General features: G+C 30.6%; 1 protein-coding gene across 1 annotated transcript; it reads right to left on the bottom strand.

The window, feature by feature from the left end:
• Window positions 1–14557: 14557 nt before the first annotated feature.
• On the bottom strand, window positions 14558–101300 carry LOC145113223 (replication protein A 70 kDa DNA-binding subunit B-like). The gene is made up of 11 exons (XM_079049337.1): window positions 101285–101300; window positions 100408–100504; window positions 100193–100317; window positions 100034–100094; window positions 99841–99973; window positions 99597–99754; window positions 99407–99527; window positions 15421–15489; window positions 15248–15297; window positions 14792–14876; window positions 14558–14563 (listed from the first exon to the last, which is right to left on the bottom strand). Exons 1-11 carry the CDS (start codon window positions 101298–101300, stop codon window positions 14558–14560), a joined length of 921 nt encoding a protein of 306 aa, XP_078905463.1.
• Window positions 101301–117538: the final 16238 nt, after the last annotated feature.

The raw sequence follows: 117538 nt of genomic DNA on the forward strand, positions 1-117538 counted from the left end.
ATAGGATAATATACTTTTTGAATTGTACATATTTAGTCATTATTTTTTTTTTTTGTAAAATAAACCCTTATACTTTATTAATATATACACATTAGGTCATTTTCACCGGATTCTACAGGTTTTGCTGATGTGGAAGCACAAGTGGCACTAAATAGCAATTAATTAGCTTAGTCACCGGAGGTGGGTGATCCTCCAGCAACAAGAAAAGGGCGGCGACCCTTCTCTTTCTCGTCTCTCTTCCTTCCGGTCGAACAGCAACAGCCAAACACCCTTTACCTGTTGTGTTTCTCCGATCTGTCTCTCTTTGCCTCCATCTTTGAGATATGTTGCCAGAAAAAGAAGAAAGAATCGACGAGGGGGCTACCAGAGCAGCTCCTCACCGCCAACTACCGTCTCTACTTCCTCCTGCCTCCTCCTTCGACCTTGTTGTTTTTGTCATCATTCCTCCTTGCTACCAGTGATGTGTAGGAACACACAAAGGAGTCGCCGGAGATCGGGGTTCTCCCTCTTTTTCATGATGAATAAAAGTTGGAAAAATCTCGTTGTGGATATGTGGATGCCACATGGGTATTTCATTTCAACAAAATAAAAGAAAGGGAAAATGACTTGATTGGGTAAGATACTTTTTGAAATGTACACATTTAGTCCTTATTCTTTTTTTATTTGTAAATTAAACCCTTCCACGTCAGCAAAACCTGTAGAATCCGGTGAAAAGGACCTAATGTGTACATATTAATAAAGTATAAGGGTTTATTTTACAAAAAAAAAAGAATAAGGACTAAATGTGTACATTTCAAAAAGTATCTTACCCTATCAAGTCATTATCCCTCCTAATAACCCGCGAGAATTGAGAATGACTTTTCTAATGTCCGATTTCAAGTATGAGTTTAAATTATTATTTTTGAAAAAACTTGATTGGCTACAACGTGGTGAAGAGATCACCACAACGTGATATTTCTGTATGGGACACGTGTTTCATTTAAGATGCCACGACGTGGTCATGCAAGCGCCACGACATGACAATGCTGGATGTGCAAAATCCTAATTTTCGGGCTTAATGCCCTATTTAAAGGAAGTGATGGTTAGGGTTTTCCCCATCACCACCTCCCAAAATGTTATTGAGCAAACTCTAGCATCCTTGCAAGTTTTAAGATCATTTTGGTGTCTTTTGTGCACTTTGAAGGAAGAAGAAGAAGGTTTTGGTGCAAGGATCCAACAAGAAACTCTTCCCCATTCTTAAAATCACTCTCTGGACCATTTGTAAGTCCTTAAGATTTCATCTTGGTGATCACTTTCTTGTAGATATAGCCTTTTGAGCATGTTTCGGTCCATAAAAGAAGTTTGAATGATGCGATGAGACAAAGTCTGCAACTTTATGACTCATCAAGCTCCATTGAGCTTAAAGCATTTTGGATCTAGAAGTTGGTTGGGTTTTTAGATCCGTGCATGTGGTTTTGGGTCGTTTTCTCATATTTTGAACTAGTTGAGTGAATGACATGCATGAATCATGCATGTCCATAAGGTTTTCATTTTTCTGGACCATTAAGGTCCCAAGAAGCATCCTGAAAAGTTAGAGCCGAGGACTTAGCAGATTGAAAGGTTTTTTTTTTTTTTTTTGGAACGACAAATCTACCTACTCGTACTATAAACTATTCCTAATACCACTTATGTACCGTACGGGACTTGAACCCTTGACCTTAAGGAGGAAGGGCAACACCTGGTACCGCTAGGCTAGAAACTCTTTAGTTCAACAGATTGAGAGTTAAATCGATTAAGTTGTCTTTATACGGTTTCCACGACGTGGAGTCTGGTTTGGGTCGCAACCGTTTTGTCTGGACTATGCCATAGTGTGGTAGTGGATTTGATCGATCTATTGAAATGGCCATGTCGTGGACATTGGTTGGCCACAACTTGGAGGTTAACAAGAGTTGACTTTACTGTTGACCTTGATCGTTGACTTTTGACATGGGTTGAATTTTAGCCAAATTGCTAGTTTTAGAAGGTAGACTAAGGGTTTACCTTGTGTGATTCAGTAAATGGTGTATAGCATCCACTTCTTGATTGTGTGAGCTGGTTAGCTATCGACTACGTTTGTGAGGTGAGGTTTCTCACTATACTATGTAGGTTGCTAGACTGTCTTTGTGACTTTAGCATGAAGGAACATGACATTTGTATGGAAGACCATGGGAGGACCATGACACCTGTATGAACGACCATTGGAGGACCATGACACCTGTATGAAAGACCATGGGATGACCATGACAGCCGTACAGAAGACTATGGGAGGACCATAGCAATGAAGACTGCAGGAGGACTGCAACAGTAAGTGATTGTAAGACTGTGGGAGGACCACGCCATTCAATTGTTATGTGTGTTATGTGTGTTATGTATGGTATGTGGTATTTTGGGGAACTCACTAAGCTTTGTACTTACAATTTTATATTTGAATGTTTAAGGTACTTATGGTTTCAAAGGGAATGGCCCGCCATGATTTCATCGCATCCACTGGAGATTCCACAGTTATGATTTTGTTGATACTCTGATGTTATTTTGAAACACCTTTCGATACTCTGACTATCTTTTGAATTAATGAATGAATGATTTGGTTGATTTAAAAATGAAATTTTTTACCTTGTATGTTGGGACGTTACAAATTGGTATCAGAGCCTTGGTTTGAGGGATTCAGACACACTTTCGGGTGTGTCTGAACTCAAACCGAGGAATTGATAAAATCTTTTAAAGGAAAAAAAGTAATTTTCTAAAAAGGGTTTTATAAGAAAAAGGGGTGTGATGTATGTAATTAGCCGAACTCAAGTAAGTAATTCCTAAAATACTTATACGTGGGTGTTACTTTAGCACGCCGTTATTGCAGTTACATTTATGATAGTGGATACGCTAAGGATCCCTTCAGGAATTGCATGCTAGAATTGTCTGACATTTGTGATGCCTTATAGCCTGGGGAATTGTTTGTTATGTGCTACTTGAAGTCTAGATTGATAATGTTAATTGTTAAGTTTATGTTTTAGAATTGTACACGATTAGGATTATATAGCCTCAAAATGATTGATTTAGCCTTATTTCCTATTCCTTGTTTGGTTGTGGGCTTAGAGTATAATCATATATTTGATAGTCTATTTAATCCTGTATTGTGTATAATTTGCATGCACGAGGCAACCAGTGGTGTTGGTAGAGATTCCTAGTAATGCAGAAGTTAGTAAGAAGAGGATTACTAGGAGAGCCTAGGAAGTTTTGTAGTAAGTTATGTATTTTGTTTAGCATAAGACTTATGAGAGTTGTCGTAGTTAAGTGACTTAAAGGATTCATGATGATTCTTGAGGAAAGTATGGATAAGTGTGGAAAGTAGTATTGGGTCTGTACTACAAGAAGCACAGGATCCGTACTTGAATCAAGGAGAGTCATAGAAATTATGAGGAGCTTATAACATTAGGGATTCTTTGGGTATGTATTAATCTTTTGTATTGTTGCCTTTAAGTATGGTGGTGATTACTCGGGGTTCTAGTTCTGGTTTTGGATCAGGCGCTGATGCCGAACCAATTGATAAGAGGATGCGTGAGTTTATCACGTCAGATATCATGCGCGGTGTCTTGGATGCGACCCATGTGATGTTCGGTACTATCAAGGAGGGGATTATGGAGTTACTGGATGGGCGTCTAGGGGCCATTCATACAGAGATTGCAGCCGGTCAGCTTGGGGCATGAACTCTCGCCTTTCGGGAGTTAAAAGCTTTGGAGCCCCAAAGTTCTTCGGGAAGAACGACCACATTGCTAGTAGACAATGGATTGCCGACATGGAGAGTGTTCAGTGGATGAGCTTCTGCCCTTAGGGGTCGAAGGTGAGATTTGCAACTTGTCTTCTAAGAGATTGAGCTTGCGATTGGTGGGAGGAGGTTGGTGACGGTTTAGGAGCGGAGGCCGTGGAGGCCATGACCTGGAAAGTTTTTGTTACCAGGTTCAGATCTGAGTTTGCACCGGGTATCAAGGTGCAACAGATGGAAATAGAGTTTCAAGACCTGCATCAGACGACAGAGACTGTGGCGGAGATGAAGAAGACGGGATATCATGACATGTTGAGGGATGACATCAGGGAGTTTGTTAGCATTTTAATCTAGAAGAACTTGGAAAGATATGATTGACAAATCCCGAGAGTGGGAGATTGAGTTGGAGCTTCGGTCGAAGCGGAAACCAACTCAGCCCCAACGAAGAAGCCCAAGACGTTTGATTCCCTTTCTATGGTTCTAGGTGCCAGCAGATTCGGAACCGCTGTGGAAAGTACGACAAGACACATGACGGGGTTTGTCGCTCATGTGGTTCTGGTTGCTTCAAATGCGGTCAGACATGACACATTAGCACAGATTGTATAAGCAAGTCGTTGATTTGCTTCAGTTTACGTCATTATTTCAAATTATATGTAATTGATTTAGTAAATGATTAAAACGATATACAATCGTTTGATATTAATAATTTTTCATTGAAATATGTTTTTTAAAAACAATAATCATTAAAATTTGTTAAATTAGTTGTTGTGATCATTTATTTATGATATGTATATCATATATATTTTGTTACATCCGTAGTTCTATAAAAGAATGAGGTTATGTTCTTTTTTTATATATTTAATTTTTGTAGTAATTTATTAAAATTTTAATTTACATGTCGTTCTTTTTTATTTTAAAAAAATAAAATACTATGTATACTTTAATTTGGTTGAAGTATTAGTTTAGCAATATATATTCTTTAACTCCATTTAGTAGTTAATTTCGTTTAAAAGTAAGTATATATATATATATATATATATATATATATATATATATATATATATATATATATATATATATATATATATATATATATGTAGAGAGAGAGAGAGAGAGAGAGAGAGTCAATATCAAATAAGAAGGAAATTTTTGGTAGGAAGGTAATTTGTTTTGGAAGTTAGTTTTAATGTGGTGATTAGTTTCCTTTAGGCGCGAGTTAGTTCATTACGAGCATTTGGCAGACTGTTTTATGTCGGATAGTTCATTTCAATGGATAATTTTGTGACATCCCCAAATTTCTCGTCAGAAAAGACCGATTTATTTTATGCTTTTAAAATAATTTCAGAGTAATCATTTGATTAAAAGTGTTGCGGAATTTGTTCCCAGAAAAACATGATAAATATGTTATCAAATCATTTCCGAAGAAATGTATTTTATTCACTTAAACCATTGGGATGTCATTGTCAATACAAAAACATAAGCATAAACAAAACTTACATTCATTTACACTAGTGATCTAATTCTCTTTTAATCTCTCAGTGTAAAGCAACTTCGTATCGATACCTGTGATACAATTAAACTGAGTGGGTTAGGCTTGGGAGCCTGGTGAGCATATAGGGTTTTCAACCCACAATAAATAATAAACTTATTAAGTTCTCAATCAACAATAAATTTATTAATTTCATCAACCAAAATAACCCTAATTACTCATTCCCATTATCCTCGCTTCACGTCCCTAAAACAACTATCACAATGGACCTAGCCTAAGGATTTTCACTAGGGGTGACAACATTGCTTTCCTCTGCAATTTATGTCAAATAAGACAAACATCGGGGTGACAACATTGCTTTCCCTCAGCAATTTATGTCAAATAGGCACGAAGTCACATCGTCGCCATGTGCTAAGTCCATAGCTCTTATTTATCGACAGTATTTCCCACGGGAATCCCCCCCCCCCCCCCACAATACATGTCAATGGGTTTTCCATGTGCTAAGTCCATAGCTCTTATTTATCGACAGTATTTCCCACGGGAGTACCCCCCGCAATACATGTCAATAGGTTTTCCATGTGCTAAGTCCATAGCTCTTATTTATCGACAGTATTTCCCACGGGAGTTCCCCCCCCCCCCCCCCCGCAATACATGTCAATGGATTTTTAGAGTAGGTAATCGACAGTATTTCCCACGGGAGTCCCCCCCCCCCCCCCCGACAATACATGTCAATGGTTTTTTAGAGTACAGCTGATGAACATATAGTTCACCCACTTACAGGTTGCAAGCCTGCTAGTGTTCCACAGACCATCTAGAATAGTCCATGGTTGTCATCCATACTCTGCTGAATGACGGGGGACAACGTTTGGGTAAGAGCTTTTCTCATATTGCACCACTCACGCCAATGTTTGGGTAAGGCTTTTCTCATATTTCACCACTCACTCTCAACTCATGATCTATATCACTGATCATCTCATCTATCCAACTCACCTTTCATCACACGCCCACTATTTAACTCATGATCTATATCAATGATCATCTCATCTATCCAACTCACCTTTCATCACACACCCACTATTTCATCTACCAATGTTTTACCCGACATTTTTGTAGATAAAATACATATACAGTTTAAAATTATTTAAAAACATGTATAAATCTTTCCTTCAATATCCATCTCAAATAAACAAACAATATATATTCACACAACACGTATTTTATATAAAATACTTCATATCTATGTGTAAGGTGAAAGTAACTACACACTCACTTGATTTAACGATAACCGGACGGCACTTCGTTGCCTAAAACGATCGTTTCTAATAAAACCGGGAGTTTTATTGAGAAAACGGGCTCTGCGAGGGTCGGGCTTCGAAACCGAAAAAATAAATTTTCCGGACTTCTCGGGCACTTCGGGACGTGTTCCGGGCGTTTGGTATAGTACCGGGGCTTTGGGGGAAGTGAAAATAGCTAAAATATTGAAAAAGGGGTGAAAAGTGCCAATTTTCCAACGTTTGGGTAAGAGCTTTTCTCATATTGCACCACTCACGCCAATGTTTGGGTAAGGCTTTTCTCATATTTCACCACTCACTCTCAACTCATGATCTATATCACTGATCATCTCATCTATCCAACTCACCTTTCATCACACGCCCACTATTTAACTCATGATCTATATCAATGATCATCTCATCTATCCAACTCACCTTTCATCACACACCCACTATTTCATCTACCAATGTTTTACCCGACATTTTTGTAGATAAAATACATATACAGTTTAAAATTATTTAAAAACATGTATAAATCATTCCTTCAATATCCATCTCAAATAAACAAACAATATATATTCACACAACACGTATTTTATATAAAATACTTCATATCTATGTGTAAGGTGAAAGTAACTACACACTCACTTGATTTAACGATAACCGGACGGCACTTCGTTGCCTAAAACGATCGTTTCTAATAAAACCGGGAGTTTTATTGAGAAAACGGGCTCTGCGAGGGTCGGGCTTCGAAACCGAAAAGATAAATTTTCCGGGCTTCTCGGGCACTTCGGGACGTGTTCCGGGCGTTTGGTATAGTACCGGGGCTTTGGGGGAAGTGAAAATAGCTAAAATATTGAAAAAGGGGTGAAAAGTGCCAATTTTCCAACTTTAGCCGGGAGGGTTCACACCCTCCTATTTATAGTATGCGGAGCTGCTGATCGAACGACTGAGAGGAAGCCACGCGGAAACAGATGCGAGGAGAGGTCACGTGGGCTGCGCATGCGAGGGCCTCGGTGGCAGCTTCTTAGTGGACCGGAGTCTAGGTCCGAGACTTCGGACGTGGCACTGTATGCGAGGGTCGGACACGCAATAAGGGGGTACGAGGCAGCTCCTGATTGGCCGAGCCTTCGGTCCGAGGAGAATGTGACACGCGTCGACAGGTGGCCTCAGATGACTCAGCAGTTCGGACACGTGGCACGATTTGGGCGAGGGTGACGTGGCCGAAGCCACCTATGCGAAATTTCTCGATTTTTGTGCAAAAACTTCTAAAATCCATAACTTTCGCATACGAGCTCCGTTTTTGACGTTCTTTATATGCACGCGTAGGTAAAATTACGCTCTACAACTTTCGTTTAGACTTCGTCGGCTAACTTTGACTTTAATTTTTATATTATTATTTTTAACAGATCGGGACAGGAAATCCGTTAAAAATTCATAACTTCTTCATCCGACGTCCGTTTTCATCTATCTTTTTACCGTTGTGCTACTATTGACGAGACCTTCGATTCTCGTTTAGATCGTGTCGGCTAAAAATCACTCGATCTAAAATTCGAGTTTTTAGCTGTCTACTGCTAAGCTGAAACTTCGAAAAATCATAACTTTCTCATACGAAGTCAGATTTGGGCGTTATTTTTATACCTACTCTCGGTTTAACGAACACTACGACTTTCGTTTAGATCACTAAGGCTAAAAAGTAGTTTATCAAAAACTCACTTTTTACGACATTCGGCATCGTGCCGGTTTTGTCGCGAAACTTCGACAAGTCATAACTTCTTCGTTATAACTCGGATTTCGGCATTCTTTACATACCCGTAATCCTTGTCACGACCACTACAACTTTCTTAATAGATATCGGCTTTATCTAATATTTATTTTTTACGCTCATTTTTATTCTTAATTAATTAAACCCTAATAATTAAGCATAAAACACATAATATTCACATAATTTCTTTTCATTTCTTCTAAATGAGTTACAAAGGTTAACCTAGACCATTATGTCAGTATTAATGCATAGCCTAGAAACACGGGCGTTACAAATTTCTACCTAGATGCATAGTCGGATAATAGAGCGAAAGTTGAATATAGATTTGAAAGTTCATAGTTGATTTTACAATATATAAATTACAACAATATGCAATCATGAAGTTTGCAATCATGAAGTTTAGTTTATTCAGAACATTTACACATAAAACTCGATGCATCGATATATTGATAGCCCTGCATCAAACATCAAATGATTATATAAAATACATATTTGAACAGATTGTAAAATAATAAGATGTTGATTTACCTTATTAATACATAAAACTTCTTTGTACACCATATTTGATGTGTAGATTACTTCATTATCACAAACTTTTTTTTTCTTGCTTTACTAATACTTTAGTATTACCGAGAACACAAACATCATATTAATATAAAACACCATTTTCCTGAAAAATATCTTAATTATGTTTAATTTCAAAATACCTTAATTACAATTCAATACATCCAATATAATAAAATAAAAGAAGGATTCCTTTAATAAAAAATATAATATGAAACATTCAGTATACAAATATACAATGCACAAAAATGAAAATATAGTATATAATAACCACAATAAAAGAACATACAAAACCAGAATAAAAGAACATACAAAAACCAAAATAAAATAACATATAAAAATCAGAATTAATAGCATAGCAATTAGTTCTTACCTATAGAAGTTGAATTGTAGTACGAATGGAAGATAAGGAAAACCGTGATGTGTCCCTCTTTTCTTTTCTTCTGAACGCAACTTCTTTCTTTTCTTTGGATCACATGCTTTTTCTACACTGTATTATGGAATATATATATATATATATATATATATATATATATATATATATATTTTGTAGTGACATAAGAACATGGTTTGGCATGCGGAATTAAAGTTTGCACAATGAACATGGTGATTTGGGTGTTCAAGAGATGTATTGATTGTATATGGTGTTACACAAAAAGGATCTAGATCTAGACTACATAAATAACACACACTTACACACTCACTTTTACATCTCTCAAGCACACCTCTACAAGTGGAATAAACTCACCTTATATAGAGGTGTTTACATGTCTCTCTCTCACTCTCTATCTCTCATGTGTCAAAAGGCTAATACTCCACATGCAAGTGGGTCTACAAAAGTCAAATCATTACAAAGTCATACATGGATAACTTTGTACCCCAACATTCTCCCCCTCAAAGTTAGGATTGGATGACCCACTTCAAATCTTCCAAAATCGAGCAACTACGCGATCCGAGCCTCAAAGGTGACACATGTCGAAACGAACTTCAATCTTCAATTCTTCCATGATTCTTCAATTTGGGCTCTAGGATGTGAGACCATACAAACCGAGCATCAACGAATGATCACGAGCTTCTCAAACTCCAAATTGATAACCAAAAGTTGAGCATAAAAACACACCCCAAAAATCTTCAATAAAACCAAACCCATTTCCAAACGAAATCACTTCCAAACTTCCAATTGCATCATTTCGTAAGCTTCAAAAATTCAAGGTCACTTCGGTCGTCAAATCCGCGTAATATGAAAAATTCAAGTTCGAATTTCCATATAAATTTCTCCCCCTTTTTATAATCGAAATTTGATTATAAAACCTTCAAGGAAAGAGAACATGCTCTATTCGGAAATTTTTGTGTCAAAACTCCCCCTTAACATGTGGCATAATCTTTGTGCTTTAATCCGGAAAACCCAAAAAATATTCAATTTTTAGCTTCGTTCACGGACCGCATTTGACAAAATTTCTCAAAAATGGGTAGAAATTGTCAATTTCAAAATTCTGCAGTGACCCGGTGCGCCCAAAACAGCCAAATATGCAAAACTCTCCCCCTTTTCCAAAGCTGGGTAGAAAGCGTCAATTTGCATAAACTGCAGGGGCCTGAAATGCATTTCCTTCAAATTCTCAGCAAAAACAGTCATTTTTCGAAAATGGGTATGAACCGCCAAATGTTCGAAACCTCAGAGACTGTTTTCGACAATTCTGCCCTTTTTGATCCAAACATACGAAGAGTTTTAAAAACTGTCAATCTTTCGTAAGTTCAAGGGTAATTTTCGAAAATTCTGCTTTTTCTTTACAAAACTAACGAAGTTTTGTCCTGTTCATACGAAGCCTTGAAAAATATGTTAAACTATCGAAATTTCAGGGGCCATTTTCGTAACTTTTGTCAAATCCTTCCCCAATTTTGTTTTAACGAAATCAGGCAAAGGAAACGTACGAAACTTTTTCCTTTCTCTCTCCCCTTCGTATGAAACTGCATCTACACCATATTAACGAATTCTTCATCACTTCGTTAGAAATCCTCATCTCCAAAATAACGAATCTTTTTTACACTGATTAACGAAATCGAAGCATGTCGAACGCTTAACGGTGAACAGTAACCTCTTGATCATTCAGATGCTTAATCGACATTTCGTTAACAATAGATTTTCTCAAAATCATCGACATCAACAGGCAAGTACAAACTTCGTTCATAACACCAAAACCTTCGTTATCAACACAGTACTCCAAAATCGAAATTCCAAAAATCGTCATCGATTTAACGAAGCATAGCCATTTACGAATGAACCATTGACCATCACAAGGATCCTTCGTCATCACGATTTCTTCCACAATCCGTTCTTTTGCAAACATCGACAAACCTTCGTACATCAAAATCGTTCCTAGTCGACCCCAAATCATCAATAGCAAACAGTCTTCGCTTGTTCATTCACGAATCGTGAATCCTGTGACAAACAATTCCAAAATCTTCGTTAGTCAATCAAACCCAAATTTTCATACAATCGTTTTATCATTGAGCCCAAATCCATCGACCATTCGAATCTTGACTCAAAAATCACCGACTCCAAAAAGTTAACTTCCAAACCAAGTTCCTCAATTCGATCCCAAATACGTTTCATAAACACATCGAAATCGACTTCCAAGAATCGAAAATTGAATGAAAATCAATGTCAAGCAAAATCAATTGCGACTCAAACTAAAATCGAACAAGAAAATATCGATTTTGACTTTTCTTATAGTTTGACCATTCAATTCTAGACAATCGATCACTATTGGAATCAACCATTATCTGACTTTGAAATCAATCAACACAAGTATCAAACACAGAAGATAAAGAAATCGATCAGATGAACAAGAAAAAAAAATCGATTCACTTTAACAAGTGATACTTTCGATTCATAAATTGAATTGTGATACGGAACCAACCACTAAGACGTCAATGATCAAGATTCTAGTTCAAGAAATCGATTATGATGTTCAATCCATCAACTGATGATTCGGAAAATATAATCGATTATGAATCCCAAATATGTGTTGATATTCACGAATCTTACTGATGAAAGATGAATCAGATGCGAACCAAAAAGAATATTGAAACACGGGCTCAAAACTTGGTCATGAACAGTAAGTAGATCAAACAAATTGGGCTTTTGAAACAGATTTTGATTAAATTTGGGCTGGATTTAAACAAATGAAAATTTTGTACTCTAGATCATTGCGAACAATAGATTTTGAGATTTGGATAGAAGATGTGTTTTATTCTAAATCAAGAAAATGATTGAATCATAAAGAATTTTGGATCGATCAAATTTTTTTTTAATTGGATCAAACAAAGAGAATTGAAACAAATTAGATCCAATGAATCAAAACGATCAAAAATCAAGAACGTAACGCACGATTCAACAATATTAAGAGAGATCATAGAGAGAGACTCACCAAAAATGCTCCAATTGTGACAAATGTTGCTAAACCGAGAATCGTTCTTCAAAAATCACATTGATCTTGAAAACCCGCTCTAATACCAATTGTAGTGACATAAGAACATGGTTTGGCATGCGGAATTAAAGTTTGCACAATGAACATGGTGATTTGGGTGTTCAAGAGATGTATTGATTGTATATGGTGTTACACAAAAAGGATCTAGATTTAGACTACATAAATAACACACACTTACACACTCACTTTTACATCTCTCAAGCACACCTCTACAAGTGGAATAAACCCACCTTATATAGAGGTGTTTACATGTCTCTCTCTCACTCTCTATCTCTCATGTGTCAAAAGGCTAATACTCCACATGCAAGTGGGTCTACAAAAGTCAAATCATTACAAAGTCATACATGGATAACTTTGTACCCCAACATATATATATATATATATATATATATATATATATATATAGGGTTAGGTTATTATGTGCATAGTAACTATTGTATGGATGTAGGGATGATTGTGAGCCAATTATTTTTATTAATTAAGAAAGTGATTATCTTATTAAATTAAATTAAGAAAATATATTAAATGCATCTAATTAAAAGGGAACGTTGGTTTCTTTTGGAAACGTTGGTTTACTATATTTAATATTCCATCAAAATATAAAAAGTTTGTTTCTTTTGGTAACCGATTACAACATCCCCAAAATCTTGCACAAATCCAATTCAAAAACAATTTCTATCGAAACACAATTATACTTGTGAGTATACAAAAAAATCGTGTATTGCAAACGTTCAGAATACAATGTTCTGAAAGAATGAGGAACAGATGATCAAGTTTAAGATTTAAGTACGAATTCAAGTTGAAGTTCAAGAATGTATTTTTCTAAGTGTTCTGACAGGAGATAGGTTGTTAATTCAATGATTATAGCTTTTTTTTTATTACAACTTAATTGGTGGAATTGATATTTAGGGTTGGTTTGAATTCTTTAAGAAATATTCTTTTACGAATGTATTTTTCTATGTGTTCTGATAAAATGGATGCTGTTAATTGAATAATTGTACTTTTTGCTGAAAACTTGATTGGTGGAATTGGTTTTTAGGGTTAATGTTTGAAATTTAGTTTATTTGAAATGGTTTTTGGATTTTAATTTGAAAATTTAAGTTTTATTCTAATAGAATCTTTGAAATATATGGCTTATAGAAGTATTCATTGTTAATACCAAACGAATTCTTAAAGAATACATATACTAATTTTATACTAATTTAGTGGGATAATAAATTGGTTTTTAATTATAGTTAGAAACAGTACCTTATGGTTATTTTGTATACTAATATATAAATGTAAATTAATGGTGAAACGTTGCAGGCATATGTTGCTGTGTTGCAGCATAGTTATGGTAAACTATTAATAAGAAAGATTATTATGGAAGTGACAATAAAAAAGGGTTGAAGAAATTTCCAGAAAGTAAAATACTCATAGAATGGCTTGAGGAAAAAAAAGAGTTATTTAATGAAATTTGAGTTTATAACGGAAAAAAAGGAATAAGTGAAATTAATTAGGATAAGAATAAAATTAACTAAATTAAAAATATTAATTAAAATGTAAGTTTACAAAATTTATTTTTTAAAATGGTGATTCTTACATGCAAATAATGTCATAACAAAAAATATGCAACATCATACAAAAAATAAGTCTAATTGAAATAATAATTTCAATTAAATAAATCATACTAAAAATAAGATAAAATGAAAATCAAGGACTATTTGATAAATCATTATCATAATCTTACTATATATTAATTATCAAAATAAAAAATGAAATTTATTATAACTATAGACTTTATTAATTTGAAAAAATAAAAAACTGAACTACATACAAAAAGTCAAGGAAAAATGATTTTTGTTCATATTATACCAAATTATAGCATAGTATTTTCAAAGTACAATGCTATATAATGAAACCTATAAAACTATAAATGGCATCATACTTCCATCACTTAGCTTATTAATTTTTTTTCTAAAAACAAAAACAGCCAAACACCTTGAAATAAGAAGTGAGATTGCAAGAGGTTTCACTTTTTGACTAAATCCGGTAAAAATCACATACCACACAAACAAAAAAGGAAAAATGGTAAAATTTTACAGAAACCAACTCCATGACTATTTTACCACCTCTTGTTTCTCCAATGGATTTGAAGGACTAAAAGTTGCCGAAAGTTTTTTCAAATGCTTATTACTCTCAATCATTTTGTCAATATATTAATACTTAATACTATAATTATGTAATCAATTAATCATATTAAATCTATTAACTGTTTAGAGAATCCAAGAAAATAGACAAAAAAAAAAATGTTTGTCTTTTTCTCTTTTTGGAACAACAAGAGACAAAAAAAAACTATTTTATTTGTTAGCCAAACTAATCCAAGCCAATCCATTAAAACATGTTACAACCAACCCGACTAATCAACCCATTTTGACACCTTGAGGAATGAGAAATTACCTTAAGCTCCTTTGCAAACTTCCCACCCACGGCTAACAGGAGTATTGTCTTCCCATAACTTGGAGGACCCAAAAGTAATGTCATTCTACAAACACATTTACATCAAATTTTGAGTACAAAATATGGATCTTCATACTAATAAATCAATAAAATTGAAGCTATTATAATGGATGATTATGTATTCTTCATTCTTATCCGCTAGGTTTAACAGCACCACTCACATCATCAAGAATATTGGAGAGGAGATGAGAAAAAAAATTCTTCACTTAATCTACAAACAACCACACATTGCGATTAAAGAATTTGCTTTCTTGAATAATTAATGAAACATATTGTTTTTAGTGAAGAGATTGAGAAATGTGGAAAAACTAAAACAAATATGAACTGAATCTCTTTGTGACAATTTGTTAAATACCTGGTAGGTGCTACTGTCTCACCTCACAGCCTCATACCCACCTCAAACCTATCAAGATTGAAGAATTCATAATAAGATTCATGGATACAAGCTATAGAAAATACAAATGTAGGATGTTATAAAAAGCTAAAAATATGTGATGATTATTACAACAATAAAGAAACAAAATACGAACTGTGGGGCGTTTTTAAGGCTTCAAGTTGTTGTTTTGTACGTTGGAGACAACTAAACATTTTTTTGGTCTTGACTTCTTTTGCTCATCAGGGGCATAACTTTTTTCAACCTACAAATCAAGTTATAAAATCAAAACAAATTAATTAAAACATATCTTAAACACTAATAAAAACATCCAAAACTGATAAAAATCTAATAATAAAACAGATATTATTTCTAGTTACATATGTTAAACAGAATATATGAAATACCTTAGGAGTTAGGAAGACTATAAGTAAGGGATATCAATCGTGCTCCAATTAGTGGAAATAAAGGTTAAGAAACCTTGAGTATTAAACCATCCCACCTGCAAATAGGATAAAAGAGTAGTCAATAAGTTACTGACTTAAAGATGAACAGTAACTACTTTGATTATTATAACACACAAACAGGTCCTTAATGTACCAAACATGGTAGTACCATAAGCTATCTTCATGTATCAAATATGGGGCTCCATGCCTAACTAATCACATCCAAGAAAACTGAACCAGAAAACACATACTAAAAAAAATCAAAATATGTCATATTCTTGAATCCAGTTATAAGTTAAAACCAAAACAAGATCAAGATTCATCAAATTAATGAGTTCAATCTAACACTCACATTTCATCCACTTTTGGACGATAAATTTGGTTAGCAAAGCCGATGCAAGGGTTTGTATAGCTGGATGGAACTGCTTCACTCATGATTTGAAGGACACCGGAGTGACAACTTGGCTCTACCATTTGGCTCGTAGGGGCATTTTTGTCTGCAAAAAAAACTCATAAGTTTTTCGAACCAAATTAGAATCCAACCCAAATCTTTAAGATTTTGAATTGGAAAAAGGGGACCATCTGTGTGGTGGTTCATCGACGGAAAAGTAGTGAGAGAGAAAATATTGCTGGTGCAATGGCAGAAAATGGGTGATAGTGTGTTGCTGGTGTAATAGTGGTGTGGGATGAAGGGGGGTGAGAATCAGTTCGTGAGGAGGGGGCGTTTTCTGGTTTATAGTATGTGATGTCTGGCGATGGTAGAGACAAATTAGGATTAGGGTTTCAAGTGAATGGTGTCTAACGGTGGCGTTGATGGTGGCAGCTATATAAGGGTAGTGTTTCTCGTCTTGAATTAAGGTAGAAGCGGGGCGGCAAAGGGGGTTGCGGACACCAGTGGTGGTAACGGCGACGTCAGGAAGGTGGTAGTAACAGAGGCGTCAAGAGGGATGTGGTAATGGATGGACACTGGAGACTGAAGAGAGTAAGGAGAGAGATAGAAGAGATGTTGCAGGTGCAATGGTAGTTTGGGAAGAAGGAGGAGTGAGCATCGATTCAAGAAATGGTCTTTTTTGGTGACGATGATTGATTTAGGGTTTTGGTGAATAATTGTCATTCTAGGAAAAACAGAGAAAAGAAATGCAGTTTAATTATCAAAACGGATGTGTTAGTAGGTGTATCAGATGGTAAGTTGTACATGAGGTAGTAGGTGTTGTACCTCTTAAATTTCAAGAAATGTACAATATGCTTAATAATATAGTATATATATATATATATATATATATATATATATTGTGATATGTCACTGGCTTAACTCCGTCTTTCTGAGGGTGGAAATGAAGAGCTTGTGGATCACAACAAAGAAGATAAGACCGTCAGTCGTCGTCCGAGAGGTTGTCCCGGAACGAGGCTCTGACGATTAAGTCAGTGAGGGTCTGAGAGAGAGTGGGTTTAAAGCGTAAATGTAACGACCCAATTTTTCAAAAGAAAATTTTCATTTTTGATTAGTCAAACACATTCCATGAACCACAAAATTCCAGTACAATTGTTTTCAAAAAAACCCATATCAATTACAATTTTATTTCAAAACGTCAAAGTGTGCCATAAAAATGCCTGAGAGAGTGCACGTCGCGCCATCACGCCTTGCCCTTGCCCTTGGGCTCAGATGTACCTCAAACAAATCCACAAACTGTAAGCTAATGCTTAGTGAGTCCCCCAGAGTATACCCCACACACAATCCACATAACACAAATCATATTAGCTGTAAAATCTATCTCTACCACATAAGCCATGCAAACAAACATATAAGGATGCCATGGGCTCCTCCCAAGGTCTTACTCCATGATGCCATGGGCTCCCCCACATGGTCCTACACCTAAGTGCCATGGGCTCCCCCCATGGTCTTTAGTTGGAAAGCCATGGGCTCCCCCACATGGTCTTACATCCAAGTGCCATGGGACCCCCCCATGGTCTTTACTTGAAATGCCATGGGCTCCCCCACATGGTCTTACATCCAAGCGTCATGGGCTCCCCCATGGTCTTCCCTGCAAGCATCACGCATATAACTAGCATTATACCAAGCATATCTAGCAATCATACCACATATCTCTACACAACAAGTCACATATCTCTACACAACATGTATACCACATATCATAGAATGGGTCGGCCTTGGTGCCTTTGACCCATTGGTATGGTGAGAAGACTCACCAACCGAATGCCGAACTGACAAGCTAAAATCAGAAATGACCCACACGCTGCTCCAACTCAACTGCCTATAATTACCATGTGATTAACTTTTCATAATCCCATACTTGCCCTTAAAGTCAACCCTGGTCAAAGTCAAGGTCACTGGTCAAGGTCAACAGTCCATGTTGACCTCAACTCGTCGAGTGCATCCAACAACTCGCTGAGTTTTCTGAGTAATTCGTCCACTCGCCGAGTTACCTGTGTAACTCGCCGAGTCCTTCCATGTCCAAAACCAAAAACTCATGAAACTGAAAACTCATGACAACCGAAAACACTCGGGAGACCCGAAAACGGGTAAACCCTACTCGACGAGTTCCTTCAGTCTTCTTCAAGTTCAGCCCTTTTTCAGTGGGATCTAAAGTCCCAATCTCTAGATCCAAGCTCTCCTAGTTTAGATATCACATAAAGTTGCAAACTTTACGTGCATGCAAGGTCCCACAAGGCTATTACTTAAAAACTAGGCTTCTTACAAGGTTTTTGTGCATGGAAAGTGACTAAACTGCACAAAGGAAGCAACTTTATGTCATTTGGGACCTAAAGAGGTTCAGATCTGGAACCATATCCTTGTGATAAGTCCAGATCCAAGTTTGGCTCCATTTTGCACCAAGAATGGCCATTTACTTCCAAGGAAAGAGATCTAAGCGATTAGAGATCAAGATCACGACTTTATACCTTTGGATGCTGGTGAATATGATGTATATGTTGGATCCACTGTTCCTCTCCTATCTCCTTCTTCTTCAAGCTCTAAAGTTCTTCACAATCACCCAAAAAATTGCTCACAAATGCTCTTTCTTTCACTCAAGAGGGTGCAAGGTCGATCGAGGGTTTTCTTTGGCTGATAGAGTGCTAAGGGAGGCCACAAGAGGAAGAACATGTTCTTTAAATAGGGTGCAAACCCTAAAACTTAGGGTTTCTCTCTACAGCTCCTACTCGTCGAGTCGGGCCTTCCGACTCGTCGAGTAGGTCTCGATCTCGCGTCCACCAATAATGCCTCTACTCGACGAGTTAAACTCCCAACTCGCCGAGTGTAACATCCGGAAATCCAGGTATTATATTTTATCATTTATTTTTGAGAAAAGAAAGGGACTCGAAAAGTCGAGTCGTAGACTCGTCGAGTAGGACCGCGAATGCTGACTGGATTTAATGAATGGACTCGGCGAGTCAATGCGTGGACTCGGCGAGTCCGCGCTGTAAAATGAAACCCTAAATCTCAGGGCCTGGGCCCTATTTAAAGGCCTTTATGGCCTCCATTTGCGGCTACCTGTCCAGAGAGAGTACCCTTGAGAGCTTGAGCGAGTTGAGAGGGAGATAAAGCCATATTGATCGATTTTGGTGTAACTTAGCAAAGGAGAAGTTGTTTCCAACAAGAGGAGGTCAAGGGAGCTGTGGATCCAGAGTTTTCAAGTTCAGATCTACGCTGTTGAGGTATCTAATCGAACTCCTTTTCTGTTTTGGGTTAAGATCTATGATCTAGGGCTTCCTTTGCACCATTTTGAGTTAGATTGTGAAGCATAGGGGGTCCCTTTGAGTATAGATGATAGATCTGGACCTTAAGAGGTCCAAAAGGTCCCAAGCTTCCAGCTTTGTGAGGTTTCATGTGAGCCTTGAGAGTAAAATCACATTTAAAAGGTTATTCCTCCATTTTTGGTCTTATAAGCATTGCATGAACGTAAAGTTTGAACCTTTACGTGACTTTCGAGTGTTAGAAGGATGGATCTACTGTTTGGTGAAGCAGATCTGACCTCAAGAGATCTTTTGAGAGTTTTCATGGGAGAAACTCGCCGAGCGCATAAGGGACTCGACGAGTCGAGTCGGGTTGCCCCTCGACTCGCGACCTGTGGCGACCCATGGAGTATAGGGTTGACTCAGCGAGTCAAGTGAGGACATGGGCGAGGAGGACAGGCATGTACTCGCCGAGTCACTCTAGTGCACTCGGCGAGTCCGGTCAATGTTGACCGTTGACTTTTGTTGACTTTTAGGGTTAGTCAGTGTTGGGACTTATGAGCCATTAGAGGGGCAGAATGGTATTTTACCCTTCTTAGAGAACTTATAGAGAGGGGGTGGCCTAGCCTTTAGAAGTTGTATTAATTAGAGTAATTATTTATGTGATTAGGCGAAGGCTAGTGCAGTATTTCAGAGTTCGAGGTTTACTGAGTTACCCGAGGTGAGTCTTCTCACTATACATTACCTAGAGTGGTATTTATGTGTAGACCAGAGGGTCTTGTATGCTATGTGTATATATGAGATTATGTGCATTGTGTTATATGTATGCTATGTGTTGAACAGACCGGGCCGGAGGGGCCAACGATATAGACTGGGTCGGAGGACCCAACGATATAGACCGGACCGAAGGGTCCAACGACACAGACTGGACCGAAGGGTCCGATGAGCTATGACCGGACCAGAGGGTCCAACGAGCTACGGGACTGGAGGGTCCCGCTGAGACACATCGACCGGAGGGTCGTATTATAGCCTCGAGTTGCGTATGTGTTGTATGTGGTATTTTGGGAAACTCACTAAGCATTTATGCTTACAGCTGTTGTGTTACGTGTTTCAGGTACTAGCGAGGATCGCGGGAAGGTGCCGGCATGATCCGTACACACTGAGAGGATTTATGTATTCGAGGATCTTGGGATTTGTTTATTGTGAAACATGTGATACTTTGGGTTACTATGATATTTTATGAATGAAAGTATGTTTTTTTAAAATGAAAAATTGTTTTGAAAATTTACGTTGTTACAAGTTGGTATCAGAGCCCAGGTTTGAGAGACTCGGATACACCTCCAGGCGTATCTGAACTCAAACTGAGGATTTGAGAGAATTTTTCATAAAAGAAACAATTTTTCCAAAAGAGTAAAGGACTTTTGAGAAAAGCAGAATGGAGCAGTGTGTACGATCAGTCAGCGCCTGAACGGTGATTTCCCAAAATACCCTTACATTATGTGTTATGAGATATGCTATGCATGCTAGAGTAGGCTAGGTATTCATATTAGGACTAGAGTGGCCTGATTTGTGATGCCTTAGCCTAGGAGTTACTGCTACTATGAGATACTTCGAGAATAAGTAGGTAGCAACAAGGAATTTATGAGTGGTCTACTAGAGAGTAGTCTGAGTTCAGTGAGATATAGAGTACTTGTGATCTGGGATCCTAGGAGGAGGACTTGCGGTGAATACCGATGCACTGTGGAAGGTAGTATAAGGGCCCGTACTATTGGAAACATCGGATCGGTGAGCAGTCCAAGTAAGAATCCTTAGGGTGCTGAAGAACAAGTAAGGTTGAGTATCGAATGCGAGTATACTCGAACGAGTCTCTGATTCTTTTGTATTGTGTTTCAGAGACATCATGGTTGGGACGCGCCACCACCCAGGAGGCAGTGGTACCAACGATGAGGAGATTCGTAGGTTGATTCACGAAGAGGTGGTTGCGGCCATTCGAGCTGAGATACCAGAGATGTTCGGGTCTATCAAGACCACGCTGATCGAGACTTTTGATGAGCGGTACGCTGCTCTTACTGAGGCTGCTGTTGCTGCGGCCACCGCAGCCGTCGCTGCTGCCAGGCCGCAGGGGGGTGACTCGTTGCTGTACCGAGAGTTCAGCAACACGAAGCCACCAGAGTTTGATGGGACGCAGGACCCGATTGCTGCGATGAGGTGGATTTATGATATCGAGGGATGCTTCTACACCTGCTCGTGTCCGGAGCATCTGAGGGTTCGGTTTGCGCTGAACCAGCTTCGCTTGGGAGCGAAGGACTGGTGGAAGTTTGTGACGGCAGACTTCACTACGACAGAGCTTACTGCGGTGACCTGGGAGAGGTTCACCACGATGTTTCGAGATGAGTATGTTCCCCCTGTGGAGAGGGAACGACTGGCCCAGGAGTTCTTATCCCTCAAGCAGGGAACTGAGTCTGTGACGATGATTACGAGGATGTTTCACGAGAGGGCGTTGTTTTGCCCTGAGCACGTGTCGACTGAGCAGGCACGTATGAGCCGGTACTTGAGCATACTAAGGAGGGATATCCGTGAGTTCGTGGCGAACTCGTCATACCGGACATTTGCCGAGCTTCATGAAAATGCCCGGAAGCGAGAGATTGAGCTGGAGACTCAGGTCAGGGAGGAGGCCGAGTCTCAGAGGAGGGACAGGCGACCGGCACAGGCGCAGCTGGCAGCCAAGCGGGCAAAGCCCGCTGATTCGAGATCTGGGGGTCCGAAGGGACGCACTTGTGGGAAGTGCGGCAAGAGTCACGAGGGGATGTGCAGAGCTGGGGTGTGTTACAAGTGTGGAAAGGAGGGGCATTTCGCGAGGGATTGCCCCAAGGGATTATCGGTTTGCTTTCATTGCAACCAGACCGGCCATCGGAAGGCCGAGTGCCCTCAGCTACTACAGGGATCAGCACAGGGGTCTACACCTGCTGCTTGAGCTACCGAGGTCCGGCCAGCGAAGGCCGAGGCACCGAAGGCTCGCGGGAGAGCCTTCCAGTTGACAGCGGAGGAGGTCCGCGCAGCGGCCGATGTCGTGTCCGGTATGTATTCTTTTACTTACCTACTTTGAGTTTGAGATTTTGTGCTTATATTGTGTTATGCTTAGGTACTTTTCTTGTGAGTTTTGTACCTGCGTTGGTGTTATTCGACTCGGGTGCGAGTCGATCTTTCGTGTCATTAGCATTTAGTCAGCACATCAGTGTTCAGCGAGAGGCGTTGAGTCGACCTCTACGAGTTTCTATAGCCGATGAGCGAGCGGTGTATGCTACTGAGGTGATCCGAGGTTGCGTACTCGAGATCTTCGGCGTTGAGTTTCCGATTGATTTGGTCCCGATTGCGATGGGAGATGTCTGTGTCATCGTGGGCATGGACTGGTTGAGCAGGTTTGGAGCGGTTATCGACTGCGAGCGACAGTTGGTGACCATACGAGACCCTAGTGGGGGAGTTCTTACGGTGTACGGCGAGGGTACCCGTTCAGGGTCAGCATTCTGTTCGGCTGCTAGAGCGAGGCAGAGTCTACAGCAGGGTTGTAGTGGGTTTGTGGCCTACGTGATGAACACACGAGTAGCAGCGGAGAGGCCTAGTTCTGTTGATGATGTGCCGATAGTGCGTGAGTTCCCGGACGTTTTCCCCGAGGAGTTGCCGGGTGTGCCTCCCGAGAGGCAGGTGGAGTTTCGCATCGATTTGGTTCCGGGAGCAGCGCCTATCGCCAAGGCGCCCTATCGCCTTGCGCCACCAGAGATGCAGGAGTTATCCTCACAGCTTCAGGAGTTGTTGGGGAAGGGATTTATCAGACCGAGTAGCTCGCCGTGGGGAGCGCCGATCCTTTTTGTCAAGAAAAAGGATGGTTCACACCGGATGTGAATTGATTACCGGGAGTTGAACAAGTTAACGGTCAAGAACCGTTACCCACTGCCGAGGATTGATGATCTGTTTGATTAGTTGCAGGGAGCCTCTTGGTTCTCCAAGATTGATCTAAGGTCTGGATATCATCAGATGAGAGTGCGTGATGAGGATATCCAGAGGACGGCGTTCAGGACTCGTTACGGGCATTACGAGTTCGTGGTGATGCCTTTCGGGCTCACCAATGCACCGACAGCGTTCATAGATCTCATGAACAGGGTGTGTAGGCCGATGTTGGATCGATCGGTGATCGTGTTCATCGATGACATATTGGTGTATTCGAGGTCCAGAGAGCAGCATGAGGAGCATTTGAGGGAGATCCTCGGAGTTCTGAGATTGGAGAGGCTTTACGCCAAATTCTCCAAGTGTGATTTCTGGTTACGAGAGGTCCAATTCCTGGGACATCTCGTTAATCAGAATGGGATATTGGTTGATCCGGCCAAGATTGAGGCGGTGATGAGTTGGGAGGTGCCGAGATCCCCCACCGAGATCAGGAGTTTTTTGGGGTTGGCCGACTATTATAGGAGATTTATTAAAGATTTCTCCAAGATCGTCGTGCCTCTCACCAGGTTGACCCGGAAGGGCGTTACTTTTTTGTGGGGTCCTGAGCAGCAGGCCTCGTTCGAGACTCTTCGCCAGAGGTTGTGCGAAGCCCCGGTGTTATCCCTTCCAGAGGGAATGGAGGATTTTGTGGTGTACTGTGACGCATCGTTATCAGGGTTGGGTGCGGTGCTCATGCAGAGAGGGCATGTGATAGCGTATGTATCGAGGCAGCTGAAGCCTCATGAGACGAGGTATCCCACCCACGATCTGGAGTTGGGGGCAGTGGTGTTCGCCCTCAAGATCTGGCGCCATTACCTGTACGGGGTTCGGTGTACCATATACACGGACCACAAGAGTTTGAAGTATCTGATTGATCAGCCCAACCTAAATATGCGCCAGAGGAGATGGTTGGATGTGGTAAAGGATTACGATTGTGAGATCCTGTACCACCCGGGAAAGGCTAATGTTGTAGCTGATGCGCTGAGTCGTAGGGCGGAGAGTGCCCCGATTCGAGACACTTGTATGCGATTGACAATGATGACTCCGGTGTTGGACACCATTCGGGAGGCCCAGGCAGAGGCCATGAGACCGGAGAACCGCAAGAGAGAGCGGGTGATTGGGCAGGTACCTGAGTTTGTTACCGATAGTCATGGGCTGATGACCTTTCAGGGTCGGATTTGGGTGTCGTATGCAGGCGGGACGCGCGCCACTTTGATGGAGGAGGCGCACCGGTCGAGGTTCTCGATCCATCCCGGGGCCACTAAGATGTATTTGGACCTGAAGAGGGACTATTGGTGGCCCTGTATGAAGAGGGATGTAGCATGGTTTGTTGAGAGGTGCTTGACCTGTCGCAGGGTTAAGGCCGAGCACCAGCGTCAGCATGGCAAGTTGCAGCCACTTGAGGTTCCCCAATGGAAGTGGGAACAGATTTCTATGGATTTTATCACCAAATTGCCGAGGACCGCACGGGGTGTCGATGCAATTTGGGTGATCGTCGACCGGCTGACGAAGAGCGCGCATTTCTTTGCTATCAGTGAGAGCTCTTTTGCCGAGAGGCTGGCAGAGTTGTATGTGAGGGAGGTGGTATCGCGACATGGGGTGCCGATCTCGATTGTGTCGGATCGAGATGTACGTTTCACTTCCAGGTTCTGGAAGAAGTTCCACGAGGAGTTGGGTACGAGGTTGCATTTCAGTACCGCCTACCATCCCCAGACGGACGGACAGAGTGAGCGGATGATTCAGACGCTCGAGGACATGCTTCGAGCATGTGTGTTGGACTCCGGAGGGAGCTAGGACACATACCTACCATTGGCTGAGTTTTCCTATAACAACAGCCACCATTCGAGCATTGGTATGCCCCCTTTCGAGTTGTTGTATGGGAGGAGGTGTCGGACTCCCATTTGCTGGGGAGAGGTAGGGCAGCGTGTGATGGGTAGCACTGAGATAGTGCTTCAGACAATAGAGCAGATACAGTAGGTTAGACAGAGGTTATTGACAGCTCAGAGTCGCCAGAAGAGTTATGCGGATAGGCGACGATCCGAGCTTGAGTTCCAGGTGGGAGATTTCATACTCCTGAAGGTATCTCCTTGGAAAGGAGTGATCCGATTCAGGAAGATGGGCAAGTTGGGGCCCCAGTACATCGGTCCGTTCAGGGTGACTGCGAGGGTAGGCAGGGTAGCATATCGATTGGAGATACCTGCGGAGTTGAGCCAGATTCATGATACCTTCCACGTATCTCAGTTGAGGAAGTGCATAGCCGACGAGTCGGTGGTGGTACCACTGGAGGATATTCAGGTGGATGTGAGCCTGAATTATGTTGAGAGGCCAATCGCGATCCGGGATCGGAAAATCAAGGTTCTGAGGAACAAGGAGGTGTCCCTGGTGCAGGTCCAGTAGTAACATCGGAGGGGGTCCGAGCTGACTTGGGAGCCGGAGTTAGAGATGCGTGAGCAGCATCCAGAGTTGTTTGTGGAGCAAGACTTCGAGGACGAAGTCTGATTCTAGCGGGGGAGAATTGTAACATCCGGAATTCCAGGTATTATATTTTATCATTTATTTTTGAGAAAAGAAAAGGACTCGATGAGTCGAGTCGTGGACTCGTCGAGTAGGACCGCGAATGCTAACCGGATTTAATGAATGGACTCGGCGAGTCGATGCGTGGACTCGGCGAGTCCGCGCTGTAAAATGAAACCCTAAATCTCAGGGCCTGAGCCCTATTTAAAGGCCTTTATGGCCTCCATTTGCGGCTACCTGTCCAGAGAGAGTACCCCTTGAGAGCTTGAGCGAGTTGAGAGGGAGATAAAGTCATATTGATCGATTTTGGTGTAACTTATCAAAGGAGAAGTTGTTTCCAGCAAGAGGAGGTCAAGGGAGCTGTGGATCCAGAGTTTTCAAGTTCAGATATACGTTGTTGAGGTATCTAATCGAACTCCTTTTCTGTTTTGGGTTAAGATCTATGATCTAGGGCTTCCTTTGCACCATTTTGAGTTAGATTGTGAAGCATAGGGGGTCCCTTTGAGTATAGATGATAGATCTGGACCTTGAGAGGTCCAAAAGGTCCCAAGCTTCCAGCTTTGTGAGGTTTCATGTGAGCCTTGAGAGTAAAATCACATTTAAAAGGTTATTCCTCCATTTTTGGTCTTATAAGCATTGCATGAACGTAAAGTTTGAACCTTTACGTGACTTCCGAGTGTTAGAAGGATGGATCTACTGTTTGGTGAAGCAGATCTGACCTCAAGAGATCTTTTGAGAGTTTTCATGGGAGGAACTCGCCGAGCCCATAAGGGACTCGACGAGTTGAGTCGGGTTGCCCCGCGACTCGTGACCTGTGGCGACCCGTGAAGTATAGGGTTGACTCAGCGAGTCAAGTGAGGACAGGGGCGAGGAGGACAGGCATGTACTCGCCGAGTCACTCTAGTGCACTCGGCGAGTCCGGTCAATGTTGACCGTTGACTTTTGTTGACTTTTAGGGTTAGTCAGTGTTGGGACTTATGAGCCATTAGAGGGGCAGAATGGTCTTTTACCCTTCTTAGAGAACTTATAGAGAGGGGGTGGCCTAGCCTTTAGAAGTTGTATTAATTAGAGTAATTATTTATGTGATTAGGCGAAGGCTAGTGCAGTATTTCAGAGTTCGAGGTTTACTGAGTTACCCGAGGTGAGTCTTCTCACTATACATTACCTAGAGTGGTATTTATGTGTAGACCAGAGGATCTTGTATGCTATGTGTATATATGAGATTATGTGCATTGTGTTATATGTATGCTATGTGTTGAACAGACCGGGCCGGAGGGCCCAACGATATAGACCGGGTCGGAGGACCCAACGATATAGACCGGACCGAAGGGTCCAACGACACAGACTGGACTGAAGGGTCCGACGAGCTATGACCGGACCAGAGGGTCCAACGAGCTACGAGACTGGAGGGTCCCGCTGAGACACATCGACCGGAGGGTCGTATTATAGCCTCGAGTGGCGTATGTGTTGTATGTGGTATTTTGGGGAACTCACTAAGCATTTATGCTTACAGCTGTTGTGTTATGTGTTTCAGGTACTAGCGAGGATCGCGGGAAGGCGCCAACATGATCCGTACACACTGAGAGGATTTATGTATTCGAGGATCTTGGTATTTGTTTATTGTGAAACATGTGATACTTTGGGTTACTATGATATTTTATGAATGAAAGTATGTTTTTTTAAAATGAAAAATTGTTTTGAAAATTTACGTTGTTACACCGAGTCCACGCACAAAACCTTAAAACTTAAATAAATTAAGTAATACCTGGAATAGGTGTTACAGTAAAGAGAGTGTTAAAGGGTTTTGGATCTTGGCCCCTTCTCTTAGGAGAGAAGGGTATCTTTTATACATGTGTATAGGGGGAACAGATCCCGACAGTATCTTCTACCTTTTCAGGTTTGGCAGGGGCTGATGACTCTTGATTGCAGGATCGTGTTTCATGGGTGGTTGTTCGCTATTGGTGCAGATCCTGCCAGAAGTGGCGTCCAGAGCACTACACCTGTTGCTCTGGGGAACTATTGGTAATGTTTTGTCTTCAACATTAGCCTTGGCGCTTCGGCGCCAAGGAACGGATACGGGGTCTCGAAGGAAATGGCGAAGGCCCGACGTTAGTCACACGTTGCTCCTTCGCCGATCCGTCTGTCAAACTAGCGGTTCCGTAATCTTTGACGGATTCCCGGTGGGATATATATATATATATATATATATATATATATATATATATATATATATATATATATATATATATATATATAGAGAGAGAGAGAGAGAGAGAGAGAGAGGGTTCAATTCAGAAAGAAAAAAGGTTGAGAACGAGGAAATCTGTGCCAGTTATTTCGAATCTGCCGCTTAAGCGCTCCAGTGTACCGGACTGACAAAACAAATCATATTCATTTGTGAATACGTATAAATAAGTGTATTCATATATGAATACGTATATTCATATATGAATAAGTATATTCATATATGAATAAGTATAGCGGAAGTGATTATTCATATATGAATATGGTGGTGGCGGAGGTGGCGGTTGTTGGTGGTGGTTGGTTGTGGAAGTGGTGGTGGTGGCGATTATGGTTGGTGGCTACGATGGTGGCGTTTGGTGGTGGAGGGGAGGTGGTGTATTCATATATGAATACACTTATATTTATACTCATATATGAATATTACTCATCCATTATCGGTCCGTTACGCCGGATCTTTGTGCGGCAAAAATAAATGATTTGTGAGAACGATTTCTCTATTCTCAACAGTTTTTATTTTTTCTCAATTGAACTTATATATATATATATATATATATATATATATATATATATATATATATATATATATAAGTTCAATAGAGAACAATTATTAATCCAAAACGTCAGAATTTAAAGCGATCAACGGCAAAAGGAAGGGTTGTAAAATTTTATAATTGACGCACATGTACCGGATTATAACAAAACTCACTTCCTTTTTTTCATTTAAAATTTTTTTAGGTCAAGTTTTTTATCAAAAAAAAAAAAAAACCGAATATACCGTTGTTCACGATTTTTCATCCTCTTTCCATAGAGATCTATAATGATATATAAAAAACGAACTTTTGTTTTTCGAAAAAAAACTCACTTAATTTTCTTAGTTTTTTCAATATTTAAGTTTATTTTTATCAAAAAAAAACTAATTATACCAAAAATATTAATTTTTTGTATATATTAATAAACATCAACACCGATTAAAAAAAACCTCGAACAGTGTAGATTCACACTATGAAACTAAACTGCAAATATTTCAATTTTTAACATTTAAAATATGAAAAATCTCGAACAGTTCAGATTCACATTGTGAATCTGAATTACTATTATGCACACTGTGAATCTGAGAAGGTTCACAAAAAAAAAAAAAAAAAAAAAAAAAAACCTCGATCAGTGTAGATTCACACTGTGAATCTAAACTGTAAATATTTCAAATTTTAATATTCACAATGTGAAAAAGCTCCGATCAGTTCAGATTCACACTGTGAATCTGACTTATTATTATTCACACTGTGAATCTGAGGAGGTTCACAATGTAAATCTGAACAGGTTTACAATATGAATCTGAACATGTTCACAATGTGAATCTGAACATGTTCACAATGTGAAACTGAACTGAAACATCGTTTTTTTTAAACATTAATATGAATCTATGTTTAAAAAGTACAAAAATATGAATTTTGATATATTTATTAATTTTTTTCTATAAAAAATAGACCTTAACTTTTTTCATTAAAGAAAATGAAAGTGAGTTTTTTTCGAAAAAAAAAAGTTTGTTTTTTATATATTATCATGGATCTCTATGGAAAGAGGACGAAAAATCGTGAACAACGGTATATTCGGTTTTTTTTTTTGATAAAAAACATGGCCTAAAAAAATTTTAAACGAAAAAAAGTTGTGGGTTTTTTTGTAAATGGTAAATTTTTTGGTATAATCCGATGTGTGCGTCCAATGTAAAAATGTAAATCTATTTCCTTGACCGTTGATCGTTATGATTTCCGACGCTCACGATTGGTTTATTGGTTAATTATGGTTATCTATTAAATCTCAATATATATATATATATATATATATATATATATATATATATATATATATATATATATATATATATATATATATATATATATATATATATATATATATATATACACACGGAAAAGAACCCACAACAATACATTCAAAAGTAAACATATGTGTTACTGTTAATGCGTGTTATTTTTAAATTTAAACTTTGAGATTCATGTAAATTTATTTTTTTATATTTTTATGTTGGACCGTCTATATATAATTTACTTCAAACGGTTAGTATGTTACTCCTTCCGTCATAATATTATTGTACACAGACAAAAAACACACATATTAAGAAAAACATTAATTATCACTAACTTTATTTAATAAAATTACAGTTTTGTTCTTACTTTGCATTTAGTGTTTCATTAAATGCTTAGTTGGTTAAGTAATAATGATGGGGTATTTTGGTAAAAATGTTATTTATTTTTAGAAGTGGACTATTATTTTAGGACAAACCAAAAACGAAAGATGGACTATAATTTTGGGACGGATAGAATATTATATTCTGAGTTTTATATAAAAAAATATTGATATATAATATCTGTTGTGATGATCGACTCGTATTTAATTAAGATCTAAACCACTTTTGAAATTGTCAATATATTTTATCAAATATTTTTACTTTTACGCAACGTACGGGTATACGGTTAGTACATGAAAAAAACATCTCGAAAACCAAATAAAAACAAGGGCATGTTTGTTCCACAATAAGTATTTTTGAGATTTGACTTATTTTTTTCCAAAACAACGTTTAATCCAACCACATAAAGTTATATATATTACAAATGCCTCTCCTTTAAATTTATATATATTAAAGAGAATTTTTTTAGCGATAGTTTATTCTTCTCCGACACCAGAATATCCAATATTGATTCTTCCCCAATACCAATGAATTTCCATTAATGCGTTGTCTGTAATATTCTATTTGCATTTTCAAACACTGACATTAGACGGGACGGAGTGGTGTGGTTCCAGACTGCAGTTTTGCCACTGCCCCTCCGGTGCGGTTAAGGTGTGGCTAAGGCCGCAGTGCGACAATGGAAGGGAGCACTTGGTGATGGTTTGTGATTGGCTGCCGTTTCAAATGCTCGTTTTTTAAACTTATATATATATATATATATATATATATATATATATATATATATATATATATATATATATATAAATGCTCCTTCTGAATTTCAAAACATTATGAATGATATTATCATTCCTATAAACAGTTTTTCAATTGTTTATATTGATGATGTTCTTATTTTTTCAAAATCTATTGATCAACATTTCAAACATTTAAATCAGTTTTATGATTTAATTTATAAAAATGGCTTAGCTGTTTCAGCTAAGAAAATGCATTTATTTCAAAATAAAATTAGATTTTTAGGACATAACATTGTTAATAATACTATTAAACCTATTATAAGAAGTTTAGAATTTTCTAATAAATTTCCTGACGAAATTATAGATAAAAAACAACTTCAACGATTTCTAGGATGTCTAAATTATATTCATGATTTTTTCAAAGATTTAGGAACTCTTTGCAAACCTCTTTATAATAGATTAAAAAATAATCCACAACCTTGGACTCAAGAACATACTAATATTGTTAAACTTATAAAACAAAAAATTCCTTCTTTACCTTGTTTAAATTTACCACATCCTTATGCTAATATCATAGTCGAAACTGATGCTAGTGATATTGGATTTGGAGGTATTTTAAAACAAAAATTATCAAATTCTTCTGAAGAACAATTGGTTCGTTTTTATTCAGGTGCTTGGAATAATACTCAAAAGAATTATTCAACTGTTAAAAAGGAGATTTTAAGTATTGTTTTATGTATTACTAAATTTGAAGATGATTTATTTATGAAAACTTTTTTATTAAGAATTGATTGTCAATCTGCAAAATCAATTTTAGAAAAAGATGTTAAAAATATAATTTCTAAACAAATCTTTGCTAGATGGCAAGCATTGTTGGGCAATTTTGATTTTGATATTGAATTTATAAAAGGAGAAAGCAATTCATTACCAGATTTTCTTTCTCGTGAATTTTTGCAGGGAAAATGAGTTCATCGTCTTCCTCTAAGATTGAAGACAAGAAACCAATTAATCAAAAGCTTGTTCCTTTCTCAAGTCAGAATCGTTTTTCTCCATTAACTCCAATTGCAAAAAATTCTCAACTTTATTCAAATATGCTTCAATCAAAATTAGTCAATCCAAACATTTCTCCAGTTCAATCAATTAGCCCTTTTTCAAAACCTATTCCTTCTGAAACACAACTTTCAACAACTTCTAAACCTACAAATAAAGCCCCTTATGTTCTCAATTCAAATCTCTTGAAAATCCAAATACTTGAAGATTCTCAAATTCTTAAGCTCAATCAAGGTTTTCATGTTCTTACTGAACACCTCTTTGGCCGAGGAAAAACCTTTCATGAAAACTCTTACAAATCTCGAGAATATTATCAAACCATTCTACAAGAATCTGGATCTGTTCAGATTGATCACCGTTCTAATAATAAAGAAGGATCTATTGATTTTAGCAAAGCCCGAATTCTTAAAATCATTTCTCCAGAAAATTGGTCATCCAATCTTTCTTTCGAAAAACCCCTTTATCAATTTCCTGCTTATCCAAGATATTCATATTATGATTACCAAGAAGCTTGGACTAAAGCATTTTTTCTTCGAAACTATTCTCATTCATGGTTCATTTTCTTTGATAAAAATTTTACCTGTGAATATCCCAGATGGTTTGTCAATTGGTATCGCTATATGGGACTTGTTCCTAGTTGTTTACCCACTGAAATTCTCAAAGGCTTTTCTAAATTCAAAGAGCTATTTATTCAACAAATCCCAGAATTTGAATATTTGTTACAATTCACCATGTTATTTAAAGTTCCATGGATTATGTCCTGGACATTCTCTTATCAAGAAGCAACAGACTTCAATCCCCCTTGGCTCAATAGACAATTTCGTCTAAAATGGTGGGATAAAGTCACAATTTCTCAAGCAAACGAGCAAGCTGTTTTCAATCATTATCAATCAATGTATAATCAAAAGCCAGAAATTGAAGCAAATCTTATCAAGAGTCTATCTTCTCCAGATGCTAATCTTATTAGCAAAATTCGTGCCGCTGCAAACTCTTCCCCTGAAGATCTACAACAATTACTTCAAGAAATTCGCAATTCTCCAACTAATTCAGAACATTCTCCCACATCTGTCAAAAATAATTTTCAAGATGCTCAAGATCCTTTTGATGATCCATTTGCAGATTAATTAAGTTTTTAATTTTGGTGTTATACCTTCAATGTAAGGTATTCTTTTATATGTGTTTGTTATTCAAAGGGGGGTAGTACGTGTGTTATCAAATTGTTCAACTATTATCAATTATACACTGTGTGTGTTCAACTATTATCAATTATACACTGTGTGAGTACATCAATTATCAAAAATATTATCATGTCTTCTGCAGTGAGATGATGCTAAATTATTGCATGAAAACAAACAACTTTTATAAAGATGAAAGAAGATGCTCCATTATCGCCAAAGAAGATTTCCATTATCAAAAAATGACAAAATATGATGCCAATTTGTCAAAAGCTTTAAAGTTTTGTCTGCCACATCTACACTCTGACAAATGCAAGTTGATTCAATAATTCTCAAGATGATCCGGTAATCCTTCGGTTTCCCGTCTCAAGATGTTTCAAGACTCCAAGACTCCTATATATTGAAGGGACATGTTTTAATGAAGATCATCTCAAAGTTCTCTAAAAATCTCTCTTATAAAACTTCTGTCAAATGTTTAGTTCATGTCTAAGAAAAGAGTTCTCCTATCTACTTCTAGATGTTCAAAATCTTTAGATTTTCAAATCATACTTGCTCCAGACGGATGCTCTGATTGTAATTTAAAAGAAGGTAATATATAAAGAATTTTATTCAATTATTGTCTTAACTCTGTTATCGCTATGACAGTCTCTTTTCGAGTTATTCTAACTATTAATTCTACAAGATTTGAAATTTTTGTTAAAATAATACTTGCATTTAATAATAATCAAATTCATGCTTGAAATATTATGTCTGATTCAAAGATACAAGCTAATCGTCATTATTATTGTAATCAATTAAAAGCTTTACAAGTTCTAATCCATAATTATGAGTTTAGAAGCAAAGATAGAAAACAGTTTTATAAAATAATGTATGATTTTTATCATCAAAAAATATCTGAAACTATTAGTTAGCAATTGGTATCAGAGCTACGTTTTAGACCAGAGATTAGTATGTATGATAACTCTGTTTGTTATTTGGTTAATTTTTGTTTGAAGAATTTTAAGAAAATTATGAGTTTTGTTAAGAATGATACAGAGACCAGACCAGTGATTGGTTGGATTAGCGTAAGACGTGCAAGTATGGTAAGTCACGGAGCCGGACCACAATCATCGTTGGGCCGATGCCCTCTCTGTTCATCCTAGATAAAACAAGTAAGTTTTCTTATAAAATCTTTAAACTAAAAATTAATCAAATATGAGTAGATTTTCACGCATATTATCTAAAAAATATGATACTGGTAAAAATATTATGAATAAAGAACAAGATTATGATGATAATCATATAAACTCTATTGAAGAAACTATTGATAATATAGAACAAAATTTAAATGATTGGACTATACCTAAAACAAATATAAACACAATTTATAGAATAGGGACTTTTGATTATTTTCAAAGTTACTCAATTAAAATGACTGAACAAACCCTATCCATTGGTCAAAACCAACAAAATATAAATTTGTTATCATCAAGATCTATTTTCGAACATAGACAAAAATATAAATTTCTTCATTTAGGTCTTGTTCAAATTGCTATCAAACCTCTTTTTAGAATTGGTGTTGATGCTCCTGTTCTCTTAATATTAAGAGATAAAAGACATACAGATTTTCAAAATTCTATTTTAGCTATGGCAGAAACAAATATCGCAAATGGACCAATTTATTTTAATTGTTATCCGAATTTTTCCGTAGGATTATTTGACAAAAATATTTTAGACACTTTGGTTTTAACTGTTGAAACAAAGAATTTAGAATTTAAAAATAACTCTAAACCTTTAGCAATTATTTATCGTGTTTGTTATAAAACCATGACAACTACCTTAGAACCAAAGACCCGTTTGTCAAATCCAAGAAATGAAACAATTATTTACGAAGCAAATACTAATCATACAAAAGTTCATATGCCTAAACGACTTAAATGGTCAGAAATTACTCAATCATGTAATTGGAATTTACAAAATGTTATTGAACCAAAATCTTTAGATTCTTCAAAACAAATTTCAAATATAATTGAGCATAATGATGGCTCAGTTGATATAAACTTTTCTTCTACAAATTTTTCTTCATCTAGATTTTCTACTAGTTCTATTCCTGAAATTGGTACTTCTAAATTTTCGCTTTCAAAATCAAAGTCTTTAAATTTAAAAACTGTTGACTATTCTAGTCCTATTCCTAAACCTCTTTATCAAGAAGACCAAACTAGTGATACAAGTTTACCAAGTCCTACTAAATCTGATTTTATTAATGAACTTCAAAATTATAGACAACAATTATGACTAATAAAGTTCAAATAAATTGCAATTCTTTAAATAGAAATAGAGTTACTGCTATTAAGAGATTAAGAAATTCAATAAAAATATTTAAAAAACTCTTGCAAGAAAAGATATTAGAATTAAAAAATATAAATAATGATAAAGAACTATTGGAATTAGAACAAGAAATTAATAACATAAAAGCAGTATTAAAAACCTTTAATATACATCTTGATAATTATTTAAGAAATTTATCTAAATATACGTGTTAATGAGTTCTAAAAGACAGATTAGTTGTAGTAATAATAATAAATTTTGGAATAATTTATTAAAGACCAGATGGAAAATTATTGCAAGCATTTCTAAAGAAATAAATAGAATTAAACAACTTAAAAAAGACGAAGAAATTAAATTAATTAATACTGAAAAGGACACATATAATTATAATATTCAAAAGGAAATAATATATTGCTTATCAAAAATGATTAAAAATAAAACTATTGTTATTAGTGCTCAACTTAGTATTATTAAAAATATATCTTTTAGATTAAATCAATCAACTTGTTAAAATGAATATTAATATAGATATTTCTAAAATACCATCATATGTTAATTTTGATTATTTAAAAGAAGAAGAATATTATAAAGATTATAATAATATAAAAAGAATTTGGCATGAAGAAAACTTTTCATATTATATAAGATTTTTACATTTTGGACTTTGGGAAGATTATGTTTTATCAAATCAAATTCACTCTCCGTTTTTTCAATGGTTCGAATTAATTTATGCTCCTAAACATAATATAGATTATCCTTTTAAAATGCAAACTATTTTTCCTGTTTCTTCAAAAACATACAAGGATGTTATTACTAATCAAGAAATTATTTCTGAGTATCCGCCAAAAAAGGAAATCATTATTGATAATAATTTCATTGCAACTCCTTTAGTTAAAGTTCCGAGTCAGATAACAAATGAAAAATGTTTTCAAAACATTATTTATCAAAATAATTACTCAAATGAAACTCTTTTAACTATTTCAGATCAACTAAATAGGATTGAAGAAAATACTATAAATTTACAATTATCAAAAGAAAATAAAATTAAAACAAAAAATTTTTATAATAATATAGCAAGTTCTAGTAATGTCAGCTTTATTCCTCATCAAATAAATGGAAATTTTAATCTTGGAAATAAGGATTTAATTGATGAATTAGAAAAAAGACTTACTAATTTTCGTATTTCAAAAAATGTATCTATAAATATGTTAAGAACAAATAATGACTCTTTTGACGAATCTGATGAAAGTAATAATGAAAGTGAATTAAATTTAGACAATCTTACTCAACAATTCATAAATGACAATGATGATATAAATCAGCTTACAAATGATTTTTCAAGATTAAATAAGATTAATTATTTTGGTAATAATCCAAAACCAACTATTAAAAATTATTGGAATAGACCTTCTCTTCCTGATATTCAAATTGAAGAAAGAGCTTTTCAATATGATCGTTCAGCTTACGATGGTACTTCTGTTTACGAATGGAATATCGATGGTAACTCTGAACATCAAATTCTTAATATTGTTCAAGAAATGACCATGGCAGCTAATGCTTACAAGTCTCACAATAATACTCAACTTCAAATTGTTAATATTATTATTTCTGGGTTTACTGGTACTCTTAAAGGTTGGTGGGATTTCTATATTACACCAGAAGAAAAGAATTTTATTATGAATGCCAAGAAAACCGTTATAAAACAAGAAAATAATTTACCAATTCAAACTCAAGAGGATGATATGGTTAATACTTTAATTTTTGCTATAATCAAAAACTTTGTAGGAGATCCTACTACTTTTCAAGAAAGAACTTCTGAAATTCTAATGAACTTACATTGTAGAAAATTAACTGATTTCAGATGGTACAAAGATAATTATCTCGTTAAAGTTTTTTCAAGACCAGATTGTAAAGAATCTTATTGGAAAGAACGTTTTATTGCTGGACTTCCAAAACTTTTTGCCGAAAGAATTAGACAAAAATTAAGAGAAAATTTTAATAATACAATTCCTTATCAAAACTTAACTTATGGAGACTTAATTAATTATATTAATAAAGAAGGATTAGCTATTTGTGCTGACCTTAGATTTAAAGAAAAACTTAAAAAAGATAGAATTAATAGTAAGAATGAATTAGGAAATTTTTGTCAACAATATGGTTATCAACCATTAACAGGTCCGTCTACTTCAAAAACCAAAAAATATAATAAAAAATCTTCAAAATATTTCAAGAAAAAGAAATATAATAAATCAGAAAAATATAAGAATTATAAGAAAAATAAATTTTTAACATCAAAAAACCCTTATAAACGATCTAATAAAAATTCTAAAAGAAAATCAAAAGACATTATTATTTGCCATAAATGTGGTCGTAATGGTCATAATGCTAATAATTGTTATGCAAAAACAAAAATTAATGAATTAAATATTTCAGAAGAATTAAAAGAACAAATTAGAAAAATTATGTTAAATTCTGATTCCGATTCTGATTCTAGTTTTACCGATTTTCAAGAAAATGATTTAAACATCTTAGAACAAAATACTTCAAGTTCGGAAGATTCTGATACATGCAAATGTGTTGGAAAATGTAATTGTAATTATTCAATTAATGTCCTTACAAACAATGACAAAGATCTTTTAAAAAATTTGGATTCAATTAAAGATAAAAATATCCAAGAACTGTTGATAAAACAAATGCTTAATAAGAATGAAAATTCTATTTCAAATAATACAAAAATTTTTAATTTAAAAGACATATATGAAAGATTTTCTGAAACAAAACCCATTTCCATACAAGAACTTCAAGAAGAATTAAAATTAGTTAAACAAGACATAAAAGAAATTAAAGGCAAAATTATAACTCTTGAAAAGGGAAAAAATATTATTAATTCACAAAATAATGATAATAAAGATGAAAAGGTTATCGAAAGAATTATAAATGATCAAATTTCTCAAAAATGGAATACTCAAATAACTCTAGTAAAAAATAATTTTAAAATGGATATTACTGCTCTAATTGATAGTGGTGCTGATATGAACTGTATACAAGAAGGTTTATTTCCCACTCAATTTTATGAAAAAACTTCTTCTAGGCTTACTGGAGCTGAAGGAACCAGTTTAAAAATAAATTATAAAATTTCCGATGTTCATATTTGCAACAATCAAGATTATTGTTATAAAACTCATTTAATTTTAGTAAAAAATCTTACTTCTCCTTTAATTTTAGGAACACCTTTTATTACTAAATTATATCCTTTTATGGTTCAAGATGATGGAATTATTACTAAAGTTTTTGGAAAAGAAATTATGTTTAAATTTTGTGAACCTCCGTCTTATTCAACTATTAATATTCTTAATTATAAAACAAAACAAGCAAATTACCTTATCAATGAAATTAATGATTTTCGTATACATAATCAATTACAAGATAAGTATATTCAAGACAAAATTATAGCTTTAAAACAAAAGTTTGAAAATAATGTTTGCTCAAATATTCCAAACGCCTTTTGGAACAGAAAACAACATATTGTCAAATTACCTTATATTAAAACTTTCAATGAAAAGGATATTCCTTCAAAATCAAGAGCTATTCATATGAATAATGAATTAGAAGCCCATTGTAAAAAAGAAATTCAAGATTTATTAGACAAAAAATTAATTAGACCTTCTAAATCTCCTTGGTCTTGTTCAGCTTTCTATGTTATGAATGCTGCTGAATTAGAAAGAGGATCACCAAGATTAGTTATCAATTATAAACCTTTAAATAAAGTTTTAGATTGGATTAGATATCCTATTCCTAATAAAAGAGATTTATTGAAAAAACTTTATGATTCAAAAATATTTTCAAAATTTGATATGAAATCTGGTTTTTGGCAAATTCAAATTCATGAAGAAGATAAATACAAAACAGGTTTTAATGTTCCTTTTGGACATTATGAGTGGAACGTTATGCCCTTTGGTTTAAAAAATGCTCCTTCTGAATTTCAAAACATTATGAATGATATTATCATTCCTATAAACAGTTTTTCAATTGTTTATATTGATGATGTTCTTATTTTTTCAAAATCTATTGATCAACATTTCAAACATTTAAATCAGTTTTATGATTTAATTTATAAAAATGGCTTAGCTGTTTCAGCTAAGAAAATGCATTTATTTCAAAATAAAATTAGATTTTTAGGACATAACATTGTTAATAATACTATTAAACCTATTATAAGAAGTTTAGAATTTTCTAATAAATTTCCTGACGAAATTATAGATAAAAAACAACTTCAACGATTTCTAGGATGTCTAAATTATATTCATGATTTTTTCAAAGATTTAGGAACTCTTTGCAAACCTCTTTATAATAGATTAAAAAATAATCCACAACCTTGGACTCAAGAACATACTAATATTGTTAAACTTATAAAACAAAAAATTCCTTCTTTACCTTGTTTAAATTTACCACATCCTTATGCTAATATCATAGTCGAAACTGATGCTAGTGATATTGGATTTGGAGGTATTTTAAAACAAAAATTATCAAATTCTTCTGAAGAACAATTGGTTCGTTTTTATTCAGGTGCTTGGAATAATACTCAAAAGAATTATTCAACTGTTAAAAAGGAGATTTTAAGTATTGTTTTATGTATTACTAAATTTGAAGATGATTTATTTATGAAAACTTTTTTATTAAGAATTGATTGTCAATCTGCAAAATCAATTTTAGAAAAAGATGTTAAAAATATAATTTCTAAACAAATCTTTGCTAGATGGCAAGCATTGTTGGGCAATTTTGATTTTGATATTGAATTTATAAAAGGAGAAAGCAATTCATTACCAGATTTTCTTTCTCGTGAATTTTTGCAGGGAAAATGAGTTCATCGTCTTCCTCTAAGATTGAAGACAAGAAACCAATTAATCAAAAGCTTGTTCCTTTCTCAAGTCAGAATCGTTTTTCTCCATTAACTCCAATTGCAAAAAATTCTCAACTTTATTCAAATATGCTTCAATCAAAATTAGTCAATCCAAACATTTCTCCAGTTCAATCAATTAGCCCTTTTTCAAAACCTATTCCTTCTGAAACACAACTTTCAACAACTTCTAAACCTACAAATAAAGCCCCTTATGTTCTCAATTCAAATCTCTTGAAAATCCAAATACTTGAAGATTCTCAAATTCTTAAGCTCAATCAAGGTTTTCATGTTCTTACTGAACACCTCTTTGGCCGAGGAAAAACCTTTCATGAAAACTCTTACAAATCTCGAGAATATTATCAACCCATTCTACAAGAATCTGGATCTGTTCAGATTGATCACCGTTCTAATAATAAAGAAGGATCTATTGATTTTAGCAAAGCCCGAATTCTTAAAATCATTTCTCCAGAAAATTGGTCATCCAATCTTTCTTTCGAAAAACCCCTTTATCAATTTCCTGCTTATCCAAGATATTCATATTATGATTACCAAGAAGCTTGGACTAAAGCATTTTTTCTTCGAAACTATTCTCATTCATGGTTCATTTTCTTTGATAAAAATTTTACCTGTGAATATCCCAGATGGTTTGTCAATTGGTATCGCTATATGGGACTTGTTCCTAGTTGTTTACCCACTGAAATTCTCAAAGGCTTTTCTAAATTCAAAGAGCTATTTATTCAACAAATCCCAGAATTTGAATATTTGTTACAATTCACCATGTTATTTAAAGTTCCATGGATTATGTCCTGGACATTCTCTTATCAAGAAGCAACAGACTTCAATCCCCCTTGGCTCAATAGACAATTTCGTCTAAAATGGTGGGATAAAGTCACAATTTCTCAAGCAAACGAGCAAGCTGTTTTCAATCATTATCAATCAATGTATAATCAAAAGCCAGAAATTGAAGCAAATCTTATCAAGAGTCTATCTTCTCCAGATGCTAATCTTATTACCAAAATTCGTGCCGCTGCAAACTCTTCCCCTGAAGATCTACAACAATTACTTCAAGAAATTCGCAATTCTCCAACTAATTCAGAACATTCTCCCACATCTGTCAAAAATAATTTTCAAGATGCTCAAGATCCTTTTGATGATCCATTTGCAGATTAATTAAGTTTTTAATTTTGGTGTTATACCTTCAATGTAAGGTATTCTTTTATATGTGTTTGTTATTCAAAGGGGGGTAGTACGTGTGTTATCAAATTGTTCAACTATTATCAATTATACACTGTGTGTGTTCAACTATTATCAATTATACACTGTGTGAGTACATCAATTATCAAAAATATTATCATGTCTTCTGCAGTGAGATGATGCTAAATTATTGCATGAAAACAAACAACTTTTATAAAGATGAAAGAAGATGCTCCATTATCGCCAAAGAAGATTTCCATTATCAAAAAATGACAAAATATGATGCCAATTTGTCAAAAGCTTTAAAGTTTTGTCTGCCACATCTACACTCTGACAAATGCAAGTTGATTCAATAATTCTCAAGATGATCCGGTAATCCTTCGGTTTCCCGTCTCAAGATGTTTCAAGACTCCAAGACTCCTATATATTGAAGGGACATGTTTTAATGAAGATCATCTCAAAGTTCTCTAAAAATCTCTCTTATAAAACTTCTGTCAAATGTTTAGTTCATGTCTAAGAAAAGAGTTCTCCTATCTACTTCTAGATGTTCAAAATCTTTAGATTTTCAAATCATACTTGCTCCAGACGGATGCTCTGATTGTAATTTAAAAGAAGGTAATATATAAAGAATTTTATTCAATTATTGTCTTAACTCTGTTATCGCTATGACAGTCTCTTTTCGAGTTATTCTAACTATTAATTCTACAAGATTTGAAATTTTTGTTAAAATAATACTTGCATTTAATAATAATCAAATTCATGCTTGAAATATTATGTCTGATTCAAAGATACAAGCTAATCGTCATTATTATTGTAATCAATTAAAAGCTTTACAAGTTCTAATCCATAATTATGAGTTTAGAAGCAAAGATAGAAAACAGTTTTATAAAATAATGTATGATTTTTATCATCAAAAAATATCTGAAACTACTAGTTAGCAATTGGTATCAGAGCTACGTTTTAGACCAGAGATTAGTATGTATGATAACTCTGTTTGTTATTTGGTTAATTTTTGTTTGAAGAATTTTAAGAAAATTATGAGTTTTGTTAAGAATGATACAGAGACCAGACCAGTGATTGGTTGGATTAGCGTAAGACGTGCAAGTATGGTAAGTCACGGAGCCGGACCACAATCATCGTTGGGCCGATGCCCTCTCTGTTCATCCTAGATAAAACAAGTAAGTTTTCTTATAAAATCTTTAAACTAAAAATTAATCAAATATGAGTAGATTTTCACGCATATTATCTAAAAAATATGATACTGGTAAAAATATTATGAATAAAGAACAAGATTATGATGATAATCATATAAACTCTATTGAAGAAACTATTGATAATATAGAACAAAATTTAAATGATTGGACTATACCTAAAACAAATATAAACACAATTTATAGAATAGGGACTTTTGATTATTTTCAAAGTTACTCAATTAAAATGACTGAACAAACCCTATCCATTGGTCAAAACCAACAAAATATAAATTTGTTATCATCAAGATCTATTTTCGAACATAGACAAAAATATAAATTTCTTCATTTAGGTCTTGTTCAAATTGCTATCAAACCTCTTTTTAGAATTGGTGTTGATGCTCCTGTTCTCTTAATATTAAGAGATAAAAGACATACAGATTTTCAAAATTCTATTTTAGCTATGGCAGAAACAAATATCGCAAATGGACCAATTTATTTTAATTGTTATCCGAATTTTTCCGTAGGATTATTTGACAAAAATATTTTAGACACTTTGGTTTTAACTGTTGAAACAAAGAATTTAGAATTTAAAAATAACTCTAAACCTTTAGCAATTATTTATCGTGTTTGTTATAAAACCATGACAACTACCTTAGAACCAAAGACCCGTTTGTCAAATCCAAGAAATGAAACAATTATTTACGAAGCAAATACTAATCATACAAAAGTTCATATGCCTAAACGACTTAAATGGTCAGAAATTACTCAATCATGTAATTGGAATTTACAAAATGTTATTGAACCAAAATCTTTAGATTCTTCAAAACAAATTTCAAATATAATTGAGCATAATGATGGCTCAGTTGATATAAACTTTTCTTCTACAAATTTTTCTTCATCTAGATTTTCTACTAGTTCTATTCCTGAAATTGGTACTTCTAAATTTTCGCTTTCAAAATCAAAGTCTTTAAATTTAAAAACTGTTGACTATTCTAGTCCTATTCCTAAACCTCTTTATCAAGAAGACCAAACTAGTGATACAAGTTTACCAAGTCCTACTAAATCTGATTTTATTAATGAACTTCAAAATTATAGACAACAATTATGACTAATAAAGTTCAAATAAATTGCAATTCTTTAAATAGAAATAGAGTTACTGCTATTAAGAGATTAAGAAATTCAATAAAAATATTTAAAAAACTCTTGCAAGAAAAGATATTAGAATTAAAAAATATAAATAATGATAAAGAACTATTGGAATTAGAACAAGAAATTAATAACATAAAAGCAGTATTAAAAACCTTTAATATACATCTTGATAATTATTTAAGAAATTTATCTAAATATACGTGTTAATGAGTTCTAAAAGACAGATTAGTTGTAGTAATAATAATAAATTTTGGAATAATTTATTAAAGACCAGATGGAAAATTATTGCAAGCATTTCTAAAGAAATAAATAGAATTAAACAACTTAAAAAAGACGAAGAAATTAAATTAATTAATACTGAAAAGGACACATATAATTATAATATTCAAAAGGAAATAATATATTGCTTATCAAAAATGATTAAAAATAAAACTATTGTTATTAGTGCTCAACTTAGTATTATTAAAAATATATCTTTTAGATTAAATCAATCAACTTGTTAAAATGAATATTAATATAGATATTTCTAAAATACCATCATATGTTAATTTTGATTATTTAAAAGAAGAAGAATATTATAAAGATTATAATAATATAAAAAGAATTTGGCATGAAGAAAACTTTTCATATTATATAAGATTTTTACATTTTGGACTTTGGGAAGATTATGTTTTATCAAATCAAATTCACTCTCCGTTTTTTCAATGGTTCGAATTAATTTATGCTCCTAAACATAATATAGATTATCCTTTTAAAATGCAAACTATTTTTCCTGTTTCTTCAAAAACATACAAGGATGTTATTACTAATCAAGAAATTATTTCTGAGTATCCGCCAAAAAAGGAAATCATTATTGATAATAATTTCATTGCAACTCCTTTAGTTAAAGTTCCGAGTCAGATAACAAATGAAAAATGTTTTCAAAACATTATTTATCAAAATAATTACTCAAATGAAACTCTTTTAACTATTTCAGATCAACTAAATAGGATTGAAGAAAATACTATAAATTTACAATTATCAAAAGAAAATAAAATTAAAACAAAAAATTTTTATAATAATATAGCAAGTTCTAGTAATGTCAGCTTTATTCCTCATCAAATAAATGGAAATTTTAATCTTGGAAATAAAGATTTAATTGATGAATTAGAAAAAAGACTTACTAATTTTCGTATTTCAAAAAATGTATCTATAAATATGTTAAGAACAAATAATGACTCTTTTGACGAATCTGATGAAAGTAATAATGAAAGTGAATTAAATTTAGACAATCTTACTCAACAATTCATAAATGACAATGATGATATAAATCAGCTTACAAATGATTTTTCAAGATTAAATAAGATTAATTATTTTGGTAATAATCCAAAACCAACTATTAAAAATTATTGGAATAGACCTTCTCTTCCTGATATTCAAATTGAAGAAAGAGCTTTTCAATATGATCGTTCAGCTTACGATGGTACTTCTGTTTACGAATGGAATATCGATGGTAACTCTGAACATCAAATTCTTAATATTGTTCAAGAAATGACCATGGCAGCTAATGCTTACAAGTCTCACAATAATACTCAACTTCAAATTGTTAATATTATTATTTCTGGGTTTACTGGTACTCTTAAAGGTTGGTGGGATTTCTATATTACACCAGAAGAAAAGAATTTTATTATGAATGCCAAGAAAACCGTTATAAAACAAGAAAATAATTTACCAATTCAAACTCAAGAGGATGATATGGTTAATACTTTAATTTTTGCTATAATCAAAAACTTTGTAGGAGATCCTACTACTTTTCAAGAAAGAACTTCTGAAATTCTAATGAACTTACATTGTAGAAAATTAACTGATTTCAGATGGTACAAAGATAATTATCTCGTTAAAGTTTTTTCAAGACCAGATTGTAAAGAATCTTATTGGAAAGAACGTTTTATTGCTGGACTTCCAAAACTTTTTGCCGAAAGAATTAGACAAAAATTAAGAGAAAATTTTAATAATACAATTCCTTATCAAAACTTAACTTATGGAGACTTAATTAATTATATTAATAAAGAAGGATTAGCTATTTGTGCTGACCTTAGATTTAAAGAAAAACTTAAAAAAGATAGAATTAATAGTAAGAATGAATTAGGAAATTTTTGTCAACAATATGGTTATCAACCATTAACAGGTCCGTCTACTTCAAAAACCAAAAAATATAATAAAAAATCTTCAAAATATTTCAAGAAAAAGAAATATAATAAATCAGAAAAATATAAGAATTATAAGAAAAATAAATTTTTAACATCAAAAAACCCTTATAAACGATCTAATAAAAATTCTAAAAGAAAATCAAAAGACATTATTATTTGCCATAAATGTGGTCGTAATGGTCATAATGCTAATAATTGTTATGCAAAAACAAAAATTAATGAATTAAATATTTCAGAAGAATTAAAAGAACAAATTAGAAAAATTATGTTAAATTCTGATTCCGATTCTGATTCTAGTTTTACCGATTTTCAAGAAAATGATTTAAACATCTTAGAACAAAATACTTCAAGTTCGGAAGATTCTGATACATGCAAATGTGTTGGAAAATGTAATTGTAATTATTCAATTAATGTCCTTACAAACAATGACAAAGATCTTTTAAAAAATTTGGATTCAATTAAAGATAAAAATATCCAAGAACTGTTGATAAAACAAATGCTTAATAAGAATGAAAATTCTATTTCAAATAATACAAAAATTTTTAATTTAAAAGACATATATGAAAGATTTTCTGAAACAAAACCCATTTCCATACAAGAACTTCAAGAAGAATTAAAATTAGTTAAACAAGACATAAAAGAAATTAAAGGCAAAATTATAACTCTTGAAAAGGGAAAAAATATTATTAATTCACAAAATAATGATAATAAAGATGAAAAGGTTATCGAAAGAATTATAAATGATCAAATTTCTCAAAAATGGAATACTCAAATAACTCTAGTAAAAAATAATTTTAAAATGGATATTACTGCTCTAATTGATAGTGGTGCTGATATGAACTGTATACAAGAAGGTTTATTTCCCACTCAATTTTATGAAAAAACTTCTTCTAGGCTTACTGGAGCTGAAGGAACCAGTTTAAAAATAAATTATAAAATTTCCGATGTTCATATTTGCAACAATCAAGATTATTGTTATAAAACTCATTTAATTTTAGTAAAAAATCTTACTTCTCCTTTAATTTTAGGAACACCTTTTATTACTAAATTATATCCTTTTATGGTTCAAGATGATGGAATTATTACTAAAGTTTTTGGAAAAGAAATTATGTTTAAATTTTGTGAACCTCCGTCTTATTCAACTATTAATATTCTTAATTATAAAACAAAACAAGCAAATTACCTTATCAATGAAATTAATGATTTTCGTATACATAATCAATTACAAGATAAGTATATTCAAGACAAAATTATAGCTTTAAAACAAAAGTTTGAAAATAATGTTTGCTCAAATATTCCAAACGCCTTTTGGAACAGAAAACAACATATTGTCAAATTACCTTATATTAAAACTTTCAATGAAAAGGATATTCCTTCAAAATCAAGAGCTATTCATATGAATAATGAATTAGAAGCCCATTGTAAAAAAGAAATTCAAGATTTATTAGACAAAAAATTAATTAGACCTTCTAAATCTCCTTGGTCTTGTTCAGCTTTCTATGTTATGAATGCTGCTGAATTAGAAAGAGGATCACCAAGATTAGTTATCAATTATAAACCTTTAAATAAAGTTTTAGATTGGATTAGATATCCTATTCCTAATAAAAGAGATTTATTGAAAAAACTTTATGATTCAAAAATATTTTCAAAATTTGATATGAAATCTGGTTTTTGGCAAATTCAAATTCATGAAGAAGATAAATACAAAACAGGTTTTAATGTTCCTTTTGGACATTATGAGTGGAACGTTATGCCCTTTGGTTTAAAAAATGCTCCTTCTGAATTTCAAAACATTATGAATGATATTATCATTCCTATAAACAGTTTTTCAATTGTTTATATTGATGATGTTCTTATTTTTTCAAAATCTATTGATCAACATTTCAAACATTTAAATCAGTTTTATGATTTAATTTATAAAAATGGCTTAGCTGTTTCAGCTAAGAAAATGCATTTATTTCAAAATAAAATTAGATTTTTAGGACATAACATTGTTAATAATACTATTAAACCTATTATAAGAAGTTTAGAATTTTCTAATAAATTTCCTGACGAAATTATAGATAAAAAACAACTTCAACGATTTCTAGGATGTCTAAATTATATTCATGATTTTTTCAAAGATTTAGGAACTCTTTGCAAACCTCTTTATAATAGATTAAAAAATAATCCACAACCTTGGACTCAAGAACATACTAATATTGTTAAACTTATAAAACAAAAAATTCCTTCTTTACCTTGTTTAAATTTACCACATCCTTATGCTAATATCATAGTCGAAACTGATGCTAGTGATATTGGATTTGGAGGTATTTTAAAACAAAAATTATCAAATTCTTCTGAAGAACAATTGGTTCGTTTTTATTCAGGTGCTTGGAATAATACTCAAAAGAATTATTCAACTGTTAAAAAGGAGATTTTAAGTATTGTTTTATGTATTACTAAATTTGAAGATGATTTATTTATGAAAACTTTTTTATTAAGAATTGATTGTCAATCTGCAAAATCAATTTTAGAAAAAGATGTTAAAAATATAATTTCTAAACAAATCTTTGCTAGATGGCAAGCATTGTTGGGCAATTTTGATTTTGATATTGAATTTATAAAAGGAGAAAGCAATTCATTACCAGATTTTCTTTCTCGTGAATTTTTGCAGGGAAAATGAGTTCATCGTCTTCCTCTAAGATTGAAGACAAGAAACCAATTAATCAAAAGCTTGTTCCTTTCTCAAGTCAGAATCGTTTTTCTCCATTAACTCCAATTGCAAAAAATTCTCAACTTTATTCAAATATGCTTCAATCAAAATTAGTCAATCCAAACATTTCTCCAGTTCAATCAATTAGCCCTTTTTCAAAACCTATTCCTTCTGAAACACAACTTTCAACAACTTCTAAACCTACAAATAAAGCCCCTTATGTTCTCAATTCAAATCTCTTGAAAATCCAAATACTTGAAGATTCTCAAATTCTTAAGCTCAATCAAGGTTTTCATGTTCTTACTGAACACCTCTTTGGCCGAGGAAAAACCTTTCATGAAAACTCTTACAAATCTCGAGAATATTATCAAACCATTCTACAAGAATCTGGATCTGTTCAGATTGATCACCGTTCTAATAATAAAGAAGGATCTATTGATTTTAGCAAAGCCCGAATTCTTAAAATCATTTCTCCAGAAAATTGGTCATCCAATCTTTCTTTCGAAAAACCCCTTTATCAATTTCCTGCTTATCCAAGATATTCATATTATGATTACCAAGAAGCTTGGACTAAAGCATTTTTTCTTCGAAACTATTCTCATTCATGGTTCATTTTCTTTGATAAAAATTTTACCTGTGAATATCCCAGATGGTTTGTCAATTGGTATCGCTATATGGGACTTGTTCCTAGTTGTTTACCCACTGAAATTCTCAAAGGCTTTTCTAAATTCAAAGAGCTATTTATTCAACAAATCCCAGAATTTGAATATTTGTTACAATTCACCATGTTATTTAAAGTTCCATGGATTATGTCCTGGACATTCTCTTATCAAGAAGCAACAGACTTCAATCCCCCTTGGCTCAATAGACAATTTCGTCTAAAATGGTGGGATAAAGTCACAATTTCTCAAGCAAACGAGCAAGCTGTTTTCAATCATTATCAATCAATGTATAATCAAAAGCCAGAAATTGAAGCAAATCTTATCAAGAGTCTATCTTCTCCAGATGCTAATCTTATTACCAAAATTCGTGCCGCTGCAAACTCTTCCCCTGAAGATCTACAACAATTACTTCAAGAAATTCGCAATTCTCCAACTAATTCAGAACATTCTCCCACATCTGTCAAAAATAATTTTCAAGATGCTCAAGATCCTTTTGATGATCCATTTGCAGATTAATTAAGTTTTTAATTTTGGTGTTATACCTTCAATGTAAGGTATTCTTTTATATGTGTTTGTTATTCAAAGGGGGGTAGTACGTGTGTTATCAAATTGTTCAACTATTATCAATTATACACTGTGTGTGTTCAACTATTATCAATTATACACTGTGTGAGTACATCAATTATCAAAAATATTATCATGTCTTCTGCAGTGAGATGATGCTAAATTATTGCATGAAAACAAACAACTTTTATAAAGATGAAAGAAGATGCTCCATTATCGCCAAAGAAGATTTCCATTATCAAAAAATGACAAAATATGATGCCAATTTGTCAAAAGCTTTAAAGTTTTGTCTGCCACATCTACACTCTGACAAATGCAAGTTGATTCAATAATTCTCAAGATGATCCGGTAATCCTTCGGTTTCCCGTCTCAAGATGTTTCAAGACTCCAAGACTCCTATATATTGAAGGGACATGTTTTAATGAAGATCATCTCAAAGTTCTCTAAAAATCTCTCTTATAAAACTTCTGTCAAATGTTTAGTTCATGTCTAAGAAAAGAGTTCTCCTATCTACTTCTAGATGTTCAAAATCTTTAGATTTTCAAATCATACTTGCTCCAGACGGATGCTCTGATTGTAATTTAAAAGAAGGTAATATATAAAGAATTTTATTCAATTATTGTCTTAACTCTGTTATCGCTATGACAGTCTCTTTTCGAGTTATTCTAACTATTAATTCTACAAGATTTGAAATTTTTGTTAAAATAATACTTGCATTTAATAATAATCAAATTCATGCTTGAAATATTATGTCTGATTCAAAGATACAAGCTAATCGTCATTATTATTGTAATCAATTAAAAGCTTTACAAGTTCTAATCCATAATTATGAGTTTAGAAGCAAAGATAGAAAACAGTTTTATAAAATAATGTATGATTTTTATCATCAAAAAATATCTGAAACTACTAGTTAGCAATTGGATACCAATTGCTAACTAGTAGTTTCAGATATTTTTTGATGATAAAAATCATACATTATTTTATAAAACTGTTTTCTATCTTTGCTTCTAAACTCATAATTATGGATTAGAACTTGTAAAGCTTTTAATTGATTACAATAATAATGACGATTAGCTTGTATCTTTGAATCAGACATAATATTTCAAGCATGAATTTGATTATTATTAAATGCAAGTATTATTTTAACAAAAATTTCAAATCTTGTAGAATTAATAGTTAGAATAACTCGAAAAGAGACTGTCATAGCGATAACAGAGTTAAGACAATAATTGAATAAAATTCTTTATATATTACCTTCTTTTAAATTACAATCAGAGCATCCGTCTGGAGCAAGTATGATTTGAAAATCTAAAGATTTTGAACATCTAGAAGTAGATAGGAGAACTCTTTTCTTAGACATGAACTAAACATTTGACAGAAGTTTTATAAGAGAGATTTTTAGAGAACTTTGAGATGATCTTCATTAAAACATGTCCCTTCAATATATAGGAGTCTTGGAGTCTTGAAACATCTTGAGACGGGAAACCGAAGGATTACCGGATCATCTTGAGAATTATTGAATCAACTTGCATTTGTCAGAGTGTAGATGTGGCAGACAAAACTTTAAAGCTTTTGACAAATTGGCATCATATTTTGTCATTTTTTGATAATGGAAATCTTCTTTGGCGATAATGGAGCATCTTCTTTCATCTTTATAAAAGTTGTTTGTTTTCATGCAATAATTTAGCATCATCTCACTGCAGAAGACATGATAATATTTTTGATAATTGATGTACTCACACAGTGTATAATTGATAATAGTTGAACACACACAGTGTATAATTGATAATAGTTGAACAATTTGATAACACACGTACTACCCCCCTTTGAATAACAAACACATATAAAAGAATACCTTACATTGAAGGTATAACACCAAAATTAAAAACTTAATTAATCTGCAAATGGATCATCAAAAGGATCTTGAGCATCTTGAAAATTATTTTTGACAGATGTGGGAGAATGTTCTGAATTAGTTGGAGAATTGCGAATTTCTTGAAGTAATTGTTGTAGATCTTCAGGGGAAGAGTTTGCAGCAGCACGAATTTTGCTAATAAGATTAGCATCTGGAGAAGATAGACTCTTGATAAGATTTGCTTCAATTTCTGGCTTTTGATTATACATTGATTGATAATGATTGAAAACAGCTTGCTCGTTTGCTTGAGAAATTGTGACTTTATCCCACCATTTTAGACGAAATTGTCTATTGAGCCAAGGGGGATTGAAGTCTGTTGCTTCTTGATAAGAGAATGTCCAGGACATAATCCATGGAACTTTAAATAACATGGTGAATTGTAACAAATATTCAAATTCTGGGATTTGTTGAATAAATAGCTCTTTGAATTTAGAAAAGCCTTTGAGAATTTCAGTGGGTAAACAACTAGGAACAAGTCCCATATAGCGATACCAATTGACAAACCATCTGGGATATTCACAGGTAAAATTTTTATCAAAGAAAATGAACCATGAATGAGAATAGTTTCGAAGAAAAAATGCTTTAGTCCAAGCTTCTTGGTAATCATAATATGAATATCTTGGATAAGCAGGAAATTGATAAAGGGGTTTTTCGAAAGAAAGATTGGATGACCAATTTTCTGGAGAAATGATTTTAAGAATTCGGGCTTTGCTAAAATCAATAGATCCTTCTTTATTATTAGAACGGTGATCAATCTGAACAGATCCAGATTCTTGTAGAATGGTTTGATAATATTCTCGAGATTTGTAAGAGTTTTCATGAAAGGTTTTTCCTCGGCCAAAGAGGTGTTCAGTAAGAACATGAAAACCTTGATTGAGCTTAAGAATTTGAGAATCTTCAAGTATTTGGATTTTCAAGAGATTTGAATTGAGAACATAAGGGGCTTTATTTGTAGGTTTAGAAGTTGTTGAAAGTTGTGTTTCAGAAGGAATAGGTTTTGAAAAAGGGCTAATTGATTGAACTGGAGAAATGTTTGGATTGACTAATTTTGATTGAAGCATATTTGAATAAAGTTGAGAATTTTTTGCAATTGGAGTTAATGGAGAAAAACGATTCTGACTTGAGAAAGGAACAAGCTTTTGATTAATTGGTTTCTTGTCTTCAATCTTAGAGGAAGACGATGAACTCATTTTCCCTGCAAAAATTCACGAGAAAGAAAATCTGGTAATGAATTGCTTTCTCCTTTTATAAATTCAATATCAAAATCAAAATTGCCCAACAATGCTTGCCATCTAGCAAAGATTTGTTTAGAAATTATATTTTTAACATCTTTTTCTAAAATTGATTTTGCAGATTGACAATCAATTCTTAATAAAAAAGTTTTCATAAATAAATCATCTTCAAATTTAGTAATACATAAAACAATACTTAAAATCTCCTTTTTAACAGTTGAATAATTCTTTTGAGTATTATTCCAAGCACCTGAATAAAAACGAACCAATTGTTCTTCAGAAGAATTTGATAATTTTTGTTTTAAAATACCTCCAAATCCAATATCACTAGCATCAGTTTCGACTATGATATTAGCATAAGGATGTGGTAAATTTAAACAAGGTAAAGAAGGAATTTTTTGTTTTATAAGTTTAATAATATTAGTATGTTCTTGAGTCCAAGGTTGTGGATTATTTTTTAATCTATTATAAAGAGGTTTGCAAAGAGTTCCTAAATCTTTGAAAAAATCATGAATATAATTTAGACATCCTAGAAATCGTTGAAGTTGTTTTTTATCTATAATTTCGTCAGGAAATTTATTAGAAAATTCTAAACTTCTTATAATAGGTTTAATAGTATTATTAACAATGTTATGTCCTAAAAATCTAATTTCATTTTGAAATAAATGCATTTTCTTAGCTGAAACAGCTAAGCCATTTTTATAAATTAAATCATAAAACTGATTTAAATGTTTGAAATGTTGATCAATAGATTTTGAAAAAATAAGAACATCATCAATATAAACAATTGAAAAACTGTTTATAGGAATGATAATATCATTCATAATGTTTTGAAATTCAGAAGGAGCATTTTTTAAACCAAAGGGCATAACGTTCCACTCATAATGTCCAAAAGGAACATTAAAACCTGTTTTGTATTTATCTTCTTCATGAATTTGAATTTGCCAAAAACCAGATTTCATATCAAATTTTGAAAATATTTTTGAATCATAAAGTTTTTTCAATAAATCTCTTTTATTAGGAATAGGATATCTAATCCAATCTAAAACTTTATTTAAAGGTTTATAATTGATAACTAATCTTGGTGATCCTCTTTCTAATTCAGCAGCATTCATAACATAGAAAGCGGAACAAGACCAAGGAGATTTAGAAGGTCTAATTAATTTTTTGTCTAATAAATCTTGAATTTCTTTTTTACAATGGGCTTCTAATTCATTATTCATATGAATAGCTCTTGATTTTGAAGGAATATCCTTTTCATTGAAAGTTTTAATATAAGGTAATTTGACAATATGTTGTTTTCTGTTCCAAAAGGCGTTTGGAATATTTGAGCAAACATTATTTTCAAACTTTTGTTTTAAAGCTATAATTTTGTCTTGAATATACTTATCTTGTAATTGATTATGTATACGAAAATCATTAATTTCATTGATAAGGTAATTTGCTTGTTTTGTTTTATAATTAAGAATATTAATAGTTGAATAAGACGGAGGTTCACAAAATTTAAACATAATTTCTTTTCCAAAAACTTTAGTAATAATTCCATCATCTTGAACCATAAAAGGATATAATTTAGTAATAAAAGGTGTTCCTAAAATTAAAGGAGAAGTAAGATTTTTTACTAAAATTAAATGAGTTTTATAACAATAATCTTGATTGTTGCAAATATGAACATCGGAAATTTTATAATTTATTTTTAAACTGGTTCCTTCAGCTCCAGTAAGCCTAGAAGAAGTTTTTTCATAAAATTGAGTGGGAAATAAACCTTCTTGTATACAGTTCATATCAGCACCACTATCAATTAGAGCAGTAATATCCATTTTAAAATTATTTTTTACTAGAGTTATTTGAGTATTCCATTTTTGAGAAATTTGATCATTTATAATTCTTTCGATAACCTTTTCATCTTTATTATCATTATTTTGTGAATTAATAATATTTTTTCCCTTTTCAAGAGTTATAATTTTGCCTTTAATTTCTTTTATGTCTTGTTTAACTAATTTTAATTCTTCTTGAAGTTCTTGTATGGAAATGGGTTTTGTTTTAGAAAATCTTTCATATATGTCTTTTAAATTAAAAATTTTTGTATTATTTGAAATAGAATTTTCATTCTTATTAAGCATTTGTTTTATCAACAGTTCTTGGATATTTTTATCTTTAATTGAATCCAAATTTTTTAAAAGATCTTTGTCATTGTTTGTAAGGACATTAATTGAATAATTACAATTACATTTTCCAACACATTTGCATGTATCAGAATCTTCCGAACTTGAAGTATTTTGTTCTAAGATGTTTAAATCATTTTCTTGAAAATCGGTAAAACTAGAATCAGAATCGGAATCAGAATTTAACATAATTTTTCTAATTTGTTCTTTTAATTCTTCTGAAATATTTAATTCATTAATTTTTGTTTTTGCATAACAATTATTAGCATTATGACCATTACGACCACATTTATGGCAAATAATAATGTCTTTTGATTTTCTTTTAGAATTTTTATTAGATCGTTTATAAGGGTTTTTTGATGTTAAAAATTTATTTTTCTTATAATTCTTATATTTTTCTGATTTATTATATTTCTTTTTCTTGAAATATTTTGAAGATTTTTTATTATATTTTTTGGTTTTTGAAGTAGACGGACCTGTTAATGGTTGATAACCATATTGTTGACAAAAATTTCCTAATTCATTCTTACTATTAATTCTATCTTTTTTAAGTTTTTCTTTAAATCTAAGGTCAGCACAAATAGCTAATCCTTCTTTATTAATATAATTAATTAAGTCTCCATAAGTTAAGTTTTGATAAGGAATTGTATTATTAAAATTTTCTCTTAATTTTTGTCTAATTCTTTCGGCAAAAAGTTTTGGAAGTCCAGCAATAAAACGTTCTTTCCAATAAGATTCTTTACAATCTGGTCTTGAAAAAACTTTAACGAGATAATTATCTTTGTACCATCTGAAATCAGTTAATTTTCTACAATGTAAGTTCATTAGAATTTCAGAAGTTCTTTCTTGAAAAGTAGTAGGATCTCCTACAAAGTTTTTGATTATAGCAAAAATTAAAGTATTAACCATATCATCCTCTTGAGTTTGAATTGGTAAATTATTTTCTTGTTTTATAACGGTTTTCTTGGCATTCATAATAAAATTCTTTTCTTCTGGTGTAATATAGAAATCCCACCAACCTTTAAGAGTACCAGTAAACCCAGAAATAATAATATTAACAATTTGAAGTTGAGTATTATTGTGAGACTTGTAAGCATTAGCTGCCATGGTCATTTCTTGAACAATATTAAGAATTTGATGTTCAGAGTTACCATCGATATTCCATTCGTAAACAGAAGTACCATCGTAAGCTGAACGATCATATTGAAAAGCTCTTTCTTCAATTTGAATATCAGGAAGAGAAGGTCTATTCCAATAATTTTTAATAGTTGGTTTTGGATTATTACCAAAATAATTAATCTTATTTAATCTTGAAAAATCATTTGTAAGCTGATTTATATCATCATTGTCATTTATGAATTGTTGAGTAAGATTGTCTAAATTTAATTCACTTTCATTATTACTTTCATCAGATTCGTCAAAAGAGTCATTATTTGTTCTTAACATATTTATAGATACATTTTTTGAAATACGAAAATTAGTAAGTCTTTTTTCTAATTCATCAATTAAATCTTTATTTCCAAGATTAAAATTTCCATTTATTTGATGAGGAATAAAGCTGACATTACTAGAACTTGCTATATTATTATAAAAATTTTTTGTTTTAATTTTATTTTCTTTTGATAATTGTAAATTTATAGTATTTTCTTCAATCCTATTTAGTTGATCTGAAATAGTTAAAAGAGTTTCATTTGAGTAATTATTTTGATAAATAATGTTTTGAAAACATTTTTCATTTGTTATCTGACTCGGAACTTTAACTAAAGGAGTTGCAATGAAATTATTATCAATAATGATTTCCTTTTTTGGCGGATACTCAGAAATAATTTCTTGATTAGTAATAACATCCTTGTATGTTTTTGAAGAAACAGGAAAAATAGTTTGCATTTTAAAAGGATAATCTATATTATGTTTAGGAGCATAAATTAATTCGAACCATTGAAAAAACGGAGAGTGAATTTGATTTGATAAAACATAATCTTCCCAAAGTCCAAAATGTAAAAATCTTATATAATATGAAAAGTTTTCTTCATGCCAAATTCTTTTTATATTATTATAATCTTTATAATATTCTTCTTCTTTTAAATAATCAAAATTAACATATGATGGTATTTTAGAAATATCTATATTAATATTCATTTTAACAAGTTGATTGATTTAATCTAAAAGATATATTTTTAATAATACTAAGTTGAGCACTAATAACAATAGTTTTATTTTTAATCATTTTTGATAAGCAATATATTATTTCCTTTTGAATATTATAATTATATGTGTCCTTTTCAGTATTAATTAATTTAATTTCTTCGTCTTTTTTAAGTTGTTTAATTCTATTTATTTCTTTAGAAATGCTTGCAATAATTTTCCATCTGGTCTTTAATAAATTATTCCAAAATTTATTATTATTACTACAACTAATCTGTCTTTTAGAACTCATTAACACGTATATTTAGATAAATTTCTTAAATAATTATCAAGATGTATATTAAAGGTTTTTAATACTGCTTTTATGTTATTAATTTCTTGTTCTAATTCCAATAGTTCTTTATCATTATTTATATTTTTTAATTCTAATATCTTTTCTTGCAAGAGTTTTTTAAATATTTTTATTGAATTTCTTAATCTCTTAATAGCAGTAACTCTATTTCTATTTAAAGAATTGCAATTTATTTGAACTTTATTAGTCATAATTGTTGTCTATAATTTTGAAGTTCATTAATAAAATCAGATTTAGTAGGACTTGGTAAACTTGTATCACTAGTTTGGTCTTCTTGATAAAGAGGTTTAGGAATAGGACTAGAATAGTCAACAGTTTTTAAATTTAAAGACTTTGATTTTGAAAGCGAAAATTTAGAAGTACCAATTTCAGGAATAGAACTAGTAGAAAATCTAGATGAAGAAAAATTTGTAGAAGAAAAGTTTATATCAACTGAGCCATCATTATGCTCAATTATATTTGAAATTTGTTTTGAAGAATCTAAAGATTTTGGTTCAATAACATTTTGTAAATTCCAATTACATGATTGAGTAATTTCTGACCATTTAAGTCGTTTAGGCATATGAACTTTTGTATGATTAGTATTTGCTTCGTAAATAATTGTTTCATTTCTTGGATTTGACAAACGGGTCTTTGGTTCTAAGGTAGTTGTCATGGTTTTATAACAAACACGATAAATAATTGCTAAAGGTTTAGAGTTATTTTTAAATTCTAAATTCTTTGTTTCAACAGTTAAAACCAAAGTGTCTAAAATATTTTTGTCAAATAATCCTACGGAAAAATTCGGATAACAATTAAAATAAATTGGTCCATTTGCGATATTTGTTTCTGCCATAGCTAAAATAGAATTTTGAAAATCTGTATGTCTTTTATCTCTTAATATTAAGAGAACAGGAGCATCAACACCAATTCTAAAAAGAGGTTTGATAGCAATTTGAACAAGACCTAAATGAAGAAATTTATATTTTTGTCTATGTTCGAAAATAGATCTTGATGATAACAAATTTATATTTTGTTGGTTTTGACCAATGGATAGGGTTTGTTCAGTCATTTTAATTGAGTAACTTTGAAAATAATCAAAAGTCCCTATTCTATAAATTGTGTTTATATTTGTTTTAGGTATAGTCCAATCATTTAAATTTTGTTCTATATTATCAATAGTTTCTTCAATAGAGTTTATATGATTATCATCATAATCTTGTTCTTTATTCATAATATTTTTACCAGTATCATATTTTTTAGATAATATGCGTGAAAATCTACTCATATTTGATTAATTTTTAGTTTAAAGATTTTATAAGAAAACTTACTTGTTTTATCTAGGATGAACAGAGAGGGCATCGGCCCAACGATGATTGTGGTCCGGCTCCGTGACTTACCATACTTGCACGTCTTACGCTAATCCAACCAATCACTGGTCTGGTCTCTGTATCATTCTTAACAAAACTCATAATTTTCTTAAAATTCTTCAAACAAAAATTAACCAAATAACAAACAGAGTTATCATACATACTAATCTCTGGTCTAAAACGTAGCTCTGATACCAATTGCTAACTAGTAGTTTCAGATATTTTTTGATGATAAAAATCATACATTATTTTATAAAACTGTTTTCTATCTTTGCTTCTAAACTCATAATTATGGATTATAAATTATTGCATGAAAACAAACAACTTTTATAAAGATGAAAGAAGATGCTCCATTATCGCCAAAGAAGATTTCCATTATCAAAAAATGACAAAATATGATGCCAATTTGTCAAAAGCTTTAAAGTTTTGTCTGCCACATCTACACTCTGACAAATGCAAGTTGATTCAATAATTCTCAAGATGATCCGGTAATCCTTCGGTTTCCCGTCTCAAGATGTTTCAAGACTCCAAGACTCCTATATATTGAAGGGACATGTTTTAATGAAGATCATCTCAAAGTTCTCTAAAAATCTCTCTTATAAAACTTCTGTCAAATGTTTAGTTCATGTCTAAGAAAAGAGTTCTCCTATCTACTTCTAGATGTTCAAAATCTTTAGATTTTCAAATCATACTTGCTCCAGACGGATGCTCTGATTGTAATTTAAAAGAAGGTAATATATAAAGAATTTTATTCAATTATTGTCTTAACTCTGTTATCGCTATGACAGTCTCTTTTCGAGTTATTCTAACTATTAATTCTACAAGATTTGAAATTTTTGTTAAAATAATACTTGCATTTAATAATAATCAAATTCATGCTTGAAATATTATGTCTGATTCAAAGATACAAGCTAATCGTCATTATTATTGTAATCAATTAAAAGCTTTACAAGTTCTAATCCATAATTATGAGTTTAGAAGCAAAGATAGAAAACAGTTTTATAAAATAATGTATAATTTTTATCATCAAAAAATATCTGAAACTACTAGTTAGCAATTGGTATCAGAGCCACGTTTTAGACCAGAGATTAGTATGTATGATAACTCTGTTTGTTATTTGGTTAATTTTTGTTTGAAGAATTTTAAGAAAATTATGAGTTTTGTTAAGAATGATACAGAGACCAGACCAGTGATTGGTTGGATTAGCGTAAGACGTGCAAGTATGGTAAGTCACGGAGCCGGACCACAATCATCGTTGGGCCGATGCCCTCTCTGTTCATCCTAGATAAAACAAGTAAGTTTTCTTATAAAATCTTTAAACTAAAAATTAATCAAATATGAGTAGATTTTCACGCATATTATCTAAAAAATATGATACTGGTAAAAATATTATGAATAAAGAACAAGATTATGATGATAATCATATAAACTCTATTGAAGAAACTATTGATAATATAGAACAAAATTTAAATGATTGGACTATACCTAAAACAAATATAAACACAATTTATAGAATAGGGACTTTTGATTATTTTCAAAGTTACTCAATTAAAATGACTGAACAAACCCTATCCATTGGTCAAAACCAACAAAATATAAATTTGTTATCATCAAGATCTATTTTCGAACATAGACAAAAATATAAATTTCTTCATTTAGGTCTTGTTCAAATTGCTATCAAACCTCTTTTTAGAATTGGTGTTGATGCTCCTGTTCTCTTAATATTAAGAGATAAAAGACATACAGATTTTCAAAATTCTATTTTAGCTATGGCAGAAACAAATATCGCAAATGGACCAATTTATTTTAATTGTTATCCGAATTTTTCCGTAGGATTATTTGACAAAAATATTTTAGACACTTTGGTTTTAACTGTTGAAACAAAGAATTTAGAATTTAAAAATAACTCTAAACCTTTAGCAATTATTTATCGTGTTTGTTATAAAACCATGACAACTACCTTAGAACCAAAGACCCGTTTGTCAAATCCAAGAAATGAAACAATTATTTACGAAGCAAATACTAATCATACAAAAGTTCATATGCCTAAACGACTTAAATGGTCAGAAATTACTCAATCATGTAATTGGAATTTACAAAATGTTATTGAACCAAAATCTTTAGATTCTTCAAAACAAATTATCATACATACTAATCTCTGGTCTAAAACGTAGCTCTGATACCAATTGCTAACTAGTAGTTTCAGATATTTTTTGATGATAAAAATCATACATTATTTTATAAAACTGTTTTCTATCTTTGCTTCTAAACTCATAATTATGGATTAGAACTTGTAAAGCTTTTAATTGATTACAATAATAATGACGATTAGCTTGTATCTTTGAATCAGACATAATATTTCAAGCATGAATTTGATTATTATTAAATGCAAGTATTATTTTAACAAAAATTTCAAATCTTGTAGAATTAATAGTTAGAATAACTCGAAAAGAGACTGTCATAGCGATAACAGAGTTAAGACAATAATTGAATAAAATTCTTTATATATTACCTTCTTTTAAATTACAATCAGAGCATCCGTCTGGAGCAAGTATGATTTGAAAATCTAAAGATTTTGAACATCTAGAAGTAGATAGGAGAACTCTTTTCTTAGACATGAACTAAACATTTGACAGAAGTTTTATAAGAGAGATTTTTAGAGAACTTTGAGATGATCTTCATTAAAACATGTCCCTTCAATATATAGGAGTCTTGGAGTCTTGAAACATCTTGAGACGGGAAACCGAAGGATTACCGGATCATCTTGAGAATTATTGAATCAACTTGCATTTGTCAGAGTGTAGATGTGGCAGACAAAACTTTAAAGCTTTTGACAAATTGGCATCATATTTTGTCATTTTTTGATAATGGAAATCTTCTTTGGCGATAATGGAGCATCTTCTTTCATCTTTATAAAAGTTGTTTGTTTTCATGCAATAATTTAGCATCATCTCACTGCAGAAGACATGATAATATTTTTGATAATTGATGTACTCACACAGTGTATAATTGATAATAGTTGAACACACACAGTGTATAATTGATAATAGTTGAACAATTTGATAACACACGTACTACCCCCCTTTGAATAACAAACACATATAAAAGAATACCTTACATTGAAGGTATAACACCAAAATTAAAAACTTAATTAATCTGCAAATGGATCATCAAAAGGATCTTGAGCATCTTGAAAATTATTTTTGACAGATGTGGGAGAATGTTCTGAATTAGTTGGAGAATTGCGAATTTCTTGAAGTAATTGTTGTAGATCTTCAGGGGAAGAGTTTGCAGCGGCACGAATTTTGCTAATAAGATTAGCATCTGGAGAAGATAGACTCTTGATAAGATTTGCTTCAATTTCTGGCTTTTGATTATACATTGATTGATAATGATTGAAAACAGCTTGCTCGTTTGCTTGAGAAATTGTGACTTTATCCCACCATTTTAGACGAAATTGTCTATTGAGCCAAGGGGGATTGAAGTCTGTTGCTTCTTGATAAGAGAATGTCCAGGACATAATCCATGGAACTTTAAATAACATGGTGAATTGTAACAAATATTCAAATTCTGGGATTTGTTGAATAAATAGCTCTTTGAATTTAGAAAAGCCTTTGAGAATTTCAGTGGGTAAACAACTAGGAACAAGTCCCATATAGCGATACCAATTGACAAACCATCTGGGATATTCACAGGTAAAATTTTTATCAAAGAAAATGAACCATGAATGAGAATAGTTTCGAAGAAAAAATGCTTTAGTCCAAGCTTCTTGGTAATCATAATATGAATATCTTGGATAAGCAGGAAATTGATAAAGGGGTTTTTCGAAAGAAAGATTGGATGACCAATTTTCTGGAGAAATGATTTTAAGAATTCGGGCTTTGCTAAAATCAATAGATCCTTCTTTATTATTAGAACGGTGATCAATCTGAACAGATCCAGATTCTTGTAGAATGGTTTGATAATATTCTCGAGATTTGTAAGAGTTTTCATGAAAGGTTTTTCCTCGGCCAAAGAGGTGTTCGGTAAGAACATGAAAACCTTGATTGAGCTTAAGAATTTGAGAATCTTCAAGTATTTGGATTTTCAAGAGATTTGAATTGAGAACATAAGGGGCTTTATTTGTAGGTTTAGAAGTTGTTGAAAGTTGTGTTTCAGAAGGAATAGGTTTTGAAAAAGGGCTAATTGATTGAACTGGAGAAATGTTTGGATTGACTAATTTTGATTGAAGCATATTTGAATAAAGTTGAGAATTTTTTGCAATTGGAGTTAATGGAGAAAAACGATTCTGACTTGAGAAAGGAACAAGCTTTTGATTAATTGGTTTCTTGTCTTCAATCTTAGAGGAAGACGATGAACTCATTTTCCCTGCAAAAATTCACGAGAAAGAAAATCTGGTAATGAATTGCTTTCTCCTTTTATAAATTCAATATCAAAATCAAAATTGCCCAACAATGCTTGCCATCTAGCAAAGATTTGTTTAGAAATTATATTTTTAACATCTTTTTCTAAAATTGATTTTGCAGATTGACAATCAATTCTTAATAAAAAAGTTTTCATAAATAAATCATCTTCAAATTTAGTAATACATAAAACAATACTTAAAATCTCCTTTTTAACAGTTGAATAATTCTTTTGAGTATTATTCCAAGCACCTGAATAAAAACGAACCAATTGTTCTTCAGAAGAATTTGATAATTTTTGTTTTAAAATACCTCCAAATCCAATATCACTAGCATCAGTTTCGACTATGATATTAGCATAAGGATGTGGTAAATTTAAACAAGGTAAAGAAGGAATTTTTTGTTTTATAAGTTTAACAATATTAGTATGTTCTTGAGTCCAAGGTTGTGGATTATTTTTTAATCTATTATAAAGAGGTTTGCAAAGAGTTCCTAAATCTTTGAAAAAATCATGAATATAATTTAGACATCCTAGAAATCGTTGAAGTTGTTTTTTATCTATAATTTCGTCAGGAAATTTATTAGAAAATTCTAAACTTCTTATAATAGGTTTAATAGTATTATTAACAATGTTATGTCCTAAAAATCTAATTTCATTTTGAAATAAATGCATTTTCTTAGCTGAAACAGCTAAGCCATTTTTATAAATTAAATCATAAAACTGATTTAAATGTTTGAAATGTTGATCAATAGATTTTGAAAAAATAAGAACATCATCAATATAAACAATTGAAAAACTGTTTATAGGAATGATAATATCATTCATAATGTTTTGAAATTCAGAAGGAGCATTTTTTAAACCAAAGGGCATAACGTTCCACTCATAATGTCCAAAAGGAACATTAAAACCTGTTTTGTATTTATCTTCTTCATGAATTTGAATTTGCCAAAAATCAGATTTCATATCAAATTTTGAAAATATTTTTGAATCATAAAGTTTTTTCAATAAATCTCTTTTATTAGGAATAGGATATCTAATCCAATCTAAAACTTTATTTAAAGGTTTATAATTGATAACTAATCTTGGTGATCCTCTTTCTAATTCAGCAGCATTCATAACATAGAAAGCTGAACAAGACCAAGGAGATTTAGAAGGTCTAATTAATTTTTTGTCTAATAAATCTTGAATTTCTTTTTTACAATGGGCTTCTAATTCATTATTCATATGAATAGCTCTTGATTTTGAAGGAATATCCTTTTCATTGAAAGTTTTAATATAAGGTAATTTGACAATATGTTGTTTTCTGTTCCAAAAGGCGTTTGGAATATTTGAGCAAACATTATTTTCAAACTTTTGTTTTAAAGCTATAATTTTGTCTTGAATATACTTATCTTGTAATTGATTATGTATACGAAAATCATTAATTTCATTGATAAGGTAATTTGCTTGTTTTGTTTTATAATTAAGAATATTAATAGTTGAATAAGACGGAGGTTCACAAAATTTAAACATAATTTCTTTTCCAAAAACTTTAGTAATAATTCCATCATCTTGAACCATAAAAGGATATAATTTAGTAATAAAAGGTGTTCCTAAAATTAAAGGAGAAGTAAGATTTTTTACTAAAATTAAATGAGTTTTATAACAATAATCTTGATTGTTGCAAATATGAACATCGGAAATTTTATAATTTATTTTTAAACTGGTTCCTTCAGCTCCAGTAAGCCTAGAAGAAGTTTTTTCATAAAATTGAGTGGGAAATAAACCTTCTTGTATACAGTTCATATCAGCACCACTATCAATTAGAGCAGTAATATCCATTTTAAAATTATTTTTTACTAGAGTTATTTGAGTATTCCATTTTTGAGAAATTTGATCATTTATAATTCTTTCGATAACCTTTTCATCTTTATTATCATTATTTTGTGAATTAATAATATTTTTTCCCTTTTCAAGAGTTATAATTTTGCCTTTAATTTCTTTTATGTCTTGTTTAACTAATTTTAATTCTTCTTGAAGTTCTTGTATGGAAATGGGTTTTGTTTCAGAAAATCTTTCATATATGTCTTTTAAATTAAAAATTTTTGTATTATTTGAAATAGAATTTTCATTCTTATTAAGCATTTGTTTTATCAACAGTTCTTGGATATTTTTATCTTTAATTGAATCCAAATTTTTTAAAAGATCTTTGTCATTGTTTGTAAGGACATTAATTGAATAATTACAATTACATTTTCCAACACATTTGCATGTATCAGAATCTTCCGAACTTGAAGTATTTTGTTCTAAGATGTTTAAATCATTTTCTTGAAAATCGGTAAAACTAGAATCAGAATCGGAATCAGAATTTAACATAATTTTTCTAATTTGTTCTTTTAATTCTTCTGAAATATTTAATTCATTAATTTTTGTTTTTGCATAACAATTATTAGCATTATGACCATTACGACCACATTTATGGCAAATAATAATGTCTTTTGATTTTCTTTTAGAATTTTTATTAGATCGTTTATAAGGGTTTTTTGATGTTAAAAATTTATTTTTCTTATAATTCTTATATTTTTCTGATTTATTATATTTCTTTTTCTTGAAATATTTTGAAGATTTTTTATTATATTTTTTGGTTTTTGAAGTAGACGGACCTGTTAATGGTTGATAACCATATTGTTGACAAAAATTTCCTAATTCATTCTTACTATTAATTCTATCTTTTTTAAGTTTTTCTTTAAATCTAAGGTCAGCACAAATAGCTAATCCTTCTTTATTAATATAATTAATTAAGTCTCCATAAGTTAAGTTTTGATAAGGAATTGTATTATTAAAATTTTCTCTTAATTTTTGTCTAATTCTTTCGGCAAAAAGTTTTGGAAGTCCAGCAATAAAACGTTCTTTCCAATAGGATTCTTTACAATCTGGTCTTGAAAAAACTTTAACGAGATAATTATCTTTGTACCATCTGAAATCAGTTAATTTTCTACAATGTAAGTTCATTAGAATTTCAGAAGTTCTTTCTTGAAAAGTAGTAGGATCTCCTACAAAGTTTTTGATTATAGCAAAAATTAAAGTATTAACCATATCATCCTCTTGAGTTTGAATTGGTAAATTATTTTCTTGTTTTATAACGGTTTTCTTGGCATTCATAATAAAATTCTTTTCTTCTGGTGTAATATAGAAATCCCACCAACCTTTAAGAGTACCAGTAAACCCAGAAATAATAATATTAACAATTTGAAGTTGAGTATTATTGTGAGACTTGTAAGCATTAGCTGCCATGGTCATTTCTTGAACAATATTAAGAATTTGATGTTCAGAGTTACCATCGATATTCCATTCGTAAACAGAAGTACCATCGTAAGCTGAACGATCATATTGAAAAGCTCTTTCTTCAATTTGAATATCAGGAAGAGAAGGTCTATTCCAATAATTTTTAATAGTTGGTTTTGGATTATTACCAAAATAATTAATCTTATTTAATCTTGAAAAATCATTTGTAAGCTGATTTATATCATCATTGTCATTTATGAATTGTTGAGTAAGATTGTCTAAATTTAATTCACTTTCATTATTACTTTCATCAGATTCGTCAAAAGAGTCATTATTTGTTCTTAACATATTTATAGATACATTTTTTGAAATACGAAAATTAGTAAGTCTTTTTTCTAATTCATCAATTAAATCTTTATTTCCAAGATTAAAATTTCCATTTATTTGATGAGGAATAAAGCTGACATTACTAGAACTTGCTATATTATTATAAAAATTTTTTGTTTTAATTTTATTTTCTTTTGATAATTGTAAATTTATAGTATTTTCTTCAATCCTATTTAGTTGATCTGAAATAGTTAAAAGAGTTTCATTTGAGTAATTATTTTGATAAATAATGTTTTGAAAACATTTTTCATTTGTTATCTGACTCGGAACTTTAACTAAAGGAGTTGCAATGAAATTATTATCAATAATGATTTCCTTTTTTGGCGGATACTCAGAAATAATTTCTTGATTAGTAATAACATCCTTGTATGTTTTTGAAGAAACAGGAAAAATAGTTTGCATTTTAAAAGGATAATCTATATTATGTTTAGGAGCATAAATTAATTCGAACCATTGAAAAAACGGAGAGTGAATTTGATTTGATAAAACATAATCTTCCCAAAGTCCAAAATGTAAAAATCTTATATAATATGAAAAGTTTTCTTCATGCCAAATTCTTTTTATATTATTATAATCTTTATAATATTCTTCTTCTTTTAAATAATCAAAATTAACATATGATGGTATTTTAGAAATATCTATATTAATATTCATTTTAACAAGTTGATTGATTTAATCTAAAAGATATATTTTTAATAATACTAAGTTGAGCACTAATAACAATAGTTTTATTTTTAATCATTTTTGATAAGCAATATATTATTTCCTTTTGAATATTATAATTATATGTGTCCTTTTCAGTATTAATTAATTTAATTTCTTCGTCTTTTTTAAGTTGTTTAATTCTATTTATTTCTTTAGAAATGCTTGCAATAATTTTCCATCTGGTCTTTAATAAATTATTCCAAAATTTATTATTATTACTACAACTAATCTGTCTTTTAGAACTCATTAACACGTATATTTAGATAAATTTCTTAAATAATTATCAAGATGTATATTAAAGGTTTTTAATACTGCTTTTATGTTATTAATTTCTTGTTCTAATTCCAATAGTTCTTTATCATTATTTATATTTTTTAATTCTAATATCTTTTCTTGCAAGAGTTTTTTAAATATTTTTATTGAATTTCTTAATCTCTTAATAGCAGTAACTCTATTTCTATTTAAAGAATTGCAATTTATTTGAACTTTATTAGTCATAATTGTTGTCTATAATTTTGAAGTTCATTAATAAAATCAGATTTAGTAGGACTTGGTAAACTTGTATCACTAGTTTGGTCTTCTTGATAAAGAGGTTTAGGAATAGGACTAGAATAGTCAACAGTTTTTAAATTTAAAGACTTTGATTTTGAAAGCGAAAATTTAGAAGTACCAATTTCAGGAATAGAACTAGTAGAAAATCTAGATGAAGAAAAATTTGTAGAAGAAAAGTTTATATCAACTGAGCCATCATTATGCTCAATTATATTTGAAATTTGTTTTGAAGAATCTAAAGATTTTGGTTCAATAACATTTTGTAAATTCCAATTACATGATTGAGTAATTTCTGACCATTTAAGTCGTTTAGGCATATGAACTTTTGTATGATTAGTATTTGCTTCGTAAATAATTGTTTCATTTCTTGGATTTGACAAACGGGTCTTTGGTTCTAAGGTAGTTGTCATGGTTTTATAACAAACACGATAAATAATTGCTAAAGGTTTAGAGTTATTTTTAAATTCTAAATTCTTTGTTTCAACAGTTAAAACCAAAGTGTCTAAAATATTTTTGTCAAATAATCCTACGGAAAAATTCGGATAACAATTAAAATAAATTGGTCCATTTGCGATATTTGTTTCTGCCATAGCTAAAATAGAATTTTGAAAATCTGTATGTCTTTTATCTCTTAATATTAAGAGAACAGGAGCATCAACACCAATTCTAAAAAGAGGTTTGATAGCAATTTGAACAAGACCTAAATGAAGAAATTTATATTTTTGTCTATGTTCGAAAATAGATCTTGATGATAACAAATTTATATTTTGTTGGTTTTGACCAATGGATAGGGTTTGTTCAGTCATTTTAATTGAGTAACTTTGAAAATAATCAAAAGTCCCTATTCTATAAATTGTGTTTATATTTGTTTTAGGTATAGTCCAATCATTTAAATTTTGTTCTATATTATCAATAGTTTCTTCAATAGAGTTTATATGATTATCATCATAATCTTGTTCTTTATTCATAATATTTTTACCAGTATCATATTTTTTAGATAATATGCGTGAAAATCTACTCATATTTGATTAATTTTTAGTTTAAAGATTTTATAAGAAAACTTACTTGTTTTATCTAGGATGAACAGAGAGGGCATCGGCCCAACGATGATTGTGGTCCGGCTCCGTGACTTACCATACTTGCACGTCTTACGCTAATCCAACCAATCACTGGTCTGGTCTCTGTATCATTCTTAACAAAACTCATAATTTTCTTAAAATTCTTCAAACAAAAATTAACCAAATAACAAACAGAGTTATCATACATACTAATCTCTGGTCTAAAACGTAGCTCTGATACCAATTTCTTAATATTGTTCAAGAAATAAAAGAGATTTATTGAAAAAACTTTATGATTCAAAAATATTTTCAAAATTTGATATGAAATCTGGTTTTTGGCAAATTCAAATTCATGAAGAAGATAAATACAAAACAGGTTTTAATGTTCCTTTTGGACATTATGAGTGGAACGTTATGCCCTTTGGTTTAAAAAATGCTCCTTCTGAATTTCAAAACATTATGAATGATATTATCATTCCTATAAACAGTTTTTCAATTGTTTATATTGATGATGTTCTTATTTTTTCAAAATCTATTGATCAACATTTCAAACATTTAAATCAGTTTTATGATTTAATTTATAAAAATGGCTTAGCTGTTTCAGCTAAGAAAATGCATTTATTTCAAAATGAAATTAGATTTTTAGGACATAACATTGTTAATAATACTATTAAACCTATTATAAGAAGTTTAGAATTTTCTAATAAATTTCCTGACGAAATTATAGATAAAAAACAACTTCAACGATTTCTAGGATGTCTAAATTATATTCATGATTTTTTCAAAGATTTAGGAACTCTTTGCAAACCTCTTTATAATAGATTAAAAAATAATCCACAACCTTGGACTCAAGAACATACTAATATTGTTAAACTTATAAAACAAAAAATTCCTTCTTTACCTTGTTTAAATTTACCACATCCTTATGCTAATATCATAGTCGAAACTGATGCTAGTGATATTGGATTTGGAGGTATTTTAAAACAAAAATTATCAAATTCTTCTGAAGAACAATTGGTTCGTTTTTATTCAGGTGCTTGGAATAATACTCAAAAGAATTATTCAACTGTTAAAAAGGAGATTTTAAGTATTGTTTTATGTATTACTAAATTTGAAGATGATTTATTTATGAAAACTTTTTTATTAAGAATTGATTGTCAATCTACAAAATCAATTTTAGAAAAAGATGTTAAAAATATAATTTCTAAACAAATCTTTGCTAGATGGCAAGCATTGTTGGGCAATTTTGATTTTGATATTGAATTTATAAAAGGAGAAAGCAATTCATTACCAGATTTTCTTTCTCGTGAATTTTTGCAGGGAAAATGAGTTCATCGTCTTCCTCTAAGATTGAAGACAAGAAACCAATTAATCAAAAGCTTGTTCCTTTCTCAAGTCAGAATCGTTTTTCTCCATTAACTCCAATTGCAAAAAATTCTCAACTTTATTCAAATATGCTTCAATCAAAATTAGTCAATCCAAACATTTCTCCAGTTCAATCAATTAGCCCTTTTTCAAAACCTATTCCTTCTGAAACACAACTTTCAACAACTTCTAAACCTACAAATAAAGCCCCTTATGTTCTCAATTCAAATCTCTTGAAAATCCAAATACTTGAAGATTCTCAAATTCTTAAGCTCAATCAAGGTTTTCATGTTCTTACTGAACACCTCTTTGGCCGAGGAAAAACCTTTCATGAAAACTCTTACAAATCTCGAGAATATTATCAAACCATTCTACAAGAATCTGGATCTGTTCAGATTGATCACCGTTCTAATAATAAAGAAGGATCTATTGATTTTAGCAAAGCCCGAATTCTTAAAATCATTTCTCCAGAAAATTGGTCATCCAATCTTTCTTTCGAAAAACCCCTTTATCAATTTCCTGCTTATCCAAGATATTCATATTATGATTACCAAGAAGCTTGGACTAAAGCATTTTTTCTTCGAAACTATTCTCATTCATGGTTCATTTTCTTTGATAAAAATTTTACCTGTGAATATCCCAGATGGTTTGTCAATTGGTATCGCTATATGGGACTTGTTCCTAGTTGTTTACCCACTGAAATTCTCAAAGGCTTTTCTAAATTCAAAGAGCTATTTATTCAACAAATCCCAGAATTTGAATATTTGTTACAATTCACCATGTTATTTAAAGTTCCATGGATTATGTCCTGGACATTCTCTTATCAAGAAGCAACAGACTTCAATCCCCCTTGGCTCAATAGACAATTTCGTCTAAAATGGTGGGATAAAGTCACAATTTCTCAAGCAAACGAGCAAGCTGTTTTCAATCATTATCAATCAATGTATAATCAAAAGCCAGAAATTGAAGCAAATCTTATCAAGAGTCTATCTTCTCCAGATGCTAATCTTATTAGCAAAATTCGTGCCGCTGCAAACTCTTCCCCTGAAGATCTACAACAATTACTTCAAGAAATTCGCAATTCTCCAACTAATTCAGAACATTCTCCCACATCTGTCAAAAATAATTTTCAAGATGCTCAAGATCCTTTTGATGATCCATTTGCAGATTAATTAAGTTTTTAATTTTGGTGTTATACCTTCAATGTAAGGTATTCTTTTATATGTGTTTGTTATTCAAAGGGGGGTAGTACGTGTGTTATCAAATTGTTCAACTATTATCAATTATACACTGTGTGTGTTCAACTATTATCAATTATACACTGTGTGAGTACATCAATTATCAAAAATATTATCATGTCTTCTGCAGTGAGATGATGCTAAATTATTGCATGAAAACAAACAACTTTTATAAAGATGAAAGAAGATGCTCCATTATCGCCAAAGAAGATTTCCATTATCAAAAAATGACAAAATATGATGCCAATTTGTCAAAAGCTTTAAAGTTTTGTCTGCCACATCTACACTCTGACAAATGCAAGTTGATTCAATAATTCTCAAGATGATCCGGTAATCCTTCGGTTTCCCGTCTCAAGATGTTTCAAGACTCCAAGACTCCTATATATTGAAGGGACATGTTTTAATGAAGATCATCTCAAAGTTCTCTAAAAATCTCTCTTATAAAACTTCTGTCAAATGTTTAGTTCATGTCTAAGAAAAGAGTTCTCCTATCTACTTCTAGATGTTCAAAATCTTTAGATTTTCAAATCATACTTGCTCCAGACGGATGCTCTGATTGTAATTTAAAAGAAGGTAATATATAAAGAATTTTATTCAATTATTGTCTTAACTCTGTTATCGCTATGACAGTCTCTTTTCGAGTTATTCTAACTATTAATTCTACAAGATTTGAAATTTTTGTTAAAATAATACTTGCATTTAATAATAATCAAATTCATGCTTGAAATATTATGTCTGATTCAAAGATACAAGCTAATCGTCATTATTATTGTAATCAATTAAAAGCTTTACAAGTTCTAATCCATAATTATGAGTTTAGAAGCAAAGATAGAAAACAGTTTTATAAAATAATGTATGATTTTTATCATCAAAAAATATCTGAAACTACTAGTTAGCAATTGGTATCAGAGCTACGTTTTAGACCAGAGATTAGTATGTATGATAACTCTGTTTGTTATTTGGTTAATTTTTGTTTGAAGAATTTTAAGAAAATTATGAGTTTTGTTAAGAATGATACAGAGACCAGACCAGTGATTGGTTGGATTAGCGTAAGACGTGCAAGTATGGTAAGTCACGGAGCCGGACCACAATCATCGTTGGGCCGATGCCCTCTCTGTTCATCCTAGATAAAACAAGTAAGTTTTCTTATAAAATCTTTAAACTAAAAATTAATCAAATATGAGTAGATTTTCACGCATATTATCTAAAAAATATGATACTGGTAAAAATATTATGAATAAAGAACAAGATTATGATGATAATCATATAAACTCTATTGAAGAAACTATTGATAATATAGAACAAAATTTAAATGATTGGACTATACCTAAAACAAATATAAACACAATTTATAGAATAGGGACTTTTGATTATTTTCAAAGTTACTCAATTAAAATGACTGAACAAACCCTATCCATTGGTCAAAACCAACAAAATATAAATTTGTTATCATCAAGATCTATTTTCGAACATAGACAAAAATATAAATTTCTTCATTTAGGTCTTGTTCAAATTGCTATCAAACCTCTTTTTAGAATTGGTGTTGATGCTCCTGTTCTCTTAATATTAAGAGATAAAAGACATACAGATTTTCAAAATTCTATTTTAGCTATGGCAGAAACAAATATCGCAAATGGACCAATTTATTTTAATTGTTATCCGAATTTTTCCGTAGGATTATTTGACAAAAATATTTTAGACACTTTGGTTTTAACTGTTGAAACAAAGAATTTAGAATTTAAAAATAACTCTAAACCTTTAGCAATTATTTATCGTGTTTGTTATAAAACCATGACAACTACCTTAGAACCAAAGACCCGTTTGTCAAATCCAAGAAATGAAACAATTATTTACGAAGCAAATACTAATCATACAAAAGTTCATATGCCTAAACGACTTAAATGGTCAGAAATTACTCAATCATGTAATTGGAATTTACAAAATGTTATTGAACCAAAATCTTTAGATTCTTCAAAACAAATTTCAAATATAATTGAGCATAATGATGGCTCAGTTGATATAAACTTTTCTTCTACAAATTTTTCTTCATCTAGATTTTCTACTAGTTCTATTCCTGAAATTGGTACTTCTAAATTTTCGCTTTCAAAATCAAAGTCTTTAAATTTAAAAACTGTTGACTATTCTAGTCCTATTCCTAAACCTCTTTATCAAGAAGACCAAACTAGTGATACAAGTTTACCAAGTCCTACTAAATCTGATTTTATTAATGAACTTCAAAATTATAGACAACAATTATGACTAATAAAGTTCAAATAAATTGCAATTCTTTAAATAGAAATAGAGTTACTGCTATTAAGAGATTAAGAAATTCAATAAAAATATTTAAAAAACTCTTGCAAGAAAAGATATTAGAATTAAAAAATATAAATAATGATAAAGAACTATTGGAATTAGAACAAGAAATTAATAACATAAAAGCAGTATTAAAAACCTTTAATATACATCTTGATAATTATTTAAGAAATTTATCTAAATATACGTGTTAATGAGTTCTAAAAGACAGATTAGTTGTAGTAATAATAATAAATTTTGGAATAATTTATTAAAGACCAGATGGAAAATTATTGCAAGCATTTCTAAAGAAATAAATAGAATTAAACAACTTAAAAAAGACGAAGAAATTAAATTAATTAATACTGAAAATGACACATATAATTATAATATTCAAAAGGAAATAATATATTGCTTATCAAAAATGATTAAAAATAAAACTATTGTTATTAGTGCTCAACTTAGTATTATTAAAAATATATCTTTTAGATTAAATCAATCAACTTGTTAAAATGAATATTAATATAGATATTTCTAAAATACCATCATATGTTAATTTTGATTATTTAAAAGAAGAAGAATATTATAAAGATTATAATAATATAAAAAGAATTTGGCATGAAGAAAACTTTTCATATTATATAAGATTTTTACATTTTGGACTTTGGGAAGATTATGTTTTATCAAATCAAATTCACTCTCCGTTTTTTCAATGGTTCGAATTAATTTATGCTCCTAAACATAATATAGATTATCCTTTTAAAATGCAAACTATTTTTCCTGTTTCTTCAAAAACATACAAGGATGTTATTACTAATCAAGAAATTATTTCTGAGTATCCGCCAAAAAAGGAAATCATTATTGATAATAATTTCATTGCAACTCCTTTAGTTAAAGTTCCGAGTCAGATAACAAATGAAAAATGTTTTCAAAACATTATTTATCAAAATAATTACTCAAATGAAACTCTTTTAACTATTTCAGATCAACTAAATAGGATTGAAGAAAATACTATAAATTTACAATTATCAAAAGAAAATAAAATTAAAACAAAAAATTTTTATAATAATATAGCAAGTTCTAGTAATGTCAGCTTTATTCCTCATCAAATAAATGGAAATTTTAATCTTGGAAATAAAGATTTAATTGATGAATTAGAAAAAAGACTTACTAATTTTCGTATTTCAAAAAATGTATCTATAAATATGTTAAGAACAAATAATGACTTTTTTGACGAATCTGATGAAAGTAATAATGAAAGTGAATTAAATTTAGACAATCTTACTCAACAATTCATAAATGACAATGATGATATAAATCAGCTTACAAATGATTTTTCAAGATTAAATAAGATTAATTATTTTGGTAATAATCCAAAACCAACTATTAAAAATTATTGGAATAGACCTTCTCTTCCTGATATTCAAATTGAAGAAAGAGCTTTTCAATATGATCGTTCAGCTTACGATGGTACTTCTGTTTACGAATGGAATATCGATGGTAACTCTGAACATCAAATTCTTAATATTGTTCAAGAAATGACCATGGCAGCTAATGCTTACAAGTCTCACAATAATACTCAACTTCAAATTGTTAATATTATTATTTCTGGGTTTACTGGTACTCTTAAAGGTTGGTGGGATTTCTATATTACACCAGAAGAAAAGAATTTTATTATGAATGCCAAGAAAACCGTTATAAAACAAGAAAATAATTTACCAATTCAAACTCAAGAGGATGATATGGTTAATACTTTAATTTTTGCTATAATCAAAAACTTTGTAGGAGATCCTACTACTTTTCAAGAAAGAACTTCTGAAATTCTAATGAACTTACATTGTAGAAAATTAACTGATTTCAGATGGTACAAAGATAATTATCTCGTTAAAGTTTTTTCAAGACCAGATTGTAAAGAATCTTATTGGAAAGAACGTTTTATTGCTGGACTTCCAAAACTTTTTGCCGAAAGAATTAGACAAAAATTAAGAGAAAATTTTAATAATACAATTCCTTATCAAAACTTAACTTATGGAGACTTAATTAATTATATTAATAAAGAAGGATTAGCTATTTGTGCTGACCTTAGATTTAAAGAAAAACTTAAAAAAGATAGAATTAATAGTAAGAATGAATTAGGAAATTTTTGTCAACAATATGGTTATCAACCATTAACAGGTCCGTCTACTTCAAAAACCAAAAAATATAATAAAAAATCTTCAAAATATTTCAAGAAAAAGAAATATAATAAATCAGAAAAATATAAGAATTATAAGAAAAATAAATTTTTAACATCAAAAAACCCTTATAAACGATCTAATAAAAATTCTAAAAGAAAATCAAAAGACATTATTATTTGCCATAAATGTGGTCGTAATGGTCATAATGCTAATAATTGTTATGCAAAAACAAAAATTAATGAATTAAATATTTCAGAAGAATTAAAAGAACAAATTAGAAAAATTATGTTAAATTCTGATTCCGATTCTGATTCTAGTTTTACCGATTTTCAAGAAAATGATTTAAACATCTTAGAACAAAATACTTCAAGTTCGGAAGATTCTGATACATGCAAATGTGTTGGAAAATGTAATTGTAATTATTCAATTAATGTCCTTACAAACAATGACAAAGATCTTTTAAAAAATTTGGATTCAATTAAAGATAAAAATATCCAAGAACTGTTGATAAAACAAATGCTTAATAAGAATGAAAATTCTATTTCAAATAATACAAAAATTTTTAATTTAAAAGACATATATGAAAGATTTTCTGAAACAAAACCCATTTCCATACAAGAACTTCAAGAAGAATTAAAATTAGTTAAACAAGACATAAAAGAAATTAAAGGCAAAATTATAACTCTTGAAAAGGGAAAAAATATTATTAATTCACAAAATAATGATAATAAAGATGAAAAGGTTATCGAAAGAATTATAAATGATCAAATTTCTCAAAAATGGAATACTCAAATAACTCTAGTAAAAAATAATTTTAAAATGGATATTATTGCTCTAATTGATAGTGGTGCTGATATGAACTGTATACAAGAAGGTTTATTTCCCACTCAATTTTATGAAAAAACTTCTTCTAGGCTTACTGGAGCTGAAGGAACCAGTTTAAAAATAAATTATAAAATTTCCGATGTTCATATTTGCAACAATCAAGATTATTGTTATAAAACTCATTTAATTTTAGTAAAAAATCTTACTTCTCCTTTAATTTTAGGAACACCTTTTATTACTAAATTATATCCTTTTATGGTTCAAGATGATGGAATTATTACTAAAGTTTTTGGAAAAGAAATTATGTTTAAATTTTGTGAACCTCCGTCTTATTCAACTATTAATATTCTTAATTATAAAACAAAACAAGCAAATTACCTTATCAATGAAATTAATGATTTTCGTATACATAATCAATTACAAGATAAGTATATTCAAGACAAAATTATAGCTTTAAAACAAAAGTTTGAAAATAATGTTTGCTCAAATATTCCAAACGCCTTTTGGAACAGAAAACAACATATTGTCAAATTACCTTATATTAAAACTTTCAATGAAAAGGATATTCCTTCAAAATCAAGAGCTATTCATATGAATAATGAATTAGAAGCCCATTGTAAAAAAGAAATTCAAGATTTATTAGACAAAAAATTAATTAGACCTTCTAAATCTCCTTGGTCTTGTTCAGCTTTCTATGTTATGAATGCTGCTGAATTAGAAAGAGGATCACCAAGATTAGTTATCAATTATAAACCTTTAAATAAAGTTTTAGATTGGATTAGATATCCTATTCCTTTATCATCAAAAAATATCAGAGCTACGTTTTAGACCAGAGATTAGTATGTATGATAACTCTGTTTGTTATTTGGTTAATTTTTGTTTGAAGAATTTTAAGAAAATTATGAGTTTTGTTAAGAATGATACAGAGACCAGACCAGTGATTGGTTGGATTAGCGTAAGACGTGCAAGTATGGTAAGTCACGGAGCCGGACCACAATCATCGTTGGGCCGATGCCCTCTCTGTTCATCCTAGATAAAACAAGTAAGTTTTCTTATAAAATCTTTAAACTAAAAATTAATCAAATATGAGTAGATTTTCACGCATATTATCTAAAAAATATGATACTGGTAAAAATATTATGAATAAAGAACAAGATTATGATGATAATCATATAAACTCTATTGAAGAAACTATTGATAATATAGAAAAAAATTTAAATGATTGGACTATACCTAAAACAAATATAAACACAATTTATAGAATAGGGACTTTTGATTATTTTCAAAGTTACTCAATTAAAATGACTGAACAAACCCTATCCATTGGTCAAAACCAACAAAATATAAATTTGTTATCATCAAGATCTATTTTCGAACATAGACAAAAATATAAATTTCTTCATTTAGGTCTTGTTCAAATTGCTATCAAACCTCTTTTTAGAATTGGTGTTGATGCTCCTGTTCTCTTAATATTAAGAGATAAAAGACATACAGATTTTCAAAATTCTATTTTAGCTATGGCAGAAACAAATATCGCAAATGGACCAATTTATTTTAATTGTTATCCGAATTTTTCCGTAGGATTATTTGACAAAAATATTTTAGACACTTTGGTTTTAACTGTTGAAACAAAGAATTTAGAATTTAAAAATAACTCTAAACCTTTAGCAATTATTTATCGTGTTTGTTATAAAACCATGACAACTACCTTAGAACCAAAGACCCGTTTGTCAAATCCAAGAAATGAAACAATTATTTACGAAGCAAATACTAATCATACAAAAGTTCATATGCCTAAACGACTTAAATGGTCAGAAATTACTCAATCATGTAATTGGAATTTACAAAATGTTATTGAACCAAAATCTTTAGATTCTTCAAAACAAATTTCAAATATAATTGAGCATAATGATGGCTCAGTTGATATAAACTTTTCTTCTACAAATTTTTCTTCATCTAGATTTTCTACTAGTTCTATTCCTGAAATTGGTACTTCTAAATTTTCGCTTTCAAAATCAAAGTCTTTAAATTTAAAAACTGTTGACTATTCTAGTCCTATTCCTAAACCTCTTTATCAAGAAGACCAAACTAGTGATACAAGTTTACCAAGTCCTACTAAATCTGATTTTATTAATGAACTTCAAAATTATAGACAACAATTATGACTAATAAAGTTCAAATAAATTGCAATTCTTTAAATAGAAATAGAGTTACTGCTATTAAGAGATTAAGAAATTCAATAAAAATATTTAAAAAACTCTTGCAAGAAAAGATATTAGAATTAAAAAATATAAATAATGATAAAGAACTATTGGAATTAGAACAAGAAATTAATAACATAAAAGCAGTATTAAAAACCTTTAATATACATCTTGATAATTATTTAAGAAATTTATCTAAATATACGTGTTAATGAGTTCTAAAAGACAGATTAGTTGTAGTAATAATAATAAATTTTGGAATAATTTATTAAAGACCAGATGGAAAATTATTGCAAGCATTTCTAAAGAAATAAATAGAATTAAACAACTTAAAAAAGACGAAGAAATTAAATTAATTAATACTGAAAAGGACACATATAATTATAATATTCAAAAGGAAATAATATATTGCTTATCAAAAATGATTAAAAATAAAACTATTGTTATTAGTGCTCAACTTAGTATTATTAAAAATATATCTTTTAGATTAAATCAATCAACTTGTTAAAATGAATATTAATATAGATATTTCTAAAATACCATCATATGTTAATTTTGATTATTTAAAAGAAGAAGAATATTATAAAGATTATAATAATATAAAAAGAATTTGGCATGAAGAAAACTTTTCATATTATATAAGATTTTTACATTTTGGACTTTGGGAAGATTATGTTTTATCAAATCAAATTCACTCTCCGTTTTTTCAATGGTTCGAATTAATTTATGCTCCTAAACATAATATAGATTATCCTTTTAAAATGCAAACTATTTTTCCTGTTTCTTCAAAAACATACAAGGATGTTATTACTAATCAAGAAATTATTTCTGAGTATCCGCCAAAAAAGGAAATCATTATTGATAATAATTTCATTGCAACTCCTTTAGTTAAAGTTCCGAGTCAGATAACAAATGAAAAATGTTTTCAAAACATTATTTATCAAAATAATTACTCAAATGAAACTCTTTTAACTATTTCAGATCAACTAAATAGGATTGAAGAAAATACTATAAATTTACAATTATCAAAAGAAAATAAAATTAAAACAAAAAATTTTTATAATAATATAGCAAGTTCTAGTAATGTCAGCTTTATTCCTCATCAAATAAATGGAAATTTTAATCTTGGAAATAAAGATTTAATTGATGAATTAGAAAAAAGACTTACTAATTTTCGTATTTCAAAAAATGTATCTATAAATATGTTAAGAACAAATAATGACTCTTTTGACGAATCTGATGAAAGTAATAATGAAAGTGAATTAAATTTAGACAATCTTACTCAACAATTCATAAATGACAATGATGATATAAATCAGCTTACAAATGATTTTTCAAGATTAAATAAGATTAATTATTTTGGTAATAATCCAAAACCAACTATTAAAAATTATTGGAATAGACCTTCTCTTCCTGATATTCAAATTGAAGAAAGAGCTTTTCAATATGATCGTTCAGCTTACGATGGTACTTCTGTTTACGAATGGAATATCGATGGTAACTCTGAACATCAAATTCTTAATATTGTTCAAGAAATGACCATGGCAGCTAATGCTTACAAGTCTCACAATAATACTCAACTTCAAATTGTTAATATTATTATTTCTGGGTTTACTGGTACTCTTAAAGGTTGGTGGGATTTCTATATTACACCAGAAGAAAAGAATTTTATTATGAATGCCAAGAAAACCGTTATAAAACAAGAAAATAATTTACCAATTCAAACTCAAGAGGATGATATGGTTAATACTTTAATTTTTGCTATAATCAAAAACTTTGTAGGAGATCCTACTACTTTTCAAGAAAGAACTTCTGAAATTCTAATGAACTTACATTGTAGAAAATTAACTGATTTCAGATGGTACAAAGATAATTATCTCGTTAAAGTTTTTTCAAGACCAGATTGTAAAGAATCTTATTGGAAAGAACGTTTTATTGCTGGACTTCCAAAACTTTTTGCCGAAAGAATTAGACAAAAATTAAGAGAAAATTTTAATAATACAATTCCTTATCAAAACTTAACTTATGGAGACTTAATTAATTATATTAATAAAGAAGGATTAGCTATTTGTGCTGACCTTAGATTTAAAGAAAAACTTAAAAAAGATAGAATTAATAGTAAGAATGAATTAGGAAATTTTTGTCAACAATATGGTTATCAACCATTAACAGGTCCGTCTACTTCAAAAACCAAAAAATATAATAAAAAATCTTCAAAATATTTCAAGAAAAAGAAATATAATAAATCAGAAAAATATAAGAATTATAAGAAAAATAAATTTTTAACATCAAAAAACCCTTATAAACGATCTAATAAAAATTCTAAAAGAAAATCAAAAGACATTATTATTTGCCATAAATGTGGTCGTAATGGTCATAATGCTAATAATTGTTATGCAAAAACAAAAATTAATGAATTAAATATTTCAGAAGAATTAAAAGAACAAATTAGAAAAATTATGTTAAATTCTGATTCCGATTCTGATTCTAGTTTTACCGATTTTCAAGAAAATGATTTAAACATCTTAGAACAAAATACTTCAAGTTCGGAAGATTCTGATACATGCAAATGTGTTGGAAAATGTAATTGTAATTATTCAATTAATGTCCTTACAAACAATGACAAAGATCTTTTAAAAAAATTTGGATTCAATTAAAGATAAAAATATCCAAGAACTGTTGATAAAACAAATGCTTAATAAGAATGAAAATTCTATTTCAAATAATACAAAAATTTTTAATTTAAAAGACATATATGAAAGATTTTCTGAAACAAAACCCATTTCCATACAAGAACTTCAAGAAGAATTAAAATTAGTTAAACAAGACATAAAAGAAATTAAAGGCAAAATTATAACTCTTGAAAAGGGAAAAAATATTATTAATTCACAAAATAATGATAATAAAGATGAAAAGGTTATCGAAAGAATTATAAATGATCAAATTTCTCAAAAATGGAATACTCAAATAACTCTAGTAAAAAATAATTTTAAAATGGATATTACTGCTCTAATTGATAGTGGTGCTGATATGAACTGTATACAAGAAGGTTTATTTCCCACTCAATTTTATGAAAAAACTTCTTCTAGGCTTACTGGAGCTGAAGGAACCAGTTTAAAAATAAATTATAAAATTTCCGATGTTCATATTTGCAACAATCAAGATTATTGTTATAAAACTCATTTAATTTTAGTAAAAAATCTTACTTCTCCTTTAATTTTAGGAACACCTTTTATTACTAAATTATATCCTTTTATGGTTCAAGATGATGGAATTATTACTAAAGTTTTTGGAAAAGAAATTATGTTTAAATTTTGTGAACCTCCGTCTTATTCAACTATTAATATTCTTAATTATAAAACAAAACAAGCAAATTACCTTATCAATGAAATTAATGATTTTCGTATACATAATCAATTACAAGATAAGTATATTCAAGACAAAATTATAGCTTTAAAACAAAAGTTTGAAAATAATGTTTGCTCAAATATTCCAAACGCCTTTTGGAACAGAAAACAACATATTGTCAAATTACCTTATATTAAAACTATCAATGAAAAGGATATTCCTTCAAAATCAAGAGCTATTCATATGAATAATGAATTAGAAGCCCATTGTAAAAAAGAAATTCAAGATTTATTAGACAAAAAATTAATTAGACCTTCTAAATCTCCTTGGTCTTGTTCCGCTTTCTATGTTATGAATGCTGCTGAATTAGAAAGAGGATCACCAAGATTAGTTATCAATTATAAACCTTTAAATAAAGTTTTAGATTGGATTAGATATCCTATTCCTAATAAAAGAGATTTATTGAAAAAACTTTATGATTCAAAAATATTTTCAAAATTTGATATGAAATCTGGTTTTTGGCAAATTCAAATTCATGAAGAAGATAAATACAAAACAGGTTTTAATGTTCCTTTTGGACATTATGAGTGGAACGTTATGCCCTTTGGTTTAAAAAATGCTCCTTCTGAATTTCAAAACATTATGAATGATATTATCATTCCTATAAACAGTTTTTCAATTGTTTATATTGATGATGTTCTTATTTTTTCAAAATCTATTGATCAACATTTCAAACATTTAAATCAGTTTTATGATTTAATTTATAAAAATGGCTTAGCTGTTTCAGCTAAGAAAATGCATTTATTTCAAAATGAAATTAGATTTTTAGGACATAACATTGTTAATAATACTATTAAACCTATTATAAGAAGTTTAGAATTTTCTAATAAATTTCCTGACGAAATTATAGATAAAAAACAACTTCAACGATTTCTAGGATGTCTAAATTATATTCATGATTTTTTCAAAGATTTAGGAACTCTTTGCAAACCTCTTTATAATAGATTAAAAAATAATCCACAACCTTGGACTCAAGAACATACTAATATTGTTAAACTTATAAAACAAAAAATTCCTTCTTTACCTTGTTTAAATTTACCACATCCTTATGCTAATATCATAGTCGAAACTGATGCTAGTGATATTGGATTTGGAGGTATTTTAAAACAAAAATTATCAAATTCTTCTGAAGAACAATTGGTTCGTTTTTATTCAGGTGCTTGGAATAATACTCAAAAGAATTATTCAACTGTTAAAAAGGAGATTTTAAGTATTGTTTTATGTATTACTAAATTTGAAGATGATTTATTTATGAAAACTTTTTTATTAAGAATTGATTGTCAATCTGCAAAATCAATTTTAGAAAAAGATGTTAAAAATATAATTTCTAAACAAATCTTTGCTAGATGGCAAGCATTGTTGGGCAATTTTGATTTTGATATTGAATTTATAAAAGGAGAAAGCAATTCATTACCAGATTTTCTTTCTCGTGAATTTTTGCAGGGAAAATGAGTTCATCGTCTTCCTCTAAGATTGAAGACAAGAAACCAATTAATCAAAAGCTTGTTCCTTTCTCAAGTCAGAATCGTTTTTCTCCATTAACTCCAATTGCAAAAAATTCTCAACTTTATTCAAATATGCTTCAATCAAAATTAGTCAATCCAAACATTTCTCCAGTTCAATCAATTAGCCCTTTTTCAAAACCTATTCCTTCTGAAACACAACTTTCAACAACTTCTAAACCTACAAATAAAGCCCCTTATGTTCTCAATTCAAATCTCTTGAAAATCCAAATACTTGAAGATTCTCAAATTCTTAAGCTCAATCAAGGTTTTCATGTTCTTACTGAACACCTCTTTGGCCGAGGAAAAACCTTTCATGAAAACTCTTACAAATCTCGAGAATATTATCAAACCATTCTACAAGAATCTGGATCTGTTCAGATTGATCACCGTTCTAATAATAAAGAAGGATCTATTGATTTTAGCAAAGCCCGAATTCTTAAAATCATTTCTCCAGAAAATTGGTCATCCAATCTTTCTTTCGAAAAACCCCTTTATCAATTTCCTGCTTATCCAAGATATTCATATTATGATTACCAAGAAGCTTGGACTAAAGCATTTTTTCTTCGAAACTATTCTCATTCATGGTTCATTTTCTTTGATAAAAATTTTACCTGTGAATATCCCAGATGGTTTGTCAATTGGTATCGCTATATGGGACTTGTTCCTAGTTGTTTACCCACTGAAATTCTCAAAGGCTTTTCTAAATTCAAAGAGCTATTTATTCAACAAATCCCAGAATTTGAATATTTGTTACAATTCACCATGTTATTTAAAGTTCCATGGATTATGTCCTGGACATTCTCTTATCAAGAAGCAACAGACTTCAATCCCCCTTGGCTCAATAGACAATTTCGTCTAAAATGGTGGGATAAAGTCACAATTTCTCAAGCAAACGAGCAAGCTGTTTTCAATCATTATCAATCAATGTATAATCAAAAGCCAGAAATTGAAGCAAATCTTATCAAGAGTCTATCTTCTCCAGATGCTAATCTTATTAGCAAAATTCGTGCCGCTGCAAACTCTTCCCCTGAAGATCTACAACAATTACTTCAAGAAATTCGCAATTCTCCAACTAATTCAGAACATTCTCCCACATCTGTCAAAAATAATTTTCAAGATGCTCAAGATCCTTTTGATGATCCATTTGCAGATTAATTAAGTTTTTAATTTTGGTGTTATACCTTCAATGTAAGGTATTCTTTTATATGTGTTTGTTATTCAAAGGGGGGTAGTACGTGTGTTATCAAATTGTTCAACTATTATCAATTATACACTGTGTGTGTTCAACTATTATCAATTATACACTGTGTGAGTACATCAATTATCAAAAATATTATCATGTCTTCTGCAGTGAGATGATGCTAAATTATTGCATGAAAACAAACAACTTTTATAAAGATGAAAGAAGATGCTCCATTATCGCCAAAGAAGATTTCCATTATCAAAAAATGACAAAATATGATGCCAATTTGTCAAAAGCTTTAAAGTTTTGTCTGCCACATCTACACTCTGACAAATGCAAGTTGATTCAATAATTCTCAAGATGATCCGGTAATCCTTCGGTTTCCCGTCTCAAGATGTTTCAAGACTCCAAGACTCCTATATATTGAAGGGACATGTTTTAATGAAGATCATCTCAAAGTTCTCTAAAAATCTCTCTTATAAAACTTCTGTCAAATGTTTAGTTCATGTCTAAGAAAAGAGTTCTCCTATCTACTTCTAGATGTTCAAAATCTTTAGATTTTCAAATCATACTTGCTCCAGACGGATGCTCTGATTGTAATTTAAAAGAAGGTAATATATAAAGAATTTTATTCAATTATTGTCTTAACTCTGTTATCGCTATGACAGTCTCTTTTCGAGTTATTCTAACTATTAATTCTACAAGATTTGAAATTTTTGTTAAAATAATACTTGCATTTAATAATAATCAAATTCATGCTTGAAATATTATGTCTGATTCAAAGATACAAGCTAATCGTCATTATTATTGTAATCAATTAAAAGCTTTACAAGTTCTAATCCATAATTATGAGTTTAGAAGCAAAGATAGAAAACAGTTTTATAAAATAATGTATGATTTTTATCATCAAAAAATATCTGAAACTACTAGTTAGCAATTGGTATCAGAGCTACGTTTTAGACCAGAGATTAGTATGTATGATAATTTGTTTTGAAGAATCTAAAGATTTTGGTTCAATAACATTTTGTAAATTCCAATTACATGATTGAGTAATTTCTGACCATTTAAGTCGTTTAGGCATATGAACTTTTGTATGATTAGTATTTGCTTCGTAAATAATTGTTTCATTTCTGACCATTGAGTAATTTCTGACCATTTAAGTCGTTTAGGCAAAGACCCGTTTAGGCATATGAACTTTTGTATGATTAGGCAAAGACCCGTTTAGGCATATGAACTTTTGTATGATTAGGCAAAGACCCGTTTGTCAAATCCAAGAAATGAAACAATTATTTACGAAGCAAATACTAATCATACAAAAGTTCATATGCCTAAACGACTTAAATGGTCAGAAATTACTCAATCATGTAATTGGAATTTACAAAATGTTATTGAACCAAAATCTTTAGATTCTTCAAAACAAATTATCATACATACTAATCTCTGGTCTAAAACGTAGCTCTGATACCAATTGCTAACTAGTAGTTTCAGATATTTTTTTGATGATAAAAATCATACATTATTTTATAAAACTGTTTTCTATCTTTGCTTCTAAACTCATAATTATGGATTAGAACTTGTAAAGCTTTTAATTGATTACAATAATAATGACGATTAGCTTGTATCTTTGAATCAGACATAATATTTCAAGCATGAATTTGATTATTATTAAATGCAAGTATTATTTTAACAAAAATTTCAAATCTTGTAGAATTAATAGTTAGAATAACTCGAAAAGAGACTGTCATAGCGATAACAGAGTTAAGACAATAATTGAATAAAATTCTTTATATATTACCTTCTTTTAAATTACAATCAGAGCATCCGTCTGGAGCAAGTATGATTTGAAAATCTAAAGATTTTGAACATCTAGAAGTAGATAGGAGAACTCTTTTCTTAGACATGAACTAAACATTTGACAGAAGTTTTATAAGAGAGATTTTTAGAGAACTTTGAGATGATCTTCATTAAAACATGTCCCTTCAATATATAGGAGTCTTGGAGTCTTGAAACATCTTGAGACGGGAAACCGAAGGATTACCGGATCATCTTGAGAATTATTGAATCAACTTGCATTTGTCAGAGTGTAGATGTGGCAGACAAAACTTTAAAGCTTTTGACAAATTGGCATCATATTTTGTCATTTTTTGATAATGGAAATCTTCTTTGGCGATAATGGAGCATCTTCTTTCATCTTTATAAAAGTTGTTTGTTTTCATGCAATAATTTAGCATCATCTCACTGCAGAAGACATGATAATATTTTTGATAATTGATGTACTCACACAGTGTATAATTGATAATAGTTGAACACACACAGTGTATAATTGATAATAGTTGAACAATTTGATAACACACGTACTACCCCCCTTTGAATAACAAACACATATAAAAGAATACCTTACATTGAAGGTATAACACCAAAATTAAAAACTTAATTAATCTGCAAATGGATCATCAAAAGGATCTTGAGCATCTTGAAAATTATTTTTGACAGATGTGGGAGAATGTTCTGAATTAGTTGGAGAATTGCGAATTTCTTGAAGTAATTGTTGTAGATCTTCAGGGGAAGAGTTTGCAGCGGCACGAATTTTGCTAATAAGATTAGCATCTGGAGAAGATAGACTCTTGATAAGATTTGCTTCAATTTCTGGCTTTTGATTATACATTGATTGATAATGATTGAAAACAGCTTGCTCGTTTGCTTGAGAAATTGTGACTTTATCCCACCATTTTAGACGAAATTGTCTATTGAGCCAAGGGGGATTGAAGTCTGTTGCTTCTTGATAAGAGAATGTCCAGGACATAATCCATGGAACTTTAAATAACATGGTGAATTGTAACAAATATTCAAATTCTGGGATTTGTTGAATAAATAGCTCTTTGAATTTAGAAAAGCCTTTGAGAATTTCAGTGGGTAAACAACTAGGAACAAGTCCCATATAGCGATACCAATTGACAAACCATCTGGGATATTCACAGGTAAAATTTTTATCAAAGAAAATGAACCATGAATGAGAATAGTTTCGAAGAAAAAATGCTTTAGTCCAAGCTTCTTGGTAATCATAATATGAATATCTTGGATAAGCAGGAAATTGATAAAGGGGTTTTTCGAAAGAAAGATTGGATGACCAATTTTCTGGAGAAATGATTTTAAGAATTCGGGCTTTGCTAAAATCAATAGATCCTTCTTTATTATTAGAACGGTGATCAATCTGAACAGATCCAGATTCTTGTAGAATGGTTTGATAATATTCTCGAGATTTGTAAGAGTTTTCATGAAAGGTTTTTCCTCGGCCAAAGAGGTGTTCAGTAAGAACATGAAAACCTTGATTGAGCTTAAGAATTTGAGAATCTTCAAGTATTTGGATTTTCAAGAGATTTGAATTGAGAACATAAGGGGCTTTATTTGTAGGTTTAGAAGTTGTTGAAAGTTGTGTTTCAGAAGGAATAGGTTTTGAAAAAGGGCTAATTGATTGAACTGGAGAAATGTTTGGATTGACTAATTTTGATTGAAGCATATTTGAATAAAGTTGAGAATTTTTTGCAATTGGAGTTAATGGAGAAAAACGATTCTGACTTGAGAAAGGAACAAGCTTTTGATTAATTGGTTTCTTGTCTTCAATCTTAGAGGAAGACGATGAACTCATTTTCCCTGCAAAAATTCACGAGAAAGAAAATCTGGTAATGAATTGCTTTCTCCTTTTATAAATTCAATATCAAAATCAAAATTGCCCAACAATGCTTGCCATCTAGCAAAGATTTGTTTAGAAATTATATTTTTAACATCTTTTTCTAAAATTGATTTTGCAGATTGACAATCAATTCTTAATAAAAAAAGTTTTCATAAATAAATCATCTTCAAATTTAGTAATACATAAAACAATACTTAAAATCTCCTTTTTAACAGTTGAATAATTCTTTTGAGTATTATTCCAAGCACCTGAATAAAAACGAACCAATTGTTCTTCAGAAGAATTTGATAATTTTTGTTTTAAAATACCTCCAAATCCAATATCACTAGCATCAGTTTCGACTATGATATTAGCATAAGGATGTGGTAAATTTAAACAAGGTAAAGAAGGAATTTTTTGTTTTATAAGTTTAACAATATTAGTATGTTCTTGAGTCCAAGGTTGTGGATTATTTTTTAATCTATTATAAAGAGGTTTGCAAAGAGTTCCTAAATCTTTGAAAAAATCATGAATATAATTTAGACATCCTAGAAATCGTTGAAGTTGTTTTTTATCTATAATTTCGTCAGGAAATTTATTAGAAAATTCTAAACTTCTTATAATAGGTTTAATAGTATTATTAACAATGTTATGTCCTAAAAATCTAATTTTTATTTTGAAATAAATGCATTTTCTTAGCTGAAACAGCTAAGCCATTTTTATAAATTAAATCATAAAACTGATTTAAATGTTTGAAATGTTGATCAATAGATTTTGAAAAAATAAGAACATCATCAATATAAACAATTGAAAAACTGTTTATAGGAATGATAATATCATTCATAATGTTTTGAAATTCAGAAGGAGCATTTTTTAAACCAAAGGGCATAACGTTCCACTCATAATGTCCAAAAGGAACATTAAAACCTGTTTTGTATTTATCTTCTTCATGAATTTGAATTTGCCAAAAACCAGATTTCATATCAAATTTTGAAAATATTTTTGAATCATAAAGTTTTTTCAATAAATCTCTTTTATTAGGAATAGGATATCTAATCCAATCTAAAACTTTATTTAAAGGTTTATAATTGATAACTAATCTTGGTGATCCTCTTTCTAATTCAGCAGCATTCATAACATAGAAAGCGGAACAAGACCAAGGAGATTTAGAAGGTCTAATTAATTTTTTGTCTAATAAATCTTGAATTTCTTTTTTACAATGGGCTTCTAATTCATTATTCATATGAATAGCTCTTGATTTTGAAGGAATATCCTTTTCATTGAAAGTTTTAATATAAGGTAATTTGACAATATGTTGTTTTCTGTTCCAAAAGGCGTTTGGAATATTTGAGCAAACATTATTTTCAAACTTTTGTTTTAAAGCTATAATTTTGTCTTGAATATACTTATCTTGTAATTGATTATGTATACGAAAATCATTAATTTCATTGATAAGGTAATTTGCTTGTTTTGTTTTATAATTAAGAATATTAATAGTTGAATAAGACGGAGGTTCACAAAATTTAAACATAATTTCTTTTCCAAAAACTTTAGTAATAATTCCATCATCTTGAACCATAAAAGGATATAATTTAGTAATAAAAGGTGTTCCTAAAATTAAAGGAGAAGTAAGATTTTTTACTAAAATTAAATGAGTTTTATAACAATAATCTTGATTGTTGCAAATATGAACATCGGAAATTTTATAATTTATTTTTAAACTGGTTCCTTCAGCTCCAGTAAGCCTAGAAGAAGTTTTTTCATAAAATTGAGTGGGAAATAAACCTTCTTGTATACAGTTCATATCAGCACCACTATCAATTAGAGCAGTAATATCCATTTTAAAATTATTTTTTACTAGAGTTATTTGAGTATTCCATTTTTGAGAAATTTGATCATTTATAATTCTTTCGATAACCTTTTCATCTTTATTATCATTATTTTGTGAATTAATAATATTTTTTCCCTTTTCAAGAGTTATAATTTTGCCTTTAATTTCTTTTATGTCTTGTTTAACTAATTTTAATTCTTCTTGAAGTTCTTGTATGGAAATGGGTTTTGTTTCAGAAAATCTTTCATATATGTCTTTTAAATTAAAAATTTTTGTATTATTTGAAATAGAATTTTCATTCTTATTAAGCATTTGTTTTATCAACAGTTCTTGGATATTTTTATCTTTAATTGAATCCAAATTTTTTAAAAGATCTTTGTCATTGTTTGTAAGGACATTAATTGAATAATTACAATTACATTTTCCAACACATTTGCATGTATCAGAATCTTCCGAACTTGAAGTATTTTGTTCTAAGATGTTTAAATCATTTTCTTGAAAATCGGTAAAACTAGAATCAGAATCGGAATCAGAATTTAACATAATTTTTCTAATTTGTTCTTTTAATTCTTCTGAAATATTTAATTCATTAATTTTTGTTTTTGCATAACAATTATTAGCATTATGACCATTACGACCACATTTATGGCAAATAATAATGTCTTTTGATTTTCTTTTAGAATTTTTATTAGATCGTTTATAAGGGTTTTTTGATGTTAAAAATTTATTTTTCTTATAATTCTTATATTTTTCTGATTTATTATATTTCTTTTTCTTGAAATATTTTGAAGATTTTTTATTATATTTTTTGGTTTTTGAAGTAGACGGACCTGTTAATGGTTGATAACCATATTGTTGACAAAAATTTCCTAATTCATTCTTACTATTAATTCTATCTTTTTTAAGTTTTTCTTTAAATCTAAGGTCAGCACAAATAGCTAATCCTTCTTTATTAATATAATTAATTAAGTCTCCATAAGTTAAGTTTTGATAAGGAATTGTATTATTAAAATTTTCTCTTAATTTTTGTCTAATTCTTTCGGCAAAAAGTTTTGGAAGTCCAGCAATAAAACGTTCTTTCCAATAGGATTCTTTACAATCTGGTCTTGAAAAAACTTTAACGAGATAATTATCTTTGTACCATCTGAAATCAGTTAATTTTCTACAATGTAAGTTCATTAGAATTTCAGAAGTTCTTTCTTGAAAAGTAGTAGGATCTCCTACAAAGTTTTTGATTATAGCAAAAATTAAAGTATTAACCATATCATCCTCTTGAGTTTGAATTGGTAAATTATTTTCTTGTTTTATAACGGTTTTCTTGGCATTCATAATAAAATTCTTTTCTTCTGGTGTAATATAGAAATCCCACCAACCTTTAAGAGTACCAGTAAACCCAGAAATAATAATATTAACAATTTGAAGTTGAGTATTATTGTGAGACTTGTAAGCATTAGCTGCCATGGTCATTTCTTGAACAATATTAAGAATTTGATGTTCAGAGTTACCATCGATATTCCATTCGTAAACAGAAGTACCATCGTAAGCTGAACGATCATATTGAAAAGCTCTTTCTTCAATTTGAATATCAGGAAGAGAAGGTCTATTCCAATAATTTTTAATAGTTGGTTTTGGATTATTACCAAAATAATTAATCTTATTTAATCTTGAAAAATCATTTGTAAGCTGATTTATATCATCATTGTCATTTATGAATTGTTGAGTAAGATTGTCTAAATTTAATTCACTTTCATTATTACTTTCATCAGATTCGTCAAAAGAGTCATTATTTGTTCTTAACATATTTATAGATACATTTTTTGAAATACGAAAATTAGTAAGTCTTTTTTCTAATTCATCAATTAAATCTTTATTTCCAAGATTAAAATTTCCATTTATTTGATGAGGAATAAAGCTGACATTACTAGAACTTGCTATATTATTATAAAAATTTTTTGTTTTAATTTTATTTTCTTTTGATAATTGTAAATTTATAGTATTTTCTTCAATCCTATTTAGTTGATCTGAAATAGTTAAAAGAGTTTCATTTGAGTAATTATTTTGATAAATAATGTTTTGAAAACATTTTTCATTTGTTATCTGACTCGGAACTTTAACTAAAGGAGTTGCAATGAAATTATTATCAATAATGATTTCCTTTTTTGGCGGATACTCAGAAATAATTTCTTGATTAGTAATAACATCCTTGTATGTTTTTGAAGAAACAGGAAAAATAGTTTGCATTTTAAAAGGATAATCTATATTATGTTTAGGAGCATAAATTAATTCGAACCATTGAAAAAACGGAGAGTGAATTTGATTTGATAAAACATAATCTTCCCAAAGTCCAAAATGTAAAAATCTTATATAATATGAAAAGTTTTCTTCATGCCAAATTCTTTTTATATTATTATAATCTTTATAATATTCTTCTTCTTTTAAATAATCAAAATTAACATATGATGGTATTTTAGAAATATCTATATTAATATTCATTTTAACAAGTTGATTGATTTAATCTAAAAGATATATTTTTAATAATACTAAGTTGAGCACTAATAACAATAGTTTTATTTTTAATCATTTTTGATAAGCAATATATTATTTCTTTTTGAATATTATAATTATATGTGTCCTTTTCAGTATTAATTAATTTAATTTCTTCGTCTTTTTTAAGTTGTTTAATTCTATTTATTTCTTTAGAAATGCTTGCAATAATTTTCCATCTGGTCTTTAATAAATTATTCCAAAATTTATTATTATTACTACAACTAATCTGTCTTTTAGAACTCATTAACACGTATATTTAGATAAATTTCTTAAATAATTATCAAGATGTATATTAAAGGTTTTTAATACTGCTTTTATGTTATTAATTTCTTGTTCTAATTCCAATAGTTCTTTATCATTATTTATATTTTTTAATTCTAATATCTTTTCTTGCAAGAGTTTTTTAAATATTTTTATTGAATTTCTTAATCTCTTAATAGCAGTAACTCTATTTCTATTTAAAGAATTGCAATTTATTTGAACTTTATTAGTCATAATTGTTGTCTATAATTTTGAAGTTCATTAATAAAATCAGATTTAGTAGGACTTGGTAAACTTGTATCACTAGTTTGGTCTTCTTGATAAAGAGGTTTAGGAATAGGACTAGAATAGTCAACAGTTTTTAAATTTAAAGACTTTGATTTTGAAAGCGAAAATTTAGAAGTACCAATTTCAGGAATAGAACTAGTAGAAAATCTAGATGAAGAAAAATTTGTAGAAGAAAAGTTTATATCAACTGAGCCATCATTATGCTCAATTATATTTGAAATTTGTTTTGAAGAATCTAAAGATTTTGGTTCAATAACATTTTGTAAATTCCAATTACATGATTGAGTAATTTCTGACCATTTAAGTCGTTTAGGCATATGAACTTTTGTATGATTAGTATTTGCTTCGTAAATAATTGTTTCATTTCTTGGATTTGACAAACGGGTCTTTGGTTCTAAGGTAGTTGTCATGGTTTTATAACAAACACGATAAATAATTGCTAAAGGTTTAGAGTTATTTTTAAATTCTAAATTCTTTGTTTCAACAGTTAAAACCAAAGTGTCTAAAATATTTTTGTCAAATAATCCTACGGAAAAATTCGGATAACAATTAAAATAAATTGGTCCATTTGCGATATTTGTTTCTGCCATAGCTAAAATAGAATTTTGAAAATCTGTATGTCTTTTATCTCTTAATATTAAGAGAACAGGAGCATCAACACCAATTCTAAAAAGAGGTTTGATAGCAATTTGAACAAGACCTAAATGAAGAAATTTATATTTTTGTCTATGTTCGAAAATAGATCTTGATGATAACAAATTTATATTTTGTTGGTTTTGACCAATGGATAGGGTTTGTTCAGTCATTTTAATTGAGTAACTTTGAAAATAATCAAAAGTCCCTATTCTATAAATTGTGTTTATATTTGTTTTAGGTATAGTCCAATCATTTAAATTTTGTTCTATATTATCAATAGTTTCTTCAATAGAGTTTATATGATTATCATCATAATCTTGTTCTTTATTCATAATATTTTTACCAGTATCATATTTTTTAGATAATATGCGTGAAAATCTACTCATATTTGATTAATTTTTAGTTTAAAGATTTTATAAGAAAACTTACTTGTTTTATCTAGGATGAACAGAGAGGGCATCGGCCCAACGATGATTGTGGTCCGGCTCCGTGACTTACCATACTTGCACGTCTTACGCTAATCCAACCAATCACTGGTCTGGTCTCTGTATCATTCTTAACAAAACTCATAGTTTTCTTAAAATCTTCAAACAAAAATTAACCAAATAACAAACAGAGTTATCATACATACTAATCTCTGGTCTAAAACGTAGCTCTGATACCAATTGCTAACTAGTAGTTTCAGATATTTTTTTGATGATAATATATATATATATATATATATATATATATATATAAGGTTTTAAGATTCGAAAGGGAAGCTACTTGAGGCTAGGAACTGAATTATTTTCAAAAATTCGAGTTTGAGTTTGTTAACAATGGAGGAAATCAGGCAGCAGGAGCTGCGAGAAAGAATACATCCTATTTTCTGAATTTGGCATAATAGGTCCCTGGAGTTTGGTCTACGAACAGAAAAAAAAAACCTTGCTTAACTTCTCTCTACATAATTAGTTTCAGAAATGGCACAATCCACCCTTGACTTATAAATCCCAATTATTTATTAAACAAAAAAAAAGTCAAAGTGTGGCACCACTCCTTGTGTGTGGTATGAAACCACATTTTTGTGGTAAATGGTGACGTGACGCCTACGTGGCACTGCGGTTTTATGAGGGAGTGTGACAACACTCCCTCCAACCTTACTACTTCCAATATTTCTTTCCAAGATCAGTGAATATCCAATAATTTTAAATTTGTATTGTGTGAGACTTTTAAATACCGTCTTCAAGAAATACTCTTTCATTTAAATTTAACGGTTGATATCCATTGTTGAGTCTTAGTGCACTCAGGTATCTTGAAATTTAAACAAAAGACACATAGCAGATAATACTTGGTAGGCGAAAGTGGACTTCAAACCAAAACCTATATACGAAATTTGATTTTTTTTGTCTTTTACATTAGTAGATGTGAGAGATTTTGAAACAAAAAAATGACATAAGAAAAGACCCATATGGAACAACCAAAAAAGAAATCGTTGGCTTTAATTTTCCTTGAAAAAGTCAAAAGTCGAAGTGCCATAGTTTAAAAAAATCAACAACACAGTTATCATTTACGTAGTATCTACCAACAAAGGCTTGAAGATGAAAGATTGTACAAGCTATGTCGATGAGAAAGCAAAAATAGAGCTGAAATAGCAGCGCCCAAGAGAAAACGAGGAAGAAGAAGAAGCATCGTTCGTCATTGGAAACATATTATAGGAAAACTTATTAATCTTTAATTTTAGAGGATTGTTAAAAGTAACACATAAATTTCAGTGGATTGATTAAAAGTTACATTGGACAAATCAAACCCCTTTTAAAAACTTTTAACTTTTAGCGTTTAAGAAAAAAAATTACTCTTTATTACAAGCTTTTGGTTTTTATTTTAAATGAAAAATACTCATAATCCAAAAATTATTGCAAGTAGTTTTTACAAACTTTTAGTTTTATGTAATATTATACTTTTAAAAGTTTCTAACTAGTTTACCGAACATTTCAACATAAATAAAAGATACAATTTTCTATTTTCAATTATCGACTAGTAAACTAACATTTCAACATAAATAAAAGATACAATTTTCTATTTTCAATTATCGACTAGTTTTACCAAAGATGTTGTGAAGTATATATAATTTTATTTTCATCTTCTTAAAATTAATGTTCATTTAAATAACAGGAAAAGTTACTTTTGTTACTTTTATATGATTATATGCTATACTAAATGTAAACAAAGTTGTGATTAGATTCTATGTAATAAAATAGGTTGAGGTCTAAAGTATAAAAGCATAATTAGAGTATTTTAAATGCTAATGCCGGAAAAAGAAACAACCATTCGGTGTATGCAAAAAGGCTCGATCACACCCACACGGCACACTAGCTCTCCACTATGAATGGCCATTAGATAAGTAGCATATATATATATATATATATATATATATATATATATATATATATATATATATATATATATATATATATATATATACTAGAAAGTTCGAGGCCCGTGCTTAGCACGACTCAAGAGTAGTTTTTGGCGTATCATTGAAAAACCATTAGACTACACCGACAAACATTAGTAAAAAAACATAGATCAGATAAAACTCGAAAATTAATATATTGGATGATACTTGATCAGCTTTCTGACATTTAGTATTATGCAGTTTTAAAAAATGATCATCAGTTATGGTTTATTGAAATTAGAAATGTAAACTATCAACAGTTATTAATGAAATGGTTATTATATAAGAGATGCATGGGGTGCTCTGAAGAGATGTAAAGTATTATACATTTATTAATGTAATGGAATGTTATAATATGCACTATTGTTGGGGTGTAAAATTATCCATGTATGATTTTTTAATGTGTTGACTTTTGTAAAACTCACGTGTATGTGGTGCATTAGCCTTTTGACTCATGAGATAGAGAGTGAGAGAGAGACATGTAAACACCTCTATATAAGGTGAGTTTATTCCGCATGTAGAGGTGTGCTTGAGAGATGTAAAATTGAGTGTGTAAGTGTGTGTTATTTATGTAGATTTAGATCTAGATCCCTTTTTGTAACACCATACATAATCGAATGCATCTCTTAAACACCGAAATCACCGTGTTCTTTGTGCGTTCTTTAATTCCGCATGCCAAACCAATGTTTATAATTCAACTACAATTGGTATCAGAGCGAGTCTTCGAAGATCAACATGATTTTTTGAAGAACGATTCTCGGTTTGGCAAAATTTGTCACAATTGGAGCATTTTTGGTGAGTCTCTCTCTCTATGATCTCTCATAATTGCGTTGATTCATGCGTTGCGTTCTTGATTTTTGATCGTTTTGATTCATTGGACTATATTCGTTTTTACCCCATTGATGATCCAATAAATTTTTGTTTAGATCTAGCCTAAAACCAAATTTCATTACTGTTCATAGATCCAAAACTTAGAGCCCAAATTAATATCACGAGTACTGTTCATCATTATTGAGCCCAAACATTTTATGATCTGATAATAACTTTTTGAGTCCATTATTCGTTGTTCACCATTCATCATCGTTGCTTTATCTGTTGTACGTTTTTGATGTTCGTAACACGTTTTTTTTTCCGAGTTCTTGTGCTAATGCCCAAATATTTACATGTCTCTCTCTCACTCTCTATCTCATGAGTCAAAAGGCTAATGCACCACATACAAGTGGGTTTTACAAAAGTCAACACATTACAAAGTCATATATGGATAAATTTGCACCCCAACAACTATGTTTAGAAACAACAATAATTAATAAGAGTTATATATATATATATATATATATATATATATATATATATATATATATATACAAACTTAAATTATAATAATATATCATTCTTGGAGTTAATTACATATGCATAATAACATCATACGAAATTGATGAATATAATATCTAATGGAAGTAGCGGTATCAAATATAATAATAGTTTAGAATTTTTATTTAAATTTGATAGGTGTGAATATCTATATCATTTTTTTTGGTCTTGATGTGCCAGCTGTCGATGTTTCAGTTAGTTTTGTTTTCCTATTGTCCGTTCGGTTTCGCTTTTGTGTTTGTTAGGAGAACGTGGTTTTGTTGTTGACAAAGCTTCATCTTCATTTGATAGTTGGAGTTGTTGTTTGTTTTCGCTTTGATGCTCTGGGAGTCTATGTGCCTTCACAACGACGAATCTTGTAATAGGGTTTTCTTGATTCGATGTCTTATATGATCGTACATATGCCAGAAGTGGTAATGATCCAATTGATTTTGCAATTATATCTTGTACAATTTGTTCATGGTTTTTAAAATGATAACATCAATAATCGATTGTTAAATTACAATTGTAATATTTAAAATAATAGGCTTACATTTTCTTCCGCATCTTTGATATCATTGGGGTCCAATTTAATGAACTTTTCAATTTCTGGCGTTGAAATGCTTGCTGCAATTGAGCTGGTACCATCATCGATTTCAATTATTGCCCTTGACCTTCACATAGAATTATCATTTAGTATAAAAAAATATGGTTTAAATACTTGAATGATGGAATACACTTACATGAGTTGTACTTTAGATTGTTTTTTGCAGGCAGAGCATGTGATGATCCACTTTACATCGGCCACAACAGGTTTTAAGCAGGTAGCACATCCTATTTGTGTGAAACTTCTATCTTGACGAGGAAAATTAAGAGTTCCTTTTATCCATGTTGGTTTACCCTGTTTTAGGTGAAAAAATTTATATAGATAACATATAGTATAGAATATTGTGTAAAAGGTCATGAAAAAATGTTCTAATTAGTAACATTTTTCATTCTTGTAATTGTTTTGCCTATCGGAAGTATGTCTCTCTCTTGGGGAGGGGGCAACAGAATATCGGTATCCTTATATGTTTGTTTTTCAAGTAGTTCTTTAATTCCTGTTCTGCTATTTGTATACCTGTCAAATACAAATAGAATTAATTAAATTGAATTTTGGTTAATGGGTTGTGGATTATACCAATTTTGTAGTTGTGGATTTATAAGAATTGCAGAGCTACTACTTGTTGAGAGTGATTGTCCTGTGTGATTATAAGACATAAGATAAGATGTTTTTTAAAAATTTTGTTATATATATATAGTGTTTTAAGCAATTGTGTTTTAAGCAACATTATCTTACCGTAGAAAGTTGTCACCTTTACTCTCATTGCAAATATCATTGGCCCGGTTTCCACTATTTGGTCTAAGGTATTGCCTTCATTTTCATTGATGTAATTCCATAATGTTAATATTAAAAGTTTTTTCCTGAAAATTAAAAGGTAGGAATAATATGATGAATAATTTTTTAATTTAACAAAATAAAAATGTCATCTTATTGGGCAATTGTCCACATACTCTTCGTTAACAATGATTACATCTCTTTTCGATGATGGCTCTTGGCCTGGTTTCATCTTCTGACTTGAAAAACATTTTATTACAATACCCCTTACATCTGCAGTTTGAACATCAAAGTTAGTAAAGGACATAATAAAAATGAGTGATAACTGATAAGTATAGAACAAGTAATTTTTGCGTACTTAAATCTTTTTTCTCATCTGCATATTTGTATAGGTCACTAAAGGGAGTAAAGGTGAACTTGCATGTGAGTGTTGGTGGGGTTTCATCTTGAAAAGGTTCAATGAGTGTCAGTTTGTTGATTATATTCTTTTAAATTTCCATAAATCGCTGAAGAATTTTGTAGGAGTTACTTATATTCTAATAATTGTATGTTAAATTGTATATATTATAATACATTCGTATTTCAGCCAACACGTATGTGCGGTTTGCGCTGAATTGATGTTGTAAACCGTGTTTGCAAATAGATGGAATGCATTGAAGATTTATAATGAAAGTTAACAGTGTATTCCGAAAAGTAAATTTGTGTATGCGACGATGCAAAATTGGAAAGGACATTGAACATACCTGTTAGTGAAGAGAAGTGCAAAGAGGATTTTGATATAAGAATATTGTAGTTTTGTTTATTGCAGTTGAAACAGAGTAACAAATCGTATTAGTCAATTGCCGGTTAGAAGAAGTTTCTAATAACCGATTAGCAGTTAAAATTGTCGGTAGTAGTTGAAAGTTGTGGAATCTGTAGTAAGAGTTGACGGTGATTGCGGCGGCCTGTATATAGCTAGCTGTATACAGCGATATGTAAGGGACGGAGAATGGGTGTGGTTAACGGCGAAGTTCGTTAGGGCCGGTTATTTAATATTTAGGGTACATGACATACCTTTGGGCTGGGCCATTTATATTGATCTTTTGTGACAAAATTTCGAAATGTATTTTGCCAATAATTAGCCGATCTAAAAGCTTCAAATATTTATTTGTTTCTTATATGATAAAATTTTAAATATATAAAATAGGATAATAACTTAAGAAGTGTTGCCGCTTTATGATTTTAAACATAATACAATTGTATTTGATGTATTTTATATTTAACTCAAAAAATGGCATCATGAAGATGATCAAAATTGCGGCAATGATGATCATTAGTAATTTCCTTTACAGTTAAGTTAATTTAAAAATTAACTATTTAGGCCTCAAATGACCAATCGATGGCAAATGATCTGATTCACCATATACATATAAATAAATTTGAAATAAAATCATAAATGAAACTGTATGACAATACAATTTATGGTTGCAAAGTTTATGTAATAAAGCAAGCAATTGCAGTCATTGCATGTTGTCTTCTTGGCGTGATGAATTGAACTTGTCCCTTTCCTTTTGTACTACCATATGATGTTGCAGTAAAGTTGTTTCTGCATGAAGGTACGTATCTTGCATCAGGATTAAGAATTACTTTGGCAAAATTAATAAATGTGGATATCATTAATTGTAAAATAGAGTGCAAATATGAAAATAAACACTTTAATCAGGATAATATAATGAGCTGTAGGTAATGCAATCATACCGATATAAATGAAAGAGATGGATCTCCAGAAGGGTTGTGATTCTTTGCATGTTGTTTACTATTGAAATATTGTAATATTTAAGTATAATTATTACTTTGTAAAGTAAACAAACGGATTTAAATACAAAAGAAAAATATTGCTTATTACAGTCTGTAATAAAAATTAATTGCTATAATCGAAAATAAATGGATTTCTTTGGATAGTTCATTGACATATCATTTAAATCAAGTAATATTAAATGAAAAGAATGAAATTTGGGATGTAATGCAGAAAACAAAGTGCACTTACCAGATCACTGAATAATAGTGTATTCCTGTGATGATCCGAAATCATTATTTTCGGTTTAGTAGTTGTTTTCATGTTGGAAATATTCATGGTCTAAATTTATATAAAAAAGCATGTAATCTGTCAAGCAACCATGATATTGCAAAAACACTTACATTGATGGTTGTAATTTGTTTGGCAAAGAAAGGAACTACCATCGCTGGAATGCATACCTGAAATTCAATTGAATTACTGCATGAAAATTTATCATATAAGGGGATGAAAACGCATATTAGAGCGTAAACTGTTGATTGATTGCCTTTGAAGCATGTTAGTAGCAATTGTCAATTTTACCCTCAAAGTAAAAAGTAACATAAACCCTTCAATAGAAAGACTACGGTGATGACCTGAAGCAAATCATAAACATCCACAATATTAAAAAAATCAACGACAATAAAACAATAAAAACTGCATTCTAATTCAAACAAAACACAAAATCAGGGCATGAATTCGATACTTTGTGACACAGGAGAGAATGATAATAAGAATTAGGACAAAAATTGTCAATAGAATTCTGAACGGGGCAGGAAAATCCAACTATTGGGTTAACAATAAGAAATAGATAAGATCAAGATCAAATTAGGGTTCGTGAAGATAACATATCTGTAGCAAACATGGTGACAGCAAATGGAACGATTGTGTTGTCCCTCTTTGGCTCCGCATTCAACAATATTACACTTTCAGGGATAATTTCAAACGGTAAAAATTATGATTTTTTGGGGATCATGTAATTTAAGTGAAAATCGAATGAATATTACCTCTTTTGAAGATTCAAGGACCAACAATCAACCCACCATCGGCAGAAGTGACTTGGTGGAATATTTGCACAACGAATTAGGTTTTTTTTTGGGTGGATGATATGTCGGATTCCAGTTGGGGATACAGTCGGACGCGTTGCGAAAGAGATGGGGGAATTGTGGATAAGTCGATGTGTAGAAGGGAGTCGTAGAAGTTGAAGAGAACACGAGATTGACGAGATGGATTGAATCGACGTAACGAGCTACTGATAAATTGCGTCGATCGGTGAGGATGGGTTACGTGACGATTATGGAACCGTGTTATTTTTTTTTTTTTTGCGACATCTCAGTAAAACGGTCTTTATATATATATATATATATATATATATATATATATATATATATATATATATATATATATATATATATATATATATACTAGGTGATTCTTAGGCCCGTGCTAAGCACAGTCCAAGAAGGTAGACGTGCACAAAATTCGGTCCTGAACCGGTCCTGGATCGGTCCTAAGTCGGTTCTTTTTTCCTGGATCGGTCTTTTTTTTGGTCCTGTCCTTTTTTGAATCGGTCTTTTTTCGGATCGGTCTTTTTGTGGACCGGTTTCGCTTTAAACTAGTTCGATACCGGTCTTTTTCGGTTTGAATTCGGATTTTTTTTTCGGGTTAGATTTTGGATTTTTTTCGGGTTCGGTTTCGGATCGGTCTTTTTTAGGATCGGTTTCACTCTAAACTTCAAGCTTTGTATTGTAAATTTAGAGTCATTTTGAGAAAGAGATAAAATTTGAGGTGAGAAAATGGTTGGATATGAATGAGTATTTATAAGGTAAAAAAATATATAGCCGTTGTCAAAGGATTATGGCCGTATGTTTGTCTAGTCATTATGAATTTGTGATGTTATTGCCAAAAGCAAGTTAGTGAAAAGTAAGAAATATCATTTATAATTTGTAGCTGTTGAGTAATTTAGTATTAGAGATTAAAAAAAATAAAGGAAGGGAACTTGTACCACATCGGTTGTGTAAATAAAAAAGCAAAGTTTTGAGTACTATAAAAAGAAAGGAAGGATAGCTTTCAATACACACACAAGTGAAACAAAAAAATTGCTTAATCGGAGGCCTGTTGCCTAAATGGGCTGCCAAGAATATTTGGCTTTTTTAAGTTATCACTTTTTCAAGCCTATGACCGGTTGGACTGGCTCTGGTCCAAAGATGTGACTGGTTCATTTTAGGACCGGTTCATTGTGAGACTGGTTTTCGGACTGGTCTAGGATTGCCACGTATTCATTTTTAAGGACCGATTTAGGCTTTCAATCTTGACTGCTAATGGACTTATCGGCCCAGGACTGGTCTCTGTTCAGTTCATATACATTATTTTAGGACCAGTTTGGACTGGTTCTTTTGCCCACCTCTACAAGAAGGGATAATTTGGGCATTTTAAAAGATTAGTATAGAATGACATAAGTCTCATCTTGTAAAATACATTTTCTTTTTTACTTCAAGAAAAATTATTACCCAAAATCTTGTTTCTTTAAGCACAATACATAAAATAAGTTGAAGAAGTCTTATGCCTAGTCTTACTTGTAAGCATGATTGGTATACCAAGAGACCTAAAAATGTCAAATTTTGGCCAACTTCTATGCAACAATCAGGTGTTTTTGGCAAACAATTTAGAAAGATCTTTGATATTTTCTGCAGAGATTCCCTTAAGGAAGCTTGAATTCACATCTTTCACTTTTTGGGACGCCTAAAAATAATATGTATAATGAGCAATTAGTACATCAATAACAAAAAAACTAATTGCTAAGCATTCATACTCTACATATTAGGAAACATACAGTTTAAGATAGACCCCTCAATAACAAAAAAAAAACTAATTGCTAGGCATTCATACTCTACATATTAGGAAACATACAGTTCAAGATAGACCCACATTGAGTACTTTCGGTAATTCTTTTAATGTAATCTAAAATATAATGTGCTAATATCCCAAAAGTTATGATTTTTGCTTTAAATGTTCGGATTTTCTGACTAAAAGCATAAATAAAAAATGGAAGTATATTGTTATTATCAACGAATAAATGAAAGTTAGATTTCTAATTTTTGCATAATGGTCGTTACACAATGGATTTAAGATCCAATTACGGCCAAAATCCAACGAAATAAACATCATTACAGGAAAGTAAAATTAACATGAGAATATAGTTTCTTGTAGCAGCATATGAGTCGATAGGTTTCTACATATTTCAACTTTAAGTCGAATCGGTATGATATGTTCACATTTATATTTATGCAATGTCTGATTAAAAAATTAAAAAAAAAATTGAACTAACTATATATGAATCAAGTTATGGTTTGGCATCCAGTTATATGAACCATATCTAGTTTAATTAGGATCATCCAAAAGTTCAATAGAAACATTCAGCAAGTTTTTAGCAAAATATGCCCTGAAAAGTTGGCAAAAGATAACACTATAAATGAGGCCAAATTTTTACAAAGTTAGGACTTAATTAAGTCGTTATTTTTTCATTAAGTTAAAAAGGGGCATCGCTTAAATATAACTCACAAAAACAAAAAAGTACCAACTTTCGTTTGTTCCTTGCACATGCAAAGAATCAACTTACCATACATCTTGTAGCACCTTGTAGCACCTTTTTTCAAGATATTTTTCAATCTATATAAAATAATTAATTTTAATGATATGTTAGCACAAATAATTTCATCCCATTAACTCATTGATTGATAATTTGAGATCATACAAAAAGAATGTGCTCACTAACTTCAGGAGACAGAAAGGATATTTAGCAACATATTCACACAATTTGGCACTATCAAAAACGATGGTTTCAGGACAATTATAATCAATTTAACCACCCAAAAACAACAAAATAAAATATAAAAGTTGAATACATTGAAACACAACCTACTTTCATCACTTTATCGTAAAATAGAAGTAGTAAACAATAATAAATTATCAAAGATAAGCATTCAAGAAAACTTGTTAGCTGTGATTTGCTTGACAGAAACATTTTCACAAGCAGGTGAACTACAAATGATTCACAAGAACAATTCATGATTCCAGCCAATACCTGAACGTAATTGATATCATAAAGAGTTATAAAAGATACCTAACAAAATCGATATGTGATTAGAGGATGAAAACTATTGTTTATAAAGAAATATTTGTTAAGTCCTCATGAAAAGCAATCTAGATAAACAATTATCTAGAAATATTCAGGGTGGAAAGGGGAGAATACAAACCAGAAACAGAAGATCCATACATGAATCGTGAGATGTTGAAGAAAAGGAGATTTGAAGAAATGTCGGCTTCATCAACACAATCATCTATCAATTTCGTATCCAAATTTTTAACTTGCTGTACATGAAGAAGAAAGCAAAAAAAAATTGAAATGGAAAAGAAAAAAACTCACCTTGACACCCTAACGCAGGGAAATAAGAGGGGATTGAATTATTGCTAAACCCATTGATCAGTACTTCAATGTCTACATCTTTGCCACTGCTGCAGAACGTAAATTATTGGAGAGAGAAGAAATCAACAACTCATCGAAGTTGGGGTTCAACCCGAACTCATCGAAGAAATCAACAAGGACGCAAAAGGAAGTGATATTTGATGAATTTTGAGATTGCAGAGATGTTTTCGCAACCACCAGGTCTCTCATTTCCAAAACAATCTTGAAAAACTTTCAAACCAAAAAAGATAACGTGAACAATTAGAAGTCAAAATCAAGGACCAAATCGGGCTTCAAATCGAACCCTAAGTTAACAGAAGGGAAGAAAATAAACCACAACACGTACAACATATAGCGAAATTGAAAAGGGAATTTATGAATAAATCAAATTACCACATCACTCGCTGTATGTGAGAATGAGATGGAAGAGGAGAAAATGAGACTGATCAGGAATGGGAAGCGATGGCATGGAAAGAAACCAGAAATGTAACTGATGCGTTCATTGAAATCTATATCAACGCCGAATTCGACCCCAACCACCGTCGCCAATTAGGGTTTTTTTCTATGGAGGATGTTGTCAAAGATTTTCTTGCAGCCAAAGCCGAAATTATGGAATGGAGAACGGGAATCGGTAGATGAATGGGGAAAGGGTGGACGATATATAGAGAGGATACGACACCTTGACACATGAGTCTCTATGAATCGATGTCAATGTCGATGGCGTCTTTCAGAGTGGTGGTGACATGTTGTATAATAAACCCTGTTAAATTGTTGTTGGCGGCACCACAATAAAAGGGATTTAATATATAGTAATGATATATATATATATATATATATATATATATATATATATATATATATATATTGTTATGAATTAAGCGTAATTAATGTAACTATAAATCAAACCAAACTAGTAAACTTTGATAAGAACTTTAATTGAGAAGAAAGAATATTTAGAGAGAATATGAAAGTTATATCTCTTATAACTTTTGGTGTGTTTCATTCTTTACAATGGAGGGGTATTTATACTACAAATTTTACTAACATATAATTGTAACTAGTTAGAAATGTTGACAAATTTACCATGCACCAATTATTATGTCATCCACCAATTATTTACAACACTCCCCCTTGGATGACATCATTTTAGCATTCAACTTTGACGTACTGCCTCATTAAAAACCTTGCTAAAGAAAACCCAGTGGGAAAAAAACTTTAGCGAGGGGAAAAAGAGTGCAGTGTATAGTTGACTCCCCCTTATTTAGACATCCGTCACATTATATATTCTATGCACATGTCGCATTCCGATGCCATGTACATGTTTCCTGAAGATTGCAGTAAGAAGTGCCTTCGTAAAAAGGTCTGCTGCATTGTTACTGGATTGAACATATTTGATTTCACCTTGATGGTTCTTTATAAGCTCTTGAGTGTACTCAAAAAACTTTGGAGGTATATGTTTTGTCCTGTCGCTCTTGATATATCCCTCTTTCATTTGAGTGACACATGCTGAGTTATCTTCATAAATTAAAGTTGGACATATATCCTTTTCAAGTCCACATGAAGTTAAAACTATTTGTGTCATCGATCTTAACCATGTACATTCTCTACTAGCTTCATTTAGTGCAATTACTTCAACATGATTTGAGGATGTGGCAACAAGTGTTTGCTTTTGAGAACGCCAGGAAATTACAGTACCTCCATTCATGAATACATATCCAGTTTGAGATCTAGCTTTATGAGGATCTGACAAATAACCTGCATCTGCATAACCAATCAATCCTTGTTTTGAATTGTTAGGGTAAAATAACCCTAAATCACTAGTTCCTCGAAGGTATCGAAAAATATGTTTGATTCCATTCCAATGTCTTTTTGTTGGGGCTGAACTAAATCTTGCTAGCAAGTTTACAGCGAAAGAAATGTCAGGTCTAGTACAATTGGTAAGATACATAAGAGCTCCAATTGCATTTAGATATGGTACTTCTGAACCAAGGACTTCTTCATTTTCTTCGCATGGACGAAATGAATCATTGTCAATATTTAATGATCTAACAACCATTGAAGTGCTTAAAGGATTTGCATTTTCCATATTGAAACGTTTCAAGACTCTTTCTGTGTAATTTGATTGATGCACAAGTATTCCGTTAGGCATATGCTCAATCTGTAAACCAAGACAATATTTGGTTTTTCCAAGATCTTTCATTTCAAATTCTTTCTTTAAAAGTTCAATCACTTCAAGGATTTCTTTATTCGTTCCAATGATGTTTAGATCATCAACAGAGACTGCTATGATCACATATCCAGATGTTGTTTTCTTAATAAATACACATGGACCAATAGTGTTATTTTTATAACCTTTACTTGTCAAATAATCACTTAAACGATTGTACCACATGCGCCTAGATTGCTTTAACCCATACAAAGATCTTTGTAATTTTATAGAATACATTTCTTTGGGTTTTGCACTTAGCGCTTCAGGCATTTTAAATCCTTCAGGGATTTTCATATAGATATCACTATCAAGTGATCCATACAAGTAAGCTATAACAACATCCATAAGACGCATCTCTAAATTTTTAGATACTGCCAAGCTGATTAAATATCTGAAAGTGGTTGCATCCATTACCGGTGAATAAGTTTCTTCATAATCAATTCCAGGTTTTTGAGAGAAACCTTAAGCAACAAGCCTGGCCTTGTATCTTACAATTTCGTCTTTCTCATTTCTTTTTCGTACGAAGATCCATCTATATCCTAATGGTTTCACAACTTCAGGTGTGAGGATAATGTTCCCAAAAACCTTTCTCTTGTGAAGAGAATTTAATTCAACTTGCATAGCTTCCTTCCATTTAGCCCAATCATTTCTTCTTTGACATTCAATGACAGATTGTGGTTCGGGATCATCATTCATAATATCACATGCAACTGAATAAGAAAATATTGCACCTATATTGTCAGTTTCATTTTGGTCACATATTCTATTTGTCTGACCATAATTTAATGCATCATCCTCCTTTCCTGGGGGAATTTGAATAATTCGTGTTTCTCCAGGAACACTTTCATCGTGATCTAGTGCATTTTCTGCTCCTCTTCTTTTTCGTGGGTTCTTATCCTTAGAACCAAATGGCCTTCCACGCTTCAGGCGTGTTTTAGACTCTTGAGTGACTTTATCATCAGATTGTCCATGTGGAATGTCAATTCGAGCTGGAACATTGACAGCTGGTATATATGATTTAGTCACCCTTTTTGTGTCAGTAAATGCATCAGGTAATTGATTTTCCATTTCTTGGAAATGCATTATCTTTTGAACTTCCATGTCACATTGCTTTGTGCGAGGGTCAAGATATGATAAAGTAGGCTCATGCCATGACACATCCTTTTCCAGAATCTTCTTTTCTCCACCTAATGATGGGAAATTTGCCTCATTAAATTGACAATCTGCTAGGCGTGCTGTGAAAAGATCACCTGTTAATGGTTCAAGATATCTTATAATAGAGACTGACTCATAACCAACATATATTCCCAACCTTCTTTGAGGACCCATTTTTGTCCGTTGAGGTGGTGCAATAGGGACATATACTACACACCCAAAAATTCTCTAATGAGATATATTTGGCTCTTGACCGAAAGCAAGTTGTAGTGGAGAATATACATGATATGAACTTGGTCTCATGCGTATCAATGATCCAGCATGTAAGATTGCATGGCCCCAAACAGAAACAGGAACTTTGGTCCTCATTATCAATGGTCTAGCTATTAGCTGGAGACGTTTAATCAGTGATTCAGCTAAACCATTTTGTGTGTGTACATGAGCAACTGGATGCTCAACAACAATTCCTACAGACATACAATAGTCATTAAATGCTTGTGAAGTAAATTCACCAGCATTATCAAGTCTCACTCTTTTGATAGTATAATCAGGGAAATGTGCCCTTAATTTAATAATTTGGGCAAGAAACTTTGCAAATGCCATATTACGAGTTGATAATAGGCAAACATGAGACCATTTGCTGGATGCATCTATTAAGACCATAAAGTATCTAAATGGTCCAGATGGTGGGTGAATCGGTCCACATATATCACCTTGAATTCTTTCTAGAAATCTAGGTGACTCCCTTTCAACTTTCATTGGAGAATGTTTTATAATTAACTTTCCAAGGGAACAAGATGCACATGGTTTTATGCTATTGGATTGAGGAAACTTTTGGTCCTTCAATGGATGCTCGTGTGTATTCTCACTTATCCTTCGCATCATTGTTAATCCTAGGTGGCCCAACCTATCATGCCATAAACTGAATGTCCCAGGATCACAATGTTTTCCTTCTACTACCATATTTGATTCAATCATATGTATATATGTATAATGCAGACCGGAATCAAGTGTTGGTAGTTTTTCAAACACATGGTTTTTGTCTATAATATACATATATTTCTTATTTTCAATGGTCACAGTTTTTGTGTCATAACCTTTGAAATATATGTCATTGAAACTTAATAAGTTTCTGTTAGACTTTGGAGAAAATAAGGCATTTTCTATACAAAAGCTTGTACCATTTGGTAATATAAAATGGGCTTTCCCGGTTCCCTCTATCAAGTCTGTAGGACCTGATATTGTATGTATGACTGTTTTTGTTGGTACTAATTCTGAAAAATATTTCTTTGATTTCAGAATAGTATGTGTACTACCACTATCTGCTATACAAAGATCTCCAATCTTTTCTTGGTGTTGTGCTCCAGTTGGACTCATATTAAACTTCACATATAAAAGGAATAATAAGTGAATAAACATAATCATAATTATTATTAAAAAGAAAGCTCATTTATTGTAGGAAACACATTACATGAAAAACAAACGAAGGAAAAACAGTTTTACTAGAACAATAATAGATTTTTTTTTAGTTTATGTCTTCCATGTCATTACAAAAATCAACAACATTTAGCGGAGTGAATTCAACATTATCAATGAGGTTTGCTTCTTTTCCTTTTCCTTTAATGGACTCTTGATAAAGTTGACAAAGATGTGCAGGTGTGCGACAGGTCCTTGACCAATGGCATGTGTTACCACATCTATAACATGAACCATCAGATTTTTGTGATGTCCCAGTGTCATGCCTTGCCACTTTGGCCTTATCTTGTGTGTGGACATTGTTTCTTTGTGAATATTGGTAATTATTTCTTTTCTGGCCACGACCACGATTATTACCTTGTCCATGACCAGAATTATGGTTCTGATTATGGCTTTGGTTTCGATTAAAATAGCCACGGCCTCGCCCTCGACCACGACCTCGCCCTCGTGCACATGTATTGTTTCGATGACCATCAATATTTATAGCATTTGCTTCAGGAAGTGCTACTGATCCCGTTGGACGAGATTCATGGTTTTTCATTAAGAGTTCATTGTTTTGCTCTGCAACGAGCAGACATGCATTCAGTTCAGAATATCTTGTGAACTTTTGCATCCGATATTGTTGCATCAAAGTAATGTTTGTTGCATTAAATGTTGAGTAAGTTTTCTCCAACATATCTTCATCAGTAACCTCTTGTCCACAATACTTGAGTTGTGAACATATTCTGAACAAAGCTGAGTTGTATTCATTTACTTTCTTGAAGTCTTGAAACCTTAGTGTTCTCCATTCATCTCTAGCATTTGGAAGTATAACTTCCTTTTGATGATCAAATCTTTCTTTCAAAAGATTCCAGAGAATACTTGGATCAATAACATCAAGATATTCAAATCTCAACATTTCATCAATATGCTTACGAAGGAAAACTTGTGCTTTGCTTTGTCTTGTGCCAAACAATTATTAAATTCATATATAGTATTTGAGATACCCATGGATTCAAGATGCATTTTTACATCTATCATCCATGGCACATAGTTTTTCCCACTAACTTCAAGTGCTGCAAACTCGAGCTTTGCAATGTTGGACATAATTTAACTATAAATTTTAAACAAAATAAAAATTAAAATTAAAATCCATTTATTTCAATAAATATTACACAAAAAGAAGCGGTAAAGCTAACATTGCATACAAGCCTAAAAGTAGATGAAATTCCATATTATCTTCGATGTTAAAGATTGGGATGAAAAGTAACATGACTATTATAGTCATGATTATCACAAAAGGATGAATCATCTTGAAGCTTGATTTCTTGAAATTGATTTATTTGATAGAAGAGAGAAATATTTGTTGTGGGTAAAATAAGCAGGGTAAAGATGTTTATTTATGGTAAAAAAATATAGCCGTTGTTTTTGCTGTTTATAACCGTTGCATATATATTCCCGTTGTGTATATATGTATATGTATTTTATAAATCATATAATAAGACTTATAACTAATACATAACTTTACTAATTAGAAACATAAATAAATATTAGTAAATGTTTAAATAAAATTATTAAGAGTATCTAAAATATAAATAAACATTGACATATATAAATAAATATAATTTAAATGTTAGTATACACAAATAAAAGTTAGTAGCATAATATAAATGTTAGTATGCATAAATAAAAGTTAGTTGCATAATGTAAATGTTAGTTTGCATAAATAAAAATTAGTTGCATAATGTAAATGTTAGTATAAAAATTAGAATACATAAAGAAATGTTAGTATAAGAAATAAAAACTGTTAGTAGTCCATAATGTCCATAATGTATAAGTTCCATTAATTCATTAGTATTATTATTATTTTAATATGATTGAAGTTTTTATAATTAATAGTGTTTTTAATAAGTAATACATACCTTGATTAAGATAGATGTGATTTTCCACTTGTTTAATAACCTTGATTAGAGCTTTCGTGCTGATAACGTGTTATGAATTAAGCGTAATTAATGAAACTATAAATCAAACCAAACTAGTAAACTTTGATAAGAATTTTAATTGAGAAGAAAGAATATTTAGAGAGAATATGAAAGTTATATCTCTTATAACTTTTTGTGTATTTCATTCTTTACAATGGAGGGGTATTTATACTATAAATTTTACTAACATATAATTGTAACTAGTTAGAAATGTTGACAAATTTACCATGCACCAATTATTATGTCATCTACCAATTATTCACAACACCACCAATTATTTACAACATATATATATATATATATATATATATATATATATATATATATATATATATATATATATATATATCATACATACTTATAAAGCTAGCATTTTTACTTAAATCTCATGCATTTGAAACCCCCTTTTTTAATTTCCTCAAATCACATTCATTTGAAACCCCATTTTTTAACTAATGCAACTCAAAAGTTTTCTTAATTATGATTTAACACTTAAAAGTTTTATAACTTATATTATGTTTAATTAGCATTTAGTGAAAAGTTTACTGTAAAAAGGCCAATCTTTTGTGTCTTTTGTGTTATATAAAATCTCACATGTAAGAAGGATTTGAAGATATTGTGATTCAAAAGTTTTCATATAGTTGAAACATTCACGATCCAAATATGATGATTTGAAGAAATGAGTTATGTCGCATCGATGGTAATTGTAATATGATTTTTTCTTTCAACCAAAACAAATGAAGCTTTTCTATTCTTTCTTTATATTCAGTTTTTCATTTAATCTTTATATGTGATTTGTGTGTATTACTCAATCTTGAATGTGACTCTCCAAACATCAATGTTTTGCTTGGAATATCTTTCTGATTCTTCTTTTTCAAGAAAAATATTTTGATTGCAGGTTAGTGAGGAATTGTCATCAAGTTTCTATGGTTGAATGGTGTTAAATGAAGAAAGAAGATTCATAAAATGGATATAGGTTTTTTTGTTTGAGCAAAGTTGATGAATGTTAGTTTTTTCTTTTGATTTAAATGTATGTTTATGTAACATCTTTATTTATATATTCAACCACCCAATGTTCTTATTTATTTGATTGTAGTTTTTTTATTTTGATTATGTTTATTTTCTATTATTTTTTTGTTGGGTTATCCTACACAAAATATTTAAAAGACAATATTTAAAAGATAACATAATTTTGAACATTTGATATATAATTATGATAGACTTATCATGATATGTTCTTCATATGAAAGTAATTTATCCATATTACTACGACAAGAATTATATATGACATTTACGAAAATATATATATTATATGTGATTTGTTTAACATGTATATGCACCTATGTATGTTATAAAATTATAATTAAATATCTTTATGTTTAATAATTGAAGGGATTAAAATGATGTATGAAAACCAATTATTTAGACGAATATAATAATAATAGTAATAATAATAATAATAATAATAATACATTTCCAAGTACCGCAATCATTTGAAAGTCACACTACAACTCAAGAGTTTTCTAATTTATGTATATTATTAGTTACAACTCAAGTGTTTTTAACTTATGATTATTAATTAGTAACCACTAATAAAATTTTATTTTCCTTTCTTTTATAAGGTTGTAAAGTTTTGCTCATTAAAAACATTAATGTATTTGAAGAGATTTGTGATTTAAATATAAAGAGTTAATATAAATGTTATAATAGATGTTTTAGTGTTTTTATGTTATTAAAAGTTATAGTGTTTATTTTTCATATTTTTTATTATTCGTTGTATATATATCTTTTTTAATACAAATGTTATAATAGATGTTTTTCTATTTTTATGTTACTAAAAGTTGCAGTTCATATTTTTGTTCATACGTTTTGTTACCCATTATATTATCATTCATTTGATATATAATTTACACAATTTTAAACGGTTTATAAAATTATCAAATAATTGTATATATCATAATGACTTAAAAATTAAACTATAATGTTTAATAAAAGTAATATGTTAACTATATGTTGGCTTTACTACTAACATTTAGTTTCAAAGTAGAAATATTAAATAATAATTTGGTAAAAGTTATTATTTTAACTATATAATTCAATTCTCGCGCAACGCGCGGGGATTCGCCTAGTTATATATATATATATATATATATATATATATATATATATATATATATATATATATATATATATATATATATATATGCAACTTAGGGTAGCTAAGAGTGCATATGGTTATGCATAATGTACAACTATCTTAATGCATTAATTACAAGTTTAATCCTCAACTTTGTATAATCTCACTTGCAACCCTTATATTTTTGTAAAATGATACTTTTCATACATTTACTTTTTGAAATATCACTTTCACTCCTCTACCTTTAACTTTGTAAAATGTCATTTTCATCCTTTCATTTTTGTAAACTTTCGTGTTTATCCCCCGTGCTCGTAGTATATATAGGGCGCGTTTGACAAAACATGTTAGTAGCAGGTAACAGGTAGCTGGTAGCGTTTTGTTAAACGTTACGTAAGATAACTTTTAAATTTAAAACATTTTATTTAAACTAAAAGTCAAAAGCTTATAGTGTCAAACGAAACTTTTTGTTTAAACAGAGTGTTTAGTCAAACGCTCTGTGTCAAACACGCCCATAATATGATTTTCCCTCCTCTATTTTTCTAATCCTCTCTAATAAATGAATGTTTTTTTTTTTTTTTTTTGTCATTTGTCACACTCTCATTCAATTTGTCGAATGTTATTTTGTGGTTATTTTGAATTTTTTTTCCACATGTCATTTTATGAGTTTTTTCTATTTTATTAAATTTCCATAATATTTTAATATAACAATTGCAATAAATGAAGTAATAAATGGATATCAATTTCATTAATAAACTTACTTTTTAATTTCAAAATTCGTAAAATTAAAACTCATTAGTTTGTTTGTTTTATTTAAATTTAAAAGATAAAAAATATTTCCATTATAATAATTCATTATTTTTCTTATTTTCTTATAAATTCAAAGTTGTTAAATATTTTGACATTTATATTTAATTTTTTTTTAAAGAATTAATTAATGTAATACATGAGTTTCACAACTAGTTCATATCAAAAACACGTAAAAACCGCAGCATGAACTCAATTACTAGTTTGTCTAGTGTTTACTATGTTACAAAAAAGAAAGAAAAAATAAAAAGGCTTTTCTTGGACCGTTTTTTTAAGGCTTATGAATACACCGATTGTCTTAGCGACTGTGGGAAAGCCCAACAAGCAATGTGTCAACTATGTTTCACATCACAAACTTCCTTATATACGCCTTTTAAAATCATTTTCCATTATGACCCTTTAAATAGAAATAAAGAAAAAAAAAAAAGCAAAGTAACTATATTTAATCTCCATTTTCCTGCTCATGACAATAACAAAAATAAAAATACTATTCCATGCCAACTAGTTTTAAATAAGTTGGATACCACGGCAGCAAGGTATATATATAATTTGGATGTTACGACAACAATATTTGCACAATTTAGATGCCACGTCAGCATATTTGTACACCTTGGATACCATATTAGCATATTTGATATTTGTACAATAATTTAAGTTAGATACTCACGTTATATATATATATATATATATATATATATATATATATATATATATATATATTAAAGCGCATGGACAAAAAGAACGGTATTCTTTTCTATTTCTGACTTTTGCCATATCTTTCTACATTTTTGTTGAAAATTCTCATCTTCATAATTTGACAACTTTATTTTACTTTTTTATAATTTTGCCACTAAAGTTTCAACAAACTTTTCATTTTTATAATTTTGTCACTTTATTTTTACTTCTTTATATTTTTGCCACTAAACTTTCACTTTTACTTATTTACAACCATTTTTCTTTATTCTTTATCATTTTCGTCTACCGTATTCTTCTATTCTTTTTTTTTATTCTTTGGAATTTCCGTCAAACATATTCTTCTACCCTTCATTTTTTTCTAGAAAGAATGACCCGTGCAAAGCACGAGCCTTTTCCTAGTTAATAATTAATTCCCAGGTGGTCATGTTTTGTTTTCTCGGCCTATAGGCGTGGGGACATAACAATTAACATGAAGTCGTAATGGAGCTTTGAGAAGTGAGCAATAACAAAAACGGTGAATTATTTTCTTCTCCTTCACCAATTAAGCAGGTGATTATGAGTAAACCCCATGTGGTTTTCGATGTGGTAATA

Source organism: Lactuca virosa, chromosome 5 (assembly GCF_052849685.1).
Source record: "Lactuca virosa cultivar CGN04683 chromosome 5, Lactuca_virosa_CGN04683_v6, whole genome shotgun sequence".
Taxonomy (NCBI): Eukaryota; Viridiplantae; Streptophyta; class Magnoliopsida; order Asterales; family Asteraceae; genus Lactuca; species Lactuca virosa.

Bases quoted from the DNA above. Each gene is read 5' to 3' on its own strand.
- LOC145113223 (XM_079049337.1), bottom strand. The intron at 100,318-100,407 runs GTATGTGGACAA...TTTAATTTTCAG, and splicing joins GTAATCATTGTTAACGAAGA to GAAAAAACTTTTAATATTAA. The intron at 99,528-99,596 runs GTAAGTGTATTC...TTCTATGTGAAG, and splicing joins CAATCTAAAGTACAACTCAT to GTCAAGGGCAATAATTGAAA.